At 54.3% G+C, this 144,179-nt stretch overlaps 1 protein-coding gene across 1 annotated transcript; it reads left to right on the top strand.

Moving 5' to 3' along the window:
* Positions 1-53,919: 53,919 nt before the first annotated feature.
* On the top strand, positions 53,920-115,054 carry LOC142484915 (kielin/chordin-like protein). Its single transcript, XM_075584162.1, has 12 exons — positions 53,920-55,135; positions 72,468-73,024; positions 82,411-82,483; positions 85,468-85,694; positions 86,883-87,066; positions 91,483-91,559; positions 93,411-93,537; positions 93,838-93,905; positions 96,858-96,954; positions 98,548-98,627; positions 101,499-101,672; positions 114,934-115,054. The coding sequence occupies exons 1-12, from the start codon at positions 55,024-55,026 to the stop codon at positions 115,033-115,035; spliced, it is 1,878 nt and encodes a 625-aa protein (XP_075440277.1). The 5' UTR covers positions 53,920-55,023; the 3' UTR covers positions 115,036-115,054.
* The last annotated feature ends 29,125 nt before the right edge of the window (positions 115,055-144,179 follow it).

Genomic DNA, 144,179 nt, shown 5'->3' on the forward strand with positions numbered 1-144,179 from the left:
GCTGCGTCCCGGCATCTCCTCATTACGCCTGCTGCTGCGTCCCGGCATCTCCTCATTACGCCTGCTGCGTCCCAGCATCTCCTCATTACGCCTGCTGCTGCGTCCCAGCATCTCGTCATTACGCCTGCTGCTGCGTCCCGGCATCTCCTCATTACGCCTGCTGCTGCGTCCCGGCATCTCCTCATTACGCCTGCTGCTGCGTCCCGGCATCTCGTCATTACGCCTGCTGCTGCGTCCCGGCATCTCCTCATTACGCCTGCTGCTGCGTCCCGGCATCTCCTCATTACGCCGGCTGCTGCGTCCCGGCATCTCCTCATTACGCCTGCTGCTGCGTCCCGGCATCTCCTCATTACGCCGGCTGCTGCGTCCCGGCATCTCCTCATTACGCCTGCTGCTGCGTCCCGGCATCTCCTCATTACGCCTGCTGCTGCGTCCCGGCATCTCCTCATTACGCCTGCTGCTGCGTCCCGGCATCTCGTCATTACGCCTGCTGCTGCGTCCCGTCATCTCGTCATTACGCCTGCCGCTGCGTCCCGGCATCTCGTCATTACGCCTGCTGCTGCGTCCCGGCATCTCCTCATTACGCCTGCTGCTGCGTCCCGGCATCTCGTCATTACGCCTGCTGCTGCGTCCCGGCATCTCCTCATTACGCCTGCTGCTGCGTCCCGGCATCTCGTCATTACGCCTGCTGCTGCGTCCCGGCATCTCCTCATTACGCCTGCTGCTGCGTCCCGGCATCTCGTCATTACGCCTGCTGCTGCGTCCCGGCATCTCCTCATTACGCCTGCTGCAGCGTCCCGGCATCTCCTCATTACGCTGCTGCTGCGTCCCGGCATCTCCTCATTACGCCTGCTGCTGCGTCCCGGCATCTCCTCATTACGCCTGCTGCTGCGTCCCGGCATCTCCTCATTACGCCTGCTACTGCGTCCCGGCATCTCCTCATTACGCCTGCTGCTGCGTCCCGGCATCTCCTCATTACGCCTGCTGCTGCGTCCCGGCATCTCCTCATTACGCCTGCTGCTGCGTCCCGGCATCTCCTCATTACGCCTGCTGCTGCGTCCCGGCATCTCCTCATTACGCCTGCCGCTGCGTCCCGGCATCTCCTCATTACGCCTGCTGCTGCGTCCCGGCATCTCGTCATTACGCCTGCTGCTGCATTCCGGCATCTCGTCATTACGCCTGCTGCTGCGTCCCGGCATCTCCTCATTACGCCTGCTGCTGCGTCCCGGCATCTCCTCATTACGCCTGCTGCTGCGTCCCGGCATCTCCTCATTACGCCGGCCGCTGCGTCCCGGCATCTCCTCATTACGCCTGCCGCTACGTCCCGGCATCTCCTCATTACGCCTGCTGCGTCCCGGCATCTCCTCATTACGCCTGCTGCTGCGTCCCGGCATCTCCTCATTACGCCTGCTGCTGCGTCCCGGCATCTCCTCATTACGCCTGCTGCGTCCCGGCATCTCCTCATTACGCCTGCTGCGTCCCGGCATCTCCTCATTACGCCTGCTGCTGCGTCCCGGCATCTCCTCATTACGCCTGCTGCTGCGTCCCGGCATCTCGTCATTACGCCTGCTGCTGCGTCCCAGCATCTCCTCATTACGCTGCTGCTGCGTCCTGGCATCTCGTCATTACGCCTGCTGCTGCGTCCCGGCATCTCCTCATTACGCCTGCTGCTGCGTCCCGGCATCTCCTCATTACGCCTGCTGCTGCGTCCCGGCATCTCCTCATTACGCCTGCTGCGTCCCGGCATCTCGTCATTACGCCTGCTGCTGCGTCCCGGCATCTCCTCATTACGCCTGCTGCTGCGTCCCGGCATCTCCTCATTACGCCTGTTACTGCGTCCCGGCATCTCCTCATTACGCCTGCTGCTGCGTCCCGGCATCTCGTCATTACGCCTGCTGCTGCGTCCCGGCATCTCGTCATTACGCCTGCTGCTGCGTCCCGGCATCTCCTCATTACGCCTGCTGCTGCGTCCCGGCATCTCGTCATTACGCCTGCTGCTGCGTCCCGGCATCTCCTCATTACGCCTGCCGCTGCGTCCCGGCATCTCCTCATTACGCCTGCCGCTGCGTCCCGGCATCTCCTCATTACGCCTGCTGCTGCGTCCCGGCATCTCCTCATTACGCCTCCTGCTGCGTCCCGGCATCTCCTCATTACGCCTGCTGCGTCCTGGCATCTCGTCATTACGCCTGCCGCTGCGTCCCGGCATCTCCTCATTACGCCTGCTGCTGCGTCCCGGCATCTCCTCATTACGCCTGCTGCTGCGTCCCGGCATCTCCTCATTACGCCTGCTGCTGCGTCCCGGCATCTCCTCATTACGCCTGTTACTGCGTCCCGGCATCTCCTCATTACGCCTGCTGCGTCCCGGCATCTCGTCATTACGCCTGCTGCTGCGTCCCGGCATCTCCTCATTACGCCTGCTGCTGCGTCCCGGCATCTCCTCATTACGCCTGCTGCTGCGTCCCGGCATCTCGTCATTACGCTGCTGCTGCGTCCCGGCATCTCCTCATTACGCCTGCTGCTGCGTCCCGGCATCTCCTCATTACGCCTGCTGCTGCGTCCCGGCATCTCCTCATTACGCCTGCCGCTGCGTCCCGGCATCTCCTCATTACGCCTGCTGCTGCGTCCCGGCATCTCCTCATTACGCCTGCCGCTGCGTCCCGGCATCTCCTCATTACGCCTGCTGCGTCCCGGCATCTCCTCATTACGCCTGCTGCTGCGTCCCGGCATCTCGTCATTACGCCTGCTGCTGCGTCCCGGCATCTCCTCATTACGCCTGCCGCTGCGTCCCGACATCTCGTCATTACGCCTGCCGCTGCGTCCCGGCATCTCGTCATTACACCTGCCGCTGCGTCCCGGCATCTCGTCATTACGCCTGCCGCTGCGTCCCGGCATCTCGTCATTACGCCTGCCGCTGCGTCCCGGCATCTCGTCATTACGCCTGCCGCTGCGTCCCGGCATCTCCTCATTACGCCTGCCGCTGCGTCCCGGCATCTCCTCATTACGCCTGCTGCTGCGTCCCGGCATCTCCTCATTACGCCTCCTGCTGCGTCCCGGCATCTCGTCATTACGCCTGCTGCTGCGTCCCGGCATCTCGTCATTACGCCTGCCGCTGCGTCCCGGCATCTCCTCATTACGCCTGCTGCGTCCCGGCATCTCCTCATTACGCCTGCTGCTGCGTCCCGGCATCTCGTCATTACGCCTGCTGCTGCGTCCCGGCATCTCCTCATTACGCCTGCTGCTGCGTCCCGGCATCTCGTCATTACGCCTGCTGCTGCGTCCTGGCATCTCCTCATTACGCCTGCTGCTGCGTCCCGGCATCTCCTCATTACGCCTGCTGCTGCGTCCCGGCGTCTCCTCATTACGCCTGCTGCTGCGTCCCGGCATCTCCTCATTACGCCTGCTGCTGCGTCCCGGCATCTCGTCATTACGCCTGCTGCTGCGTCCCGGCATCTCCTCATTACGCCTGCTGCTGCGTCCCGGCATCTCCTCATTACGCCTCCTGCTGCGTCCCGGCATCTCGTCATTACGCCTGCTGCTGCGTCCCGGCATCTCGTCATTACGCCTGCTGCTGCGTCCCGGCATCTCCTCATTACGCCTGCTGCGTCCCGGCATCTCGTCATTACGCCTGCTGCTGCGTCCCGGCATCTCCTCATTACGCCTGCTGCTGCGTCCCGGCATCTCGTCATTACGCCTGCTGCTGCGTCCCGGCATCTCCTCATTACGCCTGCTGCTGCGTCCCGGCATCTCCTCATTACGCCTGCTGCTGCGTCCCGGCATCTCGTCATTACGCCTGCTGCTGCGTCCCGGCATCTCCTCATTACGCCTGCTGCGTCCCGGCATCTCGTCATTACGCCTGCTGCTGCGTCCCGGCATCTCCTCATTACGCCTGCTGCTGCGTCCCGGCATCTCCTCATTACGCCTGCTGCTGCGTCCCAGCATCTCGTCATTACGCCTGCTGCTGCGTCCCGGCATCTCGTCATTACGCCTGCTGCTGCGTCCCGGCATCTCGTCATTACGCCTGCTGCTGCGTCCCGGCATCTCCTCATTACGCTGCTGCTGCGTCCTGGCATCTCGTCATTACGCCTGCTGCTGCGTCCCGGCATCTCCTCATTACGCCTGCTGCTGCGTCCCGGCATCTCCTCATTACGCCGGCTGCTGCGTCCCGGCATCTCGTCATTACGCCTGCTGCTGCGTCCCGGCATCTCCTCATTACGCCTGCTGCTGCGTCCCGGCATCTCCTCATTACGCCTGTTACTGCGTCCCGGCATCTCCTCATTACGCCTGCTGCTGCGTCCCGGCATCTCGTCATTACGCCTGCTGCTGCGTCCCGGCATCTCCTCATTACGCCTGCTGCTGCGTCCCGGCATCTCGTCATTACGCCTGCTGCTGCGTCCCGGCATCTCCTCATTACGCCTGCTGCTGTGTCCCGGCATCTCGTCATTACGCCTGCTGCTGCGTCCCGGCATCTCCTCATTACGCCTGCCGCTGCGTCCCGGCATCTCCTCATTACGCCTGCTGCTGCGTCCCGGCATCTCGTCATTACGCCTGCTGCTGCGTCCCGGCATCTCCTCATTACGCCTGCTGCTGCGTCCCGGCATCTCCTCATTACGCCTGCTGCTGCGTCCCGGCATCTCCTCATTACGCCGGCTGCTGCGTCCCGGCATCTCGTCATTACGCCTGCTGCTGCGTCCCGGCATCTCCTCATTACGCCTGCTGCTGCGTCCCGGCATCTCCTCATTACGCCTGCTGCTGCGTCCCGGCATCTCGTCATTACGCCTGCTGCTGCGTCCCGGCATCTCGTCATTACGCCTGCTGCTGCGTCCCGGCATCTCGTCATTACGCCTGCTGCTGCGTCCCGGCATCTCCTCATTACGCCGGCTGCTGCGTCCCGGCATCTCCTCATTACGCCTGCCGCTGCGTCCCGGCATCTCCTCATTACGCCTGCTGCTGCGTCCCGGCATCTCGTCATTACGTCGGCTGCTGCGTCCCGGCATCTCCTCATTACGCCTGCCGCTGCGTCCCGGCATCTCCTCATTACGTCGGCTGCTGCGTCCCGGCATCTCCTCATCACGCCTGCTGCTGCGTCCCGGCATCTCGTCATTACGTCGGCTGCTGCGTCCCGGCATCTCCTCATTACGCCTGCTGCTGCGTCCCGGCATCTCGTCATTACGTCGGCTGCTGCGTCCCGGCATCTCCTCATTACGCCTGCCGCTGCGTCCCGGCATCTCGTCATTACGTCGGCTGCTGCGTCCCGGCATCTCGTCATTACGTCGGCTGCTGCGTCCCGGCATCTCCTCATTACGCCTGCCGCTGCGTCCCGGCATCTCCTCATTACGCCGGCTGCTGCGTCCCGGCATCTCCTCATTACGCCTGCTGCTGCGTCCCGGCATCTCCTCATTACGCCTCCTGCTGCGTCCCGGCATCTCCTCATTACGCCTGCTGCGTCCTGGCATCTCCTCATTACGCCTGCTGCTGCGTCCCGGCATCTCGTCATTACGCCTGCTGCTGCATCCCGGCATCTCGTCATTACGCCTGCTGCTGCGTCCCGGCATCTCCTCATTACGCCTGCTGCTGCGTCCCGGCATCTCCTCATTACGCCTGTTACTGCGTCCCGGCATCTCCTCATTACGCCTGCCGCTGCGTCCCGGCATCTCCTCATTACGCCTGTTACTGCGTCCCGGCATCTCCTCATTACGCCTGCTGCTGCGTCCCGGCATCTCCTCATTACGCCTGCTGCGTCCCGGCATCTCGTCATTACGCCTGCTGCTGCGTCCCGGCATCTCCTCATTACGCCTGCTGCTGCGTCCCGGCATCTCCTCATTACGCCTGCTGCTGCGTCCCGGCATCTCGTCATTACGCCTGCTGCTGCGTCCCGGCATCTCGTCATTACGCCTGCTGCTGCGTCCCGGCATCTCGTCATTACGCCTGCTGCTGCGTCCCGGCATCTCCTCATTACGCCTGCTGCTGCGTCCCGGCATCTCCTCATTACGCCTGCTGCTGCGTCCCGGCATCTCCTCATTACGCCTCCTGCTGCGTCCCGGCATCTCCTCATTACGCCTGCTGCTGCGTCCCGGCATCTCCTCATTACGCCTGCTGCTGCGTCCCGGCATCTCCTCATTACGCCTGCTGCTGCGTCCCGGCATCTCCTCATTACGCCTGCTGCTGCGTCCCGGCATCTCCTCATTACGCCGGCTGCTGCGTCCCAGCATCTCCTCATTACGCCTGCTGCTGCGTCCCGGCATCTCGTCATTACGCCTGCTGCTGCGTCCCGGCATCTCCTCATTACGCCTGCTGCTGCGTCCCGGCATCTCCTCATTACGCCTGCTGCGTCCCGGCATCTCCTCATTACGCCTGCCGCTGCGTCCCGGCATCTCCTCATTACGCCTGCTGCTGCGTCCCGGCATCTCCTCATTACGCCTGCTGCTGCGTCCCGGCATCTCCTCATTACGCCTGCTGCTGCGTCCCGGCATCTCCTCATTACGCTGCTGCTGCGTCCCGTCATCTCCTCATTACGCCTGCTGCTGCGTCCCGGCATCTCGTCATTACGCCTGCTGCTGCGTCCCGGCATCTCCTCATTACGCTGCTGCTGCGTCCCGGCATCTCGTCATTACGCCTGCCGCTGCGTCCCGGCATCTCCTCATTACGCTGCTGCTGCGTCCCGGCATCTCGTCATTACGCCTGCTGCTGCGTCCCGGCATCTCCTCATTACGCCGGCTGCGGCGTCTGGCATCTCCTCATTACGCCTGTTACTGCGTCCCGGCATCTCCTCATTACGCCTGCTGCTGCGTCCCGGCATCTCGTCATTACGCCTGCTGCTGAGTCCCGGCATCTCCTCATTACGCCTGCTGCGTCCCGGCATCTCCTCATTACGCCTGCTGCTGCGTCCCGGCATCTCGTCATTACGCCTGCTGCTGCGTCCCGGCATCTCCTCATTACGCCTGCCGCTGCGTCCCGGCATCTCGTCATTACGCCTGCTGCTGCGTCCCGGCATCTCCTCATTACGCCTGCCGCTGCGTCCCGGCATCTCCTCATTACGCCTGCTACTGCGTCCCGGCATCTCCTCATTACGCCTCCTGCTGCGTCCCGGCATCTCCTCATTACGCCTGCCGCTGCGTCCCGGCATCTCGTCATTACGCCTGCTGCTGCGTCCCGGCATCTCCTCATTACGCCTGCCGCTGCGTCCCGGCATCTCGTCATTACGCCTGCTGCTGCGTCCCGGCATCTCCTCATTACGCCTGCCGCTGCGTCCCGGCATCTCGTCATTACGCCTGCTGCTGCGTCCCGGCATCTCCTCATTACGCCTGCTGCTGCGTCCCGGCATCTCCTCATTACGCCTGCTGCGTCCCGGCATCTCCTCATTACGCCTGCTGCTGTGTCCCGGCATCTCCTCATTACGCCGGCCGCTGCGTCCCGGCATCTCCTCATTACGCCTGCTGCTGCGTCCCGGCATCTCCTCATTACGCCTGCTGCTGCGTCCCGGCATCTCCTCATTACGCCTGCTGCGTCCCGGCATCTCCTCATTACGCCTGCTGCTGCGTCCCGGCATCTCCTCATTACGCCTGCTGCGTCCCGGCATCTCCTCATTACGCCTGCTGCTGCGTCCCGGCATCTCCTCATTACGCCTGCCGCTGCGTCCCGGCATCTCCTCATTACGCCTGCTGCTGCGTCCCGGCATCTCCTCATTACGCCTGCTGTGTCCCGGCATCTCCTCATTACACCTGCTGCTGCGTCCCGGCATCTCGTCATTACGCTGCCGCTGCGTCCCGGCATCTCCTCATTACGCCTGCTGCTGCGTCCCGGCATCTCCTCATTACGCCTGCTGCTGCGTCCCGGCATCTCCTCATTACGCCTGCTGCTGCGTCCCGGCATCTCCTCATTACGCCGGCCGCTGCGTCCTGGCATCTCCTCATTACGCCGGCCGCTGCGTCCCGGCATCTCCTCATTACGCCTGCTGCTGCGTCCCGGCATCTCCTCATTACGCCTGCTGCTGCGTCCCGGCATCTCCTCATTACGCCGGCCGCTGCGTCCCGGCATCTCGTCATTACGCCTGCTACTGCGTCCCGGCATCTCCTCATTACGCCTGCTGTGTCCCGGCATCTCCTCATTACGCCTGCTGTGTCCCGGCATCTCCTCATTACGCCGGCCGCTGCGTCCTGGCATCTCCTCATTACGCCTGCCGCTGCGTCCCGGCATCTCGTCATTACGCCTGCCGCTGCGTCCCGGCATCTCCTCATTACGCCTGCTGCTGCGTCCCGGCATCTCCTCATTACGCCTGCTGCTGCGTCCGGCATCTCCTCATTACGCCTGCCGCTGCGTCCCGGCATCTCCTCATTACGCCTGCTGCTGCGTCCCGGCATCTCCTCATTACGCCTGCTGCTGCGTCCCAGCATCTCGTCATTACGCCTGCTGCTGCGTCCCAGCATCTCGTCATTACGCCTGCTGCTGCGTCCCGGCATCTCCTCATTACGCCTGCTGCGTCCCGGCATCTCGTCATTACGCCTGCTGCTGCGTCCCGGCATCTCCTCATTACGCCGGCCGCTGCGTCCCAGCATCTCGTCATTACGCCTGCCGCTGCGTCCCGGCATCTCCTCATTACGCCTGCTGCTGCGTCCCGGCATCTCCTCATTACGCCGGCCGCTGCGTCCTGGCATCTCCTCATTACGCCTGCCGCTGCGTCCCGGCATCTCCTCATTACGCCTGCTGCGTCCCGGCATCTCCTCATTACGCCGGCCGCTGCGTCCCGGCATCTCGTCATTACGCCGGCTGCTGCGTCCCGGCATCTCCTCATTACGCCTGCTGCTGCGTCCCGGCATCTCCTCATTACGCCGGCCGCTGCGTCCCGGCATCTCCTCATTACGCCTGCCGCTACGTCCCGGCATCTCCTCATTACGCCTGCTGCTGCGTCCCGGCATCTCCTCATTACGCCTGCTGCTGCGTCCTGGCATCTCGTCATTACGCTGCCGCTGCGTCCCGGCATCTCCTCATTACGCCTGCTGCTGCGTCCCGGCATCTCCTCATTACGCCTGCTGTGTCCCGGCATCTCCTCATTACGCCGGCCGCTGCGTCCCGGCATCTCCTCATTGCGCCTGCTGCTGCGTCCCGGCATCTCCTCATTGCGCCTGCTGCTGCGTCCCGGCATCTCCTCATTACGCCGGCCGCTGCGTCCTGGCATCTCCTCATTACGCCTGCTGCTGCGTCCCGGCATCTCCTCATTACGCCTGCTGCTGCGTCCCGGCATCTCCTCATTACGCCTGCTGCTGCGTCCTGGCATCTCCTCATTACGCCTGCTGCTGCGTCCCGGCATCTCCTCATTACGCCGGCCGCTGCGTCCCGGCATCTCCTCATTACGCCGGCCGCTGCGTCCTGGCATCTCCTCATTACGCCGGCCGCTGCGTCCCGGCATCTCCTCATTACGCCTGCTGCTGCGTCCCGGCATCTCCTCATTACGCCTGCTGCTGCGTCCCGGCATCTCCTCATTACGCCTGCTGCTGCGTCCCGGCATCTCCTCATTACGCCGGCTGCTGCGTCCCGGCATCTCCTCATTACGCCTGCTGCTGCGTCCCGGCATCTCCTCATTACGCCTGCTGCTGCGTCCCGGCATCTCCTCATTACGCCTGCTGCTGCGTCCCGGCATCTCCTCATTACGCCGGCCGCTGCGTCCTGGCATCTCCTCATTACGCCGGCCGCTGCGTCCCGGCATCTCCTCATTACGCCTGCTGCTGCGTCCCGGCATCTCCTCATTACGCCTGCTGTGTCCCGGCATCTCCTCATTACGCCGGCCGCTGCGTCCCGGCATCTCCTCATTACGCCTGCTGCTGCGTCCCGGCATCTCCTCATTACGCCTGCTGCTGCGTCCCGGCATCTCCTCATTACGCCTGCTGCTGCGTCCCGGCATCTCCTCATTACGCCTGCTGCTGCGTCCCGGAATCTCCTCATTACGCCTGCTGCTACGTCCCGGCATCTCGTCATTACGCCTGCTGCTGCGTCCCGGCATCTCGTCATTACGCCTCCTGCGTCCCGGCATCTCGTCATTACGCCTCCTGCGTCCCGGCATCTCGTCATTACGCCTCCTGCGTCCCGGCATCTCCTCATTACGCCTCCTGCGTCCCGGCATCTCCTCATTACGCCTGCTGCTGCGTCCCGGCATCTCCTCATTACGCCTGCTGCTGCGTCCCGGCATCTCCTCATTACGCCTGCCGCTGCGTCCCGGCATCTCCTCATTACGCCTGCTGCTGCGTCCCGGCATCTCGTCATTACGCCTGCTGCTGCGTCCCGGCATCTCCTCATTACGCCTGCTGCTGCGTCCCGGCATCTCCTCATTACGCCTGCTGCTGCGTCCCGGCATCTCCTCATTACGCCGGCTGCTGCGTCCCGGCATCTCGTCATTACGCCGGCTGCTGCGTCCTGGCATCTCCTCATTACGCCTGTTACTGCGTCCCGGCATCTCCTCATTACGCCTGCTGCTGCGTCCCGGCATCTCCTCATTACGCCTGCTGCTGCGTCCCGGCATCTCCTCATTACGCCTGCTGCTGCGTCCCGGCATCTCCTCATTACGCCTGCTGGTGCGTCCCGGCATCTCCTCATTACGCCTGCTGCTGCGTCCCGGCATCTCCTCATTACGCCTGCTGCTGCGTCCCGGCATCTCCTCATTACGCCTGCTGCTGCGTCCCGGCATCTCCTCATTACGCCTGCTGCTGCGTCCCGGCATCTCCTCATTACGCCTGTTACTGCGTCCCGGCATCTCCTCATTACGCCTGCTGCTGCGTCCCGGCATCTCGTCATTACGCCTGCTGCTGCGTCCCGGCATCTCGTCATTACGCCTGCTGCTGCGTCCCGGCATCTCGTCATTACGCCTGCTGCGTCCCGGCATCTCCTCATTACGCCTGCTGCTGCGTCCCGGCATCTCGTCATTACGCCTGCTGCTGCGTCCCGGCATCTCCTCATTACGCCTCCTGCTGCGTCCCGGCATCTCGTCATTACGCCTGCTGCTGCGTCCCGGCATCTCCTCATTACGCCTGCTGCTGCGTCCCGGCATCTCCTCATTACGCCTGCTGCTGCGTCCCGGCATCTCCTCATTACGCCTGCCGCTGCGTCCCGGCATCTCCTCATTACGCCTGTTACTGCGTCCCGGCATCTCCTCATTACGCCTGCTGCTGCGTCCCGGCATCTCCTCATTACGCCTGCTGCTGCGTCCCGGCATCTCCTCATTACGCCTGCTGCTGCGTCCCGGCATCTCCTCATTACGCCTGCTGCTGCGTCCCGGCATCTCCTCATTACGCCTCCTGCTGCGTCCCGGCATCTCCTCATTACGCCTGCCGCTGCGTCCCGGCATCTCCTCATTACGCCTGCTGCTGCGTCCCGGCATCTCCTCATTACGCTGCCGCTGCGTCCCGGCATCTCCTCATTACGCCTGCTGCTGCGTCCCGGCATCTCGTCATTACGCCTGCTGCTGCGTCCCGGCATCTCCTCATTACGCCTGCTGCTGCGTCCCGGCATCTCCTCATTACGCCTGCTGCTGCGTCCCGGCATCTCCTCATTACGCCGGCTGCTGCGTCCCGGCATCTCCTCATTACGCCTGCTGCTGCGTCCCGGCATCTCGTCATTACGCCTGCTGCTGCGTCCCGGCATCTCCTCATTACGCCTGCTGCTGCGTCCCGGCATCTCCTCATTACGCCTGCTGCTGCGTCCCGGCATCTCCTCATTACGCCTGCTGCTGCGTCCCGGCATCTCCTCATTACGCCTGTTACTGCGTCCCGGCATCTCCTCATTACGCCTGCTGCGTCCCGGCATCTCCTCATTACGCCTGCTGCTGCGTCCCGGCATCTCCTCATTACGCCTGCTGCTGCGTCCCGGCATCTCCTCATTACGCCTGCCGCTGCGTCCCGGCATCTCCTCATTACGCCTGCTGCTGCGTCCCGGCATCTCCTCATTACGCCTGCTGCTGCGTCCCGGCATCTCCTCATTACGCCTGCTGCTGCGTCCCGGCGTCTCCTCATTACGCCTGCTGCTGCGTCCCGGCATCTCCTCATTACGCCTGCTGCTGCGTCCCGGCATCTCCTCATTACGCCTGCTGCTGCGTCCCGGCATCTCGTCATTACGCCTGCTGCTGCGTCCCGGCATCTCCTCATTACGCCTGCTGCTGCGTCCCGGCATCTCCTCATTACGCCTGCCGCTGCGTCCCGGCATCTCCTCATTACGCCTGCTGCGTCCCGGCATCTCCTCATTACGCCTGCTGCTGCGTCCCGGCATCTCCTCATTACGCCTGCTGCTGCGTCCCGGCATCTCCTCATTACGCCTGCTGCTGCGTCCCGGCATCTCCTCATTACGCCTGCTGCTGCGTCCCGGCATCTCCTCATTACGCCTGTTACTGCGTCCCGGCATCTCCTCATTACGCCTGCTGCTGCGTCCCGGCATCTCCTCATTACGCCTGCTGCTGCGTCCCGGCATCTCCTCATTACGCCTGCTGCTGCGTCCCGGCATCTCGTCATTACGCCTGCTGCTGCGTCCCGGCATCTCCTCATTACGCCTGCTGCTGCGTCCCGGCATCTCGTCATTACGCCTGCTGCTGCGTCCCGGCATCTCCTCATTACGCCTGCTGCTGCGTCCCGGCATCTCGTCATTATGCCTGCTGCTGCGTCCCGGCATCTCCTCATTACGCCTGCTGCTGCGTCCCGGCATCTCGTCATTACGCCTGCTGCTGCGTCCCGGCATCTCCTCATTACGCCTGCTGCTGCGTCCCGGCATCTCCTCATTACGCCTGCTGCTGCGTCCCGGCATCTCGTCATTACGCCTGCTGCTGCGTCCCGGCATCTCCTCATTACGCCTGCTGCGTCCCGGCATCTCCTCATTACGCCTGCTGCTGCGTCCCGGCATCTCGTCATTACGCCTGCTGCTACGTCCCGGCATCTCCTCATTACGCCTGTTACTGCGTCCCGGCATCTCCTCATTACGCCTGCTGCTGCGTCCCGGCATCTCCTCATTACGCCTGCTGCTGCGTCCTGGCATCTCCTCATTACGCTGCCGCTGCGTCCCGGCATCTCCTCATTACGCCTGCTGCTGCGTCCCGGCATCTCCTCATTACGCCTGCTCCTGCGTCCCGGCATCTCCTCATTACGCCTGCTGCTGCGTCCCGGCATCTCGTCATTACGCCTGCTGCTGCGTCCCGGCATCTCGTCATTACGCCTGCTGCTGCGTCCCGGCATCTCCTCATTACGCCTGCTGCTGCGTCCCGGCATCTCCTCATTACGCCTGCTGCTGCGTCCCGGCATCTCCTCATTACGCCTGCTGCTGCGTCCCGGCATCTCCTCATTACGCCTGCTGCTGCGTCCCGGCATCTCCTCATTACGCCTGCTGCTGCGTCCCGGCATCTCCTCATTACGCCTGCTGCTGCGTCCCGGCATCTCCTCATTACGCCTGCTGCTGCGTCCCGGCATCTCCTCATTACACCTGCTGCGTCCCGGCATCTCCTCATTACGCCGGCTGCTGCGTCCCGGCATCTCCTCATTACGCCTGTTACTGCGTCCCAGCATCTCCTCATTACGCTGCTGCTGCGTCCCGGCATCTCCTCATTACGCCTGCTGCTGCGTCCCGGCATCACCTCATTACGCCGGCTGCTGCGTCCCGGCATCTCCTCATTACGCCTGCTGCTGCGTCCCGGCATCTCCTCATTACGCCGGCTGCTGCGTCCCGGCATCTCCTCATTACGCCTGCTGCTGCGTCCCGGCATCTCCTCATTACGCCGGCTGCTGCGTCCCGGCATCTCGTCATTACGCCTGCTGCTGCGTCCCGGCATCTCCTCATTACGCCTCCTGCTGCGTCCCGGCATCTCCTCATTACGCCTGCTGCTGCGTCCCGGCATCTCCTCATTACGCCTGCCGCTGCGTCCCGGCATCTCCTCATTACGCCTGCTGCTGCGTCCCGGCATCTCCTCATTACGCCTGCTGCTGCGTCCCGGCATCTCCTCATTACGCCGGCTGCTGCGTCCCGGCATCTCGTCATTACGCCTGCTGCTGCGTCCCGGCATCTCCTCATTACGCCTGCTGCTGCGTCCCGGCATCTCCTCATTACGCCTGCTGCTGCGTCCCGGCATCTCCTCATTACGCCTGCTGCTGCGTCCCGGCATCTCCTCATTACGCCTGCTGCTGCGTCCCGGCATCTCCTCATTACGCCCGCTGCTGCGTCCCGGCATCTCCTCATTACGCCTCCTGCTGCGTCCCGGCATCTCCTCATTACGCCTGCTGCTGCGTCCCGGCATCTCCTCATTACGCCTCCTGCTGCGTCCCGGCATCTCCTCATTACGCCTGCTGCGTCCCGGCATCTCCTCATTACGCCTGCTGCTGCGTCCCGGCATCTCCTTATTACGCCTGCTGCTGCGTCCCGGCATCTCGTCATTACGCCTGCCGGTGCGTCCCGGCATCTCCTCATTACGCCTGCTGCTGCGTCCCGGCATCTCCTCATTACGCCTGCTGCTGCGTCCCGGCATCTCCTCATTACGCCTGCTGCTGCGTCCCGGCATCTCCTCATTACGCCTGTTACTGCGTCCCGGCATCTCCTCATTACGCCTGCTGCTGCGTCCCGGCATCTCCTCATTACGCTGCTGCTGCGTCCCGGCATCTCCTCATTACGCCTGCTGCTGCGTCCCGGCATCTCCTCATTACGCCTGCTGCTGCGTCCCGGCATCTCCTCATTACGCCTGCTGCTGCGTCCCGGCATCTCCTCATTACGCCTGCTGCTGCGTCCCGGCATCTCCTCATTACGCTGCTGCTGCGTCCCGGCATCTCCTCATTACGCCTGCTGCTGCGTCCCGGCATCTCCTCATTACGCCTGCCGCTGCGTCCCGGCATCTCGTCATTACGCCTGCTGCTGCGTCCCGGCATCTCCTCATTACGCCTGCTGCTGCGTCCCGGCATCTCCTCATTACGCCTGCTGCTGCGTCCCGGCATCTCGTCATTACGCCTGCTGCTGCGTCCCGGCATCTCCTCATTACGCCTGCTGCTGCGTCCCGGCATCTCCTTATTACTCCTGCTGCTGCGTCCCGGCATCTCCTCATTACGCCTGCTGCTGCGTCCCGGCATCTCCTCATTACGCCTGCTGCTGCGTCCCGGCATCTCGTCATTACGCCTGCTGCTGCGTCCCAGCATCTCCTCATTACGCCTGCTGCTGCGTCCCGGCATCTCGTCATTACGCCTGCTGCTGCGTCCCGGCATCTCCTCATTACGCCTGCTGCTGCGTCCCGGCATCTCCTTATTACTCCTGCTGCTGCGTCCCGGCATCTCATCATTACGCCTGCTGCTGCGTCCCGGCATCTCGTCATTACGCCTGCTGCTGCGTCCCGGCATCTCGTCATTACGCCTGCTGCTGCGTCCCGGCATCTCCTCATTACGCCTGCTGCTGCGTCCCGGCATCTCCTCATTACGCCTGCTGCTGCGTCCCAGCATCTCCTCATTACGCCTGCTGCTGCGTCCCGGCATCTCCTCATTACGCCGGCTGCTGCGTCCCGGCATCTCGTCATTACGCCTGCTGCTGCGTCCTGGCATCTCGTCATTACGCCTGCCGCTGTGTCCCGGCATCTCCTCATTACGCCTGCTGCTGCGTCCCGGCATCTCGTCATTACGCCTGCTGCTGCGTCCCGGCATCTCCTTATTACTCCGGCTGCTGCGTCCCGGCATCTCCTCATTACGCCTGCTGCTGCGTCCCGGCATCTCGTCATTACGCCCGCTGCTGCGTCCCGGCATCTCCTTATTACTCCGGCTGCTGCGTCCCGGCATCTCCTCATTACGCCTGCCGCTGTGTCCCGGCATCTCCTCATTACGCCTGCTGCTGCGTCCCGGAATCTCCTCATTACGCCTGCCGCTGCGTCCCGGCATCTCCTCATTACGCCTGCTGCTGCGTCCCGGCATCTCCTCATTACGCCTGCTGCTGCGTCCCGGCATCTCCTCATTACGCCTGCTGCTGCGTCCCGGCATCTCCTCATTACGCCTGCTGCTGCGTCCCGGCATCTCATCATTACGCCTGCTGCGTCCCGGCATCTCCTCATTACGCTTGCTGCTGCGTCCCGGCATCTCGTCATTACGCCTGCTGCTGCGTCCCGGCATCTCCTCATTACGCCTGCTGCTGCGTCCCGGCATCTCCTCATTACGCCTGCTGCTGCGTCCCGGCATCTCCTCATTACGCCTGCTGCGTCCCGGCATCTCCTCATTACGCCTGCTGCTGCGTCCCGGCATCTCCTCATTACGCCTGCTGCTGCGTCCCGGCATCTCGTCATTACGCCTGCTGCTGCGTCCCGGCATCTCGTCATTACGCCTGCTGCTGCGTCCCGGCATCTCCTCATTACGCCTGCTGCTGCGTCCCGGCATCTCCTCATTACGCCTGCTGCTGCGTCCCGGCATCTCATCATTACGCTGCTGCTGCGTCCCGGCATCTCCTCATTACGCCTGCCGCTGCGTCCCGGCATCTCCTCATTACGCCTGCTGCTGCGTCCCGGCATCTCCTCATTACGCCTGCTGCTGCGTCCCGGCATCTCCTCATTACGCCTGCTGCGTCCCGGCATCTCCTCATTACGCCTGCTGCTGCGTCCCGGCATCTCCTCATTACGCCTGCTGCTGCGTCCCGGCATCTCGTCATTACGCCTGCTGCTGCGTCCCGGCATCTCCTCATTACGCCTGCTGCTGCGTCCCGGCATCTCGTCATTACGCCTGCTGCTGCGTCCCGGCATCTCCTCATTACGCCTGCTGCGTCCCGGCATCTCCTCATTACGCCTGCTGCTGCGTCCCGGCATCTCCTCATTACGCCTGCTGCTGCGTCCCGGCGTCTCCTCATTACGCCTGCTGCTGCGTCCCAGCATCTCCTCATTACGCCTGCTGCGTCCCGGCATCTCCTCATTACGCCTGCTGCTGCGTCCCGGCATCTCGTCATTACGCCTGCTGCTGCGTCCCGGCATCTCCTCATTACGCCTGCTGCTGCGTCCCGGCATCTCCTCATTACGCCTGCTGCTGCGTCCCGGCATCTCCTCATTACGCCTGTTACTGCGTCCCGGCATCTCCTCATTACGCTGCCGCTGCGTCCCGGCATCTCCTCATTACGCCTGCTGCTGCGTCCCGGCATCTCCTCATTACGCCCGCTGCTGCGTCCCGGCATCTCCTCATTACGCCTGCTGCTACGTCCCGGCATCTCCTCATTACGCCTGTTACTGCGTCCCGGCATCTCCTCATTACGCTGCCGCTGCGTCCCGGCATCTCCTCATTACGCCTGCTCCTGCGTCCCGGCATCTCCTCATTACGCTGCCGCTGCGTCCCGGCATCTCCTCATTACGCCTGCTCCTGCGTCCCGGCATCTCCTCATTACGCTGCCGCTGCGTCCCGGCATCTCCTCATTACGCCTGCTGCTGCGTCCCGGCATCTCCTCATTACGCCTGCTGCTGCGTCCCGGCATCTCCTCATTACGCCTGCTGCTGCGTCCTGGCATCTCCTCATTACGCCTGCTGCTGCGTCCCGGCATCTCCTCATTACGCCTGCTGCTGCGTCCCGCCATCTCCTCATTACGCCTGCCGCTGCGTCCCGGCATCTCCTCATTACGCCTGCTGCTGCGTCCCGGCATCTCCTCATTACGCCGGCTGCTGCGTCCCGGCATCTCGTCATTACGCCTGCTGCTGCGTCCCGGCATCTCCTCATTACGCCTGCTGCTGCGTCCCGGCATCTCCTCATTACGCCTGCTGCTGCGTCCCGGCATCTCCTCATTACGCCTGCCGCTGCGTCCCGGCATCTCCTCATTACGCCTGCTGCTGCGTCCCGGCATCTCCTCATTACGCCGGCTGCTGCGTCCCGGCATCTCGTCATTACGCCTGCTGCTGCGTCCCGGCATCTCCTCATTACGCCTGCTGCTGCGTCCCGGCATCTCCTCATTACGCCTGTTACTGCGTCCCGGCATCTCCTCATTACGCCTGCTGCTGCGTCCCGGCATCTCCTCATTACGCCTGCTGCTGCGTCCCGGTATCTCCTCATTACGCCTGCTGCTGCGTCCCGGCATCTCCTCATTACGCCTGCTGCTGCGTCCCGGCATCTCCTCATTACGCCTGCTGCTGCGTCCCGGCATCTCCTCATTACGCCTGCTGCTGCGTCCCGGCATCTCCTCATTACGCCTGCTGCTGCGTCCCGGCATCTCCTCATTACGCCTGCTGCTGCCTCCCGACATCTCGTCATTACGCCTGCTGCTGCGTCCCGGCATCTCCTCATTACGCCTGCCGCTGCGTCCCGGCATCTCCTCATTACGCCTGCTGCTGCGTCCCGGCATCTCGTCATTACGCCTGCTGCTGCGTCCCGGCATCTCCTCATTACGCCTGCTGCTGCGTCCCGGCATCTCGTCATTACGCCTGCCGCTGCGTCCCGGCATCTCCTCATTACGCCTGCTGCTGCGTCCCAGCATCTCCTCATTACGCCTGCCGCTGCGTCCCAGCATCTCCTCATTACGCCTGCTGCTGCGTCCCGGCATCTCCTCATTACGCCTGCTGCTGCGTCCCGGCATCTCCTCATTACGCCTGCTGCTGCGTCCCGGCATCTCGTCATTACGCCTGCCGCTGCGTCCCGGCATCTCCTCATTACGCCTGCTGCTGCGTCCCGGCATCTCCTCATTACGCCTGCTGCTGCGTCCTGGCATCTCGTCATTACGCCTGCTGCTGCCTCCCGGCATCTCCTCATTACGCCTGCTGCTGCGTCCCGGCATCTCCTCATTACGCCTGCTGCTGCGTCCCGGCATCTCCTCATTACGCCTGCTGCTGCGTCCCGACATCTCGTCATTACGCCTGCCGCTGCGTCCCGGCATCTCCTCATTACGCCTGCTGCTGCGTCCCGGCATCTCCTCATTACGCCTGCTGCTGCGTCCCGGCATCTCGTCATTACGCCTGCCGCTGCGTCCCGGCATCTCGTCATTACGCCTGCTGCTGCGTCCCGGCATCTCGTCATTACGCCTGCTGCTGCGTCCCGGCATCTCCTCATTACGCCTGCTGCTGCGTCCCGGCATCTCCTCATTACGCCTGCTGCTGCGTCCTGGCATCTCGTCATTACGCCTGCCGCTGCGTCCCGGCATCTCCTCATTACGCCTGCTGCTGCGTCCCGGCATCTCCTCATTACGCCTGCCGCTGCGTCCCGGCATCTCCTCATTACGCCGGCTGCTGCGTCCCGGCATCTCCTCATTACGCCTGCTGCGTCCCGGCATCTCCTCATTACGCCTGCTGCTGCGTCCCGGCATCTCATCATTACGCCTGCCGCTGCGTCCCGGCATCTCGTCATTACGCCTGCTGCTGCGTCCCGGCATCTCCTCATTACGCCTGCCGCTGCGTCCCGGCATCTCCTCATTACGCCTGCTGCTGCGTCCCGGCATCTCGTCATTACGCCTGCTGCTGCGTCCCGGCATCTCCTCATTACGCCTGCCGCTGCGTCCCGGCATCTCCTCATTACGCCTGCTGCTGTGTCCCGGCATCTCTTCATTACGCCTGCTGCTGCGTCCCGGCATCTCCTCATTACGCCTGCTGCTGCGTCCCGGCATCTCGTCATTACGCCTGCTGCTGCGTCCCGGCATCTCGTCATTACGCCTGCTGCTGCGTCCCGGCATCTCCTCATTACGCCTGCTGCTGCGTCCCGGCATCTCCTCATTACGCCTGCTGCTGCGTCCCGGCATCTCCTCATTACGCCTGTTGCTGCGTCCCGGCATCTCCTCATTACGCCTGCTGCTGCGTCCCGGCATCTCCTCATTACGCCTGCTGCTGCGTCCCGGCATCTCGTCATTACGCCTGCTGCTGCGTCCCGGCATCTCCTCATTACGCCTGCTGCTGCGTCCCGGCATCTCCTCATTACGCCTGCTGCTGCGTCCCGGCATCTCCTCATTACGCCTGTTGCTGCGTCCCGGCATCTCCTCATTACGCCTGCTGCTGCGTCCCGGCATCTCCTCATTACGCCTGCTGCTGCGTCCCGGCATCTCCTCATTACGCCTGCTGCTGCGTCCCGGCATCTCCTCATTACGCCTGCTGCTGCGTCCCGGCATCTCCTCATTACGCCTGCAGCGTCCCGGCATCTCCTCATTACGCCTGCTGCTGCGTCCCGGCATCTCCTCATTACGCCTGCTGCTGCGTCCCGGCATCTCCTCATTACGCCTGCTGCTGCGTCCCGGCATCTCCTCATTACGCCTGCAGCGTCCCGGCATCTCCTCATTACGCCTGCTGCTGCGTCCCGGCATCTCGTCATTACGCCTGCTGCTGCGTCCCGGCATCTCCTCATTACGCCTGCCGCTGCGTCCCGGCATCTCATCATTACGCCTGCTGCTGCGTCCCGGCATCTCCTCATTACGCCTGCTGCTGCGTCCCGGCATCTCGTCATTACGCCTGCTGCTGCGTCCCGGCATCTCGTTATTACGCCTGCTGCTGCGTCCCGGCATCTCCTCATTACGCCTGCTGCTGCGTCCCGGCATCTCCTCATTACGCCTGCTGCTGCGTCCCGGCATCTCGTCATTACGCCTGCTGCTGCGTCCCAGCATCTCCTCATTACGCCTGCTGCTGCGTCCCGGCATCTCGTCATTACGCCTGCTGCTGCGTCCCAGCATCTCCTCATTACGCCTGTTACTGCGTCCCGGCATCTCGTCATTACGCCTGCTGCTGCGTCCCGGCATCTCCTCATTACGCCTGTTACTGCGTCCCGGCATCTCCTCATTACGCCTGTTACTGCGTCCCGGCATCTCCTCATTACGCCTGCTGGTGCGTCCCGGCATCTCCTCATTACGCCTGCTGCTGCGTCCCAGCATCTCCTCATTACGCCTGCCGCTGCGTCCCGGCATCTCCTCATTACGCCTGCTGCTGCCTCCCGGCATCTCATCATTACGCCTGCTGCTGCGTCCCGGCATCTCCTCATTACGCCTGCTGCTGCGTCCCGGCATCTCCTCATTACGCCTGCTGCTGCGTCCCGGCATCTCCTCATTACGCCTGTTACTGCGTCCGGCATCTCCTCATTACGCCTGCTGCTGCGTCCCGGCATCTCCTCATTACGCCTGCTGCTGCGTCCCGGCATCTCCTCATTACGCCTGCTGCTGCGTCCCGGCATCTCGTCATTACGCCTGCTGCTGCGTCCCGGCATCTCCTCATTACGCCTGCTGCTGCGTCCCGGCATCTCCTCATTACGCCTGCTGCTGCGTCCCGGCATCTCCTCATTACGCCTCCTGCTGCGTCCCGGCATCTCCTCATTACGCCTGCTGCGTCCCGGCATCTCCTCATTACGCCTGCTGCTGCGTCCCGGCATCTCCTCATTATGCCTGCTGCTGCGTCCCGGCATCTCGTCATTACGCCTGCTGCTGCGTCCCGGCATCTCCTCATTACGCCTGCTGCGTCCCGGCATCTCCTCATTACGCCTGCTGCTGCGTCCCGGCATCTCGTCATTACGCCTGTTACTGCGTCCCGGCATCTCCTCATTACGCCTGCTGCTGCGTCCCGGCATCTCCTCATTACGCCTGCCGCTGTGTCCCGGCATCTCCTCATTACGCCTGCTGCTGCCTCCCGGCATCTCCTCATTACGCCTGCTGCTGCGTCCCGGCATCTCGTCATTACGCCTGTTACTGCGTCCCGGCATCTCGTCATTACGCCTGCTGCTGCGTCCCGGCATCTCCTCATTACGCCTGCTGCTGCGTCCCGCATCTCCTCATTACGCCTGCTGCTGCGTCCCGGCATCTCCTCATTACGCCTGCCGCTGCGTCCCGGCATCTCCTCATTACGCCTGCTGCTGCGTCCCGGCATCTCGTCATTACGCCTGCTGCTGCGTCCCGGCATCTCCTCATTACGCCTGCTGCTGCGTCCCGGCATCTCCTCATTACGCCTGCTGCTGCGTCCCGGCATCTCCTCATTACGCCTGCTGCTGCGTCCCGGCATCTCGTCATTACGCCTGCTGCGTCCCGGCATCTCCTCATTACGCCTGCTGCTGCGTCCCGGCATCTCGTCATTACGCCTGCTGCTGCGTCCCGGCATCTCCTCATTACGCCTGCTGCTGCGTCCCGGCATCTCCTCATTACGCCTGCTGCTGCGTCCCGGCATCTCCTCATTACGCCTGCTGCTGCGTCCCGGCATCTCCTCATTACGCCTGCCGCTGCGTCCCGGCATCTCCTCATTACGCCTGCTGCTGCGTCCCGGCATCTCCTCATTACGCCTGCTGCTGCGTCCCGGCATCTCCTCATTACGCCTGCTGCTGCGTCCCGGCATCTCCTCATTACGCCTGCTGCGTCCCGGCATCTCGTCATTACGCCTGCTGCGTCCCGGCATCTCGTCATTACGCCTGCTGCTGCGTCCCGGCATCTCCTCATTACGCCTGCTGCGTCCCGGCATCTCCTCATTACGCCTGCTGCTGCGTCCCGGCATCTCATCATTACGCCTGCTGCTGCGTCCCGGCATCTCCTCATTACGCCTGCTGCTGCCTCCCGGCATCTCCTCATTACGCCTGCTGCTGCGTCCCGGCATCTCCTCATTACGCCTGCTGCTGCGTCCCGGCATCTCCTCATTACGCCTGCTGCTGAGTCCCGGCATCTCGTCATTACGCCTGCTGCGTCCCGGCATCTCCTCATTACGCCTGCTGCTGCGTCCCGGCATCTCGTCATTACGCCTGCTGCTGCGTCCCGGCATCTCCTCATTACGCCTGCTGCTGCGTCCCGGCATCTCCTCATTACGCCTGCTGCTGCGTCCCGGCATCTCGTCATTACTCCTGCTGCTGCGTCCCGGCATCTCCTCATTACGCCTGCTGCTGCCTCCCGGCATCTCCTCATTACGCCTGCTGCTGCGTCCCGGCATCTCCTCATTACGCCTGCTGCTGCGTCCCGGCATCTCCTCATTACGCCTGCTGCTGCGTCCCGGCATCTCCTCATTACGCCTGCTGCTGCGTCCCGGCATCTCCTCATTACGCCTGCTGCTGCGTCCCGGCATCTCGTCATTACGCCTGCTGCTGCGTCCCGGCATCTCCTCATTACGCCTGCTGCTGCGTCCCGGCATCTCCTCATTACGCCTGCTGCTGCGTCCCGGCATCTCCTCATTACGCCTGCTGCTGCGTCCCGGCATCTCGTCATTACGCCTGCTGCTGCGTCCCGGCATCTCCTCATTACGCCTGCTGCTGCGTCCCGGCATCTCGTCATTACGCCTGCTGCTGCGTCCCGGCATCTCCTCATTACGCCTGCTGCGTCCCGGCATCTCGTCATTACGCCTGCTGCTGCGTCCCGGCTTCTCCTCATTACGCCTGCCGCTGCGTCCCGGCATCTCCTCATTACGCCTGCCGCTGCGTCCCGGCATCTCCTCATTACGCCTGCTGCTGCGTCCCGGCATCTCGTCATTACGCCTGCTGCTGCGTCCCGGCATCTCCTCATTACGCCTGTTACTGCGTCCCGGCATCTCGTCATTACGCCTGCTGCTGCGTCCCGGCATCTCGTCATTACGCCTGCTGCTGCGTCCCGGCATCTCCTCATTACGCCTGCTGCGTCCTGGCATCTCGTCATTACGCCTGCTGCTGCGTCCCGGCATCTCCTCATTACGCCTGCTGCTGCGTCCCGGCATCACCTCATTACGCCTGCTGCGTCCCGGCATCTCGTCATTACGCCTGCTGCTGCGTCCCGGCATCTCCTCATTACGCCTGCTGCTGCGTCCCGGCATCTCCTCATTACGCCTGCTGCTGCGTCCCGGCATCTCGTCATTACGCCTGCTGCTGCGTCCCGGCGTCTCCTCATTACGCCTGTTACTGCGTCCCGGCATCTCCTCATTACGCCTGCCGCTGCGTCCCGGCATCTCCTCATTACGCCTGCCGCTGCGTCCCGGCATCTCCTCATTACGCCTGCTGCTGCGTCCCGGCATCTCGTCATTACGCCTGCTGCTGCGTCCCGGCATCTCCTCATTACGCCTGTTACTGCGTCCCGGCATCTCGTCATTACGCCTGCTGCTGCGTCCCGGCATCTCGTCATTACGCCTGCTGCTGCGTCCCGGCATCTCCTCATTACGCCTGCTGCGTCCCGGCATCTCGTCATTACGCCTGCTGCTGCGTCCCGGCATCTCCTCATTACGCCTGCTGCTGCGTCCCGGCATCTCCTCATTACGCCTGCTGCTGCGTCCCGGCATCTCCTCATTACGCCTGCTGCTGCGTCCCGGCATCTCGTCATTACACCTGCTGCTGCGTCCCGGCATCTCGTCATTACGCCTGCTGCTGCGTCCCGGCATCTCGTCATTACGCCTGCTGCTGCGTCCCGGCATCTCCTCATTACGCCTGCTGCTGCGTCCCGGCATCTCCTCATTACGCCTGCTGCTGCGTCCCGGCATCTCCTCATTACGCCGGCTGCTGCGTCCCGGCATCTCCTCATTACGCCTGCTGCTGCGTCCCGGCATCTCGTCATTACGCCTGCTGCTGCGTCCCGGCATCTCGTCATTACGCCTGCTGCTGCGTCCCGGCATCTCGTCATTACGCCTGCTGCTGCGTCCCGGCATCTCCTCATTACGCCTGCTGCGTCCCGGCATCTCCTCATTACGCCTGCCGCTGCGTCCCGGCATCTCCTCATTACGCCTGCTGCTGCGTCCCGGCATCTCCTCATTACGCCTGCTGCTGCGTCCCGGCATCTCGTCATTACGCCTGCTGCTGCGTCCCGGCATCTCCTCATTACGCCGGCTGCTGCGTCCCGGCATCTCGTCATTACGCCTGTTACTGCGTCCCGGCATCTCCTCATTACGCCTGCTGCTGCGTCCCGGCATCTCCTCATTACGCCTGTTACTGCGTCCCGGCATCTCCTCATTACGCCTGCTGCTGCGTCCCGGCATCTCCTCATTACGCCTGTTACTGCGTCCCGGCATCTCCTCATTACGCCTGCTGCTGCGTCCCGGCATCTCCTCATTACGCCTGTTACTGCGTCCCGGCATCTCCTCATTACGCCTGCTGCTGCGTCCCGGCATCTCCTCATTACGCCTGCTGCTGCGTCCCGGCATCTCGTCATTACGCCTGCTGCTGCGTCCCGGCATCTCCTCATTACGCCTGCTGCTGCGTCCCGGCATCTCCTCATTACGCCTGCTGCTGCGTCCCGGCATCTCCTCATTACGCCGGCTGCTGCGTCCCGGCATCTCCTCATTACACCTGTTACTGCGTCCCGGCATCTCCTCATTACACCTGTTACTGCGTCCCGGCATCTCCTCATTACGCCCGCTGCTGCGTCCCGGCATCTCCTCATTACGCCTGCTGCTGCGTCCCGGCATCTCGTCATTACGCCTGCTGCTGCGTCCCGGCATCTCCTCATTACGCCTGCTGCTGCGTCCCGGCATCTCCTTATTACGCCTGCTGCTGCGTCCCGGCATCTCCTCATTACACCTGTTACTGCGTCCCGGCATCTCCTCATTACACCTGTTACTGCGTCCCGGCATCTCCTCATTACGCCCGCTGCTGCGTCCCGGCATCTCCTCATTACGCCTGCTGCTGCGTCCCGGCATCTCGTCATTACGCCTGCTGCTGCGTCCCGGCATCTCCTCATTACGCCTGCTGCTGCGTCCCGGCATCTCGTCATTACGCCTGCTGCTGCGTCCCGGCATCTCCTCATTACGCCTGCTGCTGCGTCCCGGCATCTCCTCATTACGCCTGCTGCTGCGTCCCGGCATCTCCTCATTACGCCTGCTGCTGCGTCCCGGCATCTCCTCATTACGCCTGCCGCTGCGTCCCGGCATCTCCTCATTACGCCTGCTGCTGCGTCCCGGCATCTCCTCATTACGCCTGCTGCTGCGTCCCGGCATCTCCTCATTACGCCTGCTGCTGCGTCCCGGCTTCTCCTCATTACGCCTGTTACTGCGTCCCGGCATCTCCTCATTACGCCTGCCGCTGCGTCCCGGCATCTCGTCATTACGCCTGCTGCTGCGTCCCGGCATCTCCTCATTACGCCTGCTGCTGCGTCCCGGCATCTCCTCATTACACCTGCTGCTGCGTCCCGGCATCTCGTCATTACGCCTGTTACTGCGTCCCGGCATCTCCTCATTACGCCTGCCGCTGCGTCCCGGCATCTCCTCATTACGCCTGCTGCTGCGTCCCGGCATCTCGTCATTACGCCTGCTGCTGCGTCCCGGCATCTCCTCATTACGCCTGCTGCTGCGTCCCGGCATCTCGTCATTACGCCTGCCGCTGCGTCCCGGCATCTCCTCATTACGCCTGCTGCTGCGTCCCGGCATCTCCTCATTACGCCTGCTGCTGCGTCCCGGCATCTCGTCATTACGCCTGCTGCGTCCCGGCATCTCCTCATTACGCCTGCTGCTGCGTCCCGGCATCTCGTCATTACGCCTGCTGCTGCGTCCCGGCATCTCCTCATTACGCCTGCTGCTGCGTCCCGGCATCTCCTCATTACGCCTGCTGCTGCGTCCCGGCATCTCGTCATTACGCCTGCTGCTGCGTCCCGGCATCTCCTCATTACGCCTGCTGCTGCGTCCCGGCATCTCTTCGCTTTTTCCCAGTTTCCGTCACTATTGGTACTTATATCATTGACATTATGGATCATTACGTGCTGAGAGTAGAGGGGTTTGATCTCCGGCTGCTCCCTTCTGTCTGGTGTCACTGTGGGTTCAACAAGTTTGCACAGGCAGAGCCCCCTGTCTCCCCCTCCACTTATCTTTATTGGTTCTCTGATAAGGACAGGGGGGATAGGGGAAATAAAACACCTGACTGACAAATAATCCCACATTCAGTGGCCCCTGAGATATCTCATTTGTTATAGAATTCCGAAGAAACAAAAGTAGCCAGATCTTTGCTTTTAGCACAGTTATATGTGCTTAAGGACGCAAAACGTGATTGCTAAATTGTTTACAAAGGGTAGTTTTTTTAGCCGGCTGTGGTGGTGGGTGGTGAGGTCACCATTAAAATGATACAAGAAATATGGAGAAACCATGATGTGGGGGGGACTGGGTCTTTACACATGTCCCTGTTTAGCAGAATTGGGCAAAACATTTTCTCAGAGGTCTTTACGTTCACCATATAACGAGCCCCACGATTTCCCACACTTGGAACCTTTTAACGACGCCCCGAACACTGAATATTCACATGACATTATTTTGCCAGCGAATTTCACCATTTCGGTGGCAAATTTAAAGGAAATAGCTTTGTGAATTGCTCAGCTTTGGATCGGGGTTAAAGTGTAACAGTTACAGGTGCAGTATGGGACAGCTCCCACCCTCCCCCCCTGACATACTGTGTGTGGGGGGCTTCTCATAGTAATACCCCTCACATTCCTGCAGCCATTTAAGAAAATATGTCTCTTATGTTAAACAGGCTCTGTGTCTGTCCTGGAGTATAAATACAGCAGTGACATGTTACAGTAACGAGGGGGTATGTGGGGTAATCGAGGGGGTATGTGGGGTAACCGAGGGGGTATGTGGGGTAACCGTTCCAAGATCACAAATGTTTCATTGCATTTGCATTACTGAAATAAAGTGCGGGAGAAAGAGAAGAGAGAGAAAGAAAGAGAAGAGAGAGAAAGAAAGAAAGAAAGAAAGAAAGAAAGAAAGAAAGAAAGAAAGAAAGAAAGAAAGAAAGAGAAGAGAAAGAAGAGAGAAAGAGAAAGAGAAGAGAAAGAAGAGAGAACGAGAAAGAGAAGAGAAAGAAGAGAGAAAGAGAAAGAAAAGAGAAAGAAGAGAGAACGAGAAGAGAAAGAAGAGAGAAAGAAGAGAGAACGAGAAAGGGAAGAGAAAGAAGAGAGAAAGAAGAGAGAAAGAGAAGAGAAGAGAAAGAAGAAAGAGAAGAGAAAGGAGAAAGAGAAGAGAGAAAGAGAAGAGAAAGAAGAGAGAGAAAGAGAAGAGAAAGAAGAGAGAGAAAGAGAAGAGAAAGAAGAGAGAGAAAGAGAAGAGAAAGAAGAGAGAAAGAGAAAGAAGAGAGAAAGAAGAGAGAAAGAAGAGAGAAAGAGAAGAGAGAGAGAGAGAAAGAGAAGAGAGAGAAAGAGAAGAGAAAGAGAAGAGAGAGAAAGAAAGAGAGAGGGAGAGAGAAGGAGAGGGAGAAGGAAAAATGAAGGAGAGGGAGAGGGAGGGAGAGGAGATTGGAATGCGGGGGAGATGGGAGGAGGTAGAAGGAGGGAGAGAGAGCTAAATGATAACCAGAGTTTGAGGGTTTGTTGGAGAGTAGTGAGTTGAGAGACAGTTAGGGAGGGGGTCAGTTAGAGAGAAGCGAGATGAGACAGTTAGAGAGAAGCGAGATGAGACAGTTAGAGAGAAGCGAGATGAGACAGAGAAGCGAGATGAGACAGTCAGAGAGAAGCGAGATGAGACAGTTAGAGAGAAGCGAGATGAGACAGTTAGAGAGAAGCGAGATGAGACAGTTAGAGAGAAGCGAGATGAGACAGAGAGAAGCGAGATGAGACAGTTAGAGAGAAGCGAGATGAGACAGTTAGAGAGAAGCGAGATGAGACAGTTAGAGAGAAGCGAGATGAGACAGAGAGAAGCGAGATGAGACAGTTAGAGAGAAGCGAGATGAGACAGTTAGAGAGAAGCGAGATGAGACAGTTAGAGAGAAGCGAGATGAGACAGTTAGAGAGAAGCGAGATGAGACACATTGCGTCCGTTTTGCGAGCGTCAGGGAGTGACTGGGCCCAGCGCTGGTAGTTGGGAGCGTGTGAGTGGGAGACACATTGCATCCGTTTTGCGAGCGTCAGGGAGTGACTGGGCCCAGCGCTGGGTGCTCGTAGTTGGGAGCGTGTGAGTGGGAGACACATTGCGTCCGTTTTGCGAGCGTCAGGGGGTGACTGGGCCCAGCGCTGGGTGCTGGTAGCTGGGAGCGTGTGAGTGGGAGACACATTGCGTCCGTTTTGCGAGCGTCAGGGAGTGACTGGGCCCAGCGCTGGGTGCTGGTAGTTGGGAGCGTGTGAGTGGGAGACACATTCCCAGGCGCACACAGCACAGGAAGAAGCGATCGCTCTGGGCTTGTAAGGACACGATAATACGGACATGGGAACAGAATGCGCGTGTGTGCGACACGTCCCTGTATACACACAGCTGTGTTTGTGTGGAATGTCAGACACACAACCCACCTTGTATACATCACAGTGTGACTCCCCCCCCCCCCCCACGTCTCCCACACATTAACCACTTCCCTGCCTGCGACACACTGCACCTCATACACAGGTAGTATATAAGTGTGAAAGCGCTCAGCGTCACGCTGCATTTCCGTTTTCTCGGCTAAGAACTTCACCATTATTTTATTTTCTTACAGAAACGTCCTGTTTTTTCCTATCCTGGTCGGACATAAAATATTTTACTTCTAAACACATTTAAAAAAAAAAAAACCCATTAAAAGACTTCCCGTGATAATCCGTGATGGCGGCTGGCGGCAGAGACGCGCTGGGTTCCGCGAGGAGGCGAACGTTTGTGGGGCTCAGTTTCTTGTCCAGAAATTGAGAAAGCGGTGCAGCTTGATTTTCGAATTTTCTGTATTAAATACAAGTAAAAAGTCGCTGAATTTCGTGTTGCGCTGAAACTCTCCGAAGGCGGCCGCGACTCCTAATTCCGGACACTTCGCGGGTGCATTTTACTCACTTAATAAGTGTAGCCCTGGTAAGAAATGGGGGCTATATATCTTTTCTCCTACTGGTGTAAGTCCTGTTAAGGGCAGGCCGCCAGTAGTTAACATGGGTTTTCCCCCCACTTAAGCCCTGCCTTGAGTGATGGAGGCAGGCCCCTGGCTCTGTGTGCAGGCCTGAGACAGAGGGGAGGGCCTGCTGACATCATGAGGGGTGGGGCTATCTAAACTTAGTCCTGCCTGTTCCTGTCAGTGACGAGTAGTTCTGTTCTGTCCTGGGAGCAGAGAGTGCTGGAGTGTCTGACCTGAGAGATCATGCTGAGAGTGACAACAGTGCTTGGAGGAGAAACTCAGACCCAGTCTGAGTAGAGCAGATAGAACCATAGGCGGTGGACCAATGCCCCTCACCCTGCTCAGGGGGTGAGGGGGGGGATCTTGCCTCACCCAGAGGAAATACCCTAAGGGTGGGTGCCGGGGGCATTGAAGCCCCATACAGCCCATCCTGCAGGGGTACAGTCTGGAGGAGAAGGTGTGGAGGAAAAGACCCTGTATACATTTGGAAGCACTGCTGTGTATGAACTGCGGTGCATGATCTGCTGTGTGCTGCTACAGAAAGAATAAAGAGACATTGCTGCTTTTAACAAAGAACTGACTGAGACTGGAATCTCTCTTCCCTGAGTGGGAATTCTCTGTAAGGGTTCCACCCCATATCCCTGGGGCTTATAGAGATGGAGGCGCTGCACCGTTGCTAGAGAAGATGGAGGCATATACCCCAGAAGCCTGTCCCTGTTATACCCAATACCAACGCGGGAGACTCAGGCCCTCCTGTTCCTCACAGGTATGCACCACCAACCTGCATGTAGCCAGCCCTCACTACACCCTAGAGGTCCAGTCTGCGACCGGGGGGGGGGGGGGAGATGGGTTACATAAGCAATCGGCGTTCGGCAAATTTGTGAATTTCAAAATTTTCACATATTTGTGAATCATATAACTACCCAAACTTCTCCTAATTTGCACCAAAAAACGCTCCTTGTGTGAATTTGTTTTTGTCAAATATATGCTTTTTTTTCAGACACTTTGTGTGACCAAATTGTACAGCTCTGACCGGCAGTGTACACATCACTTCACCAATGTCTAGGGGCGGCCAGGCGGCTTCTCCAAAAATACTGGAGACAACGATGAAAGGTGTGACACGCTCGAGACACACACACCTCTTACCTCTCTCTGCTCCATGCGGTTTCCTCCACCCTTTGGCCCCACCCTTCAGGCTCCTGACACCTCCTCCTGGTTGGCTGCATTACCCAGCAACAGCCAATCAGGATGGAGGAAGCTGCCTAGCTCTCTAGCAGCAGCCCTGCTCTCAGTAAAATGGACACTTTTTAGCCCACACCTGACACTTACAAATGGGCACCTGGGAAGGGGGAAGGGGCACATTGTGATAACATGTTATCAGCTCCTACATAACACCAATAGAATGTGAAACCCGTCGGAGCCGGACCGGCACCTACGCCGGAGCGCTAACGTATGGAAGGTCCTCGCTGTGCCTCGCGCTGTGGCCTCTCTCTCATAAGGGTTTAATGGTTGAAGATACAAAGTGACAGTGCGTGTGGTTATGACACAGCAACGGAAATCCCCCGAATGACACAGTGACTTGTCGTCACCTTTACAGATCTGCAGAGATGTCCCCCTGTCAGGACCAAATCAGGGACACTTGTGTAGCCAGGTCACCTGATGGCTACTATTCTGCCCTTGTACTGGCAGTGAGCTCTGGTACAATCAGGTTGCCAGTAGTTGATATGGGGTTTCCCCCTACGAGGAGATGCACTTGAGTGACAGCGGGAGGCAGGGACATCAGGCCTGGGCATGACCAATCATGAGCCAGACCTGGTGCCCTCCTCCTGGCGGTACTTAAGCGCAAGGCCGCCCTAAATTTGGGAGTGCCTTCCCCCACTTGAGGAAGGCAGGTCACACATTAGAGAGACTGATTATTGGGCCTTCTCCAGTCCTCTTCCCTCCGGGGGAGAGTGAGTGTGGACCATACCTCTGCCTCTGCTAGGGAGGCAGAGAAGAGCTAGGGCTGCTGCGGGTGCCCTTGGCCTGTAGTGACGGTCCAGGGACCATCCTTCAGTGATAGCTGTGACACTGCATCGGGTAGCACCCTGCCTTGTTACTCTGCTGTACAGTGAAGACAATAAACCGTTCCTGTTGTTATACCTCCTGCCTGGTGTGTGACCTTACTGGGGGGGAGAGGTAATTGTTCTACCGTGGGAGATCACTTGGCTACACTCTCCCTCTGGCTACCCTCAACGATATTGGGGCTAAATAGGGTCTTACAAGTGTAGTAGGGACAATACCAACGGTCTTATCTGAAACCCCACAGTCCTGAATTTGACCTCCACTATGGTATTCCTGTACCTGGTCGAGTGTCCGAATTATCTTGGGGGCATCCGGCATGGGCACATGCACCAGGGTCAATGTCTTGATCTTAAGTACATCCAGGCGTGCCCGTATAGAATGGATAAAACGTCCCAAGCCTGGCAAGGCGGTAGTCACCCGAGCGGGGATTGGCTTCTTCTCATCCACCCTGGTAGGTGCCGTAGCAGTGACATCAACACTCGAAGATCTCGCAGGATCCAAGTCCAGGTCCCGTACCAGAAGTGTGTCGACATCCAGTCCTTGAGTAGGCGTTTCACCGTTGTCCTTTGCATAGAAATCATGGCTGTCCAAGGCCTTCTCGCCGGAAAGCTCCACCATTTCCTGCTGGAAGTAAGGAGGTGGTCCCTCACCGCTCCGCTGATGTGCTGGAACCTTGGTATCCTCCGATCGAGTTATTGGTACGCCGACCAGGCCACCGGATTCCCATCATTGCAAAGGGGATGTCCTGTGTCTCTTTCGCCGCTCCCTCATGGGTCTAGGCTCCTCTTTGGATAGAGCTGTACGGGATGCGGTGACATCAGGCCTGGGCATGACCAATCATGTGACAGACCTGGTGCCCACCTCCTGGCGCTACTTAAGCGCAGGGCCGCCCTAAATCCAGGAGTGCCTCTTCTCACTTGAGGGAGGCAGGTCACACATTAGAGAGGCTGATTATTGGGCCTTCTCCTGTCCTCTTCCCACCGGGGGATAGTGAATATGGACCATACCTCTGCCTCTGCTAGGGAGGCAGGGAAGAGCTATGACGGCTGCGGGTGCCCTTGGCCTGCAGTGAAGGTCCAGGGACCATCCTTCAGTGGTAGCTGTGAGACTGCATCGGGCAGAAGCCTGCTTGTTACTGTGCTGTATAGTGAGGATAATAAACCGTCCCTGTTATACCTCCTGCCTGGTGCATGACCTTACTGGGGGGGGGGGGGGGGGTAATCGTTATACCGTGGGAGATCACCTTCAGCTCCTGGAGCCTATGGCAGATGGAGGCGCTGCACTGCTAAGGAGATATGTGGGGTATGAACCCCAGAAGCCTGTTCCTGTGTCCCTACTACCATCGGCGGACGACTCAGCCCTCCTGTTACCAGCAGGTATCATGCACCATACACCCTGTAATGGCCAAATCTCCCACCGGGTGGGGGAAACACTGTTACACGTAGTTACACCCACGCCCATCCTGCACCTACGCAGCACCCTGCACCCACCCAGCACCCTGTACAGGCCTGAGATACTGAGCCCTGCCAATGTATATACGTAGTTACACCCACACCCAGCCTGCACCCACCCAGCACCCTGCACCCTGCACAGGCCTGAGATACTGAGCCCTGCCAATGTATATATGTAGTTACACCCACGCACAGCCTGCACCCACCCAGCACCCTGCAAAGGCCTGAGATACTGAGCCCTGCCACTGTATATACGTAGTTACACCCACCCAGCCTGCACCCACCCAGCACCCTGCACAGGCCTGAGATACTGAGCCCTGCCACTGTATATACATAGTTACACTCACACCCAGCCTGCACCCACCCATCCTGCATCCACCCAGCACCCTGCACAGGCCTGAGAAACTGAGCCCTGCCAATGTATATACGTAGTTACACCCACACCCAGCCTGCACCCACCCAGCACCCGGCACAGGCCTGAGATACTGAGCCCTGCCAATGTATATACATAGTTACAGCCTGCACCCAGCCTGCACCCACCCAGCACCCTGCACAGGCCTGAGATACTGAGCACTGCCAATGTATATACATAGTTACACCCACGCCCAGTCTGCACCCACCCAGCACCCTGCACAGGCCTGAGATACTGAGCCCTGCCAATGTATATACGTAGTTACACCCACACCCAGCCTGCACCCACCCACCACCCTGCACAGGCCTGAGATACTGAGCACTGCCAATGTATATACATAGTTACACCCACGCCCAGTCTGCACCCACCCAGCACCCTGCACAGGCCTGAGATACTGAACCCTGCCAATGTATATACGTAGTTACACCCACACCCAGCCTGCTACCACCCAGCACCCGACAAAGGCCTGAGATACTGAGCCCTGCCACTGTATATACATAGTTACACCCACACCCAGCCTGCACACACCCAGCACCCTGCAAAGGCCTGAGATACTGAGCCCTGCCAATGTATATACGTAGTTACACCCACACCCAGCCAGCACCCACACAGCACCCTGCACAGGCCTGAGATACTGAGCCCTGCCAATGTATATATACGTAGTTACACCCACACCCAGCCTGCACCCACCCAGCACCCTGCACAGGCCTGAAATACTGAGCCCTGCCAATGTATATACGTAGTTACACCCACACCCAGCCTGCACCCACCCAGCACCCTGCAAAGGCCTGAGATACTGAGCCCTGCCAATGTATATACGTAGTTACACCCACACCCAGCCTGCACCCACCCAGCACCCAGCACAGGCCTGAGATACTGAGCCCTGCCAATGTATATACGTAGTTACACCCACACCCAGCCTGCACCCACCCAGCACCCTGCAAAGGCCTGAGATACTGAGCCCTGCCAATGTATATACGTAGTTACACCCACACCCAGCCTGCACCCACCCAGCCTGCACCCACCCAGCACCCTGCACAGGCCTGAGATACTCAGCCCTGCCAATGTATATACGTAGTTACACCCACACCCAGCCTGCACCCACCCAGCACCCTGCAAAGGCCTGAGATACTGAGCCCTGCCAATGTATATACGTAGTTACACCCACACCCAGCCAGCACCCACCCAGCACCCTGCACAGGCCTGAGATACTGAGCCCTGCCAATGTATATATACGTAGTTACACCCACACCCAGCCTGCACCCACCCAGCACCCTGCACAGGCCTGAGATACTGAGCCCTGCCAATGTATATACGTAGTTACACTCACACCCAGCCTGCACCCACCCAGCACCCTGCACAGGCCTGAGATACTGAGCCCTGCCAATGTATATACGTAGTTACACTCACACCCAGCCTGCACCCACCCAGCACCCTGCACAGGCCTGAGATACTGAGCCCTGCCAATGTATATACGTAGTTACACCCACACCCAGCCTGCACCCACCCAGCACCCTGCACAGGCCTGAGATACTGAGCACTGCCAATGTATATACGTAGTTACACCCACACCCAGCCTGCACCCACCCAGCGCCCTGCACAGGCCTGAGATACTGAGCCCTGCCAATGTATATACGTAGTTACACCCACACCCAGCCTGCACCCACACAGCACCCTGCACAGGCCTGAGATACTGAGCCCTGCCACTGTATATACGTAGTTACACCCACACCCAGCCTGCACCCACCCAGCACCCTGCACAGGCCTGAGATACTGAGCACTGCCAATGTATATACTTAGTTACACCCACACCCAGCCTGCACCCACCCAGCACCCTGCACAGGCCTGAGATACTGAGCCCTGCCAATGTATATACGTAGTTACACCCACACCCAGCCTGCACCCACCCAGCACCCTGCACAGGCCTGAGATACTGAGCCCTGATAATGTATATACGTAGTTACACCCACACTCAGCCTGCACCCACCCAGCACCCTGCACAGGCCTGAGATACTGAGCCCTGCCAATGTATATACGTAGTTACACCCACACCCAGCCTGCTCCCACCCAGCACCCGACAAAGGCCTGAGATACTGAGCCCTGCCACTGTATATACATAGTTACACCCACACCCAGCCTGCACCCACCAAGCACCCTGCACCCACCCAGCACCCTGCACAGGCCTGAGATACTGAGCCCTGCCAATGTATATACGTAGTTACACCCACACCCAGCCTGCACCCACCCAGCACCCAGCACAGGCCTGAGATACTGAGCCCTGCCAATGTATATACGTAGTTACACCCACACCCAGCCTGCACCCACCCAGCACCCTGCAAAGGCCTGAGATACTGAGCCCTGCCAATGTATATACGTAGTTACACCCACACCCAGCCTGCACCCACCCAGCACCCTGCACAGGCCTGAGATACTCAGCCCTGCCAATGTATATACGTAGTTACACCCACACCCAGCCTGCACCCACCCAGCACCCTGCACAGGCCTGAGATACTGAGCACTGCCAATGTATATACGTAGTTACACCCACACCCAGCCTGCACCCACCCAGCACCCTGCAAAGGCCTGAGATACTGAGCCCTGCCAATGTATATACGTAGTTACACCCACACCCAGCCAGCACCCACCCAGCACCCTGCACAGGCCTGAGATACTGAGCCCTGCCAATGTATATACGTAGTTACACTCACACCCAGCCTGCACCCACCCAGCACCCTGCACAGGCCTGAGATACTGAGCACTGCCAATGTATATACATAGTTACACCCACGCCCAGTCTGCACCCACCCAGCACCCTGCACAGGCCTGAGATACTGAGCCCTGCCAATGTATATACGTAGTTACACCCACACCCAGCCTGCACCCACCCACCACCCTGCACAGGCCTGAGATACTGAGCACTGCCAATGTATATACATAGTTACACCCACGCCCAGTCTGCACCCACCCAGCACCCTGCACAGGCCTGAGATACTGAACCCTGCCAATGTATATACGTAGTTACACCCACACCCAGCCTGCTACCACCCAGCACCCGACAAAGGCCTGAGATACTGAGCCCTGCCACTGTATATACATAGTTACACCCACACCCAGCCTCCACCCACCCAGCACCCTGCACAGGCCTGAGATACTGAGCCCTGCCAATGTATATACGTAGTTACACCCACACCCAGCCAGCACCCACCCAGCACCCTGCACAGGCCTGAAATACTGAGCCCTGCCAATGTATATACGTAGTTACACCCACACCCAGCCTGCACCCACCCAGCACCCTGCAAAGGCCTGAGATACTGAGCCCTGCCAATGTATATACGTAGTTACACCCACACCCAGCCTGCACCCACCCAGCACCCAGCACAGGCCTGAGATACTGAGCCCTGCCAATGTATATACGTAGTTACACCCACACCCAGCCTGCACCCACCCAGCACCCTGCAAAGGCCTGAGATACTGAGCCCTGCCAATGTATATACGTAGTTACACCCACACCCAGCCTGCACCCACCCAGCCTGCACCCACCCAGCACCCTGCACAGGCCTGAGATACTCAGCCCTGCCAATGTATATACGTAGTTACACCCACACCCAGCCTGCACCCACCCAGCACCCTGCAAAGGCCTGAGATACTGAGCCCTGCCAATGTATATACGTAGTTACACCCACACCCAGCCAGCACCCACCCAGCACCCTGCACAGGCCTGAGATACTGAGCCCTGCCAATGTATATACGTAGTTACACTCACACCCAGCCTGCACCCACCCAGCACCCTGCACAGGCCTGAGATACTGAGCCCTGCCAATGTATATACGTAGTTACACTCACACCCAGCCTGCACCCACCCAGCACCCTGCACAGGCCTGAGATACTGAGCCCTGCCAATGTATATACGTAGTTACACCCACACCCAGCCTGCACCCACCCAGCACCCTGCACAGGCCTGAGATACTGAGCACTGCCAATGTATATACGTAGTTACACCCACACCCAGCCTGCACCCACCCAGCGCCCTGCACAGGCCTGAGATACTGAGCCCTGCCAATGTATATACGTAGTTACACCCACACCCAGCCTGCACCCACACAGCACCCTGCACAGGCCTGAGATACTGAGCCCTGCCACTGTATATACGTAGTTACACCCACACCCAGCCTGCACCCACCCAGCACCCTGCACAGGCCTGAGATACTGAGCACTGCCAATGTATATACTTAGTTACACCCACACCCAGCCTGCACCCACCCAGCACCCTGCACAGGCCTGAGATACTGAGCCCTGCCAATGTATATACGTAGTTACACCCACACCCAGCCTGCACCCACCCAGCACCCTGCACAGGCCTGAGATACTGAGCCCTGATAATGTATATACGTAGTTACACCCACACTCAGCCTGCACCCACCCAGCACCCTGCACAGGCCTGAGATACTGAGCCCTGCCAATGTATATACGTAGTTACACCCACACCCAGCCTGCTCCCACCCAGCACCCGACAAAGGCCTGAGATACTGAGCCCTGCCACTGTATATACATAGTTACACCCACACCCAGCCTGCACCCACCAAGCACCCTGCACCCACCCAGCACCCTGCACAGGCCTGAGATACTGAGCCCTGCCAATGTATATACGTAGTTACACCCACACCCAGCCTGCACCCACCCAGCACCCAGCACAGGCCTGAGATACTGAGCCCTGCCAATGTATATACGTAGTTACACCCACACCCAGCCTGCACCCACCCAGCACCCTGCAAAGGCCTGAGATACTGAGCCCTGCCAATGTATATACGTAGTTACACCCACACCCAGCCTGCACCCACCCAGCACCCTGCACAGGCCTGAGATACTCAGCCCTGCCAATGTATATACGTAGTTACACCCACACCCAGCCTGCACCCACCCAGCACCCTGCACAGGCCTGAGATACTGAGCACTGCCAATGTATATACGTAGTTACACCCACACCCAGCCTGCACCCACCCAGCACCCTGCAAAGGCCTGAGATACTGAGCCCTGCCAATGTATATACGTAGTTACACCCACACCCAGCCAGCACCCACCCAGCACCCTGCACAGGCCTGAGATACTGAGCCCTGCCAATGTATATACGTAGTTACACTCACACCCAGCCTGCACCCACCCAGCACCCTGCACAGGCCTGAGATACTGAGCACTGCCAATGTATATACGTAGTTACACCCACACCCAGCCTGCACCCACCCAGCACCCTGCACAGGCCTGAGATACTGAGCCCTGCCAATGTATATACATAGTTACACCCACACCCAGCCTGCACCCACCCAGCACCCTGCACAGGCCTGAGATACTGAGCCCTGCCAATGTATATATACGTAGTTACACCCACACCCAGCCTGCAGCCACCCAGCACCCTGCACAGGCCTGAGATACTGAGCCCTGCCAATGTATATATACGTAGTTACACCCACACCCAGCCTGCAGCCACCCAGCACCCTGCACAGGCCTGAGATACTGAGCCCTGCCAATGTATATACGTAGTTACACTCACACCCAGCCTGCACCCACCCAGCACCCTGCACAGGCCTGAGATACTGAGCACTGCCAATGTATATACGTAGTTACACCCACACCCAGCCTGCACCCACCCAGCACCCTGCACAGGCCTGAGATACTGAGCCCTGCCAATGTATATACGTAGTTACACCCACACCCAGCCTGCACCCACCCAGCACCCTGCACAGGCCTGAGATACTGAGCCCTGCCAATGTATATACGTAGTTACACTCACACCCAGCCTGCACCCACCCAGCACCCTGCACAGGCCTGAGATACTGAGCACTGCCAATGTATATACGTAGTTACACCCACACCCAGCCTGCACCCACCCAGCGCCCTGCACAGGCCTGAGATACTGAGCCCTGCCAATGTATATACGTAGTTACACCCACGCCCAGCCTGCACCCACCCAGCACCCTGCACCCACCCAGCGCCCTGCACAGGCCTGAGATACTGAGCACTGCCAATGTATATACTTAGTTACACCCACACCCAGGCTGCACCCACCCAGCACCCTGCACAGGCCTGAGATACTGAGCCCTGATAATGTATATACGTAGTTACACCCACACCCAGCCTGCACCCACCCAGCACCCTGCACAGGCCTGAGATACTGAGCCCTGATAATGTATATACGTAGTTACACCCACACCCAGCCTGCACCCACCCAGCACCCTGCACAGGCCTGAGATACTGAGCCCTGATAATGTATATACGTAGTTACACCCACGCCCAGCCTGCACCCACCCAGCACCCTGCAAAGGCCTGAGACACTGAGCCCTGCCAATGTATATACATAGTTACACCCACCCCCAGCCTGCACCCACCCTGCACCCTGCACAGGCCTGAGATACTGAGCCCTGCCAATGTATATACGTAGTTACACCCACACCCAGCCTGCACCCACCCAGCACCCTGCACAGGCCTGAGATACTGAGCCCTGCCAATGTATATACGTAGTTACACCCACACCCAGCCTGCACCCACCCAGCACCCTGCACAGGCCTGAGATACTGAGCCCTGCCAATGTATATACGAAGTTACACCCACACCCAGCCTGCACCCACCCAGCACCCTGCAGAGGCCTGAGATACTGAGCCCTGCCAATGTATATACGTAGTTACACCCACGCACAGCCTGCACCCACCCAGCACCCTGCACAGGCCTGAGATACTGAGCCCTGCCAATGTATATACGTAGTTACACCCACACCCAGCCTGCACCCACACAGCACCCTGCACAGGCCTGAGATACTGAGCCCTGCCAATGTATATACGTAGTTACACCCACACCCAGCCTGCACCCACCCAGCACCCTGCACAGGCCTGAGATACTGAGCCCTGCCAATGTATATACGTAGTTACACCCACGCCCAGCCTGCACGCACCCTGCACAGGCCTGAGATACTGAGCCCTGCCAATGTATATACGTAGTTACACCCACACCCAGCCTGCACCCACCCAGCACCCTGCACAGGCCTGAGATACTGAGCCCTGCCAATGTATATACGTAGTTACACCCACACCCAGCCTGCACCCACCCAGCACCCTGCACAGGCCTGAGATACTGAGCCCTGTCAATGTATATACGTAGTTACACCCATGCCCAGCCTGCACCCACCCAGCACCCTGCACAGGCCTGAGATACTGAGCACTGCCAATGTATATACGTAGTTACACCCACACCCATCCTGCACCCACCTAGCACCCTGCACAGGCCTGAGATACTGAGCCCTGCCAATGTATATACATAGTTACACCCACACCCAGCCTGCACCCACCCAGCACCCTGCACAGGCCTGAGATACTGAGCCCTGATAATGTATATACGTAGTTACACCCACACCCAGCCTGCACCCACCCAGCACCCTGCACAGGCCTGAGATACTGAGCCCTGCCAATGTATATACGTAGTTACACCCACACCTTGCCTGCACCCACCCAGCACCCTGCACAGGCCTGAGATACTGAGCCCTGCCACTGTACAGTATATACGTAGTTACACCCACACCCAGCCTGCACCCACCCAGCACCCTGCACAGGCCTGAGATACTGAGCCCTGCCAATGTATATACGTAGTTACACCCACACCCAGCCTGCACCCACCCAGCACCCTGCACAGGCCTGAGATACTGAGCCATGCCACTGTATATACGTAGTTACACCCACACCCAGCCTGCACCCACCCAGCACCCTGCACAGGCCTGAGATACTGAGCACTGCCAATGTATATACGTAGTTACACCCACGCCCAGCCTGCACCCACCCAGCACCCTGCACAGGCCTGAGATACTGAGCCCTGCCAATGTATATACATAGTTACACGCACCCACCCAGCCTGCACCCACCCAGCACCCTGCACAGGCCTGAGATACTGAGCCCTGCCAATGTATATACATAGTTACACGCACCCACCCAGCACCCTGCACAGGCCTGAGATACTGAGCACTGCCACTGTATATACGTAGTTACACCCAGCACCCTGCACCCACCCAGCACCCTGCACAGGCCTGAGATACTGAGCCCTGCCAATGTATATACGTAGTTACACCCACGCCCAGCCTGCACCCACCCAGCACCCTGCACAGGCCTGAGATACTGAGCCCTGCCAATGTATATACGTAGTTACACTCACACCCAGCCTGCACCCACCCAGCACCCTGCACAGGCCTGAGATACTGAGCCCTGCCAATGTATATACGTAGTTACACCCACGCCCAGCCTGCACGCACCCTGCACAGGCCTGAGATACTGAGCCCTGCCAATGTATATACATAGTTACACCCACACCCAGCCTGCACCCACCCAGCCTGCACCCACCCAGCACCCTGCACAGGCCTGAGATACTGAGCCCTGCCAATGTATATACGTAGTTACACCCACACCCAGCCTGCACCCACCCAGCACCCTGCACCCACCCAGCACCCTGCACAGGCCTGAGATACTGAGCCCTGCCAATGTATATACGTAGTTACACCCACGCACAGCCTGCACCCACCCAGCACCCTGCACAGGCCTGAGATACTGAGCCCTGCCAATGTATATACGTAGTTACACCCACGCCCAGCCTGCACCCACCCAGCACCCTGCACAGGCCTGAGATACTGAGCACTGCCAATGTATATACGTAGTTACACCCACACCCAGCCTGCACCCACCCAGCACCCTGCACAGGCCTGAGATACTGAGCCCTGATAATGTATATACGTAGTTACACCCACACCCAGCCTGCACCCACCCAGCACCCTGCACAGGCCTGAGATACTGAGCCCTGCCAATGTATATACGTAGTTACACCCACACCCAGCCTGCACCCACACAGCACCCTGCACAGGCCTGAGATACTGAGCCCTGCCACTGTATATACATAGTTACACCCACGCCCAGCCTGCACCCACCCAGCACCCTGCACAGGCCTGAGATACTGAGCCCTGCCACTGTATATACATAGTTACACCCACGCCCAGCCTGCACCCACCCAGCACCCTGCACAGGCCTGAGATACTGAGCACTGCCAATGTATATACGTAGTTACACCCACGCCCAGCCTGCACCCACCCAGCACCCTGCACAGGCCTGAGATACTGAGCCCTGATAATGTATATACGTAGTTACACCCACACCCAGCCTGCACCCACCCAGCACCCTGCACAGGCCTGAGATACTGAGCCCTGCCAATGTATATACATAGTTACACGCACCCACCCAGCCTGCATCCACCCAGCACCCTGCACAGGCCTGAGATACTGAGCCCTGCCAATGTATATACATAGTTACACGCACCCACCCAGCCTGCACCCACCCAGCACCCTGCACAGGCCTGAGATACTGAGCACTGCCACTGTATATACGTAGTTACACCCAGCACCCTGCACCCACCCAGCACCCTGCACAGACCTGAGATACTGAGCCCTGCCAATGTATATACGTAGTTACACCCACACCCAGCCTGCACCCACACAGCACCCTGCACAGGCCTGAGATACTGAGCCCTGCCAATGTATATACGTAGTTACACCCACACCCAGCCTGCACCCACCCAGCACCCTGCACAGGCCTGAGATACTGAGCCCTGCCAATGTATATACATAGTTACACCCGCACCCAGCCTGCACCCACCCAGCACCCTGCACAGGCCTGAGATACTGAGCACTGCCAATGTATATACGTAGTTACACCCACGCCCAGCCTGCACGCACCCTGCACAGGCCTGAGATACTGAGCCCTGCCAATGTATATACGTAGTTACACCCACACCCAGCCTGCACCCACCCAGCACCCTGCACAGGCCTGAGATACTGAGCCCTGCCAATGTATATACGTAGTTACACCCACGCCCAGCCTGCACCCACCCAGCACCCTGCACAGGCCTGAGATACTGAGCCCTGCCAATGTATATACGTAGTTACACCCACACCCAGCCTGCACCCACCCAGCCTGCACCCACCCAGCACCCTGCACAGGCCTGAGATACTGAGCCCTGCCAATGTATATACGTAGTTACACCCACACCCAGCCTGCACCCTGCACCCACCCAGCACCCTGCACAGGCCTGAGATACTGAGCCCTGCCAATGTATATACGTAGTTACACCCACGCACAGCCTGCACCCACCCAGCACCCTGCACAGGCCTGAGATACTGAGCCCTGCCAATGTATATACGTAGTTACACCCACGCCCAGCCTGCACCCACCCAGCACCCTGCACAGGCCTGAGATACTGAGCACTGCCAATGTATATACGTAGTTACACCCACACCCAGCCTGCACCCACCCAGCACCCTGCACAGGCCTGAGATACTGAGCCCTGATAATGTATATACGTAGTTACACCCACACCCAGCCTGCACCCACCCAGCACCCTGCACAGGCCTGAGATACTGAGCCCTGCCAATGTATATACGTAGTTACACCCACACCCAGCCTGCACCCACACAGCACCCTGCACAGGCCTGAGATACTGAGCCCTGCCACTGTATATACATAGTTACACCCACGCCCAGCCTGCACCCACCCAGCACCCTGCACAGGCCTGAGATACTGAGCCCTGCCACTGTATATACATAGTTACACCCACGCCCAGCCTGCACCCACCCAGCACCCTGCACAGGCCTGAGATACTGAGCACTGCCAATGTATATACGTAGTTACACCCACGCCCAGCCTGCACCCACCCAGCACCCTGCACAGGCCTGAGATACTGAGCCCTGCCAATGTATATACATAGTTACACGCACCCACCCAGCCTGCATCCACCCAGCACCCTGCACAGGCCTGAGATACTGAGCCCTGCCAATGTATATACATAGTTACACGCACCCACCCAGCCTGCACCCACCCAGCACCCTGCACAGGCCTGAGATACTGAGCACTGCCACTGTATATACGTAGTTACACCCAGCACCCTGCACCCACCCAGCACCCTGCACAGACCTGAGATACTGAGCCCTGCCAATGTATATACGTAGTTACACCCACACCCAGCCTGCACCCACACAGCACCCTGCACAGGCCTGAGATACTGAGCCCTGCCAATGTATATACGTAGTTACACCCACACCCAGCCTGCACCCACCCAGCACCCTGCACAGGCCTGAGATACTGAGCCCTGCCAATGTATATACGTAGTTACACCCACGCCCAGCCTGCACGCACCCTGCACAGGCCTGAGATACTGAGCCCTGCCAATGTATATACGTAGTTACACCCACACCCAGCCTGCACCCACCCAGCACCCTGCACAGGCCTGAGATACTGAGCCCTGCCAATGTATATACGTAGTTACACCCACGCCCAGCCTGCACGCACCCTGCACAGGCCTGAGATACTGAGCCCTGCCAATGTATATACATAGTTACACCCACACCCAGCCTGCACCCACCCAGCCTGCACCCACCCAGCACCCTGCACAGGCCTGAGATACTGAGCCCTGCCAATGTATATACGTAGTTACACCCACACCCAGCCTGCACCCACCCAGCACCCTGCACCCACCCAGCACCCTGCACAGGCCTGAGATACTGAGCCCTGCCAATGTATATACGTAGTTACACCCACGCACAGCCTGCACCCACCCAGCACCCTGCACAGGCCTGAGATACTGAGCCCTGCCAATGTATATACGTAGTTACACCCACGCCCAGCCTGCACCCACCCAGCACCCTGCACAGGCCTGAGATACTGAGCACTGCCAATGTATATACGTAGTCACACCCACACCCAGCCTGCACCCACCCAGCACCCTGCACAGGCCTGAGATACTGAGCCCTGATAATGTATATACGTAGTTACACCCACACCCAGCCTGCACCCACCCAGCACCCTGCACAGGCCTGAGATACTGAGCCCTGCCAATGTATATACGTAGTTACACCCACACCCAGCCTGCACCCACCCAGCACCCTGCACAGGCCTGAGATACTGAGCCCTGCCAATGTATACACGTAGTTACACCCACACCCAGCCTGGACCCACACAGCACCCTGCACAGGCCTGAGATACTGAGCCATGCCACTGTATATACGTAGTTACACCCACACCCAGCCTGCACCCACCCAGCACCCTGCACAGGCCTGAGATACTGAGCCCTGCCACTGTATATACATAGTTACACCCACGCCCAGCCTGCACCCACCCAGCACCCTGCACAGGCCTGAGATACTGAGCACTGCCAATGTATATACGTAGTTACACCCACGCCCAGCCTGCACCCACCCAGCACCCTGCACAGGCCTGAGATACTGAGCCCTGCCAATGTATATACGTAGTTACACCCACACCCAGCCTGCACCCACACAGCACCCTGCACAGGCCTGAGATACTGAGCCCTGCCAATGTATATACGTAGTTACACCCACACCCAGCCTGCTCCCACCCAGCACCCTGCACAGGCCTGAGATACTGAGCCCTGCCACTGTATATACGTAGTTACACGCACCCACCCAGCCTGCACCCACCCAGCACCCTGCACAGGCCTGAGATACTGAGCCCTGCCAATGTATATACATAGTTACACGCACCCACCCAGCCTGCAACCACCCAGCACCCTGCACAGGCCTGAGATACTGAGCACTGCCAATGTATATACGTAGTTACACCCACACCCAGCCTGCACCCACACAGCACCCTGCACAGGCCTGAGATACTGAGCCCTGCCAATGTATATACGTAGTTACACCCAGCACCCTGCACCCACCCAGCACCCTGCACAGACCTGAGATACTGAGCCCTGCCAATGTATATACGTAGTTACACCCACACCCAGCCTGCACCCACACAGCACCCTGCACAGGCCTGAGATACTGAGCCCTGCCAATGTATATACGTAGTTACACCCACACCCAGCCTGCACCCACCCAGCACCCTGCACAGGCCTGAGATACTGAGCCCTGCCAATGTATATACGTAGTTACACCCACGCCCAGCCTGCACCCACCCAGCCTGCACCCACCCAGCACCCTGCACAGGCCTGAGATACTGAGCCCTGCCAATGTATATACGTAGTTACACCCACACCCAGCCTGCACCCACCCAGCCTGCACCCACCCAGCACCCTGCACAGGCCTGAGATACTGAGCCCTGCCAATGTATATACGTAGTTACACCCACACCCAGCCTGCACCCACCCAGCCTGTACAGTACCCACCCAGCACCCTGCACCCACCCAGCACAGGCCTGAGATACTGAGCCCTGCCAATGTATATACGTAGTTACACCCACGCACAGCCTGCACCCACCCAGCACCCTGCACAGGCCTGAGATACTGAGCCCTGCCAATGTATATACGTAGTTACACCCACACCCAGCCTGCACCCACCCAGCACCCTGCACAGGCCTGAGATACTGAGCCCTGCCACTGTATATACGTAGTTACACTCACACCCAGCCAGCACCCACCCAGCACCCTGCACAGGCCTGAGATACTGAGCCCTGCCAATGCACCTAACTAATCTGAAGTGGCCTCCTTAGCCGGGTAATGAGGATTATACACTATTAAAACCACGCAGACTGCCACAGATTGGGGGTCAGTGTCACTGCCACAGATTGGGGGTCCGTGTCACTGCCACAGATTGGGGGTCAGTGTCACTGTCACAGATTGGGGGTCAGTGTCACTGTCACAGATTGGGGGTCAGTGTCACTGCCACAGATTGGGGGTCAGTGTCACTGCCACAGATTGGGGGTCCGTGTCACTGCCACAGATTGGGGGTCCGTGTCACTGCCACAGATTGGGGGTCAGTGTCACTGCCACAGATTGGGGGTCAGTGTCACTGCCACAGATTGGGGGTCAGTGTCACTGCCACAGATTGGGGGTCAGTGTCACTGCCACAGATTGGGGGTCAGTGTCACTGCCACAGATTGGGGGTCAGTGTCACTGCCACAGATTGGGGGTCCGTGTCACTGCCACAGATTGGGGGTCCGTGTCCCTGCCACAGATTGGGGGTCAGTGTCACTGCCACAGATTGGGGGTCAGTGTCACTGCCACAGATTGGGGGTCAGTGTCACTGCCACAGATTGGGGGTCAGTGTCACTGCCACAGATTGGGGGTCCGTGTCACTGCCACAGATTGGGGGTCCGTGTCACTGCCACAGATTGCGGGTCACTGTCACTGCCACAGATTGGGGTCAGTGTCACTGCCACAGATTGGGGGTCCGTGTCACTGCCACAGATTGGGGGTCCGTGTCACTGCCACAGATTGCGGGTCACTGTCACTGGCACAGATGCGGGGTAGATGGTGGGGTCAGTGTCACTGCCACAGATTGGGGGTCCGTGTCACTGCCCACAGATTGAGGGGTCCGTGTCACTGCCACAGATTGGGGGTCCGTGTCCCTGCCACAGATTGGGGGTCCGTGTCCCTGCCACAGATTGGGGGGTCCCGTGTCACTGCCACAGATTGGGGTCCGTGTCACTGCCACAGATTGGGGTCCGTGTCACTGGGCCACAGATTGGGGGTCCGTGTCACTGCCACAGATTGGGGGTCCGTGTCACTGCCACAGATTGGGGGTCCGTGTCACTGCCACAGATTGGGGGGTCCGTGTCACTGCACAGATTGGGGGTCCGTGTCACTGCCACAGATTGGGGGGTCCGTGTCACTGCCACAGATTGGGGGTCCGTGTCACTGCCACAGATTGGGGGTCCGTGTCACTGCCACAGATTGGGGGTCCGTGTCACTGCCACAGATTGGGGGTCCGTGTCACTGCCACAGATTGGGGGTCCGTGTCACTGCCACAGATTGGGGGTCGTGTCACTGCCACAGATTGGGGGTCCGTGTCACTGCCACAGATTGGTGGGTCAGTGTCACTGCCACAGATTGGGGGTCAGTGTCACCCTTGTCGCACAGATTGGGGGTCAGTGTCACTGCCACAGATTGGGGGTCCGTGTCACTGCCACAGATTGGGGGTCCGTGTCACTGCCACAGATTGGGGGTCCGTGTCACTGCCACAGATTGGGGGGTCAGTGTCACACTGCACAGATTGGGGGTCCGTGTCACTGCCACAGATTGGGGGTCCGTGTCACTGCCACAGATTGGGGGTCCGTGTCACTGCCACAGATTGGGGGTCCGTGTCACTGCCACAGATTGGGGGTCAGTGTCACTGCCACAGATTGGGGGTCAGTGTCACTGCCACAGATTGGGGGTCCGTGTCACTGCACAGATTGGGGTCCGTGTCACTGCCACAGATTGGGGGTTCCATGTCACTGCCACAGATTGGGGGTCCGTGTCACTGCCACAGATTGGGGGTCCGTGTCACTGCCACAGATTGGGGGTCCGTGTCACTGCCACAGATTGGGGGTCAGTGTCACTGCCACAGATTGGGGGTCCGTGTCACTGCCACAGATTGGGGGTCAGTGTCACTGCCACAGATTGGGGGTCAGTGTCACTGCCACAGATTGGGGTCCGTGTCACTGCCACAGATTGGGGGTCAGTGTCACTGCCACAGATTGGGGGTCCGTGTCACTGCCACAGATTGGGGGTCAGTGTCCACTGCCACAGATTGGGGGTCCGTGTCACTGGCACAGATTGGGGGTCAGTGTCACTGCCACAGATTGGGGGGTCAGTGTCACTGCCACAGATTGGGGGTCCGTGTCACTGCCACAGATTGGGGGGTCAGTGTCACCTGCCACAGATTGGGGAGGTCGTGTCACTGCCACAGATTGGGGGGTCAGTGTCACTGCCACAGATACGGCAGTATATAATGATGGGCTCATTAAGAATAATCCTGATGAATGTCCCATTATTCAGTGAATGCTGTGTCCTGATTACTGGGCGGGACAGCTGGCCTCGTGGGCTGTGTGGGGCAAATCTAGCACAGGGGTGGGTATTAAAGTCTCACAGATGCCCCACGTGGACACAAAACGGATGGGATTTTTTATTTGCCTCCGCAACAGGTCAGGTTTCAGGATATCCTAGCTTCAGCACAGGTGGCTCAATCAGTGGCTCAGTCTTCGTCTGAGCCACTGGTTGGGCCATCTGTGCTGAAGCAGAGACTGATTGAGCCACCTGTGCTGAAGCTGGGATATCCGGAAACCTGACCTGTTGGGGGGGGCCTGAGGACTGGAGTTGAGCGCCCCGAATGACTCGGGTTGTGCAAGGACCCTTTGCTCTGGCTGTGAGCCTGTCCTGCCCCCACCCTTGACCGGCCCCCACCCCTGTCCGGCCCCCACCCCTGACTGGCCCCCCACCCCTGTCCTGCCCCCACCCCTGACCGGCCCCCACCCCTGTCCTGCCACACCCCTGTCCTGCCCCCACCCCTCACCGGCCCCCACCCCTGTCCTGCCCCCACCCCTGTCCTGCCCCCCACCCCTGACCGGCCCCCCACCCCTGACCGGCCCCCACCCCTGACCGGCCGCAACCCCTGACCGGCCCCCACCCCTGTCCTGCCCCCCACCCCTGACCGGCCCACAACCCTGACCGGCCCCCACCCCTGACCGGCCCCCACCCCTGACCGGCCCCCACCCCTGTCCTGCCCCCACCCCTGTCCTGCCCCCCACCCCTGACCGGCCCCCACCCCTGACCCGGCCCCCACCCCCTCGACCCGGCCCCCACCCCTGACGACCGGCCCCCACCCCTGACCGGCCCCCACCCCTGACCGGTCCCCACCCCTGACCGGCCCCCACCCCTGACCGGCCCCCACCCCTGACCGGCCCCCCACCCCTGACCGGCCCCCCACCCCTGACCGGCCCCCACCCCTGACCGGCCCCCACCCCCTGACCGGCCCCCACCCCTGACCGGCCCCCACACCTGACCGGCCCCCACCCCTGACCGGCCCCCCACCCCTGACCGGCCCCCACCCCTGACCGGCCCCCACCCCTGACCGGTCCCCACCCCTGACCGGTCCCCACCCCTGACCGGTCCCCACCCCTGACCGGCCCCCCACCCCTGACCGGCCCCCACCCCTGACCGCCCCCCACCCCTGACCGGTCCCCACCCCTGACCGGCCCCCACCCCTGACCGGCCCCCCACCCCTGACCGGCCCCCACCCCTGACCGGCCCCCACCCCTGACCCGGCCCCCCACCCCTGACCGGCCCCCACCCCTGACCGGCCCCCACCCCTGACCGGTCCCCTGCACAGTGGAATTCCCTGGCAGCCGCTGAGAATCGAATCCTTTTCTGCTGAACGAACACAGACAATCCTTCAGGATCTCAGCACATGCTGAGCAGGTCAAGGCTGCAAAAATGGGGGTGAAAATACTTAGCCCTGTGTAGCAGCCACTCCGTGCTTTGCAGGAGGTAATAGCAATGCAGGGAAAGAGAGGCATCCCTGCCCCACAGAGCTTACAATCTATAAATGCTGAGATCACATATTCTGTGCGATTGTCGGATGGACACATTGGTGGACAAGTCAGAGGGGTCAGAAAGGTCATGGACCTTTTTTTTAAAGTCCCCTCTCCCCCCTACCCTCCCCTCTCCCCCCTGCCCTCCTCCCTCTCTCCCCCTGCCCCTCCTCCCCTCTCCCCCCTGCCCTCCTCCTCTCTCCCCTTCTCCCCGCACGCTCCTCCCTCTCCCCCTGCGCTCCTCCCCATCTCCCCCCTGCCTCCTCCCCTCTCCCCCCTGCGCTCCTCCCTCTCCCCCCTGCGCTCCTCCCCTCTCCCCCCTGCGCTCTCCCCTCTCCCCCCTGCGCTCCTCCCCTCTCCCCCCTGCGCTCCTCCCCTCTCCCCCCTGCGCTCCTCCCCTCTCCCCCCTGCTCTCCTCCCTCGGCCCCGCTGCGATCCTCCCCTCTCCCCCCTGCGTTCCTCCCTTCTCCCCCCTGCGCTCCTCCCCTCGGCCCCTCTCTGTATGACACAGTGGGGGATATTTCTGTTGCTGCGAGTTTGTATATGTGTTGGGGGGGGGGAGGGGAGGGAGAGGGGGGGAGGGGGCGAGGGGGGAGGAAAGGGGGGGGAGGGGAGAGGGGGGGGGGGGAGCCCGTCCCGCTCGGATACGCAGAGTCCTGTAAGCTCTTCTCCTGTGTCTGTGCGGAAAAGGCTTAGAAGCGGTTTCACTCCGGCGCCGGCAATCCGGGCGGAATGACCAAGAATGCGGAAACTCACTTTTCCCAAGCGCCATTGTGCCCGCTGTATAGCGCAATATATCCCTGACGCCAGCGCCATTGTGCCCGGTGTATAGCGCAATATATCCCTGACGCCAGCGCCATTGTGCCCGGTGTATAGCGCAATATATCCTAGTATATTCGCATACGGATCCGTTTCAATGCAGAGCAGAATCCTGCCATACATCTCACCAGGGTGAGAGGTGTGTATATATATATATATATATATATATATATCAACTGTAAATATTACTGTATGCTCGTTTGCATATCTTAGACAGGTCTGCAACCCTGTCTCTCCCTATTATCGCCCAGCACACTGCGTTTCCACTGCAGCAAGGGATTCTGGGAAATGACATGCAAATGAGCACACAGTGCCACCTTTTGTCTCAAGCTCGTATTACACAAGCAAATCCTCAAGCCACTGCATGCTGTTTTAAATGATTTTTCAAAGCGTCAGGGGAGTTCGTCTCGAAGTCATAGAATAGAAAAACGTATCATAGTGCAAAAATGTTTGAACAGTGAAAAAAGTGAAATTCATCCAAAATGACTACTCACATTTTAAGTAATCAAATTAGACATTCATCCAACTTAAGGGGTGGATGCGCCCTATGTGTAAACAGCAGCCACCAATCACAACCTCCAAAGGAGAAAAAAGAGAGACCATATAGTGTAGAGGTAAAACAATTATATTATCAAAACATGATTCAAGGCTTACACTTCATACGGACGATGTGGGCACTCATAGGTAGCGGTTGACGGATATCCCTGGGGCTCGCGATTCCTCTGGGTACTCGGTCACCTCCGCTCTCTCTGGAGACACTTGGATCCACACCGGAGCTTTCGTCCCTTCACTTCCGGCACGCCGAGAGCCTCCCAGGCTCCCGCTGCGTCACTTCCGGTGCGCTGGGGGCTACCGGATCAGATGGTATAGTGGATTTCTCGTGTTCCCCTTCTCTTGGCTGTTTGACTGGAACACTCTACGCGTTTCGTCGCTCTCTCTTGCGAATTCATCAGGACTTCCCAGGGGGCTGCTACTACATAGGTGAGACAGGGCAGGGGCTAAACAAGAGAATGAACCTGCACCGCCACAGCATCACACGCGGAACAAGAGACAGTCCTGTTGGCGAACATTTCTCTGACTCTGGCCATAAGATGAACGATCTGAGGGTTGCCATACTCAAAGGTAATCTTAAAACCCCGAAAGAGAGACGGTTGCATGAATACAAATTTATGCAACTGTTCGGGACACTTAGCAGTGGCCTAAACAGAGATCGAAATTTTATGAGTCACTACTGACACTAGTGAACTCTCTTCCCATGAGCGCTAAAGGCCATGTCTGTACATACTGTGCTATATGTATGCACACACAGCTGTCTCTCACACACACTTATACTCCTTGTTTTTCCATCCCTATACACCAATAGGGACCACAAAGTATCCACACACTTTTAGTTGTGTTACTAACTCTCACATTTCCACACCCACCCACACCATTTATATCCACTTCCACTCCACACACACCTTTTGTAAAGCACTGTATATACTGTGGGCTCTCCATTCATGTTAATTCACACTGATACACATACATACTCTTACATCACTTACTTTCAGGAACCTTTTGACACCTCCAGCCATAAAACACATCCACACCGGGGGAAGGACCAGCACAGATAACATTCCAATAGACACTGTTTATAGTATAGCTTTTCCTTGCTTCATTAATTGTAACATCGCCGGAAGAAGAGATCAGTGTATCTCGAAAGCTCGCACAAATAAAAGCATTTCGTTAGCCACAGAACGGTATCATCTATTTATTTTTTTATTATTGAAGCTCGGCTAACACGGTACTGATACCTCTACACATATATATATATATACACACACACACACACACACATATATATATATATATATATACATGGCTGGGCACATTTAGTGATAGAGAGAAATTCCCTGCGCTATGTGAGGGAATTTCTAGGCAGGTTCCGGTGAGAGTCCAAACACCTCACTCTGTGATCCACTATCCATACCCCCCCCCCCACAAACTCCCCCCTCCCCCCCTGCCACAACCCCCCCCCCCCCTCCCCAAACTAACTACCCCCCTCCCCAAACTAAGTGCTCTGCACACAGAGATCAGAGAAGGAATTTGGTGTGAATGTCAGAGGAGGGGCTGAGGGGGGAGGCAGAGAGACAGAGGGGGGCTGAGAAGGGAGGGATAGAGAAGAACAGAGGGGAGGTACGCAGAGAGAAAGAGAGGGGAGGGATAGAGAAAGAGAGGGACAGAGAGGGGAGGGGTAGAAAGAGGCACAGAGGGGGGAGAGTTTGCCAGAATCAGTCCCTCTCTTCCTGCTCAGTCTCACAGGGAAGGATTCAGCTGTACCAGGCTGGGGGGCTACATGCAGCTGTACCAGGCTGGGGGGCTGCAGACAGCTGTACCAGGCTGGGGGGCTGCAGACAGTCCCCTCATTAGCAGGAGAAGGCTGAGGCACCTGGGATGAGCTGTCCCTGACTCCAGGTCACTGTGTGCAGGTGACATCTCTTTGCACCGGACAGGTATCCTCTGTGTCCTCACTGTGGGGACGTGACACCAGCTCAGGACCCTGCTCTCCTCCGCTGAGCGTATGGCTTCTCCAGGGGCAGGACTACCCCTCCTCTGATACCCTCCCTGGTGTATCTGCAGCTTTTTGGACTAGGGCAGAAGCCCCTGAGCAGCATCACCACCTGTGTCCTGGGACAGGACCGGTCACCCCTGCTGCATCCCACCTAGCACCCAGCGTGTCCTGGGACAGGACTGGTCACCCCTGCTGCATCCCACCTAGCACCCAGCGACCGGTCACCCCTGCTGCATCCCACCTAGCACCCAGCGTGTCCTGGGACAGGACTGGTCACCCCTGCTGCATCCCACCTAGCACCCAGCGTGTCCTGGGACAGGACTGGTCACCCCTGCTGCATCCCACCTAGCACCCAGCGTGTCCTGGGACCGGACCGCTCACCCCTGCTGGACCCTCTGTCTGTACGAGACCTCTCTTTTTGGGGCTCCAGTGCACAAACAGAAGACGCCCCGGGACACTGCCGCCGCCCTCCTGTCTGCGCCCCAGTGTAACATTGATTCCCAGCCCCTCTGCACCTGTAAATCTCCAACTGTACTCATCTCTCTGCTACACCTCCAGTGTGACTGGCACTGACCCCTTGCGGTGTGCCCTGGGAACCCCTCCTGGCACTGCCACCCTCCTGGCACTGCCACCCTCCTGGCACTGCCGCCCTCCTGGCACTGCCGCCCTCCTGGCACTGCCACCCACCTGGCACTGCCGCCCTCCTGGCACTGCCACCCACCTGGCACTGCCACCCTCCTGGCACTGCCACCCTCCTGGCACTCTCTTGCCCCAGTTTATGATGCGCGCTTAGCTTCGCCCTCTCTGTGGCACCATGCTGACCCCCTGCTGGAACCTTCTCCTGACCCTCCTCTTCCACCCCTGCCTCTGCCAGCCCCCGGGGCACCACGACCTGGACGTGCCACTGCAATACTACGATGACAATGGTGAGTGAGAGGCCAGCACTGCCCACCTACTGAGGTGAAATACGGGGGTCGTCTCAGGGCACCTCCCTGTTATACGCAGTGAGTTGCGTTACCATCAGGGAACATATATCCTTCAGCTGCATGTAGCAACTTGTATAATACAGTAAGGCACTCATCAAACAATACCACTGGGCGGATAATACACAAGGCACTCAGGAGTTGGGTTACCATCAGTGAATAACCTTGACCTGCCAATAGTCAATTGTATAGAGCGATTAGGCACTCTGGAGATGAGTTACCCCTGGATAATTCCGGGGGAATAGAATGGTGGCACTCACACACCCAGTTATATCAACCAATGGATAATCCGTGAGAAACACAAGAGTTGCGTTACCACCACATTAGCACTCGGTGCCAATGGTCTTTGCCGTCAGGACTAGTATTGTCCCAACAGCAAGTGTTAGAAATAAACCTACAGCACCTTTTCCGTGTGCTACATTCTACACCTGGGGGGGGGGGGGGGGGGTGTGCACACCTGGGGGGGGGGGGTATAATAGGACTGGACCTGAGGGGAGGGGTGGGAGGACTGCACACCTGGGGGGGTGTAATAGAACAGGACCTGAGGGGGGGAGGACTGCACACCTGGGGGGGTGTAATAGGACAGGACCTGAGGGGGTGGGAGGACTGCACACCTGGGGGGGGTGTAATAGGACAGGACCTGGAGGGGGGGAAAGGCTGCACCGAGGGGGAGGGCTGCACCTGAGGGAGGGAAGGGCTGCACCAAGGGGGGGGAAGGGCTGTACACCTGGGGGGGGGGGGGGGGTGTAATAGGACTGGACCTGGAGGGGGGGAAAGGCTGCACCGAGGGGGAGGGCTGCACCTGGGGAGGGGGGGGAGGAGGGGTGCACCTGGGGTGGTCCGGTTCAATAAGGGTGCCCGCCCAGGAATGACACCTCCATATAATCAGGGCGGATTACCATCAGGTCTACTGGTTCAGAAGATCTTGTGATGAAGGCACCGAGGAAGTTAGGTTACTTTCTGGTTATATCACCCCTGGGGCCCTATCAAATCCAAACACTGAAGGTGTACTACCTTACTGGGGTAGTAACGTGGTATAATATCACCTTACTGGGGTAGTAACGTGGTATGATATCACCTTACTGGGGTAGTAACGTGGTATGATATCACCTTACTGGGGTAGTAACGTGGTATGATATTACCTTACTGAGGTAGTAACGTGGTATGATATTACCTTAGTAGGGTAGTAACGTGGTATGATATTACCTTAGTGGGGTAGTAACGTGGTATGATATTACCTTAGTAGGGTAGTAACGTGGTATAATATTACCTTAGTGGGGTAGTAACGTGGTATGATATTACCTTAGTGGGGTAGTAACGTGGTATGATATTACCTTACTGGGGTAGTAACGTGGTATGATATTACCTTAGTGGGATAGTAACGTGGTATGATATTACCTTAGTGGGGTAGTAACGTTGTATGATATCACCTTAGTGGGGTAGTAACGTGGTATGATATCACCTTAGTGGGGTAGTAACGTGGTATGATATCACCTTACTGGGGTAGTAACGTGGTATGATATCACCTTACTGGGGTAGTAACGTGGTATGATATTACCTTAGTGGGGTTGTAACGTGGTATGATATTACCTTAGTGGGGTAGTAACGTGGTATGATATTACCTTAGTGGGGTAGTAACGTGGTATGATATCACCTTAGTGGGGTAGTAACGTGGTATGATATTACCTTAGTGGGGTAGTAACGTGGTATGATATCACCTTAGTGGGGTAGTAACGTGGTATGATATCACCTTAGTGGGGTAGTAACATGGTATGATATTACCTTAGTGGGGTAGTAACGTGGTATGATATCACCTTAGTGGGGTAGTAACGTGGTATGATATTACCTTAGTAGGGTAGTAATGTGGTATGATATTACCTTACTGGGGTAGTAACGTGCTATGATATCACCTTAGTGGGGTAGTAACGTGGTATGATATTACCTTAGTGGGGTAGTAACGTGGTATGATATCACCTTAGTGGGGTAGTAATGTGGTATGATATCACCTTAGTGGGGTAGTAATGTGGTATGATATCACCTTAGTGGGGTAGTAACGTGGTATGATATCACCTTAGTGGGGTAGTAACGTGGTATGATATCACCTTAGTGGGGTAGTAACGTGGTATGATATCACCTTAGTGGGGTAGTAACGTGGTATGATATCACTTTACTGGGGTAGTAATAACGTGGTATGATATTACCTTACTGGGGTAGTAACGTGGTATGATATTACCTTAGTAGGGTAGTAACGTGGTATGATATTACCTTACTGGGGTAGTAACGTGGTATGATATTACCTTAGTAGGGTAATAACGTGGTATGATATTACCTTAGTAGGGTAGTAACGTTGTATGATATCACCTTAGTGGGGTAGTAACGTGGTATGATATCACCTTAGTGGGAAGTAACGTGGTATGATATTACCTTACTGGGGTAGTAACGTGGTATGATATTACCTTACTGGGGTAGTAACGTGGTATGATATTACCTTAGTAGGGTAGTAACGTGGTATGATATTACCTTGCTGGGGTAGTAACGTGGTATGATATCACCTTAGTGGGGTAGTAACGTGCTATGATATTACCTTACTGGGGTAGTAACGTGGTATGATATCACCTTACTGGGGTAGTAACGTGGTATGATATCACCTTAGTGGGGTAGTAACGTGGTACGATATCACCTTAGTGGGGTAGTAACGTGGTATGATGTTACCTTAGTGGGGTAGTAACTTGGTATGATGTTACCTTAGTGGGGTAGTAACGTGGTATGATATTACCTTACTGGGGTAGTAACGTGGTATGATATTACCTTACTGGGGTAGTAACGTGGTATGATATCACCTTAGTGGGGTAGTAACGTGGTATGATATTACCTTACTGGGGTAGTAACGTGGTATGATATCACCTTAGTGGGGTAGTAACGTGGTATGATATCACCTTAGTGGGGTAGTAACGTAGTATGATATCACTTTACTGGGGTAGTAACGTGGTATGATATCACCTTAGTGGGGTAGTAACGTGGTATGATGTTACCTTAGTGGGGTAGTAACGTGGTATGATATCACCTTAGTGGGGTAGTAACGTGGTATGATGTTACCTTAGTGGGGTAGTAACGTGGTATGATATTACCTTACTGGGGTAGTAACGTGGTATGATATTACCCTACTGAGGTAGTAACGTGGTATGATATTACCTTACTGGGGTAGTAACGTGGTATGATATTACCTTAGTAGGGTAGTAACGTGGTATGATATTACCTTACTGGGGTAGTAACGTGGTATGATATTACCTTAGTAGGGTAGTAACGTGGTATGATATTACCTTACTGGGGTAGTAACGTGGTATGATATCACCTTAGTGGGGTAGTAACGTGCTATGATATTACCTTACTGGGGTAGTAACGTGGTATGATATCACCTTAGTGGGGTAGTAACGTGGTATGATATCACCTTAGTGGGGTAGTAACGTGGTATGATATCACCTTAGTGGGGTAGTAACGTGGTATGATATCACCTTAGTGGGGTAGTAACGTGGTATATTACCTTACTGGGGTAGTAACGTGGTATGATATTATAACGTGGTATGATATTACCTTAGTGGGGTAGTAACGTGGTATGATATCACCTTAGTGGGGTAGTAACGTGGTATGATATCACCTTACTGGGGTAGTAACGTGGTATGATATCACCTTAGTGGGGTAGTAACGTGGTACGATATCAACTTACTGGGGTAGTAACGTGGTATGATATCACCTTAGTGGGGTAGTAACGTGGTACGATATCACCTTAGTGGGGTAGTAACGTGGTATGATATTACCTTACTGGGGTAGTAACGTGGTACGATATTACCTTACTGGGGTAGTAACGTGGTATGATATTACCTTACTGGGGTAGTAACGTGGTATGATATTACCTTACTGGGGTAGTAACGTTGTATGATATTACCTTAGTAGGGTAGTAACGTGGTATGATATTACCTTAATGGGATAGTAACGTGGTATGATATCACCTTAGTGGGGTAGTAACGTGGTATGATATTACCTTACTGGGGTAGTAACGTGGTATGATATCACCTTAGTGGGGTAGTAACGTGGTATGATATCACCTTAGTGGGGTAGTAACGTGGTATGATATCACTTTACTGGGGTAGTAACGTGGTACGATATCACCTTAGTGGGGTAGTAACGTGGTATGATATTACCTTACTGGGGTAGTAACGTGGTATGATATTACCTTACTGGGGTAGTAATGTGGTATGATATTACCTTACTGGGGTAGTAACGTGGTATGATATTACCTTACTGGGGTAGTAACGTGGTATGATATTACCTTAGTAGGGTAGTAACGTGGTATGATATTACCTTACTGGGGTAGTAACGTGGTATGATATTACCTTAGTAGGGTAGTAACGTGGTATGATATTACCTTACTGGGGTAGTAACGTGGTATGATATCACCTTAGTGGGGTAGTAACGTGCTATGATATTACCTTACTGGGGTAGTAACGTGGTATGATATCACCTTAGTGGGGTAGTAACGTGGTATGATGTTACCTTAGTGGGGTAGTAACGTGGTATGATATTACCTTAGTGGGGTAGTAACGTGGTATGATATTACCTTAGTGGGGTAGTAACGTGGTATGATATCACCTTAGTGGGGTAGTAACGTGGTATGATATCACCTTAGTGGGGTAGTAACGTGGTATGATATCACCTTAGTGGGGTAGTAACGTGGTATGATATCACCTTAGTGGGGTAGTAACGTGGTATGATATCACCTTAGTGGGGTAGTAACGTGCTATGATATTACCTTACTGGGATAGTAATGTGGTATGATATCACCTTAGTGGGGTAGTAACGTGGTATGATATCACCTTAGTGGGGTAGTAACGTGGTACGATATCACCTTAGTGGGGTAGTAACGTGGTGTGATTTCACCTTAGTGGGGTAGTAACGTGGTACGATATCACCTTAGTGGGGTAGTAACGTGGTATGATGTTACCTTAGTGGGGTAGTAACTTGGTATGATGTTACCTTAGTGGGGTAGTAACGTGGTATGATATTACCTTAGTGGGGTAGTAACGTGGTATGATATCACCTTAGTGGGGTAGTAACGTGGTATGATATCACCTTAGTGGGGTAGTAACGTGGTATGATATCACCTTAGTGGGGTAGTAACGTGGTATGATATCACCTTAGTGGGGTAGTAACGTGGTATGATATCACCTTAGTGGGGTAGTAACGTGCTATGATATTACCTTACTGGGATAGTAATGTGGTATGATATCACCTTAGTGGGGTAGTAACGTGGTATGATATCACCTTAGTGGGGTAGTAACGTGGTACGATATCACCTTAGTGGGGTAGTAACGTGGTGTGATTTCACCTTAGTGGGGTAGTAACGTGGTACGATATCACCTTAGTGGGGTAGTAACGTGGTATGATGTTACCTTAGTGGGGTAGTAACTTGGTATGATGTTACCTTAGTGGGGTAGTAACGTGGTATGATATTACCTTACTGGGGTAGTAACGTGGTATGATATTACCTTAGTGGGGTAGTAACGTGGTATGATATCACCTTACTGGGGTAGTAACGTGGTATGATATCACCTTAGTGGGGTAGTAACGTGGTATGATATTACCTTACTGGGGTAGTAACGTGGTATGATATTACCTTAGTGGGGTAGTAACGTGGTATGATATCACCTTAGTGGGGTAGTAACGTGGTATGATATCACTTTACTGGGGTAGTAACGTGGTATGATATCACCTTAGTGGGGTAGTAACGTGGTATGATATCACCTTAGTGGGGTAGTAACGTGGTATGATATTACCTTAGTGGGGTAGTAACGTGGTATGATATTACCTTAGTGGGGTAGTAACGTGGTATGATATTACCTCAGTGGAGTAGTAACGTGGTATGATATTACCTTAGTGGGGTAGTAACGTGGTATGATATTACCTCAGTGGGGTAGTAACGTGGTATGATGGTATGATATTACCTCAGTGGGGTAGTAACGTGGTATGATGTTACCTTAGTGGGGTAGTAACGTGGTGTGATATTACCTTAGTGGGGTAGTAACGTGGTATGATATCACCTTAGTGGGGTAGTAACGTGGTATGATATTACCTTAGTGGGGTAGTAACGTGGTATGATATTACCTTAGTGGGGTAGTAACGTGGTATGATATTACCTTAGTGGGGTAGTAACGTGGTATGATATTACCTTAGTGGGGTAGTAACGTGGTATGATATTACCTTAGTGGGGTAGTAACGTGGTATGATATTACCTCAGTGGGGTAGTAACGTGGTATGATGGTATGATATTACCTCAGTGGGGTAGTAACGTGGTATGATGTTACCTTTGTGGGGTAGTAACGTGGTATGATATTACCTTAGTGGGGTAGTAACGTGGTATGATATCACCTTAGTGGGGTAGTAACGTGGTATGATATTACCTTAGTGGGGTAGTAACGTGGTATGATATTACCTTAGTGGGGTAGTAACGTGGTATGATATTACCTTAGTGGGGTAGTAACGTGGTATGATATTACCTTAGTGGGGTAGTAACGTGGTATGATATTACCTTAGTGGGGTAGTAACGTGGTATGATATTACCTCAGTGGGGTAGTAACGTGGTATGATATCACCTTACTGGGGTAGTAACGTGGTATGTTTGTGGCATGTGCATGTTTTGGTACACAGGAAGCTGTGTGTTAGACGCTCCGGTGAGAAGGTGTTAGGGGGGATTAACCCCTTGTGTTTGTAATGCCACTAGTCCCGTGGCCTGCGACGTGGTCAGAGGTGAGCAGCTGATAGTGACCAGGAAGTAACACAATGAGAATACCAGAGTAATATATCTCTGCGGTTCCACAGCGAGAACGGGCACAGACATGGCCACGCCGTGGCGTTAGTACTCTGGCACTGAATGGGTTACCAGCGCACAGGGCTGCCTGCACCTAGCGGTGTGCTGTGTAACGCCAGTCCCCCACCAACAGGTCAGGTTTTCAGGATATCCCAGCTTCAGCACAGGGGGCTCAATCAGTCCCTGCTTCAGCACAAAGGGCTCAATCAGTCCCTGCTTCAGCACAAAGGGCTCAATCAGTCCCTGCTTCAGCACAAAGGGCTCAATCAGTCCCTGCTTCAGCACAGGGGGCTCAAACAGTCCCTGCTTCAGCACAAAGGGCTCAATCAGTCCCTGCTTCAGGTGGCTCAATCAGTCCCTGCTTCAGCACAGGGGGCTCAATCAGTCCCTGCTTCAGCACAAAGGGCTCAATCAGTCCCTGCTTCAGCACAAAGGGCTCAATCAGTTCCTGCTTCAGCACAGGTGGCTCAATCAGTTCCTGCTTCAGCACGGGGCTCAGAGGATCCTCTGATTGAGCACCCTGTGCTGAAGCTGGGATATCCTGAGAACCTGACCTGTTGAGGGGTTTGAGCACTGGAATTGAGCCCCCCCCCCCCCCCCCCCGCGCTGTAGAGTAGGCTTGTTAATGATGAAGTAGTGATACTCGGCACCCTCTTGTTCCACAACCCTCTGATCACTGAGCAGTAACCCGGTTCCCAGGAATGAGACTGCGGGGGATAAATACGGGCCGCCCCCCTCTCATCTCACCCCAAACCCCCTCTCCTCCCGCACGCTGACCCGCACAGAGCGTGCAGCCACCTCCGGGACGGATAGCAGTGACTGTACGTGAGCGGAACCCTTCTGCAGGCGTTGCTCACCCCTCTGGCAGTGCAAGGGTTAAGCACCGGGGTTTATACCTAATCAATATCCTTCTACATGTGTGCGAGAGGAGAACAGGCACGCGCATCACATTCATGTGTGAGAGGGGGGTGTCATTGTGAGTAGGGGGGGTGAGTGTGAGTGGAAGTAGAGGGTCTGAGTGCGAGTAGAGGGGTCTGAGTGCGAGTAGAGGGGTCTGAGTTTGAGTAGTGGGGTGTGAGTGGAAGTAGATGGGACTAAGTGTGAGTAGAGGTTTCTGAGGGAGTAGAGGGGTGTCAGTGTGAGTAGAGGTTTCTGAGTGTGAGTAGAGGGGTGTGAGTAGATGAGGGTGAGTAGAGGAGTGAGTAGAGTGCTGTGTGTGTAAGTAGGGGGGTCTGTGTGAGATGAGGGGTTTGAGTGTGTGTAGAAGGATTCTGAGTAGAGGTTTCTGAGTGCAAGTAGAGGGGTCTGAGTACAAGTAGAGGGGTCTGAGTGGGAGTAGTGGGGTGTCAGTGTGAGTAGAGGTTTCTGAGTGTGAGTATAGGATTCTGGGTGAGTAGAGGGGTGTGAGTAGATGAGGGTGAGTAGATGAGTGTGAGTAGAGTGCTGTGAGTGTAAATAGAGGGGTCTGTGTGAGACGAGGGGTTTGAGTGTGTGTAGAAGGGTTCTGAGTAGAGGTTTGAGTGGGAGTAGAGGGGTCTGAGTGAGTAAAGGTTTCTGAGTGGAAGTAGAGGGGTGTCAGTGTGAGTAGAGGTTTCTGAGTGGGAGTAGAGGTCTCAGTGTGAGTAGAGGTTTCTGAGTGGGTGTAGAGGGGTCTGAGTGGGAGTAGAGGTGTTAGTAGAGGCTTGTTAGTAGAGGAGTATTAGTAGAACTCTGAGTAGAGGAGTGTGGGTGTAAGTATAGGGATCTGGGTGTGAGTAGAACTGTGAGTAGAGGGATGTGAGTGTGAGTAAAAGAGTCCTGAGTGTGAGCAGAAGGGTGTGAGTATGATTAAAGGGGTGTGTGATTAGGAGTGTGCGTGTGAGTAGAGGGGTGTGAGTAAAGGAGTCAGAATGTGAGTAGAGGGGGGTCTGAGTAGAGGGGTCCGAGTCTGAGTGTGTCGAAGGCTTTATTGGAAATTTGGGTCATCTCTGTGTATGAGAGCTCCTTATATCGAGTGACACATAGGCGCCTGTCCCTCCCACCGCAGGGTGACACAGTGACATTGAGATGGGGTCCCTCCCACCGCAGGGTGACAGTGACAGGGAGATGGGGTCACTCCCACAGCAGGGTGACACAGTGACAGGGAGATGGGGTCCCTCCCACCGCAGGGTGACACAGTGACAGGGAGATGGGGTCCCTCCCACCGCAGGGTGACAGGGAGATGGGGTCCCTCCCACCACAGGGTGAAACAGTGACAGGGAGATGGGGTCCCTCCCACCGCAGGGTGACACAGTGACAGGGAGATGGGGTCCCTCCCACCGCAGGGTGACAGGGAGATGGGGTCCCTCCCACAGCAGGGTGACAGGGAGATGGGGTCCCTCCCACCGCAGGGTGACACAGTGACAGGGAGATGGGGTCCCTCCCACAGCAGGGTGACAGGGAGATGGGGTCCCTCCCACCGCAGGGTGACACAGTGACAGGGAGATGGGGTCCCTCCCACCGCAGGGTGACAGGGAGATGGGGTCCCTCCCACAGCAGGGTGACAGGGAGATGGGGTCCCTCCCACCGCAGGGTGACACAGTGACAGGGAGATGGGGTCCCTCCCACAGCAGGGTGACAGGGAGATGGGGTCCCTCCCACCGCAGGGTGACACAGTGACAGGGAGATGGGGTCCCTCCCACCACAGGGTGACACAGTGACAGGGAAATGGGGTCTCTCCCATTGCAGGGTGACAGGGAGATGGGGTCCCTCCCATCGCAGGGTGACACAGTGACAGGGAGATGGGGTCTCTCCCACCGCAGGGTGACACAGTGACAGGGAGATGGGGTCCCTCCCACAGCAGGGTGACAGGGAGATGGGGTCCCTCCCACCACAGGGTGACACAGTGACAGGGAAATGGGGTCTCTCCCATTGCAGGGTGATAGGGAGATGGGGTCCCTCCCACTGCAGGGTGAAACAGTGACAGGGAGATGGGGTCCCTCCCACCGCAGGGTGAAACAGTGACAGGGAGATGGGGTCCCTCCCACCGCAGGGTGAAACAGTGACAGGGAGATGGGGTCCCTCCCACCGCAGAGTGACACAGTGACAGGGAGATGGGGTCCCTCCCACAGCAGGGTGACAGGGAGATGGGGTCCCTCCCACTGCAGGGTGAAACAGTGACAGGGAGATGGGGTCCCTCCCACTGCAGGGTGAAACAGTGACAGGGAGATGGGGTCCCTCCCACCGCAGGGTGACAGGGAGATGGGGTCCCTCCCACCGCAGAGTGACACAGTGACAGGGAGATGGGGTCCCTCCCACAGCAGGGGGAAACAGTGACAGGGAGATGGGGTCCCTCCCACCGCAGGGTGAAACAGTGACAGGGAAATGGGGTCCCTCCCACCGCAGGGGGAAACAGTGACAGGGAGATGGGGTCCCTCCCACCGCAGGGTGACACAGTGACAGGGAGATGGGACTCCTCCCACCGCAGGGTGAAACAGTGACAGGGAGATGGGGTCCCTCCCACTGCAGGGTGAAACAGTGACAGGGAGATGGGGTCCCTCCCACCGCAGGGTGAAACAGTGACAGGGAGATGGGGTCCCTCCCACCGCAGGGTGACACAGTGACAGGGAGATTGGGTGCCTCCCACTGCAGGGTGACAGGGAGATGGGGTCCCTCCCACCGCAGGGTGACACAGTGACAGGGAGATGGGGTCCCTCCCACTGCAGGGTGACACAGTGACAGGGAGATGGGGTCCCTCCCACTGCAGGGTGACAGGGAGATGGGGTCCCTCCCACCGCAGGGTGACACAGTGACAGGGAGGTGGGGTCCCTCCCACCGCAGGGTGACACAGTGACAGGGAGATGGGGTCCCTCCCACAGCAGGGTGACAGGGAGATGGGGTCCCTCCCACCGCAGGGTGACACAGTGACAGGGAAATGGGGTCTCTCCCATTGCAGGGTGACAGGGAGATGGGGTCCCTCCCACCGCAGGGTGACACAGTGACATGGAGATGGGGTCCCTCCCACTGCAGGGTGACAGGGAGATGGGGTCCCTCCCACTGCAGGGTGACACAGTGACAGGGAGAAGGGGTCCCTCCCACCGCAGGGTGACACAGTGACAGAGAGATGGGGTCCCTCCCACCGCAGGGTGACACGGGGAGATGGGGTCCCTCCCACCGCAGGGTGACACAGTGACGGGGAGATGGGGTCCCTCCTACCGCAGGGTGACACAGTGACAGGGAGATGGGGTCCCTCCCACCGCAGGGTGACACAGTGACGGGGAGATGGGGTCCCTCCTACCGCAGGGTGACACAGTGACGGGGAGATGGGGTCCCTCCTACCGCAGGGTGACACAGTCACAGGGAGATGGGGTCCCTCCCACCGCAGGGTGACACAGTGACAGGGAGATGGGGTCCCTCCCACCGCAGGGTGACAGGGAGATGGGGTCCCTCCCACCGCAGGGTGACACAGTGACAGGGAGATGGGGTCCTTCCCACCGCAGGGTGACACAGTGACAGGGAGACGGGGTCCCTCCCACCGCAGGGTGACACAGTGACAGGGAGATGGGGTCCCTCCTACCGCAGGGTGACACAGTCACAGGGAGATGGGGTCCCTCCCACCGCAGGGTGACACAGTGACAGGGAGATGGGGTCCCTCCCACCGCAGGGTGACAGTCACAGGGAGATGGGGTCCCTCCCACCGCAGGGTGACAGTCACAGGGAGATGGGGTCCCTCCCACCGCAGGGTGACACAGGGAGATGGGGTCCCTCCCACCGCAGGGTGACACAGTGACAGGGAGTTGGGGTCCCTCCCACCGCAGGGTGACACAGTGACAGGGAGATGGGGTCCCTGCCATCGCAGGGTAACACGGTGACACATGGACAGGGTGACACAGGGTGACACATGGACAGGGTGACACATGGACAGGGTGACACGGACAGGCTGACACAGGGACAGGCTGACACAGGGACAGGCTGACACAGGGACAGGCTGACACAGGGACAGGGTGACACAGGGACAGGCTGACACAGGGACAGGGTGACACAGGGACAGGCTGACACAGGGACAGGCTGACACAGGGACAGGCTGACACAGGGACAGGCTGACACAGGGACAGGGTGACACAGGGACAGGCTGACACAGGGACAGGGTGACACAGGGACAGGGTGACAGACTGTAGGGCTCTCCCAGCATTGAAGGGGTTATTGTGGCTGTATAAGGAGGTGACGTGGGCACCACCAGGAGACCCCAATATCTGGGACAGAGGCCAACCCCCTCACTCTGATCCTTACTGCGCTGACTCATCTGTACAGCTGTGTGATAGGGCAGCCAGGGGAGACACCCGCAGAGCATCGCGCATCCTAATGTAACCTCTACCGCCCCGCAGAGCATCGCGCCTCCTAATGTAACCTCTACCGCCCCGCAGAGCATCGCGCATCCTAATGTAACCTGTACCGCCCCGCAGAGCATCGCGCCTCCTAATGTAACCTCTACCGCCCCGCAGAGCATCGCGCCTCTTAATGTAACCTCTACCGCCCCGCAGAGCATCGCACATCCTAATGTAACCTCTACCGCCCCGCAGAGCATCGCGCATCCTAATGTAACCTCTACCGCCCCGCAGAGCATCGCACATCCTAATGTAACCTCTACCGCCCCGCAGAGCATCGCGCCTCCTAATGTAACCTCTACCGCCCCGCAGAGCATCGGGCCTCTTAATGTAACCTCTACCGCCCCGAAGAGCATCGCACATCCTAATGTAACCTCTACCGCCTCGCAGAGCATCGCACCTCCTAATGTAACCTCTACCGCCCCGCAGAGCATCGCGCATCCTAATGTAACCTGTACCGCCCCGCAGAGCAGCGCGCATCCTAATGTAACCTCTACCGCCCCGCAGAGCATTGCGCATCCTAATGTAACCTCTACCGCCCCGCAGAGCATCGCACATCCTAATGTAACCTCTACCGCCTCGCAGAGCATCGCACCTCCTAATGTAACCTCTATCGCCCCGCAGAGCATCGCGCATCCTAATGTAACCTGTACCGCCCCGCAGAGCAGCGCGCATCCTAATGTAACCTCTACCGCCCCGCAGAGCATTGCGCATCCTAATGTAACCTCTACCGCCCCGCAGAGCATTGCGCATCCTAATGTAACCTCTACCGTCCCGCAGAGCATCGCGCATCCTAATGTAACCTCTATCGCCCCGCAGAGCATCGCACATCCTAATGTAACCTCTACCGCCCCGCAGAGCATTGCGCATCCTAATGTAACCTGTACCGCCCCGCAGAGCATCGCGCCTCCTAATGTAACCTCTACCGCCCCGCAGAGCATCGCGCATCCTAATGTAACCTCTACCGCCCCGCAGAGCATCGCGCCTCCTAATGTAACCTCTACCGACCCGCAGGGCATCGCACCTCCTAATGTAACCTCTACCGCCCCGCAGAGCATCGCGCCTCCTAATGTAACCTCTACCGCCCGCAGAGCATCGCGCCTCCTAATGTAACCTCTACCGCCCGCAGAGCATCGCGCATCCTAATGTAACCTGTACCGCCCCGCAGAGCATCGCGCCTCCTAATGTAAGCTCTACCGCCCCGCAGAGCATCGCGCATCCTAATGTAACCTGTACCGCCCCGCAGAGCATCGCGCCTCCTAATGTAACCTCTACCGACCCGCAGGGCATCGCACCTCCTAATGTAACCTCTACCGCCCCGCAGAGCATCGCGCCTCCTAATGCAACCTCTATCGCCCCGCAGAGCATCGCGCCTCCTAATGTAACCTCTACCGCCCCGCAGAGCATCGCGCATCCTAATGTAACCTCTACCGCCCGCAGAGCATCGCGCCTCCTAATGTAACCTCTACCGCCCCGCAGAGCATCGCGCCTCCAAATGTAACCTCTACCGCCCCGCAGAGCATCACGCCTCCTAATGTAACCTCTACCGCCCCGCAGAGCATCGCGCCTCCTAATGTAACATCTACTGCTCCGCAGAGCATCGCGCCTCCTAATGTAACCTGTACCGCCCCGCAGAGCATCGCGCCTCCTAATGTAACCTCTACCGCCCCGCAGAGCATCGCACATCCTAATGTAACCTCTACCGCCCCGCAGAGCATCACGCCTCCTAATGTAACCTCTATTCCGCCCCGCAGAGCATCGCGCATCCTAATGTAACCTCTACCGCCCCGCAGAGCATCGCGCCTCCTAATGTAACCTCTACCGCCCGCAGAGCATCGCGCATCCTAATGTAACCTCTACCGGCCCGCAGAGCATCGCGCCTCCTAATGTAACCTCTACCGCCCCGCAGAGCATCGCGCATCCTAATGTAACCTCTACCGCCCCGCAGAGCATCGCGCATCCTAATGTAACCTCTACCGCCCTGCAGAGCACCCACAGAACGCGCGTGTGCGACACACACACCCACAGAACGCGCGTGCGCGTCACACACCCACAGAACGCGCGTGCGCGGCACACACACAGCCACAGAACACGCGTGCGCGGCACACACACACCCACAGAACGCGCGTGCGCGGCACGCACACCCACAGAACACGCGTGCGCGGCGCACACACACCCACAGAACACGCGTGCGCGGCACACACACCCACAGAACGCGCGTGAGCGGCACACACACACCCACAGAACGCGCGTGCGCGGCACACACCCACAGAACGCGCGTGCGCGGCACACACACACCCACAGAACGTGCGTGCGCGGTACACACCCACAGAGCACGCGTGCGCAGCACACACACTCACAGAACGTGCGTGCGCGGTACACACTCACAGAACGCGCGTGCGCAGCACACACACTCACAGAGCGCGCGTGCGCGGCACACACACTCACAGAACGTGCGTGCGCGGTACACACTCACAGAACGCGTGTGCGCAGCACACACACTCACAGAACGCGCGTGCGCGGCACACACACTCACAGAACGCGCGTGCGCGGCACACACACCCACAGAACGTGCGTGCGCGGCACACACACATGAACGCGCGTGCGCGGTACACACCCACAGAGCGCGTGCGCAGCACACACACTCACAGAACGCGCGTGCGCGGCACACACACTCACAGAACGCGCGTGCGCGGCACACACACTCACAGAACGTGCGTGCGCGGCACACACACACAGAACGTGCGTGCGCGGCACACACCCACAGAGCGCGTGCGCAGCACACACACTCACAGAACGCGCGTGCGCGGCACACACACACAGAACGCGCGTGCGCGGCACACACACCCACAGAACGCGCGTGAGCGGCACACACACACCCACAGAGCGCGTGCGCGGCACACACACACCCACAGAACGCGCGTGAGCGGCACACACCCACAGAACGCGCGTGAGCGGCACACACACACCCACAGAACGCGCGTGAGCGGCACACACACCCACAGAACGTGCGTGCGCGGCACACACACCCACAGAACACGCGTGCGCGGCACACACACCCACAGAACGCGCGTGAGCGGCACACACACACCCACAGAACGCGCGTGAGCGGCACACACACACCCACAGAACGCGCGTGAACGGCACACACACCCACAGAACGTGCGTGCGCGGCACACACACCCACAGACCACGCGTGCGCGGCACACACACCCACAGAACGCGCGTGAGCGGCACACACACACCCACAGAACGCGCGTGAGCGGCACACACACACCCACAGAACGCGCGTGAACGGCACACACACCCACAGAACGTGCGTGCGCGGCACACACACCCACAGAACACGCGTGCGCGGCACACACACCCACAGAACGTGCGTGCGCGGCGCACACACACCCACAGAACACGCGTGCGCGGCACACACACTCACAGAACACGCGTGCGCGGCACACACACACCCACAGAACACGCGTGCGCGGCACACACACTCACAGAACACGCGTGCGTGGCACACACCCACAGAACACGCGTGCGCGGCACACACACACCCACAGAACACGCGTGCGCGGCACACACACACCCACAGAACACGCGTGCGCGGCACACACACACCCACAGAACGCGCGTGAGCGGCACACACCCACAGAACGCGCGTGCGCGGCACACACACACCCACAGAACGTGCGTGCGCGGCACACACACCCACAGAGCACGCGTGCGCGGCACACACACCCACAGAACACGCGTGCGCGGCACACACACACCCACAGAACACGCGTGCGCGGCACACACACTCACAGAACGTGCGTGCGCGGTACACACCCACAGAGCGCGTGCGCAGCACACACACTCACAGAACGCGCGTGCGCGGCACACACACTCACAGAACACGCGTGCGCGGCACACACCCACAGAACACGCGTGCGCGGCACACACACACCCACAGAACACGCGTGCGCGGCACACACACTCACAGAACGCGCGTGCGCGGCACACACACTCACAGAACACGCGTGCGCGGCACACACCCCCACAGAACGTGCGTGCGCGGTACACACACATGAACGCGCGTGCGCAGCACACACACTCACAGAACGTGCGTGCGCGGTACACACTCACAGAACGCGCGTGCGCAGCACACACACTCACAGAGCGCGCGTGCGCGGCACACACACTCACAGAACGCGCGTGCGCGGCACACACACTCACAGAACGCGCGTGCGCGGCACACACACCCACAGAACGCGCGTGAGCGGCACACACCCACAGAACGCGCGTGAGCGGCACACACACTCACAGAACGCGCGTGCGCGGCACACACACTCACAGAACACGCGTGCGCGGCACACACACTCACAGAACACGCGTGCGCGGCACACACACACATGAACGCGCGTGCGCGGCACACACACTCACAGAACGCGCGTGCGCGGCACACACACTCACAGAACGCGCGTGCGCGGCACACACACTCACAGAACGCGCGTGCGCGGCACACACACTCACAGAACGCGCGTGCGCGGCACACACACTCACAGAACGCGCGTGCGCGGCACACACACCCACAGAACGCGCGTGCGCGGCACACACCCACAGAACGCGCGTGCGCGGCACACACACTCACAGAACGCGCGTACGCGGCACACACTCCCACTGTGTATGTGTATGCCGTATGTTGTGCAGCCCTGCTTTAACCCATTAAACACATCCCTGTCATTAGGTCACTTTGCCCCTACGTGGGACTGACCCTTTAACCCATTAAACACGCCCCTGTCATTAGGTCACTTTGCCCTACGTGGGACTGACCCTTTAACCCATTAAACACGTCCCTGTCATTAGGTCACTTTGCCCCTACGTGGGACTGACCCTTTAACCCATTAAACACGCCCCTGTCATTAGGTCACTTTGCCCCTACGTGGGACTGACTCTTTAACCCATTAAACACGTCCCTGTCATTAGGTCCCTTTACCCCTACGTGGGACTGACTCTTTAACCCATTAAACACGTCCCTGTCATTAGGTCACTTTGCCCCTACGTGGGACTGACCCTTTCCTTGTCTCTCTCCCAGTTATTGATCTGCTTGAAGCCCTGAATGTCACTCGCTCAATCAAAGGAGTCACCAAATCCAAAGGGCGAGAGCCGGGCTCCCCAGCCTGGAAGTTCCGTCAACGCGTTCCGCACCTCACCCTGCCCTGGGACTACTCCGTCTACCTCCTGTCCAGCACGCAGGGCTCGCTGGGGCTGCATCTCGTAGCCAAACAGGCCAAAAACAACCAGGGGACACTGCTGACCTTCCTGTCCCCGGCGGCCATGAAGCGAGACGGGCGTCCACTGCTGCGTCTCACCTCCGACACGCGCTCCGACCAGCTGCGCCTGGAGTACCGCACCCCGCAGGGCATGGAGCCCGCCTCCCTCCTGCTCCCCGGGGGGTCCCCCTTCTCGGGGTCCCGCTGGGTCCGGCTCGCGCTCAACCTGGACATCCACAAGGTGACGCTCTTCCAGGACTGCGAGGAGCCCGTGGTGTTTGGGCAGGACGGAGAGGAGGAGATGTTGGGTCTGATTCTACCCTTGGATCTGGAGATCAGCTTTGCCAGCAGCCCCGGGGACAAAGCCAGCAAGTTCCTGGTAAGGGTGCCACCCACACACACCCACCCACCCACATCCACCCACACACCCACCCTCACACCCACATACCCTCCACAGCCAATGCACACTCGGCACCCACACACACCCACAGCACCCCCCCGCACATTCCACACCCTCCCGCACTCCCCCCCGCACATTCCACACCCTCCCGCACTCCCCCCCGCACATTCCACCCCCGCACATTCCACACCCCCCGCACATTCCACCCCCGCACATTCCACCCCCGCACATTCCACACCCCCCGCACATTCCACCCCCCGCACATTCCACCCCCCGCACATTCCACCTCCCGCACATTCCACACCCCCCGCACATTCCACACCCTCCCGCACATTCCACACCCTCCCGCACATTCCACCCCGCACATTCCACCCCCCGCAGCCACATCCCCCCCGCACATTCCACCCCCCGCAGCCACATCCCCCCCGCACATTCCACCTCCCGCACATTCTGCACATTCCACACACACGCCCCCACACATTCCGCACCCACATCCCCCCCGCACATTCCACCTCCCGCACATTCTGCACATTCCACACACACGCCCCCACACATTCCGCACCCACATCCCCCTGCACATTTCGCACACACACCCCCTACGTTCCGCACCCCCCCTCCACATCCCCACACGTTCCGCACCCCCCCACATGTTCCGCACCCATACCCCCCCACGTTCCGCACCCACACCCCCTCCACGTTCCACCCCCCCACATTCCGCACCCCCAACCCCCCCACGTTCCGCACCCCCCCCACGTTCCGCACCCATACCCTTCCACGTTCCGCACCCATACCCTCCCACGTTCCGCATCCACACACCCCCACCCCCCCCCACGTTCCGCACCCACACCCCCTACGTTCCGCACCCCCCACACGTTCCGCACCCACCCACACGTTCCGCACCCCCCCACACACGTTCCGCACCCACACACCCCCCCACGTTCCGCACCCCCCCACACGTTCCGCACCCACACCCCCCCACGTTCCGCACCCACACCCCCCCACGTTCCGCACCCACCCCCCCCACGTTCTGCACCCCCCCACACGTTCCGCACCCACACACCCCCACACATTCCGCACCCACACACCCCCACACGTTCCGCACCCACACACCCCCACACGTTCCGCACCCACACACCCCCACACATTCCGCACCCACACACCCCCACGTTCCGCACCCACACACCCACACGTTCCTCACCCACACGTTCCGCACCCACACACCCCCCCTCAGGTTCCGCACCCACCCGCCCCCCCCTGTTTTTACCACAAGGCCTGAAAAAAAGGTGTTAACATATCATAAATCCTCTCTTTGGACACAGCGCGTCACAGCAGTAATACACGTGACAATCATATAAATAACAAATAATACAAATAACAGATCATGGGAATAAGTGCTTCAGACATAAAAGTAACATTTAGGAAGAGGAGTCCCTGCCCCGAGGAGCTTACAGTCTAAATGGTAGGAGGAACATACAGATACCTCCTACTGTAAGTGCATCTGCAGGGGGCCAAGCTTTAAGTATCAGGTGTATAGTGTCAGTCACAGAGCTACACATATGCTTCTTTAAGCAAGTGTGTTTTAAGGTGGGTCCTAAAGGTGGATAGAGAGGGTGCTAGTCGGGTACTGAGGGGAAGGGCATTCCAGAGGTGTGGGGCAGTCAGTGAAAAAGGTTTAAGGCGGGAGAGGGCTTTAGATACAAAGGGGGTAGAAAGAAGACATCCTTGGGCAGAACGCAATAGTCGGGATGGTGCATAGCGAGAAATTAGGGCTGAGATGTAAGGAGGAGCAGGGGAGGGTATAGTGAGAAATTAGGGCTGAGATGTAAGGAGGGGCAGAAGAGTGTAAAGCTTTAAAAGTGAGGAGGAGAATGGAGTGTGAGATGCGGGATTTGATCGGAAGCCAGGAGAGGGATTTCAGGAGGGGAGATGCTGAGACAGATTTAGGAAAGAGTAGAGTGATTCTGGCAGCAGCGTTGAAGCTCCCACAGATTCACGACAAGTCAGAAACCCCAAATATTGTATTTTCAACTTCAAACTAGCTCTTTAACCCCTGAAGCACCAGAGGGATTCAAGTACCTAATATCTCATGATATTATGACCGAAGCACTTATATGGGGCAACTGGAGGAGTTATAGGGAGCGGTTATATGGGGTAATAGGAGGAACTCTTTTTATTGAAATTTTTTTCCAACATTACATTTCATAGAAAACCATTTCAAACAAAAACTGCTCATTATGTAACATTATGTACAAACTTATATTATATCAATATTAACTCAGCATTTGTTCCACCTTTCTCCTCAACAGCAACTTCACATTCCATTTATACACATTTTAATTGAAACTAAATAAAAGCCTTAACTATAACATTAATAGCTGCTACCTTTAAAGGATTAATTAATGAACAAACATTTTAAGCCCCCCCCCCCCAAAAAAAAACAAAAAAAACCCACACGGTATTACTTTTTCTTTTTCCCCACATTATCCCCCAATGACCCAAACCTCTTGACGGTCACTGAAGGTGGGATCATGTCTGAGTCTGTCTCTCTGGAAACATCCATAGTATGTTCCTCTTCGGATAAGGAAAGTTCCTCTACATCGTCGGAGTCCTCAGCTCTTGAACCCCAATCCTTTCTGAGAGCAGAAAAACGGTTTTTCATAGCTACCTGAGGAACTTTACCAGCGGGACCTGCAGGACGTCGAAGAGTCCCTCCAAGTTTTTTTTACCATGCTCTTCTTCCTTTTCTTTTTCCATCAAAGTAGGATCATCTGATTCCCCAGATTGTTCCCCTGCTGGGAGTAGATTTGAGGAGATTCCTTCTAAGGGGTCTTCTGACATTTCCTGGGCCTTGTTTACACTCACAATAATTGTTTCTTCTGTAAGTGTATCTGGGCAAACTGCATCCACAGGTGGTCCAGGACAAGCTCCGTCCCCAGGAGGATCTAAGCAAGCGCCATCCCTAGGCTGAACCAGACCAACCCCATCTGCAGGTGGATCCAGACATATTCTGTCTGCAACTTTCAGGGCCCGGTCGTAAAGTGCTTCATTGTCTTTGAAGTCCACTTCCTGCTCCCATACTTTTGAAATATTATGCCAGGCTTCTGCGCAATTCGTGTATGAATGTCCAAATTTATCGCATAAATTACATCTGATGTTTGTACAACTTGCCCTCTCGTAGCCCAAGGAGTGGCACAAGTTGCATTTTAGAACATCACAAGACATGCTTAAATGTCTGGCTGAACCACATCTATGGCACAAGGTTGGCTGCCCATAGTAAAAACAATTTCCCTTTTCTCTTCCTATGAAGAAGGAGTTGGGCAAATGCTTTGTAACATTGACATGTCGCCAAAGTCTAACTTGCACCTTCCAACCTCCAACCCAAATTTCTTCCGAGTCCATAATTCTTGTACTGTAGGTGGAGCCAGTACTTCGCATTGTCTGCCAAGCCATATCAGAATATCTGATATTGGGACTGATTCGTGTCTGAAGAGAATTGTCACCGACTTTGTTTCCGGTTTTGACACAGGAATAGCAGCAGAGGACTTCCATAATTCTGAATTTTTAAGACTCTCATATTTTGTCCAGAAATAGTCCAGAGCCTGAGGTCTCTTAAAGCTGACATCGTATTTGCATGAACCTGGAACATGGATAAGTGCGTAAATGTCATCTGCACTGAAGCCCAAAGATTCTTTCAATAGATGTTTTCCTACAAAAATCCTGTCAGGCTTCATCTCCTCTGCACCCTTATATCTCAACTTTACCACATTCCTCCTTTTTAAAGGTTGAGCATTTCTGGTCACAGCGCTCACAAAGGATCTCCCACTCCAGGCTGAAGGGGGTGCTGTGTGAACTGGGGTTACCTTAATGCCATTACTTTGCTTTACCGCATATTCTGATTGGGCCACTCTATCAGGAACTGTTTGGATAGGAGCAGCACTTTCAGTCTCTACAACCTTAACTTCACTCCCAGGCACTACAGGGTTAATGCTGTCTCCATTGCTGCTAATTACCACCTGCTGGTCTCCTCTCTCAGAGTTCTGAATCACAGGACCAGCTAATAAGCAGGGGTGTGGTTCTGTAAGTCCAGGTGAGCATGGGTTCTCTGGCTCACTGCTCTCAGGCACAAACTCCATTTCCAGCTGATCTCCTATCAGAGTTTCTAGGTTATTACTTTGCTGCTCTCCAGATTTCTTTGTAATTTCTTTAACTTCTCCCAGCGTGGGAGTCTGAGATAACCCAACATCACAGGTGTCTGCTGCTTTCTTTGCATGCAATGGTCTTTTAATCAGATCTTCTGCCGCTTCTGCTATTAACCCCTGGGATGCTGGAAGCTCTGGAACAGATCCTTGCTCACAGTCTGATACACCCTGAGGTGAGTCCCCTTCCCTGAAGTCTTTGGACCCTATTTCCGGGCTGTTACCTTCTCCTGTGGAAACCTTTAGCCGCCGGTCCTTTGCTTTCTTTTCTTTAGCAGCTTTACCCTTTGGGGTTTTCTTGGCAGTTGGTGGAATTAAACTGTCAGGATCTGAATCAGAATTTTCCTGGGATAAGTTCTCTGTTTTATCTTTAGACTTTGCAGACTTGTTCTGGGATCTAGTTTCTCTCCCACTTCTTGTAGGCGTCTTCAATCTTATCTTTTCTTGTGAGCATTTAATGGGGTTTTGGCTTCCGTTTCCACAATATGAATCTGCGCCTTGTTCTGCACTTTGCTCTGCACCCTGCTCAGCATTTTGCCCTGTGCCCTGTTCGGCACTTTGCTCTGCACCCTGCTCAGCATTTTGCTCTGCGCCCCGCTCTGCACCCTGCTTGGCACTTTGCTCTGCACCCTGTTCAGCACTGTGGGTTAGCATTTCAATAGTTTTTAAAAGGGAACGTTTCTGTTTGACTGGAACCCCTGTTATTTTAGCAATCTCAACCTCCAACCGGGTTAATTCAACATGCAGATGATTTATTTGCTTCTTGCGCGTGTCTACCTCACGACCACGACATCTCTTTAACTTAATATTTTCTATTTCCAATTCTTCTACCTTCCTGTTATACTTCTTCAATAAAGCTCGTTTCTCTTCTTTCTTAAGCAGATTCTGTTGTTCTGCCCCTTCCTTTCTCTCCAAACTCTCCTGTACCTTGCATTCAGCCTCACCAAGGCCTACACCCCCGCTGCTGCAGCCTGCGGCCTCTCCTACTTCCATCTCCAACTCACAGCCACCAACCCCTGGGTCCAAGGCCATCCTGGCTCCCCTGCAGGAGCTCACCTGCAGCCCATTCTGGAGGAGTTATAGGGAGGGGGTATATGGGGTAATAGGAGGAGTTATAAGGAGCGGTTATATGGGGTAATAGGAGGAGTTATAAGGAGCGGTTATATGGGGTAATAGGAGGAACTCTTTTTATTGAATTTTTTTTTCCAACATTACATTTCACAAATCACTTTACAAACCAAAAACTGCACATTATGTACAAACTTACACTATATAAATATTAACTCAGCATTTGTTCCCACCTTTCACCTTTCAACAGCAACTTCACATTTCCTTTATGCACATTTTTAATTGAAACTAAATAAAAGCCCTAACTACCACATTAATAGCTGCTACCTTTAAAGGATTAATTTATAAACAAACATTTTTTTAGGCACCGTATTACTTTTTCTTTTTCCTGACATTATCCCCCAATGACCCAAACCTCTTAGTGGCCACCGAAGGTGGGATCATGTCCGAGTCTTTCACTATGGAAATATCCATATTATGCTCCTCTTCAGATAAGGAAAGTTCCTCTATGTCATCAGGGTCTTTGGCGCTTGAACCCCAATCCTTCCTAAGAGCAGAAAAACGGTTCTTTACAGGCACTGGAGGAACCTTACCAGCAGGACCTGGTGGAAGTCGAAGAGTCCCTCAAAGTCTTTTTACTGTAACCTTCTTCCTTCTTTTAGGCTGTATCCAATTCTGCGTTCTGTTTTTATCTTTACCACCCGTCAGGATTACACTCTTGGCAAGTTCCTCCATTGTATCCTCAGACTGTTTTCCTTCTGGAAATGAGTTTGAGGAGGTTCCCTCTAAAGGATCTTCTAATATTCCTTGGCCCATGTCAACACAATCTGTGAATTCTTCTTCCAGTGAGTTTGAGGAGGTTCCCTCTAAGGGGTCTTCTAATATTCCTTGGCCCATGTCAACACAATCTGTGAATTCTTCTTCCAGTGAGTTTGAGGAGGTTCCCTCTAAGGGATCTTCTAATATTCCCTGGGCCATGTCTACACAGTCTGTAAATTCTTCATCTGACATTAGATCTAGGCGAACTTTGTCCACAGGTGGATCTGGGCAAACTCCTTTCCCAAGCTGATCTGACCAAATTCTATCAGCAACTTTCAAGGCGCGATCAAAAAGTGCTTCATTTTCTTCAAAATCCACCTCCTGTTACCATATTCCTGAAATATTGTGCCATGCTTCTGCACAACTCCGATAGGAATGTCCAAATTGACCACATAGATTACATTTAATCTTTGTACAACTTGTTCTCTCGTGGCCCACAGACTGGCACAAGTTGCATTTTAGAACATCACAGGACATGCTTAAATGTCTGGCTGAACCACATCTATGGCACAAGGTTGGCTGCCCATAGTAAAAACAATTTCCTTTTTCTCTTCCTATGAAGAAGGAGTTGGGCAGATGATTTGTAACATTGCCATGTCGCCAAAGTCTGACTTGCACCTTCCAACCTCCAACCCAAATTTCTTCCGAGTCCATAATCCTTGTAGGTGGAGCCAGTACTTCGCATTGTCTGCCAAGCCATATCAGAATATCTGATATTGGGACTGATTCGTGTCTGAAGAGAATTGTTACAGACTTTGTTTCTGGTTTGGACACAGGAATAGCAGCAAAGGACTTCCATAATTCTGAATTTTTTTAACTCTCATATCTTGTCCAGAAGTAGTCCAGAACCTGAGGTCTCTTAAAGCTGACATCATACTCACGGGAACCAGGAACATGGATAAGTGCGTACATTTCTTCTGCTCTGAAGCCCAAGGATTCTTTTAATAGATGTCTTGCAATAAAAATCCTGTCAGGCTTCATCTCCTCACTGCCTTTATACCTCAACTTTACCACGTTCCTCCTTTTTAAAGGTTAAGCATTTCTGGCCACAGCGCTCACAAAGGATCTCCCACTCCAGGCCGAGGGGGATGCTGTGTGAACTGGGGTTACCTTAATGCCATTACTTTGCTTTACCCCATCCTCTGATTGGGCCAGTCCTTTATCAGGAACTATCTGCATAGGAGCATCAATTTCAGTCTCTACAACCTCAATTTCACTCCCAGGCACTGCAGGGTTAATGCTGTCTCTATTGCTGCTGATTACCCCCTGCTGTTCTCCTCTCTCAGAGTTCTGAATCCCAGGACCAGCTAATAAGCAGGGGTGTGGTTCTGTAAGTCCAGGTGAGCATGGGTTCTCTGGCTCACTGCTCTCAGGTACAAACTATTTCCAGCTGATCTCCTCTCAGAGTTTCTAGATTCTCACTTTGTTGCTCTTCAGAGTTCCCTGTAATTTCCATGACCTCTCCCAGGGTGGGAGGCTGAGATAACCCAACATCACAGGTGTCTGCTGCTTTCTTTGCTTGTAATGAGCTGTTAACCAAATTTTCTGCTATTAACCCCTGGGATGCTGGAAGCTCTGGAACAGATCCTTGCTCACAGCCTGATACACCCTGAGGTGAGTCCCCTTCCCTGAAGTCTTTGGACCCTATTACAGGGCTGTTACCTTCTCCTGTAGAAACCTTTAGCCGCCGGTCCTTTGCTTTCTTTTCTTTAGCAGCTTTACCCTTTGGGGTTTTCTTGGCAGTTGATTGAATTAAACTGTCAGGATCTGAATCAGAATTTTCCTGGGATAAGTTCTCTGTTTTATCTTTAGGCTTTGCAGACTTGTTGTGGGATCTAGTTTCTCTCCCACTTCTTTCAGGCGTCACCAAACTTATCTTTTCTTGAGAGCTTTTAATGTGACTCTTGCTGGGGTTCTGGCTTCTTGTTCCACAACATGAATCTGCGCCTTGCTCTGCATTTTGGTCTGCGCCTTGCTCTGCATTTTGCTCTGTGCCTTGCTCAGTACTTTGCTCTGCGCCTTGCTCTGCATTTTGCTCTGCGCCTTGCTCAGCACTTTGCTCTGCGCCTTGCTCAGCACTTTGCTCTGCGCCTTGCTCTGCATTTTGCTCTGCGCCTTGCTCTGCATTTTGCTCTGCTCCTTGCTCTGCATTTTGCTCTGCTCCTTGCTCTGCATTTTGCTCTGCACTGTGGGTTAGCATTTCAATTGTTTTTGAAAGGGAGCGTTTCTGTTTGGCTGGAACTACCGCTATTTTAGTAATCTCACCTTCCAACCGGGTTAGTTCATTACACAGACGATGTATTTGCTTCGTGCGCAAAACTCTCTCAGAACCACGACATTTCTGTAATTTTCTATTTCCAACTCTTCTACTTTCCTGTTATACCTCCGCAATAAAGCTTGTTTCTCTTCTTTTTTAAGCAGACTCTGTTCTGCCCCTTCCTTTCTCTCCAAACTCTCCTGTACCTTACATTCAGCCTCACCAAGGCCTACACCACTGCTGCAGCCTGCGGCCTCTCCTACTTCCATCTCCAACACACAGCCACCAACCCCTGGGTCTAAGGCCATCCTGGCTCCCCAGCAGCCCATCCTGGAGGAGTTATAGGGAGAGGTTATATGGGGTAACAGGAGGAGTTATAGGGAGAGGTTATATGGGGTAATAGGTAATATGTTGATGGAATATACTTCTATACACACTCCTCTTCTATATAGAGATACAGTGCAGTAGTACCGGCCTCATTAGTCTGGCCTATGCTCATCTTTTATACAGTAGGGTGTGTGCAGGCGTGCGGGTGTTTGTGTGCGGCTGGGTATGTATGTGTGCGTGTGTGTGTGCAGGGGTGTGTGCGTGCTGGTGGGTATGTGTGTGTGCGTGCGGGTGGGTATGTATGTGTGAGCGTGTGTGCGCGCGCGTGTGGGGGGGTGTGCGTGCGGGTGGGTATGTATGTATGTATGTGTGCATACGGGTATGTATGTATGTGTGTGTGCGGGTGGGTATGTGGGTGTGTGCATGTATGTGTGCGGGTGGGTATGTACTGTATGTATGGGTGTGTGCGTGCGGGTATGTATGTATGTGTGCGGTGGGTATGTGTGTGCGGGCGTGCGGGGCTGTGTGCGTGCGGGTGGGTATGTATGTGTGAGTGTATGTGTGTGCGTGCAGGGGTGTGTGCGTGCGGGTGGGTATGTATGTGTGCGTGTGTGTGGGGGTGTGTGGGGGTGTGTGCGTGCGGGTGTTGGGGGATCAGGGTAAGGATGGCGAGATAATTTGACCTCATCTTCTTCCAGGGCTACTGGCAGACTGCAGAAATCTCCCCAAACGGATTCAGCCGCAGACCGTGGCACTGTGACAACCGCGCAGGTGAGAGAGCGCCGTGTGTGTGACAACCGCGCAGGTGAGAGAGTGCCGTGTGTGTGACAACCACGCAGGTGAGAGAGTGCCGTGTGTGTGACAACCGCGCAGGTGAGAGCGCCGTGTGTGTGACAACCGCGCAGGTGAGAGTGCCGTGTGTGTGACAACCGCGCAGGTGAGAGAGCGCCGTGTGTGTGACAACCGCGCAGGTGAGAGTGCCGTGTGTGTGACAACCGCGCAGGTGAGAGAGCGCCGTGTGTGACAACCGCGCAGGTGAGAGCGCAGTGTGTGTGACAACCGCGCAGGTGAGAGTGCCGTGTGTGTGACAACCGCGCAGGTGAGAGAGTGCCGTGTGTGTGTGACAACCGCGCAGGTGAGAGCGCCGTGTGTGACAACCGCGCAGGTGAGAGCGCAGTGTGTGTGTGACAACCGTGCAGGTGAGAGAGCGCCGTGTGTGTGTGACAACCGTGCAGGTGAGAGAGCGCTGGGTATCACAACCGCGCAGGTGAGAGCGCCGTGTGTGTAATAACAGCGCAGGTGAGAGCGCCGGGTGTGTGTGATAATCGCACAGGTGAGAGCGCTGTGTGTGTGATAATCGCACAGGTGAGAACGCTGTTTGTGATAACCGTGCATGTGAGAGAGCGCCGTGTGTGTGATAACCGCGCAGGTGAGAACGCCGTGTGTGTGATAACCACACAGGTGAGAGCGCTGTGTGTGATAACCACACAGATGAGAGCGCTGTGTGTGTGTGATAACCGCACAGGTGAGAGCGTTGTGTGTGTGATAACCGCAGAGGTGAGAGCGCTGTGTGTGATAACCGCACAGATGAGAGCGCTGTGTGTGTGTGATAACCGCACAGATGAGAGTGCTGTGTGTGTGATAACCGCACAGGTGAGAGCGTTGTGTGTGTGATAACCGCAGAGGTGAGAGCGCCGTGTGTGATAAACGTGCAGGTGAGAGCGCCGTGTGTGTGTGACAAATGCGCAGGTATTGGACACTGTCTCTTTAAGGCTCAAAAATAAATCCTACTCCAGGCTAAGTACACAGCCACGGCCCTGACTGACTGGGTAATATATATATATTGTCCTTAACTTGAGGTGCTGGGCGATCCGGCCCAGGAATCTGCGGCACCTTGCAGAACGGTGACGCTGCTTCCTCCGTGGGCTGTGACTTCGGTTCATAGGTGGGGGTCCCAGGCGGTTCCGGCAGGATTGGGAACCGTACCAACCAGTGTCCTTCTGGCTGGGGGAAAGTATCTCCCCTCTGGCAGCTTACTGACTGTCATATACACGAGAGAGAGAAGAGAGAGAGAAGAGAGAGAGAGGAGAGAGAGAGGAGGAGAGAGAGGAGGAGAGAGAGGAGAGAGAGAGAGGAGAGAGAGAGGAGAGAGAGAGGAGAGAGAGAGAGGAGAGAGGAGAGAGGAGAGAGAGGAGAGAGAGGAGAGAGAGGAGAGAGAGAGGAGAGAGAGAGGAGAGAGAGAGGAGAGAGAGAGGAGAGAGAGAGGAGAGGAGAGGATAGAGAGAGAGGAGAGAGAGAGAGGAGAGAGAGAGAGGAGAGAGAGAGAGGAGAGAAGAGAGAGAGAAGAGAGAGAGAGAATATATAGTGACAAACGCCTTTATTTTGTAGTGCCGATGTCTGTCTTGAATCTTCCCGACACAGTCTTCTAGGGTTAATTATACGAATAACCGGATCATACAAAGCATTATGTTGTTTAACTCGGGCTTCTGCCTGCTTTATTTTCATCCCAGTAAGGGACTGCAGCTTTAACAGGTGTAGGCAGGAGGCACTCAGACATGAACCTTCAGCGGTTTACTCATATCACCGTTATAACATTTCACACACTGTCACTTTTAAGAACCAAAATCAAATCATATAAACAAAATCCTATCCCATTCAGGGATCTAACTACACATCAGAATCAGCCTCTAACTGCTGCTGGGCCAACTAACCTGGTTCCCCATCTTAAAACAATGCCCTCTCATTTAGGGTCACTAGATACAGCAGTCTTTTAGATAAAGCAATAAACATTTGTTTGTCTTATCTGTTCGTGGTGGGAACTCGGTCCCAAGTGTCCAGGCAAATCCTCTGGTACTGTGATACTTGGAGGGGCCGTCCTCCCCGAACTGGATGCAGGGGAGCAGCGACACCCCAAGCCCCCAGGCTCTAAGGAGAGAGAGTGAAATGTAAACCTCTCTGTTCTAAATACCTGTGCTAGGGATTAGGAGAGCAGGTGAGGGAGAACTAGACACATTGTAATCTGTGGTCTGGATTTTCCATCCACCAGCCTGAGTTAATGTGAAGCTGTGGAATGGCTCATTTTGCACTATTCCTGCACTTTCTGACCTAAAACAGGGCAGAAAGCTGCCCAACATCTTTGGACTATGTCACAATATATATATGTGTGTATGTGTGTATGTATGTGTGTGTGTATATGTATATAATATGTGTGTGTGTATGTAAGATAATATACGTATGCTACAGTATCTCACTTGGTTCTCCTTCCACCCTGATTCATGCCCTCATTCTCTCCCACCTTAACTCCTGTAACCCTCCACAAAGAGACCTCCCTGCGTCCCCACTTTCTCCCTGCTCCAACATGCTGCACCTTCCACCCTCCTATTCTCCTACGTCTGTTTCTCTCCTCATTAACATAGCAACTTCCATCTGAGTTGCTCTAAAGTGACAGCACTCCGCCATGTAACACGTATGAAACGATCGTTATCACGTGTTTGGTTAAGTAAGATGTGAAACGTGCAACAATACACCACGGGATACACACGTCTTCTCTCCAGGGGAGAGTGAGGGCGGAGCACACCCCTGACGGAGGACGGCATGCTGCAGCGATGCCAACGCTGCAGTGATGAGGGCGCAGGAAGTGGGTTTGCGATGAGTGCCCTGTCAGTACTCGGGGCTAATAAGGAAGCATTGGTTTGGGAGCAGGTCCCGGCCTGGTGCGTTCACCTTGTAATCCTCCCCTGTGTTATCCCCCCCAGACTCGCTGCCCCTTCCTTACTCCCTGTCTGAGGAGCGGCACATGGAAGAGGATGAGACGCAGCCGGAGCCCGGACCCCCGCAGCTGCACGCGCTGTCTGACACCCGCCATTACCAGCAGCAGCAGAGCGAGGCCCCCCCACCTCTCCTCAACCAGGGGGAGAGGCTTCAGAGACTGGACGAGGCTCTGCGGGGTCTCGCCAGCATGCTGGAAATGGTCAAGGTTCAGGTGAGGGGGCACACATGGGTTAATGTGTGAGGGGAGGGGTCTGGGGTTCACAGGGAGAGGTGTTGGCAGCAGGCGTAGAGGGGGGCGATGCCACTTTGGTGACACCCGGAGTCCTGTGGTCAGTTCAGGAGACCGGATCCCGGCAGCATGTGAATAAATTGGACATTGTGCAAAGAAAGGAAACTGAGATGGTAATACAAATAGTGCAGCAGGACAGCCCCCCAAATAATGGTAATAACAAATAGTGCAGCAGGACAGCCCCCCAAATAATGGTAATAACAAATAGTGCAGCAGGACAGCCCCCCAAATAATGGTAATAACAAATAGTGCAGCAGGACAGCCCCCCAAATAATGGTAATAACAAATAGTGCAGCAGGACAGCCCCCCAAATAATGGTAATAACAAATAGTGCAGCAGGACAGCCCCCCAAATAATGGTAATAACAAATAGTGCAGCAGGACAGCCCCCCAAATAATGGTAATAACAAATAGTGCAGCAGGACAGCCCCCCAAATAATGGTAATAACAAATAGTGCAGCAGGACAGCCCCCCAAATAATGGTAATAACAAATAGTGCAGCAGGACAGCCCCCCAAATAATGGTAATAACAAATAGTGCAGCAGGACAGCCCCCCAAATAATGGTAATAACAAATAGTGCAGCAGGACAGCCCCCCAAATAACATCCTTCACGCGGTGGAAGACGTATAACGAGCACACGCCTACAATAATATACAGTGTGTGTATAACCCTATCGCCCTCACCAACATGCCCTGCAAACTTAGATTAAGATATCACACCCGATATTCGAGAGATGAACCCCATCTCCCCTAAACAAACCTGCCAACTTGCCCGCGGCCCCCCCCCCCCAGCACTCAAAGGGTTAAATGTGCAGTTTCCTGTTGATATTTTGCTGGTTTCGTCCCCGTACTGGGGATCAGGCGTCACGTCTCCCACTCACTGTCTGTTAATCGGTTACAAACCGTTACAATGTATCACTGAACTTCAGAGGATAAGACGGCTTCACTGCTAAGTCCCTTTGTAGTCTGTATGGAAAGCAGCTCTGTGCCGGCTGCGGATGTGAGAGGGGGGTGGGGGGACGGGACCTGCCCCGCGGCCCCATTTATGCTTCTCCGTAGTGTGGGGGTGGGGTCTGCGTATCTGTAGTTGACGTGTCCCTGCCGCCCGCAGAACGCTGACCTCCTGACCCGGGTGAAAGCCCTGGAGAGCTGCGAGTGCCGGCGCCCTGCGTGTTCCTGGGAGGGCAGCGAGTACCGGGACAGCGACACCTGGAAGATGGACGCGTGTAACATCTGCGTGTGCGTGGCCGGCTCAGTGACGTGTTCCCTGCGCAAGGACAGGCCTCAGTGTCCGGGTGAGTGGCCCGTCTCTCTCACCCTCTGTGCCCCTTTCTCTGTGTCTAGGTCTCTGCTATTCCATGCGAATGGGGCTAAAACCTCCTCCAGCGCGGGGAAAGCGCTTCACAGCAAATTCATTACGGGTCTTCATGCTAGAAGACACCTTATACCCCAATCATATGGCCCAAAGTGACTTGCACACTGGGATTAAAACCTGATCATCCCATGTCAAAGTCTAGTATAGTTAGCACCGGGACACTCCTCCCTGTCTCTCACTGTGATCGTGTTGTTTAAGAATCCCTTTGTCTACGTATAGATTGGGCCCTTATTCCCTAAGCAGTGTTCTGCCATGAGACCCCGTCCCGCGCCGGACACCTTCTGAACCGCGCAATTCATTCAAACAGAGCAGAGGAAAATAGAAACAGGCTAATTTTTTTAATAAAAGCAGCAGAAAGGCGAGGAGATGAATCTGTGTAAGGAAACGGGTTACGTGACGCAGGCGCAGGCGCACCAAACGGTGCTAAGCGTCAGCTCGCCTGTGCTCCCGTTCTGAATAGCTCCGTTAGGTGGATCTGGGCAGAAGTTCTATAGAAAACATTTCTTTTGGTTGCCGTGTCTGTCTGACCCGGGAATCAAACGGTGTTATCCCTGAGCTGGCATGGGATACTCAGCACTATTCTATCCTGCTACACACGCTCTCCGTCCCATACACTGGAAGCAGTTGCTGTGGTAGGGGAGGTGAAAGGCAGTTCTGTCCCCCCGATTCTTCCTCCTAATATTATTATATGTTACATATATGTATGTATGTTATATTATAGTTATGTTATATTATAGTTATACTGTATATTTTATATTGTAGTTATATATGTTATATTATATCCATATGTTACATACAGTATATATGTTATATTATAGTTATACTGTATATTTTATATTGTAGTTATATATGTTATATTATATCCATATGTTACATACAGTATATATGTTATATTATAGTGATACGTTGTTATATATGTTCTAATATGTGTGTGTGTGTGTGTGTGTGTATGTTACATACACTGTATATATGTGTTTATATTATAGTGATATGGTGTATGTGTGTGTGTGTGTGTGTGTCTGTGTATATTTATATGTTACATACTGTACAGAGTACAGTATATATGTATTATATTATAGTGATATGGTGTGTGTGTATATACTGTATGTATATGTTACATACAGTGTATACATGTGTTACCCCATATCACTATAATATAACACATATATACACTGTATGTAACATATACATACAGTATACACACACACACACACACACACACCATATCACTATAATATAACACATATATACACTATGTACATATACATACAGTATATACACACACGCACATACACCATATCACTATAATATAACACATATATACTGTACTCTGTGCAGTATGTAACATATAAATATACACAAACACACACACACACACACACTCACCATATCACTATAATATATGTGTGTATGTGTGTATATGTATATGTTACATACACTGTACATTATATATGTGTTATATTATAGTGATATGGTGTATGTGTGTGTATATACTGTATGTATATATTACATACAGTGTATATATGTGTTATATTATAGTGATATGGTGTATATGTGTGTGTGTATGTATATGTTACATACAGTGTATATATGTGTTATATTATAGTGATATGGTGTATGTGTGTGTGTGTATACTGTATGTATATGTTACACTGTATATATGTGTTATATTATAGTGATATGGTGTACAGTATGTGTGTTTGTATATACTGTATGTATATGTTACATACAGTGTACAGTATATATATGTTATATTATAGTGATATGGTGTATGTGTGTGTGTATATATTGTATGTATATGTTACATACAGTGTATATATGTGTTATATTATAGTGATATGGTGTATGTGTGTGTGTATATACTGTATGTATATGTTACATACAGTGTATATATGTGTTATATTATGGTGTGTGTGTGTGTGTGTGTGTTACATTGTTACATACAGTGTATATATGTGTTATATTATAGTGATGTGTGTGTGTGTGTGTTACATTGTTACATACAGTGTATATATGTGTTATATTATAGTGATATGGTGTATGTGTGTGTGTATATACTGTATGTATATGTTACATACAGTGTACAGTATATATGTGTTATATTATAGTGATATGGTGTGTTTGTGTGTATGTGTTACATTGTTACATACAGTGCATATATGTGTTATATTATAGTGATATGGTGTGTGTGTGTGTGTGTGTATATACTGTATGTATATGTTAAATACTGTGTATGTATGTGTTATATATTATAGTGATATGGTGTGTGTATGTGTGTGTGTATATACTGTATGTATATGTTACATACAGTGTATGTATGTGTTATATTATAGTGATATGGTGTGTGTGTGTGTGTGTGTGTGTGTGTGTGTGTGTGTGTGTGTGTATATGTTACATACAGTGTATGTATGTGTTATATTATAGTGATATGGTGTGTGTGTGTGTGTGTGTGTGTGTGTGTGTGTATATGTTACATACAGTGTATGTATGTGTTATAATGATATGGTGTGTGTGTGTGTGTGTGTATATGTTACATACAGTGTATGTATGTGTTATATTATAGTGATATGGTGTGTGTGTGTGTGTGTGTGTATATGTTACATACAGTGTATATATGTGTTATATTATAGTGATATGGTGTGTGTGTGTATATACTGTATGTATATGTTACATACAGTGTATATATGTGTTATATTATAGTGATATGGTGTGTGTGTGTGTGTATATACTGTATGTATATGTTACATACAGTGTATGTATGTGTTATATTATAGTGATATGGTGTGTGTGTGTATATACTGTGTGTATATGTTACATACAGTGTATGTATGTGTTATATTATAGTGATATGGTGTGTGTGTGGGTATATACTGTGTGTATATGTTACATACAGTGTATGTATGTGTTATATTATAGTGATATGGTGTGTGTGTGTATATACTGTATGTATATGTTACATACAGTGTATGTATGTGTTATATTATAGTGATATGGTGTGTGTGTATATACCATGTGTATATGTTACATACAGTGTATGTATGTGTTATATTATAGTGATATGGTGTGTGTGTGTGGGTATATACTGTATGTATATGTTACATACAGTGTATGTATGTGTTATATTATAGTGATATAGTGTGTGTGTGTGTATATACTGTATGTATATGTTACATACAGTGTATGTATGTGTTATATTATAGTGATACGGTGTGTGTGTGTGTATATACTGTATGTATATGTTACATACAGTGTATGTATGTGTTATATTATAGTGATATGGTGTGTGTGTGTGTGTGTATATACTGTATGTATATGTTACATACAGTGTACAGTATATATGTGTTATATTATAGTGATATGGTGTATGTGTGTGGGTATATACTGTATGTATATGTTACATACAGTGTATGTATGTGTTATATTATAGTGATATGGTGTGTGTGTGTGTATGTGTGTGTGTGTGTGTGTATATGTTACATACAGTGTATATATGTGTTATATTATAGTGATATGGTGTACGTGTGTGTGTATATACTGTATGTATATGTTACATACAGTGTATATATGTGTTATATTATAGTGATATGGTGTACGTGTGTGTGTGTGTATATGTTACATACAGTGTATATATATGTGTTATATTATAGTGATATGGTGTGTGTGTGTGTATGCTGTATGTATATGTGACATACAGTGTATGTATGTGTTATATTATAGTGATATGGTGTGTGTGTGTGTGTATGTATATGTTACATACAGTGTATGTATGTGTTATATTATAGTGATATGGTGTGTGTGTGTGTGTGTGTATATGTTACATACCGTGTATGTATGTGTTATATTATAGTGATATGATGTGTGTGTGTGTATATACTGTATGTATATGTGACGTGTGTGTGTGTGTGTGTGTGTGTGTGTGTGTGTGTGTATGTTACATACAGTGTATATATGTGTTATATTATAGTGATATGGTGTGTGTGTGTGTGTTACATTGTTACATACAGTGTATGTATGTGTTATATTATAGTGATATGGTGTGTGTGTGTGTGTGTGTGTTACATTGTTACATACAGTGTATGTATGTGTTATATTATAGTGATATGGTGTGTGTGTGTGTGTGTGTATGTGTGTGTGTATACTGTATGTATATGTTACATACAGTGTATGTATGTGTTATATTATAGTGATATGGTGTGTGTGTGTGTGTATGTGTGTGTGTATACTGTATGTATATGTTACATACAGTGTATGTATGTGTTATATTATAGTGATTATGGTGTGTGGAGGTTAGTGAGGGGGAGTAATGCTGCCCTGACATGGTCTCTCTGCCCCGCAGGCTGCTCTCACGAGGGGAGAAGTTACAGTAATGGGGAGACTTTCTCTGGGGGCTCCTGTACCTCGTGTGTCTGCCAGGTAAGAGGATTGTATGACCCCCTCCTGAACCCCAAATTATCTTTTATCCCCAAAACCGGCTCAGGTCCTTTCCCCCAGGAAACATCCTCCCCCCCCACGCAGCCAGTGTCCTGTAACTGACCGGTCACCCCGAAACCAGACGGGGATGTCTCCCCCCCCCCCCACACAGCCAGTGTCCTGTAACTGACCGGTCATCCCGAAACCAGGCGGGGACGTCTCCCCCCCCCCACACAGCCAGTGTCCTGTAACTGACCGGTCATCCCGAAACCATGCGGGGACGTCTCCCCCCCCCCCACGCAGCCAGTGTCCTGTAACTGACCGGTCACCCCGAAACCAGGCGGGGACGTCTCCTCCCCCCCACCCAGCCAGTGTCCTGTAACTGACCGGTCACCCCGAAACCAGGCGGGGACGTCTCCCCCCCCCCCCCACGCAGCCAGTGTCCTGTAACTGACCGGTCACCCCGAAACCAGACGGGGATGTCTCCCCCCCCCCACACAGCCAGTGTCCTGTAACTGACCGGTCACCCCGAAATCAGACGGGGATGTCTCCCGCCCCCCCACACAGCCAGTGTCCTGTAACTGACCGGTCATCCCGAAACCAGGCGGGGACGTCTCCTCCCCCCCACCCAGCCAGTGTCCTGTAACTGACCGGTCACCCCGAAACCAGGCGGGGACGTCTCCCCCTCCCCCCCCCCCCCCCCACGCAGCCAGTGTCCTGTAACTGACCGGTCACCCCGAAACCAGACGGGGATGTCTCCCCCCCCCCCCCACACAGCCAGTGTCCTGTAACTGACCGGTCACCCCGAAACCAGACGGGGATGTCTCCCCCCCCCCCCCACACAGCCAGTGTCCTGTAACTGACCGGTCACCCCGAAACCAGGCGGGGACGTCTCCCCCTCCCCCCCCCCCCACGCAGCCAGTGTCCTGTAACTGACCGGTCACCCCGAAACCAGGCGGGGACATCTCCTCCCCCCCACCCAGCCAGTGTCCTGTAACTGACCGGTCACCCCGAAACCAGGCGGTGAAGTCTTTCCCCCCAAATAAAACACTATCGCCAATCCTTTAAAACCTGCCTTAGATGTCACCCCAAAAACCTTCCCTTGTTATATACCTTTACTCCCAGTCTGTCGCACCAAGGCCCCCAGTTACAAGGAGAAAAATAGCCCTAGAGGTGTCGGGCTCTGTATCCCTGTGCCACACAGTCCTAGAGGTAACAGGCTCTGTATCCCTGTGCCACACAGTCCTAGAGGTGTCAGGCTCTGTATCCCTGGGCCTTACAGTCCTAGAAGTAACAGGCTCTGTATCCCTGTGCCACACAGTCCTAGGAGTAACAGGCTCTGTATACCTGTGCCACACAGTCCTAGGAGTAACAGGCTCTGTATCCCTGTGCCACACAGTCCTAGAGGTAACAGGCTCTGTATCCCTGTGCCACACAGTCCTAGGAGTAACAGGCTCTGTATCCCTGTGCCACACAGTCCTAGAGGTAACAGGCTCTGTATCCCTGTGCCACACAGTCCTAGAGGTGACAGGCTCTGTATCCCTGTGCCACACAGTCCTAGGAGTAACAGGCTCTGTATCCCTGTGCCACACAGTCCTAGAGGTAACAGGCTCTGTATCCCTGTGCCACACAGTCCTAGAGGTGACAGGCTCTGTATCCCTGTGCCACACAGTCCTAGAGGTAACAGGCTCTGTATCCCTGGACCAGTCCTAGAGGTGACAGGCTCTGTATCCCTGTGCCACACAGTCCTAGAGGTAACAGGCTCTGTATCCCTGGGCCAGTCCTAGAGGTGACACACATCCCCTCTATGAAGGTGGGTGTCGCTGGTACAGTGATCCAGGTTTTCCCTTGCAGAATGGGGCGGTGAGCTGCACCCAGAAGGAGTGCCTGCCAGTGACCTGCACCCAGAAGGAGTGCCTGCCAGTGACCTGCCGTGACCCTGTGACACCCCGTAATGAGTGCTGCCCCCGCTGTGTAACAGGTGAGGTCACCACTAGGACGTATATGTCATTATATATTGATGCCACCGACAGGGGTGCCAAACCCCTTCTTCTGTAACCCCTGGGCTCCCGCGTGTATGCAAATCAGCACTTACACCCGTAACAAGGCGTCATCGAGGCTCTACGCGGGAGGCTCAGCGTGTCGCCCACTTAGAGGAGGAGCCAGGACCTCCCTGAACATACCACTGACAGCCAGCGGGAGTAAGAACGGGTTTGGAGAGGTAGCGCTGGGGTGGGGGTTTATGTCTGACCCCCTCACCCTGCCCTCGCCTCCCCCACAGGCTGCTCTGACGGTCACCGCGAGGGCGCCGCCTGGAGAAAGGATCCCTGCACCAGCTGCACCTGCCAGGTAAAACCCGGGACCATACAACACGCAGAGCGGGGAGCACGCGTGATGGGGCTGCATGTTCACATGCATGTAACGAACAAGACCACATAAATAGCACTATAGTTATCAAATAAATTACCAAGTTGCCACATGGCCCCTAATCGAATTATGGGGCCAATTAAAGTCTCCCGGGAAAACAGCCCCAGAATCTCACGGGAAAAGCAGTGTTTTTTTCATTTGAATGAATGCCTCTGTTTCATATAGGGCCATGTTCACTAAACAGTGTGTGACCACATTATGGCTTTTGCTTGTTATTAAAAAGTGTCTCTCATTTAAAGGCGTTAGTGCTGTATAATCCCACTTCTAACACCATGTAATGATCTTTGTGGGTTATAAAGCATGGAAACGAGAACCCCCCCCCCCCACTAACCCGGCCTCAGTGGCATAGCTAGACATGGACGGGCCCCCGGGCAAAAAAAAAATCAGGGCCCCATTAATATTAATACGGACTGCAATTTTTTTCTTCCTCCCCATCCTCTCTCTCATAATCTCTCCCCCTCTCCATCATAATAATCATCATCATCTCTCCTTCTCCTCATCTTGCCCCCTTCTCCCCATCTCTCCCCCTCCTCCTCCATCCTTATCATCTCTCCCCCACATCCTCCTCATCATCTCGCCCCCTCCTCCCCATCTCGCCCCCTCCCCAACACTCCCCCTTCCCATCTCTCCCCTCCCCATCACCTCCCTCATCCTCTCCCCCACCATCATCACCCCTCTCCCCCCCTTCACCATCATCTCTCTCACCCCGACCATCATCACCTCCCCCCCACCATCATCATCATCACCTCTCCCCCAACCATCATCACCTCTCTGTCTCCCCCCACCATCATCACCTCTCTCCCCCCCACCACCATCATCACCTCTCTCCCACTATGATCACCTCTCTCCCCCCTCCTCCCCCATGCCTACCTGTGGGTTGTCCAGTGTTAAACAGAGGAGCCGGCAGAGGAATCAGCAGCTGTAACACAGCAGAGCAGGACAGCAGGGGAGCAGCGCGCTCTAGTGGTCTGACCCGGAAGTCTTTCTTACTTCCGGTGTCTGCGGCCAGAGCGCGCTCCTCTCCTGCTCTGACTGTGTCACAGCTGCTGATTCCTCTGCCGGCTTCTGTTTAATGCCGGGGGACCACCACCAGGGGTGGGGGGAGAGCTGGGCCCCCAAGGGCGCGGGCTATAGCTACGTCCCTGCCCGGCCTGCTTCACGGCACCTAATCCCCTTATATTAATATATAGTGTATATGTAGCCACACAGTGCTGAGTATTGGGGCATTTAACGGCCTCGTCGTTTGAATCTGGCCCTATAGTGTATTCTATGATGGGATCCCCCCATCTCTGTGTGCAGGGGGGGAATTCGTGCGCTGTATGCCAGAGGTGTGTGTGACCCCGCCCCCTGCGATCATGCTGTCACCTCCGTGTGGCGTGCTGCCCACAGTGTACCAGCTGTGAATACCACGGACAGACTCCTGTACCACAAGCACATGTAGGGTGAGTGCAGGTGGTGTATGTACGTGTCATAGTGTGTCTTTTGTATACATGAGTGGGTGTTACTGTTTCTAATAAATATATATATATGTATATGTATATATAATATATATGTATATATATATGTGAGTGTCTAGGCCTATGTGATGTTATACATCGCTGGTAAGACACCCTATGACACGCCTGATAAATCCTGTGCTGTTTTTCTGGGAGACATTGATATATAATGTTTGTATATTGCCCTGCACTCAGGAGCCTGACGTCTGGTGGCGCCCACAAGTTCACATGTAAAAGAGACTTGTGAGATCTGTACTGTACAAACCCTGATCAGATAATATTCACATGTTGCCCCAATTAAACTTGACCAGAGTGCTTTAATCTGGACTTTGGTTTTGCACCTGGACCCTATAGTGTTGGAACCAGCGCTTTTGCTTCTATCAGTACCAATGTGGGTGTGCCTGGGCTTACTCACACAGAGACTTATTTAGTTGCATTGGTTCACATTTCTTGATTTTAGGAGGTCAGGATAGAGGGTGAGGGTAGTACATTTGGTCCTACAGATCGCTGGGAACGGGCCATAAGAAGGGGTCTATCCCCGAAACGTTGCCCCCCTCAATTGCCTTCATTCTGTTAAAACCCCTCCCTTCCTTCCCCAATCCCTTGTCCTCCTTTTCAGCATAATGTCCCCACCCACCAAGCACGTTTTACTAACTAATGTGCAGCTCCTGGATAAAGGCGCTTTATATAAATATACTTCCCAGGCTTGTTATCCTCCTGCTTAAGTTATTATAATGTGTAACTTTCTAACTATCTTCTCCCTCTGTCTCTCTCCAGATATCTATGTTTCCCTCTCTTTCTCAGTCTCTCTCTCTATCTATCCATCTCTCTCTCTGTGTATCGCTCTCCCCCTCTTTCCATATATCTATCTTCCCTCTCCCCCCTTCTCCCTCCCCCCCTTCTCCCTCCCCTCCTTCTCCCTCCCCTCCTTCTCCCTCTCCTCTCTCCCTCCCCCCCTTCTCCCTCTCCTCTCTCCCTCCCCTTTCTCCCCCACCTCTCTCCCTCTCCATTCTCCCCCACCTCTCTCCCTCTCCATTCTCCCCCACCTCTCTCCCTCTCCTTTCTCCCCACCTCTCTCCCTCCCCTTTCTCCCCCCTCTCTCCCTCCCCTTTCTCCCCCCCCCCTCTCTCCCTCCCCTTTCCCCCCCCCCTCTCTCCCTCCCCTTTCTCCCCCCCCTCTCTCCCTCCCCTTTCTCCCCCCCCTCTCTCCCTCCCCTTTCTCCCCCCCCTCTCTCCCTCCCCTTTCTCCCCCCCTCTCTCCCTCCCCTTTCCCCCCCCCTCTCTCCCTCCCCTTTCTCCCCCCCCCCTCTCTCCCTCCCCTTTCTCCCCCCCCCCTCTCTCCCTCCCCTATGACTGTGTTTATCTCTTCATATTGGCAGAATGGGACAGTCCAATGTGAGAGAGAGAGCTGCCCGGACCTGACTTGTGCTAAGAGACACACCCTAACCGGACAGTGTTGTGCCACCTGTCAGCAAGGTGAGACTTATAAACACCTATACACATCGCCTATACACACACACCTATGTAACCCCCTCTGCCCGGCTCCTAGGAACTCACTCAGGAGACCAGGCTGATTAGCTGCACCTATAACAAGCTTCTCCAGGGGAGGTTAACTCCCTGTAGGCTGGAAAGCACACTTGCTGCACCACTCCAGACCACACAGACACTATACTCAGTCACAAAGGCTGAAGGGACCTGTCACCCACAACTCTGCCCCTCCCACCGCAGGGTGACACAGGCTGGAGACACCTGTCACCCACAACTCTGCCCCTCCCACCGCAGGGTGACACAGGCTGGAGATACCTGTCACTCACCGACTCTGCCCCTCCCACCACAGGGTGACACAGGCTGGAGATACCTGTCACTCACCGACTCTGCCCCTCCCATCGCAGGGTAACACAGGTGGAGAGACCTGTCACTCACTGACTCTGCCCCTCCCACCGCAGGGTGACACAGGCTGGAGATACCTGTCACTCACCGACTCTGCCCCTCCCACCGCAGGGTGACAAAGGCTGAAGGGACCTGTCACCCACCGACTGTCCCTCCCACCGCAGGGTGACACAGGCTGGAGACACCTGTCACCCACAACTCTGCCCCTCCCACCGCAGGGTGACACAGGCTGGAGACACCTGTCACCCACCGACTCTGCCCCTCCCACTGCAGGGTGACACAGGGTGGAGAAACCTGTCACCCACCGACTCTGCCCCTCCCACCGCAGGGTGACACAGGGTGGAGAGACCTGTCACCCACCGACTCTGCCGCTCCCACCGCAGGGTGACACAGGGTGGAGAGACCTGTCACTCACTGACTCTGCCCCTCCCACTGCAGGGTAACACAGGTGGAGAGACCTGTCATTCACTGACTCTGCCCCTCCCACCGCAGGGTGACACAGGCTGGAGGGACCTGTCACTCACTGACTATGCCCCTCCCACCGCAGGGTGACACAGGCTGGAGGGACCTGTCACCCACCGACTCTGCCCCTCCCACCGCAGGGTGACACAGGCTGGAGATACCTGTCACTTACCGACTCTGCCCCTCCCATCGCAGGGTGACACAGGCTGGAGGGGACCTGTCACCCACAACTCTGCCCCTCCCACCGCAGGGTGACACAGGCTGGAGACACCTGTCACCCACCGACTCTGCCCCTCCCACTACAGGGTGACACAGGGTGGAGAGACCTGTCACCCACCGACTCTGCCCCTCCCACCGCAGGGTGACACAGGCTGGAGACACCTGTCACTCACTGACTATGCCCCTCCCACTGCAGGGTAACACAGGATGGAGAGACCTGTCACTCACTGACTCTGCCCCTCCCACCGCAGGGTGACACAGGGTGGAGAGACCTGTCACTCACTGACTATGCCCCTCCCACTGCAGGGTAACACAGGATGGAGAGACCTGTCACTCACTGACTCTGCCCCTCCCACCGCAGGGTGACACAGGCTGGCGATATCTGTCACCCACCGACTCTGCCCCTCCCACTGCAGGGTGACACAGTGACACTGACAGAGAGATCCACGTACCACGGCAGTGACCTCTCCCATACATTGTCCCTCTTGTCCCTTGCAGTGTGTGAGCTGGACGGACGTCCCTTGTCACAGGGGCAGAATGTCACCTCTGCAGACGGCTGTCGTCACTGCGCCTGTCAGGTGAATACTGGGGACAGCCGTAATTATTACAGAGTCATACTCAGTATAGCTTTATGCTGTGACCTGCTCACTTCCACGGGGAGACGGTCAGGGAACCGACTTTAAGTGTAAAATAAAGAAGGATTAGCAATGGCAACCTGCAGGTGTGATGCAAATGTATTGGGAGAGAAGAAAGCGAATGTATTGGGAGAGAAGAAAGCGAATGTATTGGGAGAGAAGAAAGCGAATGTATTGGGAGAGAAGAAAGCGAATGTATTGGGAGAGAAGAAAGCGAATGTATTGGGAGAGAAGGAAGCGAATGTATTGGGAGAGTAGAAAGCGAATGTATTGGGAGAGAAGAAAGCGAATGTTTTGGGAGAGAAGAAAGCGAATGTATTGGGAGAGAAGAATGCGAATGTATTGGGAGAGAAGAAAGCGAATGTATTGGGAGAGAAGGAAGCGAATGTATTGGGAGAGTAGAAAGCGAATGTATTGGGAGAGTAGAAAGCGAATGTATTGGGAGAGAAGAAAGCGAATGTATTGGGAGAGTAGAAAGCGAATGTATTGGGAGAGAAGAAAGCGAATGTATTGGGAGAGAAGAAAGCGAATGTATTGGGAGAGAAGAAAGCGAATGTATTGGGAGAGAAGAAAGCGAATGTATTGGGAGAGAAGAAAGCGAATGTATTGGGAGAGAAGAAAGCGAATGTTTTGGGAGAGAAGAAAGCGAATGTATTGGGAGAGAAGGAAGCGAATGTATTGGGAGAGTAGAAAGCGAATGTATTGGGAGAGTAGAAAGCGAATGTATTGGGAGAGAAGAAAGCGAATGTATTGGGAGAGTAGAAAGCGAATGTATTGGGAGAGAAGAAAGCGAATGTATTGGGAGAGAAGAAAGCGAATGTATTGGGAGAGAAGAAAGCGAATGTATTGGGAGAGAAGAAAGCGAATGTATTGGGAGAGAAGAAAGCGAATGTATTGGGAGAGAAGAAAGCGCGCACGTCCTGGGGCAATAACGGTTTTTACGTTAAATTAGAGACAAGCAGATACTGACAATTACACGCACAAACATCCAGTGATAGTAAGCAACAGTCCGCAGATTAATGCTGGAGGTGTGCAGAGCGGTTCCTATGCGGGGATACTGCGCCTGCTGCTACAGCGCGTCCGCCTTTCCAGTGCTGGGAGTCTTCTTCCGCCCCGCGTGACGCCTTCCCGATGCGTCACCACGTGACCCCCTGCTCCGTTAGGCGTCGCAGCAACTCGGCGATTCAGGGATGATGTCACCACAGCCCGGACCAACCAAGTGAATCCGCTCCCTGCCTTCTCCCCCACAGCGCACTCCTCTTACAGCGCAATCTAACTTTCTTTCACCATAAAAGTCACCCTACGCGTTTCGAGGTGTGGCCTCTTCGTCAGGGGTGTGACTTCCTATGGCGATGTGTGTCCTTATATACCCAATGTCCAAATAACACCTCATATGGCTTAGTGCCTCCCCCTGGTGGGGTAACACAGAATATAACAATTTGCAACGCTAAGCGTCCGTAGTAGCTTAAGGAATATATATGACATGGAAGAAAAGTAGATGAATAATACCTGCAAAACAGGACACGTAATAAAAATATCATTAAAAATATCAATGAAAAATAAAATACAAATATACCTATGTACTGTATAATCCATAATGAACTAGAGAAAAACAAACCCCAGTGAAGCACTCGTACACTGTGTTGAGGTGATTATATGAAACCCCTCTCGCTGCCACCCTCACCACTCTCCATGCCTCCCTCACCCCTCTCCCTGCCTCCCTCTCCCTGCCTCCCTCTCTCCCTGCCCCCCTCTCCCTGCCTCCCTCACCCCTCTCCCTGCCTCCCTCACCCCTCTCCCTGTCTCCCTCACCCTGCCTTCCTCACCCCTCTCCCTGCCTCCCTCACCGCTCTCCCTGTCCCCCTCACCCCTCTCTCTGCCTGCCTCACCGCTCTCCCTGCCTCCCTCACCCCTCACCCTGCCTCCCTCACCCTTCTCCCTGCCCCCCTCACCCTGCCCCCCTCACCCTTCTCCCTGCCTCCCTCACCCTTCTCCCTGCCCCCCTCACCCCTCTCCCTGCCTCCCTCACCCCTCTCCCTGCCTCCCTCACCCCTCTCCCTGCCTCCCTCTCCCCTCTCCCTGCCCCCCTCACCCCTCTCCCTGCCCCCCTCTCTCCCTGCCCCCTCTCCCTGCCTCCCTCACCCCTCTCCCTGCCTCCCTCACCCCTCTCCCTGCCCCCCTCACCCCTCTCCCTGCCCCCCTCACCCTGCCTCCCTCTCCCTGCCTCCCTCACCCCTCTCCCTGCCTCCCTCACCCCTCTCCCTGCCCCCCTCACCCCTCTCCCTGCCCCCCTCACCCTGCCTCCCTCTCTCCCTGCCCCCCTCACCCTGCCTAACTCACCCCTCTCCCTGCCCCCCCTCACCCCTCTCCCTGCCCCCCCTCACCCCTCTCCCTGCCTCCCTCACCCCTCTTCCTGCCCCCCTCGCCCCTCTCCCTGCCCCCCTCGCCCCTCTCCCTGCCTCCCTCACCCCCTCTCCCTCACCCCTCTCCCTGCCCACCTCGCCCCTCTCCCTGCCTCCCTCACCCCCTCTCCCTCACCCCTCTCCCTGCCCACCTCGCCCCTCTCCCTGCCTCCCTCACCCTCACCCCTCTCCCTGCCTCCCTCACCCCTCTCTCTGCCTCCCTCACCCCTCTCCCTGCCCCCCCTCACCCCTCTCCCTGCCCCCCTCACCCCTCTCCCTGCCCCCCTCACCCCTCCCCTTGCCCCCCTCACCCCTCTCCCTGCCCCCCTCACCCCTCTCCCTGCCCCCCTCACCCCTCCCCTTGCCCCCCTCACCCCTCTCCCTGCCTCCCTCCCTGCCCCCCTCACCTCAGGACGGTGAGTTGCGGTGCACCCCCGCCATGCATTGCCCAAACACCTGCACTCACGGTGTCCGCCGTGGCTCCTGCTGCCCTGATTGTTCAGCCTGTGACCTGCACGGGGACATCATCTCCAACGGGGTGACCTTCCAGGGCAACGGGGACCCTTGTGACAGCTGTGTGTGCAGGGTGAGTGTGAGCTAGCTGAGGAAACTGCATGCTGGGTGAACGTGTGGCAGGTGAGTGTGTGCTAGCTGAGTCTGCTGGGAGAGTGCGCATCGGGTGAGTGTGAGCGCATGTAGGGATAGTGTGCGTGTGAGCAAAGAAGGTGCTGTGTGTCCCTCTCCTCAGGATAGTAATGTGCTGTGTGTCTCTCTCCTCAGGATAGTAATGTGCTGTGTGTCTCTCTCCTCAGGATAGTAATGTGCTGTGTGTCTCTCTCCTCAGGATAGTAATGTGCTGTGTGTCCCTCTCCTCAGGATAGTAATGTGCTGTGTGTCTCTCTCCTCAGGATAGTAATGTGCTGTGTGTCTCTCTCCTCAGGATAGTAATGTGCTGTGTGTCTCTCTCCTCAGGATAGTAATGTGCTGTGTGTCTCTCTCCTCAGGATAGTAATGTGCTGTGTGTCTGTGTCTCCTCAGGATAGTAATGTGCTGTGTGTCTCTCTCCTCAGGATAGTAATGTGCTGTGTGTCTCTCTCCTCAGGATAGTAATGTGCCGTGTGTCTGTGTCTCCTCAGGATAGTAATGTGCTGTGTGTCTCTCTCCTCAGGATAGTAATGTGCTGTGTGTCTGTGTCTCCTCAGGATAGTAATGTGCTGTGTGTGTCCCTCTCCTCAGGATAGTAATGTGCTGTGTGTCTCTCTCCTCAGGATAGTAATGTTCTGTGTGTCTGTGTCTCTCCTCAGGATAGTAATGTGCTGTGTGTCTGTGTCTCCTCAGGATAGTAATGTGCTGTGTGTCTGTCTCTCCTCAGTATAGTAATGTGCTGTGTGTCTGTGTCTCCTCAGGATAGTAATGTGCTGTGTGTCTGTCTCTCCTCAGGATAGTAATGTGCTGTGTGTCCCTCTCCTCAGGATAGTAATGTGCTGTGTGTCTCTCCTCAGGATAGTAATGTGCTGTGTGTCTGTGTCTCCTCAGGATAGTAATGTGCTGTGTGTCTCTCTCCTCAGGATAGTAATGTGCTGTGTGTCTGTGTCTCCTCAGGATAGTAATGTGCTGTGTGTCTGTGTCTCTCTCCTCAGGATAGTAATGTGCTGTATGTCTCTCTCCTCAGGATAGTAATGTGCTGTGTGTCTCTCTCCTCAGGATAGTAATGTGCTGTGTGTCTCTCTCCTCAGGATAGTAATGTGCTGTGTGTCTCTCTCCTCAGGATAGTAATGTGCTGTGTGTGTCTCTCTCCTCAGGATAGTAATGTGCTGTGTGTCTGTGTCTCTCTCCTCAGGATAGTAATGTGCTGTGTGTCTCTCTCCTCAGGATAGTAATGTGCTGTGTGTCTGTGTCTCCTCAGGATAGTAATGTGCTGTGTGTCTGTGTCTCCTCAGGATAGTAATGTGCTGTGTGTCCCTCTCCTCAGGATAGTAATGTGCTGTGTGTCTGTGTCTCTCTCCTCAAGATAGTAATGTGCTGTGTGTCTGTGTCTCTCTCCTCAGGATAGTAATGTGCTGTGTGTCTCTCTCCTCAGGATAGTAATGTGCTGTGTGTCTCTCTCCTCAGGATAGTAATGTGCTGTGTGTCTCTCTCCTCAGGATAGTAATGTGCTGTGTGTCTCTCTCCTCGGGATAGTAATGTGCTGTGTGTCTGTGTCTCCTCAGGATAGTAATGTGCTGTGTGTCCCTCTCCTCAGGATAGTAATGTGCTGTGTGTCCCTCTCCTCAGGATAGTAATGTGCTGTGTGTCCCTCTCCTCAGGATAGTAATGTGCTGTGTGTGTCTGTGTCTCTCCTCAGGATAGTAATGTGCTGTGTGTCTCTCTCCTCAGGATAGTAATGTGCTGTGTGTCCCTCTCCTCAGGATAGTAATGTGCTGTGTGTCTCTCTCCTCAGGATAGTAATGTGCTGTGTGTCCCTCTCCTCAGGATAGTAATGTGCTGTGTGTCTGTGTCTCCTCAGGATAGTAATGTGCTGTGTGTCTGTGTCTCCTCAGGATAGTAATGTGCTGTGTGTGTCTGTGTCTCCTCAGGATAGTAATGTGCGGTGTGTCTGTCTCTCCTCAGGATAGTAATGTGCTGTGTGTCTGTGTCTCCTCAGGATAGTAATGTGCTTTGTGTCTTTGTCTCTCCTCAGGATAGTAATGTGCTGTGTGTCTGTGTCTCCTCAGGATAGTAATGTGCTGTGTGTCCCTCTCCTCAGGATAGTAATGTGCTGTGTGTCTGTGTCTCCTCAGGATAGTAATGTGCTGTGTGTCCCTCTCCTCAGGATAGTAATGTGCTGTGTGTCTGTGTCTCCTCAGGATAGTAATGTGCTGTGTGTCCCTCTCCTCAGGATAGTAATGTGCTGTGTGTCTGTGTCTCCTCAGGATAGTAATGTGCTGTGTGTCTGTGTCTCCTCAGGATAGTAATGTGCTGTGTGTGTCTGTGTCTCTCCTCAGGATAGTAATGTGCTGTGTGTCTGTGTCTCCTCAGGATAGTAATGTGCTGTGTGTCCCTCTCCTCAGGATAGTAATGTGCTGTGTGTCTCTCTCCTCAGGATAGTAATGTGCTGTGTGTCCCTCTCCTCAGGAGAGTAATGTGCTGTGTGTCCCTCTCCTCAGGATAGTAATGTGCTGTGTGTCCCTCTCCTCAGGATAGTAATGTGCTGTGTGTCTGTGTCTCCTCGGGATAGTAATGTGCTGTGTGTCCCTCTCCTCAGGATAGTAATGTGCTGTGTGTCTGTGTCTCCTCAGGATAGTAATGTGCTGTGTGTCTGTGTCTCCTCAGGATAGTAATGTGCTGTGTGTCTGTGTCTCCTCAGGATAGTAATGTGCTGTGTGTCTGTGTCTCCTCAGGATAGTAATGTGCTGTGTGTCTGTGTCTCCTCAGGATAGTAATGTGCTGTGTGTCTGTGTCTCTCCTCAGGATAGTAATGTGCTGTGTGTCTGTGTCTCCTCAGGATAGTAATGTGCTGTGTGTCTGTGTCTCCTCAGGATAGTAATGTGCTGTGTGTCTGTGTCTCCTCAGGATAGTAATGTGCTGTGTGTCCCTCTCCTCAGGATAGTAATGTGCTGTGTGTCTCTCTCCTCAGGATAGTAATGTGCTGTGTGTCCCTCTCCTCAGGATAGTAATGTGCTGTGTGTCTCTCTCCTCAGGATAGTAATGTGCTGTGTGTCCCTCTCCTCAGGATAGTAATGTGCTGTGTGTCTGTGTCTCCTCAGGATAGTAATGTGCTGTGTGTCTGTGTCTCCTCAGGATAGTAATGTGCTGTGTGTGTCTGTGTCTCCTCAGGATAGTAATGTGCTGTGTGTCTGTCTCTCCTCAGGATAGTAATGTGCTGTGTGTCTGTGTCTCCTCAGGATAGTAATGTGCTTTGTGTCTTTGTCTCTCCTCAGGATAGTAATGTGCTGTGTGTCTGTGTCTCCTCAGGATAGTAATGTGCTGTGTGTCCCTCTCCTCAGGATAGTAATGTGCTGTGTGTCTGTGTCTCCTCAGGATAGTAATGTGCTGTGTGTCCCTCTCCTCAGGATAGTAATGTGCTGTGTGTCTGTGTCTCCTCAGGATAGTAATGTGCTGTGTGTCCCTCTCCTCAGGATAGTAATGTGCTGTGTGTCTGTGTCTCCTCAGGATAGTAATGTGCTGTGTGTCTGTGTCTCCTCAGGATAGTAATGTGCTGTGTGTGTCTGTGTCTCTCCTCAGGATAGTAATGTGCTGTGTGTCTGTGTCTCCTCAGGATAGTAATGTGCTGTGTGTCCCTCTCCTCAGGATAGTAATGTGCTGTGTGTCTCTCTCCTCAGGATAGTAATGTGCTGTGTGTCCCTCTCCTCAGGAGAGTAATGTGCTGTGTGTCCCTCTCCTCAGGATAGTAATGTGCTGTGTGTCCCTCTCCTCAGGATAGTAATGTGCTGTGTGTCTGTGTCTCCTCGGGATAGTAATGTGCTGTGTGTCCCTCTCCTCAGGATAGTAATGTGCTGTGTGTCTGTGTCTCCTCAGGATAGTAATGTGCTGTGTGTCTGTGTCTCCTCAGGATAGTAATGTGCTGTGTGTCTGTGTCTCCTCAGGATAGTAATGTGCTGTGTGTCTGTGTCTCCTCAGGATAGTAATGTGCTGTGTGTCTGTGTCTCCTCAGGATAGTAATGTGCTGTGTGTCTGTGTCTCTCCTCAGGATAGTAATGTGCTGTGTGTCTGTGTCTCCTCAGGATAGTAATGTGCTGTGTGTCTGTGTCTCCTCAGGATAGTAATGTGCTGTGTGTCTGTGTCTCCTCAGGATAGTAATGTGCTGTGTGTCCCTCTCCTCAGGATAGTAATGTGCTGTGTGTCTCTCTCCTCAGGATAGTAATGTGCTGTGTGTCCCTTTCCTCAGGATAGTAATGTGCTGTGTGTCCCTCTCCTCAGGATAGTAATGTGCTGTGTGTCTGTGTCTCCTCAGGATAGTAATGTGCTGTGTGTCCCTCTCCTCAGGATAGTAATGTGCTGTGTGTCTGTGTCTCCTCAGGATAGTAATGTGCTGTGTGTCTGTGTCTCCTCAGGATAGTAATGTGCTGTGTGTCTGTGTCTCCTCAGGATAGTAATGTGCTGTGTGTCTGTGTCTCCTCAGGATAGTAATGTGCTGTGTGTCTGTGTCTCCTCAGGATAGTAATGTGCTGTGTGTCTGTGTCTCTCCTCAGGATAGTAATGTGCTGTGTGTCTGTGTCTCCTCAGGATAGTAATGTGCTGTGTGTCTGTGTCTCCTCAGGATAGTAATGTGCTGTGTGTCTGTGTCTCCTCAGGATAGTAATGTGCTGTGTGTCTGTGTCTCTCCTCAGGATAGTAATGTGCTGTGTGTCTCTCCTCAGGATAGTAATGTGCTGTGTGTCCCTCTCCTCAGGATAGTAATGTGCTGTGTGTCTGTGTCTCTCCTCAGGATAGTAATGTGCTGTGTGTCCCTCTCCTCAGGATAGTAATGTGCTGTGTGTCTGTGTCTCCTCAGGATAGTAATGTGCTGTGTGTCTCTCTCCTCTGGATAGTAATGTGCTGTGTGTCTGTGTCTCTCCTCAGGATAGTAATGTGCTGTGTGTCTCTCTCCTCAGGATAGTAATGTGCTGTGTGTCCCTCTCCTCAGGATAGTAATGTGCTGTGTATCTGTGTCTCCTCAGGATAGTAATGTGCTGTGTGTCTGTGTCTCCTCAGGATAGTAATGTGCTGTGTGTCCCTCTCCTCGGGATAGTAATGTGCTGTGTGTCTCTCTCCTCAGGATAGTAATGTGCTGTGTGTCCCTCTCCTCAGGATAGTAATGTGCTGTGTGTCCCTCTCCTCAGGATAGTAATGTGCTGTGTGTCCCTCTCCTCAGGATAGTAATGTGCTGTGTGTCTCTCTCCTCAGGATAGTAATGTGCTGTGTGTCTGTGTCTCTCCTCAGGATAGTAATGTGCTGTGTGTCTGTGTCTCTCTCCTCAGGATAGTAATGTGCTGTGTGTCTGTGTCTCTCTCCTCAGGATAGTAATGTGCTGTGTGTCTGTGTCTCTCCTCAGGATAGTAATGTGCTGTGTGTCCCTCTCCTCAGGAGAGTAATGTGCTGTGTGTCCCTCTCCTCAGGATAGTAATGTGCTGTGTGTGTCTCTCCTCAGGATAGTAATGTGCTGTGTGTCTCTCTCCTCAGGATAGTAATGTGCTGTGTGTCCCTCTCCTCAGGATAGTAATGTGCTGTGTGTCTCTCTCCTCAGGATAGTAATGTGCTGTGTGTCTGTGTCTCCTCAGGATAGTAATGTGCTGTGTATCCATCTCCTCAGGATAGTAATGTGCTGTGTGTCTGTGTCTCCTCATGATAGTAATGTGCTGTGTGTCTGTGTCTCTCCTCAGGATAGTAATGTGCTGTGTGTCCCTCTCCTCAGGATAGTAATGTGCTGTGTGTCTGTGTCTCCTCAGGATAGTAATGTGCTGTGTGTCTGTGTCTCTCCTCAGGATAGTAATGTGCTGTGTGTCCCTCTCCTCAGGATAGTAATGTGCTGTGTGTCTGTGTCTCCTCAGGATAGTAATGTGCTGTGTGTCTGTGTCTCCTCAGGATAGTAATGTGCTGTGTGTCTGTGTCTCCTCAGGATAGTAATATGCTGTGTGTCTGTGTCTCCTCAGGATAGTAATATGCTGTGTGTCTGTGTCTCCTCAGGATAGTAATGTGCTGTGTGTCTGTGTCTCTCCTCAGGATAGTAATGTGCTGTGTGTCCCTCTCCTCAGGATAGTAATGTGCTGTGTGTCTGTGTCTCCTCAGGATAGTAATGTGCTGTGTGTCTGTTCTCCTCAGGATAGTAATGTGCTGTATGTCTGTGTCTCCTCATGATAGTAATGTGCTGTGTGTCCCTCTCCTCAGGATAGTAATGTGCTGTGTGTCCCTCTCCTCAGGATAGTAATGTGCTGTGTGTCTGTGTCCCTCCTCAGGATAGTAATGTGCTGTGTGTGTCTCTCCTCAGGATAGTAATGTGCTGTGTGTCTGTGTCTCCTCAGGATAGTAATGTGCTGTGTGTCTGTGTCTCCTCAGGATAGTAATGTGCTGTGTGTCTGTGTCTCCTCAGGATAGTAATGTGCTGTGTGTCTGTCTCTCCTAAGGATAGTAATGTGCTGTGTGTGTCTGTGTCTCCTCAGGATAGTAATGTGCTGTGTATCCCTCTCCTCAGGATAGTAATGTGCTGTGTGTCTGTGTCTCCTCATGATAGTAATGTGCTGTGTATCCCTCTCCTCAGGATAGTAATGTGCTGTGTGTCTGTGTCTCCTCATGATAGTAATGTGCTGTGTATCCCTCTCCTCAGGATAGTAATGTGCTGTGTGTCTGTGTCTCCTCAGGATAGTAATGTGCTGTGTGTCCCTCTCCTCAGGATAGTAATGTGCTGTGTGTCTGTGTCTCCTCAGGATAGTAATGTGCTGTGTGTCTGTGTCTCCTCAGGATAGTAATGTGCTGTGTGTTTGTGTCTCCTCAGGATAGTAATGTGCTGTGTGTCTGTCTCTCCTCAGGATAATAATGTGTTGTGTGTCTGTCTCTCCTCAGGATAGTAATGTGCTGTGTGTCTGTGTCTCCTCAGGATAGTAATGTGCTGTGTGTCTGTGTCTCTCCTCAGGATAGTAATGTGCTGTGTGTCCCTCTCCTCAGGATAGTAATGTGCTGTGTGTCTGTCTCTCCTCAGGATAGTAATGTGTTGTGTGTCTGTCTCTCCTCAGGATAGTAATGTGCTGTGTGTCTGTGTCTCCTCAGGATAGTAATGTGTTGTGTGTCTGTCTCTCCTCAGGATAGTAATGTGCTGTGTGTCTGTGTCTCCTCAGGATAGTAATGTGCTGTGTGTCTGTCTCTCCTCAGGATAGTAATGTGCTGTGTGTCTGTCTCTCCTCAGGATAGTAATGTGTTGTGTGTCTGTCTCTCCTCAGGATAGTAATGTGCTGTGTGTCTGTGTCTCCTCAGGATAGTAATGTGCTGTGTGTCTGTCTCTCCTCAGGATAGTAATGTGCTGTGTGTCCCTCTCCTCAGGATAGTAATGTGCTGTGTGTCTGTCTCTCCTCAGGATAGTAATGTGTTGTGTGTCTGTCTCTCCTCAGGATAGTAATGTGCTGTGTGTGTCTGTGTCTACTCAGGATAGTAATGTGCTGTGTGTCTGTGTCTCCTCAGGATAGTAATGTGCTGTGTGTGTCTGTGTCTCCTCGGTATAATAATGTGCTGTGTGTCTGTGTCTCCTCAGGATAGTAATGTGCTGTGTGTCCCTCTCCTCAGGATAGTAATGTGCTGTGTGTCTGTTCTCCTCAGGATAGTAATGTGCTGTGTGTCTCTCTCCTCAGGATAGTAATGTGCTGTGTGTCTGTCTCTCCTCAGGATAGTAATGTGCTGTGTGTCTGTGTCTCCTCAGGATAGTAATGTGCTGTGTGTCTGTGTCTCCTCAGGATAGTAATGTGCTCTGTGTTTCCTCAGGATAGTAATGTGCTCTGTGTTTCCTCAGGATAGTAATGTGCTGTGTGTTCCTCTCCTCAGGATAGTAATGTGCTGTGTGTCTGTGTCTCTCCTCAGGATAGTAATGTGCTGTGTGTCCCTCTCCTCAGGATAGTAATGTGCTGTGTGTCTGTGTCTCCTCAGGATAGTAATGTGCTGTGTGTCTGTGTCTCCTCAGGATAGTAATGTGCTGTGTGTCTGTGTCTCCTCAGGATAGTAATGTGCTGTGTGTCTGTGTCTCCTCAGGATAGTAATGTGCTGTGTGTCTGTGTCTCTCCTCAGGATAGTAATGTGCTGTGTGTGTCTCTCCTCAGGATAGTAATGTGCTGTGTGTCTGTGTCTCAGGATAGTAATGTGCTGTATGTCTCTCTCCTCAGGATAGTAATGTGCTGTGTGTCTGTGTCTCCTCAGGATAGTAATGTGCTGTGTGTCTGTGTCCCTCTCAGGATAGTAATGTGCTGTGTGTGTGTGTCTCCTCAGGATAGTAATGTGCTGTGTGTCTGTGTCTCCTCAGGATAGTAATGTGCTGTCTGTGTCTCTCCTCAGGATAGTAATGTGCTGTGTGTCTGTGTCTCCTCAGGATAGTAATGTGCTGTGTGTCTGTGTCTCTCCTCAGGATAGTAATGTGCTGTGTGTCTGTGTCTCTCCTCAGGATAGTAATGTGCTGTGTGTCCCTCTCCTCAGGATAGTAATGTGCTGTGTGTCCCTCTCCTCAGGATAGTAATGTGCTGTGTGTCTGTGTCTCCTCAGGATAGTAATGTGCTGTGTGTCTGTGTCTCCTCAGGATAGTAATGTGCTGTGTGTCTGTCTCTCCTAAGGATAGTAATGTGCTGTGTGTGTCTGTGTCTCCTCAGGATAGTAATGTGCTGTGTATCCCTCTCCTCAGGATAGTAATGTGCTGTGTGTCTGTGTCTCCTCATGATAGTAATGTGCTGTGTATCCCTCTCCTCAGGATAGTAATGTGCTGTGTGTCTGTGTCTCCTCATGATAGTAATGTGCTGTGTATCCCTCTCCTCAGGATAGTAATGTGCTGTGTGTCTGTGTCTCCTCAGGATAGTAATGTGCTGTGTGTCCCTCTCCTCAGGATAGTAATGTGCTGTGTGTCTGTGTCTCCTCAGGATAGTAATGTGCTGTGTGTCTGTGTCTCCTCAGGATAGTAATGTGCTGTGTGTTTGTGTCTCCTCAGGATAGTAATGTGCTGTGTGTCTGTCTCTCCTCAGGATAATAATGTGTTGTGTGTCTGTCTCTCCTCAGGATAGTAATGTGCTGTGTGTCTGTGTCTCCTCAGGATAGTAATGTGCTGTGTGTCTGTGTCTCTCCTCAGGATAGTAATGTGCTGTGTGTCCCTCTCCTCAGGATAGTAATGTGCTGTGTGTCTGTCTCTCCTCAGGATAGTAATGTGTTGTGTGTCTGTCTCTCCTCAGGATAGTAATGTGCTGTGTGTCTGTGTCTCCTCAGGATAGTAATGTGTTGTGTGTCTGTCTCTCCTCAGGATAGTAATGTGCTGTGTGTCTGTGTCTCCTCAGGATAGTAATGTGCTGTGTGTCTGTCTCTCCTCAGGATAGTAATGTGCTGTGTGTCTGTCTCTCCTCAGGATAGTAATGTGTTGTGTGTCTGTCTCTCCTCAGGATAGTAATGTGCTGTGTGTCTGTGTCTCCTCAGGATAGTAATGTGCTGTGTGTCTGTCTCTCCTCAGGATAGTAATGTGCTGTGTGTCCCTCTCCTCAGGATAGTAATGTGCTGTGTGTCTGTCTCTCCTCAGGATAGTAATGTGTTGTGTGTCTGTCTCTCCTCAGGATAGTAATGTGCTGTGTGTGTCTGTGTCTCCTCAGGATAGTAATGTGCTGTGTGTCTGTGTCTCCTCAGGATAGTAATGTGCTGTGTGTGTCTGTGTCTCCTCGGTATAATAATGTGCTGTGTGTCTGTGTCTCCTCAGGATAGTAATGTGCTGTGTGTCCCTCTCCTCAGGATAGTAATGTGCTGTGTGTCTGTTCTCCTCAGGATAGTAATGTGCTGTGTGTCTCTCTCCTCAGGATAGTAATGTGCTGTGTGTCTGTCTCTCCTCAGGATAGTAATGTGCTGTGTGTCTGTGTCTCCTCAGGATAGTAATGTGCTGTGTGTCTGTGTCTCCTCAGGATAGTAATGTGCTCTGTGTTTCCTCAGGATAGTAATGTGCTCTGTGTTTCCTCAGGATAGTAATGTGCTGTGTGTCCCTCTCCTCAGGATAGTAATGTGCTGTGTGTCTGTGTCTCTCCTCAGGATAGTAATGTGCTGTGTGTCCCTCTCCTCAGGATAGTAATGTGCTGTGTGTCTGTGTCTCCTCAGGATAGTAATGTGCTGTGTGTCTGTGTCTCCTCAGGATAGTAATGTGCTGTGTGTCTGTGTCTCCTCAGGATAGTAATGTGCTGTGTGTCTGTGTCTCCTCAGGATAGTAATGTGCTGTGTGTCTGTGTCTCTCCTCAGGATAGTAATGTGCTGTGTGTGTCTCTCCTCAGGATAGTAATGTGCTGTGTGTCTGTGTCTCAGGATAGTAATGTGCTGTATGTCTCTCTCCTCAGGATAGTAATGTGCTGTGTGTCTGTGTCTCCTCAGGATAGTAATGTGCTGTGTGTCTGTGTCCCTCTCAGGATAGTAATGTGCTGTGTGTGTGTGTCTCCTCAGGATAGTAATGTGCTGTGTGTCTGTGTCTCCTCAGGATAGTAATGTGCTGTGTGTGTCTCTCCTCAGGATAGTAATGTGCTGTGTGTCTGTGTCTCCTCAGGATAGTAATGTGCTGTGTGTCTGTGTCTCTCCTCAGGATAGTAATGTGCTGTGTGTCTGTGTCTCTCCTCAGGATAGTAATGTGCTGTGTGTCCCTCTCCTCAGGATAGTAATGTGCTGTGTGTCCCTCTCCTCAGGATAGTAATGTGCTGTGTGTCTGTGTCTCCTCAGGATAGTAATGTGCTGTGTGTCTCTCCTCAGGATAATAATGTGCTGTGTGTCTGTGTCTCCTGAGGATAGTAATGTGCTGTGTGTCTGTCTCTCCTCAGGATAGTAATGTGCTGTGTGTCTGTCTCTCCTCAGGATAGTAATGTGCTGTGTGTCTGTCTCTCCTCAGGATAGTAATGTGTTGTGTGTCTGTGTCTCCTCAGGATAGTAATGTGCTGTGTGTCTGTGTCTCCTCAGGATAGTAATGTGCTGTGTGTCTGTGTCTCCTGAGGATAGTAATGTGCTGTGTGTCTGTCTCTCCTCAGGATAGTAATGTGCTGTGTGTCTCTCTCCTCAGGATAGTAATGTGCTGTGTGTCTCTCTCCTCAGGATAGTAATGTGCTGTGTGTCCCTCTCCTCAGGATAGTAATGTGCTGTGTCTCTCTCCTTAGGATAGTAATGTGCTGTGTGTCTGTCTCTCCTAAGGATAGTAATGTGCTGTGTGTCTGTGTCTCCTGAGGATAGTAATGTGCTGTGTGTCTGTCTCTCCTCAGGATAGTAATGTGCTGTGTGTCTGTCTCTCCTCAGGATAGTAATGTGCTGTGTGTCTGTCTCTCCTAAGGATAGTAATGTGCTGTGTGTCTGTGTCTCCTCAGGATAGTAATGTGCTGTGTGTCTGTGTCTCCTCAGGATAGTAATGTGCTGTGTGTGTCTCTCCTCAGGATAGTAATGTGCTGTGTGTCTGTGTCTCCTCAGGATAGTAATGTGCTGTGTGTCTGTGTCTCCTCAGGATAGTAATGTGCTGTGTGTCTGTGTCTCCTCAGGATAGTAATGTGCTGTATGTCTGTGTCTCCTCAGGATAGTAATGTGCTGTGTGTGTCTCTCCTCAGGATAGTAATGTGCTGTGTGTCTGTGTCTCCTCAGGATAGTAATGTGCTGTATGTCTGTGTCTCCTCAGGATAGTAATGTGCTGTGTGTCTGTGTCTCCTCAGGATAGTAATGTGCTGTGTGTCTGTCTCTCCTAAGGATAGTAATGTGCTGTGTGTCTGTGTCTCCTCAGGATAGCAATGTGCTGTGTGTCCCTCTCCTCAGGATAGTAATGTGCTGTGTGTCCCTCTCCTCAGGATAGTAATGTGGTGTGTGTCTGTGTCTCTCCTCAGGATAGTAATGTGCTGTGTGTCTGTGTCTCCTCAGGATAGTAATGTGCTGTCTGTGTCTGTGTCTCCTCAGGATAGTAATGTGCTGTGTGTGTCTCTCCTCAGGATAGTAATGTGCTGTGTGTCTGTGTCTCCTCAGGATAGTAATGTGCTGTGTGTGTCTCTCCTCAGGATAGTAATGTGCTGTGTGTCTGTGTCTCCTCAGGATAGTAATGTGCTGTGTGTCTGTGTCTCTCCTCAGGATAGTAATGTGCTGTATGTCTGTGTCTCCTCAGGATAGTAATGTGCTGTGTGTCTGTCTCTCCTCAGGATAGTAATGTGCTGTGTGTCTGTGTCTCCTCAGGATAGTAATGTGCTGTGTGTCCCTCTCCTCAGGATAGTAATGTGCTGTGTGTCTGTGTCTCCTCAGGATAGTAATGTGCTGTGTGTCTGTGTCTCTCCTCAGGATAGTAATGTGCTGTGTGTCTGTGTCTCCTCAGGATAGTAATGTGCTGTGTGTGTCTCTCCTCAGGATAGTAATGTGCTGTGTGTGTCTGTGTCTCCTCAGGATAGTAATGTGCTGTGTGTCTGTCTCTCCTCAGGATAGTAATGTGCTGTGTGTGTCTCCTCAGGATAGTAATGTGCTGTGTGTGTCTCTCCTCAGGATAGTAATGTGCTGTGTGTGTCTGTGTCTCCTCAGGATAGTAATGTGCTGTGTGTCTGTGTCTCCTCAGGATAGTAATGTGCTGTGTGTCTGTGTCTCCTCAGGATAATAATGTGTTGTGTGTCTGTCTCTCCTCGGGATAATAATGTGCTGTGTGTCTGTGTCTCCTCAGGATAGTAATGTGTTGTGTGTCTGTGTCTCCTCGGGATAGTAATGTGCTGTGTGTCTGTGTCTCCTCAGGATAGTAATGTGCTGTATGTCTGTGTCTCCTCAGGATAGTAATGTGCTGTGTGTCTCTCCTCAGGATAGTAATGTGCTGTGTGTCTGTGTCTCCTCGGGATAGTAATGTGCTGTGTGTCTGTGTCTCCTCAGGATAGTAATGTGTTGTGTGTCTGTGTCTCCTCAGGATAGTAATGTGCTGTATGTCTGTGTCTCCTCAGGATAGTAATTTGCTGTGTGTCTGTCTCTCCTCAGGATAGTAATGTGCTGTGTGTGTCTGTGTCTCCTCAGGATAGTAATGTGCTGTGTGTGTCTGTGTCTCCTCAGGATAGTAATGTGTTGTGTGTCTGTGTCTCCTCAGGATAGTAATGTGCTGTATGTCTGTGTCTCCTCAGGATAGTAATGTGCTGTGTGTCTCTCCTCAGGATAGTAATGTGTTGTGTGTCTCTCCTCAGGATGGCAGTGTGTTGTGTGTCCGGGTCTCCTGCCCGAAGCTGAGTTGTGCGCTGCAGGAGGAAGTACCCGGCGAGTGCTGCAGGCGTTGTCAGGGTGAGTGACGTATCACAACCCCTTACACAATATACACATTGTGTCACTGTCAGTGTGCACAGAGCACAGCAACTTTACATTGCTTCTCATTCACCAGTGGCCAGTCTTATTGTAGTGTGTGTCAGCCACGGGGGAGGCAGTGTCAGCCACGGAGAAGGCGGTGTCAGCCACGGGGAAGGCAGTGTCAGCCACGGGGAAGGCGGTGCCAGCCACAGGGGAGGCAGTGTCAGCCTTTAAACTTTAAATGCCATGGCTAATCACTTTGGCAGGCGGTGTCAGCCACGGGGAAGGCGGTGCCAGCCACGGGGGAGGCAGTGTCAGCCACGGGGAAGGCGGTGTCAGCCACAGGGAAGGCAGTGTCACATTTAGGGAACAAACATGGAAGAGAGGAAAGCAGGATTTCTGAACACAGTATAGCGGGGCCAGGCAGAGAATACTGCTATTCTATAGCGGAGCCAGGCAGAGAATACTGCTATTCTATAGCGGAGCCAGGCAGAGAATACTGCTATTCTATAGCGGGGCCAGGCAGAGAATACTGCTATTCTATAGCGGAGCCAGGCAGAGAATACTGCTATTCTATAGCGGGGCCAGGCAGAGAATACTGCTATTCTATAGCGGGGCCAGGCAGAGAATACTGCTATTCTATAGCGGGGCCAGGCAGAGAATACTGCTATTCTATAGCGGAGCCAGGCAGAGAATACTGCTATTCTATAGCGGGGCCAGGCAGAGAATACTGCTATTCTATAGCAGAGCCAGGCAGAGAATACTGCTATTCTATAGCGGGGCCAGGCAGAGAATACTGCTATTCTATATCGGGGCCAGGCAGAGAATACTGCTATTCTATAGCGGGGCCAGGCAGAGAATACTGCTATTCTATAGCGGGGCCAGGCAGAGAATACTGCTATTCTATAGCAGGGCCAGACAGAGAATACTGCTATTCTATAGCGGGGCCCGGCAGAGAATACTGCTATTCTATAGCGGGGCCAGGCAGAGAATACTGCTATTCTATAGCGGGGCCAGGCAGAGAATACTGCTATTCTATAGCGGGGCCAGGCAGAGAATACTGCTATTCTATAGCGGAGCCAGGCAGAGAATACTGCTATTCTATAGCGGAGCCAGGCAGAGAATACTGCTATTCTATAGCGGGGCCAGGCAGAGATTACTGCTATTCTATAGCGGGGCCAGGCAGAGATTACTGCTATTCTATAGCGGAGCCAGGCAGAGAATACTGCTATTCTATAGCGGGGCCAGGCAGAGAATACTGCTATTCTATAGCGGGGCCAGGCAGAGAATACTGCTATTCTATAGCGGGGCCAGGCAGGGAATACTGCTATTCTATAGCGGGGCCAGGCAGAGAATACTGCTATTCTATAGCGGGGCCAGGCAGAGAATACTGCTATTCTGTAGCGGGGCCAGGCAGAGAATACTGCTATTCTATAGCGGGGCCAGGCAGAGAATACTGCTATTCTATAGCGGGGCCAGGCAGAGAATACTGCTATTCTATAGCGGGGCCAGGCAGAGAATACTGCTATTCTATAGCGGGGCCAGGCAGAGAATACTGCTATTCTATAGCGGGGCCCGGCAGAGAATACTGCTATTCTATATCGGGGCCAGGCAGGGAATACTGCTATTCTATAGCGGGGCCAGGCAGAGAATACTGCTATTCTATAGCGGGGCCAGGCAGAGAATACTGCTATTCTATAGCGGGGCCCGGCAGAGAATACTGCTATTCTATAGCGGGGCCAGGCAGAGAATACTGCTATTCTATAGCGGAGCCAGGCAGGGAATACTGCTATTCTATAGCGGGGCCAGGCAGAGAATACTGCTATTCTATAGCGGAGCCAGGCAGGGAATACTGCTATTCTATAGCGGGGCCAGGCAGAGAATACTGCTATTCTATAGCGGGGCCAGGCAGAGAATACTGCTATTCTATAGCGGGGCCAGGCAGAGAATACTGCTATTCTATAGCGGGGCCAGGCAGAGAATACTGCTATTCTATAGCGGGGCCCAGCAGAGAATACTGCTATTCTATAGCGGGGCCAGGCAGAGAATACTGCTATTCTATAGCGGGGCCAGGCAGAGAATACTGCTATTCTATAGCGGGGCCCAGCAGAGAATACTGCTATTCTATAGCGGGGCCAGGCAGAGAATACTGCTATTCTATAGCGGGGCCAGGCAGAGAATACTGCTATTCTATAGCGGGGCCAGGCAGAGAATACTGCTATTCTATAGCGGGGCCAGGCAGAGAATACTGCTATTCTATAGCGGGGCCAGGCAGAGAATACTGCTATTCTATAGCGGGGCCAGGCAGAGAATACTGCTATTCTATAGCGGGGCCAGGCAGAGAATACTGCTATTCTATAGCGGGGCCAGGCAGAGAATACTGCTATTCTATAGCGGGGCCCAGCAGAGAATACTGCTATTCTATAGCGGGGCCAGGCAGAGAATACTGCTATTCTATAGCGGAGCCAGGCAGGGAATACTGCTATTCTATAGCGGGGCCAGGCAGAGAATACTGCTATTCTATAGCGGGGCCAGGCAGAGAATACTGCTATTCTATAGCGGGGCCAGGCAGAGAATACTGCTATTCTATAGCGGGGCCAGGCAGAGAATACTGCTATTCTATAGCGGGGCCCGGCAGAGAATACTGCTATTCTATAGCGGGGCCAGGCAGAGAATACTGCTATTCTATAGCGGGGCCAGGCAGAGAATACTGCTATTCTATAGCGGGGCCCGGCAGAGAATACTGCTATTCTATAGCGGAGCCAGGCAGAGAATACTGCTATTCTATATCGGGGCCCGGCAGAGAGAATACTGCTATTCTATAGCGGGGCCAGACAGAGAATACTGCTATTCTATAGCGGGGCCAGGCAGAGAATACTGCTATTCTATAGCGGGGCCAGGCAGAGAATACTGCTATTCTATAGCGGGGCCAGGCAGAGAATACTGCTAATCTATAGCGGGGCCAGGCAGAGAATACTGCTATTCTATAGCGGGGCCAGACAGAGAATACTGCTATTCTACAGCGGGGCCAGGCAGAGAATACTGCTATTCTATAGCGGGGCCAGGCAGAGAATACTGCTATTCTATAGCGGGGCCAGACAGAGAATACTGCTATTCTATAGCGGGCCAGGCAGAGAATACTGCTATTCTATAGCGGGCCAGGCAGAGAATACTGCTATTCTATAGCGGGGCCCGGCAGGGAATACTGCTATTCTATAGCGGGGCCAGGCAGAGAATACTGCTATTCTATAGCGGGGCCAGGCAGAGAATACTGCTATTCTATAGCGGGGCCAGGCAGAGAATACTGCTATTCTATAGCGGGGCCAGGCAGAGAATACTGCTATTCTATAGCGGGGCCCGGCAGAGAATACTGCTATTCTATAGCGGGGCCAGGCAGAGAATACTGCTATTCTATAGCGGGGCCAGGCAGAGAATACTGCTATTCTATAGCGGAGCCAGGCAGAGAATACTGCTATTCTATAGCGGGGCCCGGCAGAGAATACTGCTATTCTATAGCGGGGCCAGGCAGAGAATACTGCTATTCTATAGCGGGCCAGGCAGAGAATACTGCTATTCTATAGCGGGGCCCGGCAGGGAATACTGCTATTCTATAGCGGAGCCAGGCAGAGAATACTGCTATTCTATAGCGGGGCCAGGCAGAGAATACTGCTATTCTATAGCGGGGCCAGGCAGAGAATACTGCTATTCTATAGCGGGGCCAGGCAGAGAATACTGCTATTCTATAGCGGGGCCAGGCAGAGAATACTGCTATTCTATAGCGGGGACCAGGCAGAGAATACTGCTATTCTATAGTGGGGCCAGACAGAGAATACTGCTATTCTATAGCGGGGCCAGGCAGAGAATACTGCTATTCTATAGCGGGGCCAGGCAGAGAATACTGCTATTCTATAGCGGGGCCCGGCAGAGAATACTGCTATTCTATAGCGGGGCCAGGCAAAGAATACTGCTATTCTATAGCGGGGCCTGGCAGAGAATACTGCTATTCTATAGCGGGGCCCGGCAGAGAATACTGCTATTCTATAGCGGGGCCCGGCAGAGAATACTGCTATTCTATAGCGGGGCCAGGCAGAGAATACTGCTATTCTATAGCGGGGCCCGGCAGAGAATACTGCTATTCTATAGCGGGGCCCGGCAGAGAATACTGCTATTCTATAGCGGGGCCAGGCAGAGAATACTGCTATTCTATAGCGGGGCCAGGCAGAGAATACTGCTATTCTATAGCGGGGCCAGGCAGAGAATACTGCTATTCTATAGCGGGCCAGGCAGAGAATACTGCTATTCTATAGCGGGGCCAGGCAGAGAATACTGCTATTCTATAGCGGGCCAGGCAGAGAATACTGCTATTCTATAGCGGGGCCAGGCAGAGAATACTGCTATTCTATAGCGGGGCCAGGCAGAGAATACTGCTATTCTATAGCGGGGCCAGGCAGAGAATACTGCTATTCTATAGCGGGGCCAGGCAGAGAATACAGCTATTCTATAGCGGGGCCAGGCAGAGAATACTGCTATTCTAGAGCGGGGCCAGGCAGAGAATACTGCTATTCTATAGCGGGGCCAGGCAGAGAATACTGCTATTCTATAGCGGGGCCAGGCAGAGAATACTGCTATTCTATAGCGGGGCCAGGCAGAGAATACTGCTATTCTATAGCGGGGCCAGGCAGAGAATACTGCTATTCTATAGCGGGGCCAGGCAGAGAATACTGCTATTCTATAGCGGGGCCAGGCAGAGAATACTGCTATTCTATAGCGGGGCCAGGCAGAGAATACTGCTATTCTATAGCGGAGCCAGGCAGAGAATACTGCTATTCTATAGCGGGGCCCGGCAGAGAATACTGCTATTCTATAGCGGGGCCAGGCAGAGAATACTGCTATTCTATAGCGGGGCCAGGCAGAGAATACTGCTATTCTATAGCGGAGCCAGGCAGAGAATACTGCTATTCTATAGCGGGGCCAGGCAGAGAATACTGCTATTCTATAGCGGAGCCAGGCAGAGAATACTGCTATTCTATAGCGGGGGCCGGCAGAGAATACTGCTATTCTATAGCGGGGCCAGGCAGAGAATACAGCTATTCTATAGCGGAGCCAGGCAGAGAATACTGCTATTCTATAGCGGGGCCAGGCAGAGAATACTGCTATTCTATAGCGGAGCCAGGCAGAGAATACTGCTATTCTATAGCGGGGCCGGCAGAGAATACTGCTATTCTATAGCGGGGCCAGGCAGAGAATACTGCTATTCTATAGCGGGGCCAGGCAGAGAATACTGCTATTCTATAGCGGGGCCAGGCAGAGAATACTGCTATTCTATAGCGGGGCCAGGCAGAGAATACTGCTATTCTATAGCGGGGCCAGGCAGAGAATACTGCTATTCTATAGCGGGGCCAGGCAGAGAATACTGCTATTCTATAGCGGGGCCAGGCAGAGAATACTGCTATTCTATAGCGGAGCCAGGCAGAGAATACTGCTATTCTATAGCGGGGCCAGGCAGAGAATACTGCTATTCTATAGCGGGCCAGGCAGAGAATACTGCTATTCTATAGCGGGGCCCGGCAGGGAATACTGCTATTCTATAGCGGGGCCAGGCAGAGAATACTGCTATTCTATAGCGGGGCCAGGCAGAGAATACTGCTATTCTATAGCGGGGCCAGGCAGAGAATACTGCTATTCTATAGCGGGGCCAGGCAGAGAATACTGCTATTCTATAGCGGGGCCAGGCAGAGAATACTGCTATTCTATAGCGGGGCCAGGCAGAGAATACTGCTATTCTATAGCGGGGCCAGGCAGAGAATACTGCTATTCTATAGCGGGGCCAGGCAGAGAATACTGCTATTCTATAGCGGGGCCAGGCAGAGAATACTGCTATTCTATAGCGGGGCCAGGCAGAGAATACTGCTATTCTATAGCGGGGCCAGGCAGAGAATACTGCTATTCTATAGCGGGGCCAGGCAGAGAATACTGCTATTCTATAGCGGGGCCAGGCAGAGAATACTGCTATTCTATAGCAGGGCCAGGCAGGGAATACTGCTATTCTATAGCGGGGCCAGACAGAGAATACTGCTATTCTATAGCGAGGCCAGGCAGGGAATACTGCTATTCTATAGCGGGGCCTGGCAGAGAATACAGCTATTCTATAGCGGGGCCCGGCAGAGAATACTGCTATTCTATAGCGGGGCCAGGCAGAGAATACTGCTATTCTATAGAGGGGCCAGCCAGAGATTACTGCTATTCTATAGCGGGGCCAGGCAGAGAATACTGCTATTCTATAGCGGGGCCAGGCAGAGAATACTGCTATTCTATAGCGGGGCCAGGCAGAGAATACTGCTATTCTATAGCGGGGCCAGGCAGAGAATACTGCTATTCTATAGCGGGGCCAGGCAGAGAATACTGCTATTCTATAGCGGGGCCAGGCAGAGAATACTGCTATTCTATAGCGGGGCCAGGCAGAGAATACTGCTATTCTATAGCGGGGCCAGGCAGAGAATACTGCTATTCTATAGCGGGGCCAGGCAGAGAATACTGCTATTCTATAGCGGGGCCAGGCAGAGAATACTGCTATTCTATAGCGGGGCCAGGCAGGGAATACTGCTATTCTATAGCGGGGCCAGGCAGAGAATACTGCTATTCTATAGCGGGGCCAGGCAGAGAATACTGCTATTCTATAGCGGGGCCCGGCAGAGAATACTGCTATTCTATAGCGGGGCCTGGCAGAGAATACTGCTATTCTATAGCGGGGCCTGGCAGAGAATACTGCTATTCTATAGCGGGGCCAGGCAGAGAATACTGCTATTCTATAGCGGGGGCCAGGCAGAGAATACTGCTATTCTATAGCGGGGCCAGGCAGAGAATACTGCTATTCTATAGCGGGGCCAGGCAGAGAATACTGCTATTCTATAGCGGAGCCAGGCAGAGAATACTGCTATTCTATAGCGGAGCCAGGCAGAGAATACTGCTATTCTATAGCGAGGCCAGGCAGAGAATACTGCTATTCTATAGCGGGGCCCGGCAGAGAATACTGCTATTCTATAGCGGGGCCAGGCATAGAATACAGCTATTCTATAGCGGGGCCAGGCAGAGAATACAGCTATTCTATAGCGGGGCCAGGCAGAGAATACAGCTATTCTATAGCGAGGCCAGGCAGAGAATACTGCTATTCTATAGCGGGGCCAGCCAGAGATTACTGCTATTCTATAGCGAGGCCAGGCAGAGAATACTGCTATTCTATAGCGGGGCCCGGCAGAGAATACTGCTATTCTATAGCGGAGCCAGGCAGGGAATACTGCTATTCTATAGCGGGGCCAGGCAGAGAATACTGCTATTCTATAGCGGGGCCAGGCAGGGAATACAGCTATTCTATAGCGGGGCCCGGCAGAGAATACTGCTATTCTATAGCGGGGCCAGGCAGAGAATACTGCTATTCTATAGCGGGGCCAGGCAGAGAATACTGCTATTCTATAGCGGGGCCAGGCAGAGAATACTGCTATTCTATAGCGGGGCCAGGCAGAGAATACTGCTATTCTATAGCGGGGCCAGGCAGAGAATACTGCTATTCTATAGCGGGGCCAGGCAGAGAATACTGCTATTCTATAGCGGAGCCAGGCAGAGAATACTGCTATTCTATAGCGGTGCCAGGCAGAGAATACTGCTATTCTATAGCGGGGCCAGGCAGAGAATACTGCTATTCTATAGCGGGGCCAGGCAGAGAATACTGCTATTCTATAGCGGGGCCAGGCAGGGAATACTGCTATTCTATAGCGGGGCCAGGCAGAGAATACTGCTATTCTATAGCGGGGCCAGGCAGAGAATACTGCTATTCTATAGCGGGGCCAGGCAGGGAATACTGCTATTCTATAGCGGGGCCAGGCAGAGAATACTGCTATTCTATAGCGGGGCCCGGCAGAGAATACTGCTATTCTATAGCGGGGCCAGGCAGAGAATACTGCTATTCTATAGCGGGGCCAGGCAGAGAATACTGCTATTCTATAGCGGGGCCAGACAGAGAATACTGCTATTCTATAGCGGGGCCAGGCAGAGAATACTGCTATTCTATAGCGGGGCCAGGCAGAGAATACTGCTATTCTATAGCGGGGCCAGGCAGAGAATACTGCTATTCTATAGCGGGGCCAGACAGAGAATACTGCTATTCTATAGCGGGGCCAGGCAGAGAATACTGCTATTCTATAGCGAGGCCAGGCAGAGAATACTGCTATTCTATAGCGGGGCCAGGCAGAGAATACTGCTATTCTATAGCGGGGCCAGGCAGAGAATACTGCTATTCTATAGCGGGGCCAGGCAGAGAATACTGCTATTCTATAGCGGGGGCCAGGCAGAGAATACTGCTATTCTATAGCGGGGCCCAGCAGAGAATACTGCTATTCTATAGCGGGGCCAGGCAGAGAATACAGCTATTCTATAGCGGGGCCCAGCAGAGAATACTGCTATTCTATAGCGGGGCCCGGCAGAGAATACTGCTACTCTATAGCGGGGCCAGGCAGAGAATACTGCTATTCTATAGCGGGGCAGGCAGAGAATACTACTATTCTATAGCGGGGCCTGGCAGAGAATACTGCTACTCTATAGCGGGGCCCGGCAGAGAATACTGCTATTCTATAGCGGGGCCAGGCAGAGAATACTGCTATTCTATAGCGAGGCCAGGCAGAGAATACTGCTATTCTATATCGGGGCCAGGCAGAGAATACTGCTATTCTATAGCGGGGCCAGGCAGAGAATACTGCTATTCTATAGCGGGGCCAGGCAGAGAATACTGCTATTCTATAGCGGGGCCCGGCAGAGAATACTGCTATTCTATAGCGGAGCCCGGCAGAGAATACTGCTATTCTATAGCGGGGCCAGGCAGAGAATACTGCTATTCTATAGCGGGGCCAGGCAGAGAATACTGCTATTCTATAGCGGAGCCAGGCAGAGAATACTGCTATTCTATAGCGGGGCCCGGCAGAGAATACTGCTATTCTATAGCGGGGCCAGGCAGAGAATACTGCTATTCTATAGCGGGGCCCGGCAGAGAATACTGCTATTCTATAGCGGGGCCCGGCAGAGAATACTGCTATTCTATAGCGGGGCCAGGCAGAGAATACTGCTATTCTATAGCGGGGCCAGGCAGAGAATACTGCTATTCTATAGCGGGGCCAGGCAGAGAATACTGCTATTCTATAGCGGGGCCAGGCAGAGAATACTGCTATTCTATAGCGGGGCCCAGCAGGGAATACTGCTATTCTATAGCGGGGGCCGGCAGAGAATACTGCTATTCTATAGCGGGCCCAGACAGAGAATACTGCTATTCTATAGCGGGGCCAGGCAGAGAATACTGCTATTCTATAGCGGGGCCAGGCAGAGAATACTGCTATTCTATAGCGGAGCCAGGCAGAGAATACTGCTATTCTATAGCGGGGCCCGGCAGAGAATACTGCTATTCTATAGCGGGGCCAGGCAGAGAATACTGCTATTCTATAGCGGGGCCAGGCAGAGAATACTGCTATTCTATAGCGGGGCCAGGCAGAGAATACTGCTATTCTATAGCGGGGCCCGGCAGAGAATACTGCTATTCTATAGCGGGGCCCGGCAGAGAATACTGCTATTCTATAGCGGGGCCAGGCAGAGAATACTGCTATTCTATAGCGGGGCCCGGCAGAGAATACTGCTATTCTATAGCGGGGCCAGGCAGAGAATACTGCTATTCTATAGCGGGGCCAGGCAGAGAATACTGCTATTCTATAGCGGGGCCAGGCAGAGAATACTGCTATTCTATAGCGGGGCCAGGCAGAGAATACTGCTATTCTATAGCGGGGCCAGGCAGAGAATACTGCTATTCTATAGCGGGGCCAGGCAGAGAATACTGCTATTCTATAGCGGGGCCAGGCAGAGAATACTGCTATTCTATAGCGGGGCCAGGCAGAGAATACTGCTATTCTATAGCGGGGCCAGGCAGAGAATACTGCTATTCTATAGCGGGGCCAGGCAGAGAATACTGCTATTCTATAGCGGAGCCAGGCAGAGAATACTGCTATTCTATAGCGGGGCCCGGCAGAGAATACTGCTATTCTATAGCGGGGCCAGGCAGAGAATACTGCTATTCTATAGCGGGGCCCGGCAGAGAATACTGCTATTCTATAGCGGGGCCTGGCAGAGAATACTGCTATTCTATAGCGGGGCCAGGCAGAGAATACTGCTATTCTATAGCGGGGCCAGGCAGAGAATACTGCTATTCTATAGCGGGGCCAGGCAGAGAATACTGCTATTCTATAGCGGGGCCCGGCAGAGAATACTGCTATTCTATAGCGGGGCCCGGCAGAGAATACTGCTATTCTATAGCGGGGCCCGGCAGAGAATACTGCTATTCTATAGCGGGGCCAGGCAGAGAATACTGCTATTCTATAGCGGGGCCAGGCAGAGAATACTGCTATTCTATAGCGGGGCCAGGCAGAGAATACTGCTATTCTATAGCGGGGCCAGGCAGAGAATACTGCTATTCTATAGCGGGGCCCGGCAGGGAATACTGCTATTCTATAGCGGGGGCCGGCAGAGAATACTGCTATTCTATAGCGGGCCCAGACAGAGAATACTGCTATTCTATAGCGGGGCCAGGCAGAGAATACTGCTATTCTATAGCGGAGCCAGGCAGAGAATACTGCTATTCTATAGCGGGGCCAGGCAGAGAATACTGCTATTCTATAGCGGGGCCAGGCAGAGAATACTGCTATTCTATAGCGGGGCCAGACAGAGAATACTGCTATTCTATAGCGGAGCCAGGCAGAGAATACTGCTATTCTATAGCGGGGCCAGGCAGAGAATACTGCTATTCTATAGCGGGGCCAGGCAGAGAATACTGCTATTCTATAGCGGGGCCAGGCAGAGAATACTGCTATTCTATAGCGGGGCCCGGCAGAGAATACTGCTATTCTATAGCGGGGCCAGGCAGAGAATACTGCTATTCTATAGCGGGGCCAGGCAGAGAATACTGCTATTCTATAGCGGGGCCAGGCAGAGAATACTGCTATTCTATAGCGGGGCCAGGCAGAGAATACTGCTATTCTATAGCGGGGCCAGGCAGAGAATACAGCTATTCTATAGCGGGGCCAGGCAGAGAATACTGCTATTCTATAGCGGGGCCCGGCAGAGAATACTGCTATTCTATAGCGGGGCCAGGCAGAGAATACTGCTATTCTATAGCGGGGCCAGGCAGAGAATACTGCTATTCTATAGCGGGGCCAGACAGAGAATACTGCTATTCTATAGCGGGGCCAGGCAGAGAATACTGCTATTCTATAGCGGGGCCAGGCAGAGAATACTGCTATTCTATAGCGGGGCCAGGCAGAGAATACTGCTATTCTATAGCGGGGCCCGGCAGAGAATACTGCTATTCTATAGCGGGGCCAGGCAGAGAATACTGCTATTCTATAGCGGGGCCAGGCAGAGAATACTGCTATTCTATAGCGGGGCCAGGCAGAGAATACTGCTATTCTATAGCGGGGCCAGGCAGGGAATACTGCTATTCTATAGCGGGGCCAGGCAGAGAATACTGCTATTCTATAGCGGGGCCAGGCAGAGAATACTGCTATTCTATAGCGGGGCCAGGCAGAGAATACTGCTATTCTATAGCGGGGCCCGGCAGAGAATACTGCTATTCTATAGCGGGGCCAGGCAGAGAATACTGCTATTCTATAGCGGGGCCAGGCAGAGAATACTGCTATTCTATAGCGGGGCCAGACAGAGAATACTGCTATTCTATAGCGGGGCCAGGCAGAGAATACTGCTATTCTATAGCGGGGCCCGGCAGAGAATACTGCTATTCTATAGCGGGGCCAGGCAGAGAATACTGCTATTCTATAGCGGGCCAGGCAGAGAATACTGCTATTCTATAGCGGGGCCAGGCAGAGAATACTGCTATTCTATAGCGGGGCCAGGCAGAGAATACTGCTATTCTATAGCGGGGCCAGGCAGAGAATACTGCTATTCTATAGCGGGGCCAGGCAGAGAATACTGCTATTCTATAGCGGGGCCAGGCAGAGAATACTGCTATTCTATAGCGGGGCCAGACAGAGAATACTGCTATTCTATAGCGGGGCCAGGCAGAGAATACTGCTATTCTATAGCGGGGCCAGGCAGAGAATACTGCTATTCTATAGCGGGGCCAGACAGAGAATACTGCTATTCTATAGCGGGGCCAGGCAGAGAATACTGCTATTCTATAGCGGGGCCAGGCAGAGAATACTGCTATTCTATAGCGGGGCCAGGCAGAGAATACTGCTACTCTATAGCGGGGCCAGGCAGAGAATACTGCTATTCTATAGCGGGGCCAGGCAGAGAATACTGCTATTCTATAGCGGGGCCAGGCAGAGAATACTGCTATTCTATAGCGGGGCCAGGCAGAGAATACTGCTATTCTATAGCGGGGCCAGGCAGGGAATACTGCTATTCTATAGCGGGGCCAGGCAGAGAATACTGCTATTCTATAGCGGGGCCAGGCAGGGAATACTGCTATTCTATAGCGGGGCCAGGCAGAGAATACTGCTATTCTATAGCGGGGCCAGGCAGGGAATACTGCTATTCTATAGCGGGGCCAGGCAGAGAATACTGCTATTCTATAGCGGGGCCAGGCAGAGAATACTGCTATTCTATAGCGGTGTCAGGCAGAGAATACTGCTATTCTATAGCGGGGCCCGGCAGAGAATACTGCTATTCTATAGCGGGGCCAGGCAGAGAATACTGCTATTCTATAGCGGGGGCCAGGCAGAGAATACTGCTATTCTATAGCGGGGCCAGGCAGAGAATACTGCTATTCTATAGCGGGGCCAGGCAGAGAATACTGCTATTCTATAGCGGGGCCAGGCAGAGAATACTGCTATTCTATAGCGGGGCCCGGCAGAGAATACTGCTATTCTATAGCGGGGCCAGGCAGAGAATACTGCTATTCTATAGCGGGGCCCGGCAGAGAATACTGCTATTCTATAGCGGGCCAGGCAGAGAATACTGCTATTCTATAGCGGGGCCAGGCAGAGAATACTGCTATTCTATAGCGGGGCCAGGCAGAGAATACTGCTATTCTATAGCGGGCCAGGCAGAGAATACTGCTATTCTATAGCGGGGCCAGGCAGAGAATACTGCTATTCTATAGCGGGGCCAGGCAGAGAATACTGCTATTCTATAGCGGGGCCCGGCAGAGAATACTGCTATTCTATAGCGGGGCCAGGCAGAGAATACTGCTATTCTATAGCGGGGCCAGGCAGAGAATACTGCTATTCTATAGCGGGGCCAGGCAGAGATTACTGCTATTCTATAGCGGGGCCAGGCAGAGAATACTGCTATTCTATAGCGGGGCCAGGCAGAGAATACTGCTATTCTATAGCGGGGCCAGGCAGAGAATACTGCTATTCTATAGCGGGTCCCGGCAGAGAATACTGCTATTCTATAGCGGGGCCAGGCAGAGAATACTGCTATTCTATAGCGGGGGCCAGGCAGAGAATACTGCTATTCTATAGCGGGGCCAGGCAGAGAATACTGCTATTCTATAGCGGGGCCAGGCAGAGAATACTGCTATTCTATAGCGGGGCCAGACAGAGAATACTGCTATTCTATAGCGGGGCCAGGCAGAGAATACTGCTATTCTATAGCGGGGCCAGGCAGAGAATACTGCTATTCTATAGCGGGGCCAGGCAGAGAATACTGCTATTCTATAGCGGGGCCAGGCAGAGAATACTGCTATTCTATAGCGGGGCCAGGCAGAGAATACTGCTATTCTATAGCGGGGCCAGGCAGAGAATACTGCTATTCTATAGCGGGGCCAGGCAGAGAATACTGCTATTCTATAGCGGGGCCAGGCAGAGAATACTGCTATTCTATAGCGGGGCCAGGCAGGGAATACTGCTATTCTATAGCAGGGCCCGGCAGAGAATACTGCTATTCTATAGCGGGGCCAGGCAGAGAATACTGCTATTCTATAACGGGGCCAGGCAGGGAATACTGCTATTCTATAGCAGGGCCCGGCAGAGAATACTGCTATTCTATAGCGGGGCCAGGCAGAGAATACTGCTATTCTATAGCGGGGCCCGGCAGGGAATACTGCTATTCTATAGCGGGGCCAGACAGAGAATACTGCTATTCTATAGCGGGGCCAGGCAGAGAATACTGCTATTCTATAGCGGGGCCAGGCAGAGAATACTGCTATTCAATAGCGGGGCCAGGCAGAGAATACTGCTATTCTATAGCGGGGCCAGGCAGAGAATACTGCTATTCTATAGCGGGGCCAGGCAGAGAATACTGCTATTCTATAACGGGGCCAGGCAGAGAATACTGCTATTCTATAGCGGGGCCAGGCAGAGAATACTGCTATTCTATAGCGGGGCCAGGCAGAGAATACTGCTATTCTATAGCGGGGCCAGGCAGGGAATACTGCTATTTTATAGCGGGGCCAGACAGAGAATACTGCTATTCTATAGCGGGGCCAGACAGAGAATACTGCTATTCTATAGCGGGGCCAGACAGAGAATACTGCTATTCTATAGCGGGGCCAGACAGAGAATACTGCTATTCTATATCGGGGCCAGGCAGGGAATACTGCTATTCTGTAGCGGGGCCAGGCAGAGAATACTGCTATTCTATAGCGGGGCCAGGCAGAGAATACTGCTATTCTATAGCGGGGCCAGGCAGAGAATACTGCTATTCTATAGCGGGGCCCGGCAGAGAATACTGCTATTCTATAGCGGAGCCAGGCAGAGAATACTGCTATTCTATAGCGGAGCCAGGCAGAGAATACTGCTATTCTATAGCGGAGCCAGGCAGAGAATACTGCTATTCTGTAGCGGGGCCAGGCAGAGAATACTGCTATTCTATAGCGGGGCCCGGCAGAGAATACTGCTATTCTATAGCGGAGCCAGGCAGAGAATACTGCTATTCTATAGCGGAGCCAGGCAGAGAATACTGCTATTCTATAGCGGAGCCAGGCAGAGAATACTGCTATTCTATAGCGGGGCCAGGCAGAGAATACTGCTATTCTATAGCGGGGCCAGGCAGAGAATACTGCTATTCTATAGCGGGGGCCAGGCAGAGAATACTGCTATTCTATAGCGGGGCCAGGCAGAGAATACTGCTATTCTATAGCGGGGCCAGGCAGAGAATACTGCTATTCTATAGCGGGGCCAGACAGAGAATACTGCTATTCTATATCGGGGCCAGGCAGGGAATACTGCTATTCTGTAGCGGGGCCAGGCAGAGAATACTGCTATTCTATAGCGGGGCCCGGCAGAGAATACTGCTATTCTATAGCGGGGCCAGGCAGAGAATACTGCTATTCTATAGCGGGGCCAGGCAGAGAATACTGCTATTCTATAGCGGGGCCCGGCAGAGAATACTGCTATTCTATAGCGGGGCCAGGCAGAGAATACTGCTATTCTATAGCGGAGCCAGGCAGAGAATACTGCTATTCTATAGCGGGGCCAGGCAGGGAATACTGCTATTCTATAGCGGGGCCAGACAGAGAATACTGCTATTCTATAGCGGGGCCCGGCAGAGAATACTGCTATTCTATAGCGGAGCCAGGCAGAGAATACTGCTATTCTATAGCGGAGCCAGGCAGAGAATACTGCTATTCTATAGCGGGGCCAGGCAGAGAATACTGCTATTCTATAGCGGGGCCAGGCAGGGAATACTGCTATTCTATAGCGGGGCCAGGCAGAGAATACTGCTATTCTGTAGCGGGGCCAGGCAGAGAATACTGCTATTCTATAGCGGGGCCAGGCAGGGAATACTGCTATTCTATAGCGGGGCCAGGCAGAGAATACTGCTATTCTATAGCGGGGCCAGGCAGAGAATACTGCTATTCTATAGCGGGGCCAGGCAGGGAATACTGCTATTCTATAGCGGGGCCAGGCAGAGAATACTGCTATTCTATAGCGGGGCCAGGCAGGGAATACTGCTATTCTATAGCGGGGCCAGGCAGAGAATACTGCTATTCTATAGCGGGGCCAGGCAGAGAATACTGCTATTCTATAGCGGGGCCAGGCAGGGAATACTGCTATTCTATAGCGGGGCCAGGCAGAGAATACTGCTATTCTATAGCGGGGCCAGGCAGAGAATACTGCTATTCTATAGCGGGGCCAGGCAGAGAATACTACTATTCTATAGCGGGGCCAGGCAGAGAATACTGCTATTCTATAGCGGGGCCAGACAGAGAATACTGCTATTCTATAGCGGGGCCCGGCAGAGAATACTGCTATTCTATAGCGGAGCCAGGCAGAGAATACTGCTATTCTATAGCGGGGCCAGGCAGAGAATACTGCTATTCTATAGCGGGGCCAGGCAGGGAATACTGCTATTCTATAGCGGGGCCAGGCAGAGAATACTGCTATTCTATAGCGGGGCCAGGCAGGGAATACTGCTATTCTATAGCGGGGCCAGGCAGAGAATACTGCTATTCTATAGCGGGGCCAGGCAGGGAATACTGCTATTCTATAGCGGGGCCAGGCAGAGAATACTGCTATTCTATAGCGGGGCCAGGCAGGGAATACTGCTATTCTATAGCTGGGCCAGACAGAGAATACTGCTATTCTATAGCGGGGCCCGGCAGAGAATACTGCTATTCTATAGCGGAGCCAGGCAGAGAATACTGCTATTCTATAGCGGGGCCAGGCAGAGAATACTGCTATTCTATAGCGGGGCCCGGCAGAGAATACTGCTATTCTATAGCGGGGCCAGGCAGAGAATACTGCTATTCTATAGCGGGGCCAGGCAGAGAATACTGCTATTCTATAGCGGGGCCAGACAGAGAATACTGCTATTCTATAGCGGGGCCAGGCAGAGAATACTGCTATTCTATAGCGGGGCCAGACAGAGAATACTGCTATTCTATAGCGGGGCCCGGCAGAGAATACTGCTATTCTATAGCGGAGCCAGGCAGAGAATACTGCTATTCTATAGCGGAGCCAGGCAGAGAATACTGCTATTCTATAGCGGGGCCCGGCAGGGAATACTGCTATTCTATAGCGGGGCCAGGCAGAGAATACTGCTATTCTGTAGCGGGGCCCGGCAGGGAATACTGCTATTCTATAGCGGGGCCAGGCAGAGAATACTGCTATTCTGTAGCGGGGCCAGGCAGAGAATACTGCTATTCTATAGCGGGGCCAGGCAGGGAATACTGCTATTCTATAGCGGGGCCAGGCAGAGAATACTGCTATTCTATAGCGGAGCCAGGCAGAGAATACTGCTATTCTATAGCGGGGCCCGGCAGAGAATACTGCTATTCTATAGCGGGGCCAGGCAGGGAATACTGCTATTCTATAGCGGGGCCAGGCAGGGAATACTGCTATTCTATAGCGGGGCCAGGCAGAGAATACTGCTATTCTATAGCGGGGTCCGGCAGAGAATACTGCTATTCTATAGCGGGGCCAGGCAGAGAATACTGCTATTCTATAGCGGAGCCAGGCAGAGAATACTGCTATTCTATAGCGGGGCCCGGCAGAGAATACTGCTATTCTATAGCGGGGCCAGGCAGAGAATACTGCTATTCTATAGCGGGGCCAGGCAGAGAATACTGCTATTCTATAGCGGGGCCCGGCAGAGAATACTGCTATTCTATAGCGGGGCCAGGCAGAGAATACTGCTATTCTATAGCGGGGCCAGACAGAGAATACTGCTATTCTATAGCGGGGCCAGGCAGAGAATACTGCTATTCTATAGCGGGGCCAGGCAGAGAATACTGCTATTCTATAGCGGGGCCAGGCAGAGAATACTGCTATTCTATAGCGGAGCCAGGCAGAGAATACTGCTATTCTATAGCGGGGCCAGGCAGAGAATACTGCTATTCTATAGCGGGGCCAGGCAGAGAATACTGCTATTCTATAGCGGGGCCAGGCAGAGAATACTGCTATTCTATAGCGGGGCCAGGCAGAGAATACTGCTATTCTATAGCGGGGCCAGGCAGAGAATACTGCTATTCTATAGCGGGGCCAGGCAGAGAATACTGCTATTCTATAGCGGAGCCAGGCAGGGAATACTGCTATTCTATAGCGGGGCCAGACAGAGAATACTGCTATTCTATAGCAGGGCCCGGCAGAGAATACTGCTATTCTACAGCGGAGCCAGGCAGAGAATACTGCTATTCTATAGCGGAGCCAGGCAGAGAATACTGCTATTCTATAGCGGAGCCAGGCAGAGAATACTGCTATTCTATAGCGGGGCCAGGCAGAGAATACTGCTATTCTATAGCGGAGCCAGGCAGAGAATACTGCTATTCTATAGCGGGGCCAGGCAGAGAATACTGCTATTCTATAGCGGGGCCAGGCAGAGAATACTGCTATTCTATAGCGGGGCCACGCAGAGAATACTGCTATTCTATAGCGGGGCCAGGCAGAGAATACTGCTATTCTATAGCGGGGCCAGGCAGAGAATACTGCTATTCTATAGCGGGGCCAGGCAGAGAATACTGCTATTCTATAGCGGGGCCCAGCAGAGAATACTGCTATTCTATAGCGGAGCCAGGCAGAGAATACTGCTATTCTATAGCGGGGCCAGGCAGAGAATACTGCTATTCTATAGCGGGGCCCGGCAGAGAATACTGCTATTCTATAGCGGGGCCAGGCAGAGAATACTGCTATTCTATAGCGGGGCCAGGCAGAGAATACAGCTATTCTATAGCGGGGCCAGGCAGAGAATACTACTATTCTATAGCGGGGCCCGGCAGAGAATACTGCTATTCTATAGCGGGGCCAGGCAGAGAATACTGCTATTCTATAGCGGGGCCAGGCAGAGAATACTGCTATTCTATAGCGGGGCCAGGCAGAGAATACTGCTATTCTATAGCGGGGCCAGGCAGAGAATACTGCTATTCTATAGCGGGGCCAGGCAGAGAATACTGCTATTCTATAGCGGGGGCCAGGCAGAGAATACTGCTATTCTATAGCGGGGCCAGGCAGAGAATACTGCTATTCTATAGCGGGGCCAGGCAGAGAATACTGCTATTCTATAGCGGGGCCAGGCAGAGAATACTGCTATTCTATAGCGGAGCCAGGCAGAGAATACTGCTATTCTATAGCGGGGCCAGGCAGGGAATACTGCTATTCTATAGCGGGGCCAGGCAGAGAATACTGCTATTCTATAGCGGGGCCAGACAGAGAATACTGCTATTCTATAGCGGGGCCAGGCAGAGAATACTGCTATTCTATAGCGGGGCCAGGCAGAGAATACTGCTATTCTATAGCGGGGCCAGGCAGAGAATACTGCTATTCTACAGCGGAGCCAGGCAGAGAATACTGCTATTCTATAGCGGGGCCAGGCAGAGAATACTGCTATTCTATAGCGGGGCCAGGCAGAGATTACTGCTATTCTATAGCGGGGCCAGGCAGAGAATACTGCTATTCTATAGAGGGGCCAGGCAGAGAATACTGCTATTCTATAGCGGGGCCAGGCAGAGAATACTGCTATTCTATAGTGGGGCCACACAGAGAATACTGCTATTCTATAGCGGGGCCAGGCAGAGAATACTGCTATTCTATAGCGGGGCCAGGCAGAGAATACTGCTATTCTATAGCGGGGCCACACAGAGAATACTGCTATTCTATAGCGGGGCCAGGCAGAGAATACTGCTATTCTATAGCGGGGCCAGACAGAGAATACTGCTATTCTATAGCGGGGCCAGGCAGAGAATACTGCTATTCTATAGCGGGGCCAGACAGAGAATACTGCTATTCTATAGCGGGGCCAGGCAGAGAATACTGCTATTCTATAGCGGGGCCACACAGAGAATACTGCTATTCTATAGCGGGGCCAGGCAGAGAATACTGCTATTCTATAGCGAGGCCAGGCAGAGAATACTGCTATTCTATAGCGGGGCCAGGCAGAGAATACTGCTATTCTATAGCGGGGCCAGACAGAGAATACTGCTATTCTATAGCGGGGCCAGGCAGAGAATACTGCTATTCTATAGCGGGGCCAGGCAGAGAATACTGCTATTCTATAGCGGGGCCAGGCAGAGAATACTGCTATTCTATAGTGGGGCCAGGCAGAGAATACTGCTATTCTATAGCGGAGCCAGGCAGAGAATACTGCTATTCTATAGCGGGGCCAGGCAGAGAATACTGCTATTCTATAGCGGGGCCAGGCAGAGAATACTGCTATTCTATAGCGGTGTCAGGCAGAGAATACTGCTATTCTATAGCGGGGCCAGGCAGAGAATACTGCTATTCTATAGCGGGGCCAGGCAGAGAATACTGCTATTCTATAGCGGGGCCAGACAGAGAATACTGCTATTCTATAGCGGGGCCAGGCAGAGAATACAGCTATTCTATAGCGGGGCCCGGCAGAGAATACGGCTATTCTATAGCGGGGCCAGGCAGAGAATACTGCTATTCTATAGCGGGGCCAGGCAGAGAATACTGCTATTCTATAGCGGGGCCAGGCAGAGAATACTGCTATTCTACAGCGGAGCCAGGCAGAGAATACTGCTATTCTATAGCGGGGCCAGGCAGAGAATACTGCTATTCTATAGCGGGGCCAGGCAGAGAATACTGCTATTCTATAGCGGAGCCAGGCAGAGAATACTGCTATTCTATAGCGGAGCCAGGCAGAGAATACTGCTATTGTATAGCGGGGCCCGGCAGAGAATACTGCTATTCTATAGCGGGGCCAGACAGAGAATACTGCTATTCTATAGCGGAGCCAGGCAGAGAATACTGCTATTCTATAGCGGGGCCAGGCAGGGAATACTGCTATTCTACAGCGGGGCCCGGCAGAGAATACTGCTATTCTATAGCGGGGCCAGGCAGAGAATACTGCTATTCTATAGCGGGGCCAGGCAGAGAATACTGCTATTCTATAGCGGAGCCAGGCAGAGAATACTGCTATTCTATAGCGGGGCCAGGCAGAGAATACTGCTATTCTATAGCGGGGCCAGGCAGAGAATACTGCTATTCTATAGCGGGGCCAGGCAGAGAATACTGCTATTCTATAGCGGGGCCAGGCAGAGAATACTGCTATTCTATAGCGGGGCCAGGCAGAGAATACTGCTATTCTATAGCGGAGCCAGGCAGAGAATACTGCTATTCTATAGCGGGGCCAGGCAGAGAATACTGCTATTCTATAGCGGGGCCAGGCAGAGAATACTGCTATTCTATAGCGGGGCCAGGCAGAGAATACTGCTATTCTATAGCGGGGCCAGGCAGAGAATACTGCTATTCTATAGCGGGGCCAGGCAGAGAATACTGCTATTCTATAGCGGGGCCAGGCAGAGAATACTGCTATTCTATAGCGGGGCAAGGCAGAGAATACTGCTATTCTATAGCGGGGCCCAGCAGAGAATACTGCTATTCTATAGCGGGGCCAGGCAGAGAATACTGCTATTCTATAGCGGGGCCAGACAGAGAATACTGCTATTCTATAGCGGGGCCAGGCAGAGAATACTGCTATTCTATAGCGGGGCCAGGCAGAGAATACTGCTATTCTATAGCGGGGCCAGGCATAGAATACTGCTATTCTATAGCGGGGCCAGGCAGAGAATACTGCTATTCTATAGCGGGGCCAGGCAGAGAATACTGCTATTCTATAGCGGGGCCAGGCAGAGAATACTGCTATTCTATAGCGGGGCCCGGCAGAGAATACTGCTATTCTATAGCGGGGCCAGGCAGGGAATACTGCTATTCTATAGCGGGGCCAGGCAGGGAATACTGCTATTCTATAGCGGGGCCCGGCAGAGAATACTGCTATTCTATAGCGGGGCCAGGCAGAGAATACTGCTATTCTATAGCGGGGCCAGGCAGAGAATACTGCTATTCTATAGCGGGGCCAGGCAGAGAATACTGCTATTCTATAGCGGGGCCAGGCAGAGAATACTGCTATTCTATAGCGGGGCCAGGCAGAGAATACTGCTATTCTATAGCGGGGCCAGGCAGAGAATACTGCTATTCTATAGCGGGGCCAGGCAGAGAATACTGCTATTCTATAGCGGGGCCAGGCAGAGAATACTGCTATTCTATAGAGGGGCCAGGCAGAGAATACTGCTATTCTATAGCGGGGCCAGGCAGAGAATACTGCTATTCTATAGCGGGGCCAGGCAGAGAATACTGCTATTCTATAGCGGGGCCACGCAGAGAATACTGCTATTCTATAGCGGGGCCAGGCAGAGAATACTGCTATTCTATAGCGGGGCCAGGCAGAGAATACTGCTATTCTATAGCGGGGTCAGGCAGAGAATACTGCTATTCTATAGCGGGGCCAGGCAGAGAATACTGCTATTCTATAGCGGGGCCAGACAGAGAATACTGCTATTCTATAGCGGGGCCCGGCAGAGAATACTGCTATTCTATAGCGGGGCCAGGCAGAGAATACTGCTATTCTATAGCGGGGCCAGGCAGAGAATACTGCTATTCTATAGCGGGGCCAGGCAGAGAATACTGCTATTCTATAGCGGGGCCAGGCAGAGAATACTGCTATTCTATAGCGGGGCCAGGCAGAGAATACTGCTATTCTATAGCGGGGCCAGGCAGAGAATACTGCTATTCTATAGCGGTGTCAGGCAGAGAATACTGCTATTCTATAGCGGGGCCAGGCAGAGAATACTGCTATTCTATAGCGGGGCCAGGCAGAGAATACTGCTATTCTATAGCGGGGCCAGGCAGAGAATACTGCTATTCTATAGCGGGGCCAGGCAGAGAATACTGCTATTCTATAGCGGGGCCAGGCAGAGAATACTGCTATTCAATAGCGGGGCCTGGCAGGGAATACTGCTATTCTATAGCGGGGCCAGGCAGGGAATACTGCTATTCTATAGCGGGGCCAGGCAGGGAATACTGCTATTCTATAGCGGGGCCCGGCAGAGAATACTGCTATTCTATAGCGGGGCCCGGCAGGGAATACAGCTATTCTATAGCGGTGTCAGGCAGAGAATACTGCTATTCTATAGCGGGGCCCGGAAGAGAATACTGCTATTCTATAGCGGGGCCCGGCAGGGAATACAGCTATTCTATAGCGGGGCCAGGCAGAGAATACTGCTATTCTATAGCGGGGCCAGGCAGAGAATACTGCTATTCTATAGCGGGGCCAGGCAGAGAATACTGCTATTCTATAGCGGGGCCCGGCAGAGAATACTGCTATTCTATAGCGGGGCCAGACAGAGAATACTGCTATTCTATAGCGGGGCCAGGCAGAGAATACTGCTATTCTATAGCGGGGCCAGGCAGAGAATACTGCTATTCTATAGCGGGGCCAGGCAGAGAATACTGCTATTCTATAGCGGGTCCAGGCAGAGAATACTGCTATTCTATAGCGGGGCCAGGCAGAGAATACTGCTATTCTATAGCGGGGCCAGGCAGAGAATACTGCTATTCTATAGCGGGGCCAGGCAGAGAATACTGCTATTCTATAGCGGGGCCCGGCAGAGAATACTGCTATTCTATAGCGGGGCCAGGCAGAGAATACTGCTATTCTATAGCGGGGCCAGGCAGAGAATACTGCTATTCTATAGCGGGGCCACACAGAGAATACTGCTATTCTATAGCGGGGCCAGGCAGAGAATACTGCTATTCTATAGCGGGGCCAGGCAGAGAATACAGCTATTCTATAGCGGGGCCAGGCAGAGAATACTGCTATTCTATAGCGGGGCCAGGCAGAGAATACTGCTATTCTATAGCGGGGCCAGGCAGAGAATACTGCTATTCTATAGCGGAGCCAGGCAGAGAATACTGCTATTCTATAGCGGGGCCAGGCAGAGAATACTGCTATTCTATAGCGGGGCCAGGCAGAGAATACTGCTATTCTATAGCGGGGCCAGGCAGAGAATACTGCTATTCTATAGCGGGGCCAGGCAGAGAATACTGCTATTCTATAGCGGGGCCAGGCAGAGAATACTGCTATTCTATAGCGGGGCCAGGCAGAGAATACTGCTATTCTATAGCGGGGCCCGGCAGAGAATACTGCTATTCTATAGCGGGGCCAGGCAGAGAATACTGCTATTCTATAGCGGGGCCAGGCAGAGAATACTGCTATTCTATAGCGGGGCCAGGCAGAGAATACTGCTATTCTATAGCGGGGCCAGGCAGAGAATACTGCTATTCTATAGAGGGGCCAGGCAGGGAATACTGCTATTCTATAGCGGGGCCAGGCAGAGAATACTGCTATTCTATAGCGGGGCCAGGCAGAGAATACTGCTATTCTATAGCGGGGCCAGGCAGAGAATACTGCTATTCTATAGCGGGGCCAGGCAGAGAATACTGCTATTCTATAGCGGGGCCAGGCAGAGAATACTGCTATTCTATAGCGGGGCCAGGCAGAGAATACTGCTATTCTATAGCGGAGCCAGGCAGAGAATACTGCTATTCTATAGCGGGGCCAGGCAGAGAATACTGCTATTCTATAGCGGGGCCAGGCAGAGAATACAGCTATTCTATAGCGGGGCCAGGCAGAGAATACTGCTATTCTATAGCGGGGCCAGGCAGAGAATACTGCTATTCTATAGCGGGGCCAGGCAGAGAATACTGCTATTCTATAGCGGAGCCAGGCAGAGAATACTGCTATTCTATAGCGGGGCCAGGCAGAGAATACTGCTATTCTATAGCGGGGCCCGGCAGAGAATACTGCTATTCTATAGCGGGGCCAGGCAGAGAATACTGCTATTCTATAGCGGGGCCAGGCAGAGAATACTGCTATTCTATAGCGGGGCCAGGCAGAGAATACTGCTATTCTATAGCGGGGCCAGGCAGAGAATACTGCTATTCTATAGCGGGGCCAGGCAGAGAATACTGCTATTCTATAGCGGGGCCAGGCAGAGAATACTGCTATTCTATAGCGGGGCCAGGCAGAGAATACTGCTATTCTATAGCGGGGCCAGGCAGAGAATACTGCTATTCTATAGAGGGGCCAGGCAGAGAATACTGCTATTCTATAGCGGGGCCAGGCAGAGAATACTGCTATTCTATAGCGGGGCCAGGCAGAGAATACTGCTATTCTATAGCGGGGCCACGCAGAGAATACTGCTATTCTATAGCGGGGCCAGGCAGAGAATACTGCTATTCTATAGCGGGGCCAGGCAGAGAATACTGCTATTCTATAGCGGGGTCAGGCAGAGAATACTGCTATTCTATAGCGGAGCCAGGCAGAGAATACTGCTATTCTATAGCGGGGCCCGGCAGAGAATACTGCTATTCTATAGCGGGGCCAGGCAGAGAATACTGCTATTCTATAGCGGGGCCAGGCAGAGAATACTGCTATTCTATAGCGGGGCCAGGCAGAGAATACTGCTATTCTATAGCGGGGCCAGGCAGAGAATACTGCTATTCTATAGCGGGGCCAGGCAGAGAATACTGCTATTCTATAGCGGGGCCAGGCAGAGAATACTGCTATTCTATAGCGGGGCCAGGCAGAGAATACTGCTATTCTATAGCGGGGCCAGGCAGAGAATACTGCTATTCTATAGAGGGGCCAGGCAGAGAATACTGCTATTCTATAGCGGGGCCAGGCAGAGAATACTGCTATTCTATAGCGGGGCCAGGCAGAGAATACTGCTATTCTATAGCGGGGCCACGCAGAGAATACTGCTATTCTATAGCGGGGCCAGGCAGAGAATACTGCTATTCTATAGCGGGGCCAGGCAGAGAATACTGCTATTCTATAGCGGGGTCAGGCAGAGAATACTGCTATTCTATAGCGGGGCCAGGCAGAGAATACTGCTATTCTATAGCGGGGCCAGGCAGAGAATACTGCTATTCTATAGCGGGGCCAGGCAGAGAATACTGCTATTCTATAGCGGGGCCAGGCAGAGAATACTGCTATTCTATAGCGGGGCCAGGCAGAGAATACTGCTATTCTATAGCGGTGTCAGGCAGAGAATACTGCTATTCTATAGCGGGGCCAGGCAGAGAATACTGCTATTCAATAGCGGGGCCTGGCAGGGAATACTGCTATTCTATAGCGGGGCCAGGCAGGGAATACTGCTATTCTATAGCGGGGCCAGGCAGGGAATACTGCTATTCTATAGCGGGGCCCGGCAGAGAATACTGCTATTCTATAGCGGGGCCCGGCAGGGAATACAGCTATTCTATAGCGGTGTCAGGCAGAGAATACTGCTATTCTATAGCGGGGCCCGGAAGAGAATACTGCTATTCTATAGCGGGGCCCGGCAGGGAATACAGCTATTCTATAGCGGGGCCAGGCAGAGAATACTGCTATTCTATAGCGGGGCCAGGCAGAGAATACTGCTATTCTATAGCGGGGCCAGGCAGAGAATACTGCTATTCTATAGCGGGGCCCGGCAGAGAATACTGCTATTCTATAGCGGGGCCAGACAGAGAATACTGCTATTCTATAGCGGGGCCAGGCAGAGAATACTGCTATTCTATAGCGGGGCCAGGCAGAGAATACTGCTATTCTATAGCGGGGCCAGGCAGAGAATACTGCTATTCTATAGCGGGTCCAGGCAGAGAATACTGCTATTCTATAGCGGGGCCAGGCAGAGAATACTGCTATTCTATAGCGGGGCCAGGCAGAGAATACTGCTATTCTATAGCGGGGCCAGGCAGAGAATACTGCTATTCTATAGCGGGGCCCGGCAGAGAATACTGCTATTCTATAGCGGGGCCAGGCAGAGAATACTGCTATTCTATAGCGGGGCCAGGCAGAGAATACTGCTATTCTATAGCGGGGCCACACAGAGAATACTGCTATTCTATAGCGGGGCCAGGCAGAGAATACTGCTATTCTATAGCGGGGCCAGGCAGAGAATACAGCTATTCTATAGCGGGGCCAGGCAGAGAATACTGCTATTCTATAGCGGGGCCAGGCAGAGAATACTGCTATTCTATAGCGGGGCCAGGCAGAGAATACTGCTATTCTATAGCGGAGCCAGGCAGAGAATACTGCTATTCTATAGCGGGGCCAGGCAGAGAATACTGCTATTCTATAGCGGGGCCAGGCAGAGAATACTGCTATTCTATAGCGGGGCCAGGCAGAGAATACTGCTATTCTATAGCGGGGCCAGGCAGAGAATACTGCTATTCTATAGCGGGGCCAGGCAGAGAATACTGCTATTCTATAGCGGGGCCAGGCAGAGAATACTGCTATTCTATAGCGGGGCCCGGCAGAGAATACTGCTATTCTATAGCGGGGCCAGGCAGAGAATACTGCTATTCTATAGCGGGGCCAGGCAGAGAATACTGCTATTCTATAGCGGGGCCAGGCAGAGAATACTGCTATTCTATAGCGGGGCCAGGCAGAGAATACTGCTATTCTATAGAGGGGCCAGGCAGGGAATACTGCTATTCTATAGCGGGGCCAGGCAGAGAATACTGCTATTCTATAGCGGGGCCAGGCAGAGAATACTGCTATTCTATAGCGGGGCCAGGCAGAGAATACTGCTATTCTATAGCGGGGCCAGGCAGAGAATACTGCTATTCTATAGCGGGGCCAGGCAGAGAATACTGCTATTCTATAGCGGGGCCAGGCAGAGAATACTGCTATTCTATAGCGGGGCCAGGCAGAGAATACTGCTATTCTATAGCGGAGCCAGGCAGAGAATACTGCTATTCTATAGCGGGGCCAGGCAGAGAATACTGCTATTCTATAGCGGGGCCAGGCAGAGAATACAGCTATTCTATAGCGGGGCCAGGCAGAGAATACTGCTATTCTATAGCGGGGCCAGGCAGAGAATACTGCTATTCTATAGCGGGGCCAGGCAGAGAATACTGCTATTCTATAGCGGAGCCAGGCAGAGAATACTGCTATTCTATAGCGGGGCCAGGCAGAGAATACTGCTATTCTATAGCGGGGCCAGGCAGAGAATACTGCTATTCTATAGCGGGGCCAGGCAGAGAATACTGCTATTCTATAGCGGGGCCAGGCAGAGAATACTGCTATTCTATAGCGGGGCCCGGCAGAGAATACTGCTATTCTATAGCGGGGCCAGGCAGAGAATACTGCTATTCTATAGCGGGGCCAGGCAGAGAATACTGCTATTCTATAGCGGGGCCAGGCAGAGAATACTGCTATTCTATAGCGGGGCCAGGCAGAGAATACTGCTATTCTATAGCGGGGCCAGGCAGAGAATACTGCTATTCTATAGCGGGGCCAGGCAGAGAATACTGCTATTCTATAGCGGGGCCAGGCACAGAATACTGCTATTCTATAGCGGGGCCAGGCAGAGAATACTGCTATTCTATAGCGGGGCCAGGCAGAGAATACTGCTATTCTATAGCGGAGCCAGGCAGAGAATACTGCTATTCTATAGCGGAGCCAGGCAGAGAATACTGCTATTCTATAGCGGGGCCAGGCAGAGAATACTGCTATTCTATAGCGGGGTCAGGCAGAGAATACTGCTATTCTATAGCGGGGCCCGGCAGAGAATACTGCTATTCTATAGCGGGGCCCGGCAGAGAATACTGCTATTCTATAGCGGGGCCAGGCAGAGAATACTGCTATTCTATAGCAGGGACCAGGCAGAGAATACTGCTATTCTATAGCGGGGCCAGGCAGAGAATACTGCTATTCTATAGCGGGGCCAGGCAGAGAATACTGCTATTCTATAGCGGGGCCAGGCAGAGAATACTGCTATTCTATAGCGGGGCCAGGCAGAGAATTCTGCTATTCTATAGCGGGGCCAGGCAGAGAATACTGCTATTCTATAGCGGGGCCAGGCAGAGAATACTGCTATTCTATAGCGGGGCCAGGCAGAGAATACTGCTATTCTATAGCGGGGCCAGGCAGAGAATACTGCTATTCTATAGCGGGGCCCGGCAGAGAATACTGCTATTCTGTAGCGGGGCCAGGCAGAGAATACTGCTATTCTATAGCGGGGCCAGGCAGAGAATACAGCTATTCTATAGCGGGGCCAGGCAGGGAATACTGCTATTCTATAGCGGGGCCCGGCAGAGATTACTGCTATTCTATAGCGAGGTCAGGCAGAGAATACTGCTATTCTATAGCGGGGCCAGGCAGAGAATACTGCTATTCTATAGCGGGGCCAGGCAGAGAATACTGCTATTCTATAGCGGGGCCCGGCAGAGAATACTGCTATTCTGTAGCGGGGCCAGGCAGAGAATACTGCTATTCTATAGCGGGGCCAGGCAGAGAATACTGCTATTCTATAGCGGGGCCAGGCAGAGAATACTGCTATTCTATAGCGGGGCCAGGCAGAGAATACTGCTAT

This window comes from Ascaphus truei, unplaced genomic scaffold (genome assembly GCF_040206685.1).
Source record: "Ascaphus truei isolate aAscTru1 unplaced genomic scaffold, aAscTru1.hap1 HAP1_SCAFFOLD_465, whole genome shotgun sequence".
NCBI lineage: Eukaryota > Metazoa > Chordata > Amphibia > Anura > Ascaphidae > Ascaphus > Ascaphus truei.

Excerpts from the sequence above, each read along its gene's own strand:
- LOC142484915 (XM_075584162.1), top strand. The coding sequence starts at position 55,024 with ATGCTGACCCCCTGCTGGAACCTTCTCCTGACCCTCCTCTTCCACCCC. Across the intron at positions 82,484-85,467 it reads GCACTGTGACAACCGCGCAG|ACTCGCTGCCCCTTCCTTAC; the intron begins GTGAGAGAGCGC and ends TATCCCCCCCAG. Across the intron at positions 101,673-114,933 it reads GTGACAGCTGTGTGTGCAGG|GATGGCAGTGTGTTGTGTGT; the intron begins GTGAGTGTGAGC and ends GTCTCTCCTCAG.